At 41.3% G+C, this 130308-nt stretch overlaps 2 protein-coding genes across 7 annotated transcripts; one reads left to right on the top strand and one right to left on the bottom strand.

Annotated features, from left to right (window-relative positions):
- The first annotated feature begins 40285 nt into the window (after positions 1 to 40285).
- On the top strand, positions 40286 to 53421 carry LOC125455648 (transmembrane protein 179-like). The gene is made up of 4 exons (XM_048537919.1): positions 40286 to 40952; positions 44477 to 44614; positions 44868 to 44946; positions 52345 to 53421. The coding sequence occupies exons 1-4, from the start codon at positions 40651 to 40653 to the stop codon at positions 52522 to 52524; spliced, it is 699 nt and encodes a 232-aa protein (XP_048393876.1). The 5' UTR covers positions 40286 to 40650; the 3' UTR covers positions 52525 to 53421.
- A 19932-nt stretch (positions 53422 to 73353) lies between these two features.
- Positions 73354 to 128880, bottom strand: LOC125455788 (uncharacterized). Of its 6 annotated transcripts, none has more exons than XM_048538243.2 (7): positions 128773 to 128880; positions 122388 to 122498; positions 94123 to 94153; positions 92852 to 92932; positions 90249 to 90409; positions 89642 to 89780; positions 73354 to 76211 (listed from the first exon to the last, which is right to left on the bottom strand). In XM_048538243.2, exons 3-7 carry the CDS (start codon positions 94133 to 94135, stop codon positions 76012 to 76014), a joined length of 594 nt encoding a protein of 197 aa, XP_048394200.1. In that variant the 5' UTR covers positions 94136 to 94153; positions 122388 to 122498; positions 128773 to 128880; the 3' UTR covers positions 73354 to 76011. The 6 variants fall into 6 exon arrangements, with proteins under 6 accessions (XP_048394200.1, XP_048394197.1, XP_048394202.1 ...); XM_048538240.2 differs by lacking the exons at positions 122388 to 122498; positions 128773 to 128880 and adding exons at positions 114275 to 114413; positions 117312 to 117406; XM_048538245.2 differs by lacking the exons at positions 122388 to 122498; positions 128773 to 128880 and adding an exon at positions 117312 to 117361.
- Positions 128881 to 130308: the final 1428 nt, after the last annotated feature.

The following is a 130308-nucleotide window of genomic DNA, read 5'->3' as shown; positions in this document are numbered from 1 at the left end:
ATTCAGACACTTACCACGCTCTGCTTAAAAATCTTGCCTCTCACATTTCCTTTCAATTTACCCCCTTTTATATTAAAGCTTTGTCCCCTAGTAAATGACACTTCTTTCCAAGGGAAAAGATTCCACCTATCCATTCTATCTATGCCTGTTGTAATTTTGTAAACTTCTTTCAGGAGCACCCACTGATCCTTCAATGTTCCAGTGAACCTAGTTTGTACAATCTTTCCTCACAGCTAATAGTCTCCAAGCGAGGCAACATCCTGGTAAACTATTTCTGTACCCTCTCCAAAATCTCCACATCCTTCTGGTAGTGTGGTGACCAGAACTGCATAGTGTTCCAAATGTGACTTAAATAAGTCCTATACAGCAAACATATCATATGTTAGCATAAGTGCAGACATTTCTCAATGTATTTACCATTGTTTCTATATGGTCTGAGGCAATATTTCAGTAAGGGTGAATGCAATGAAGATCAATGACTAGAAGAACACGTGGACATACGAATTAGGAACAGGAGGAGGCTATTTGGCTCCTCAGCCCTGCTAACCATTCAGTAAGGTCATCTCTATCAAGATAACAAAATGTGAAGCTGGATGAACACAGTGGGCCAAGCAGCATCTTAGGAACACAAAAGCTGAAGTTTCGGGCCTTGACCCTTCATCTTGGATTCTCTAGCATCTGCAGTTCCCATTATCTTTGATCATCTTTATCAAGAATCTATTCACTTCTGCCTTAAGGATTTCAAAAACTCCGCTTGCACTCTGCTTTGAAGAGAGCTTCAAATATGCACGATCCTCTGTGAGAAAAAGTTTCTCCTCATTTTTTCTTAAATGGGGGCCACATCATTTTTAAACAATGACTTAGTTCCAGATTCCTTCAGAAAAGGAAACATATTCTCCACATCTACCCGACCAAGACTATGTGTCTTCTTAAATGTTTTAATCAACTTGCATGCTAAATGTCTAAGCTCCAGCAGTCACAGGCCTAGCCTGTGTAACCCTCCCTTATAAGGCAATCCACTCATTCAAGGTATAAGTCTGGTAACCTTTCTCTGAACTGCTTCCAATTCGTTTACTTCCTTCCTTAGACAGGGAGGTTAACACTGTGTACATTACGACAGATGTGATCTCACCAGTGCCCTATACAATTCAAGTAAAACCACCCTTCTGTTGTATTCTGTTCCCATCACTGTTAGCTTTATTTATTTCTTTCAGTGCCAGCATACTTACATTTTGTGATACTTACACTAGGTCTTACACATTGTTTTACACATCAGAGCCTTACAATCTCTCACCATTTAGATAATAAGATTCTTTTCTACTTAAATAGAGTATTTCACATTTTCCCACATTATTGAGTTCTGAAGAAAGGTCACTGGACTCAAAACATTAACTCTGCTTTCTTGCCACAGATGCTGCCTGACTTGCTGAGTTTCTCCAGCAATTCCTCTATTACTTTTAAGATTCTAGAATGAAATTCATCAGGACCCAGGAACTTGTCAACATGCAGCTTCAACAATTTGCCCAACATCACATCCCTGGCGACTCAAATTTTCCAAAGACCCTCTGTTCCACTGCCTGATTTAAAACAATTTCTAGCATGCTACTTGTATCCTCAAAAATGAAGAGCAATGCAAGATAATAAGTTGTAGAGCTGGATGAACTCAGCAGGCTAAGCAGCATCAGAGGAGCAGGAAAACTGACATTTTGGGCCTAACCACTTCTTCTAGGCCCGAAACGTCAGCTTTCCTGCTCCTCTGATGCTGCTTGGCCTGCTGTGTTCATCCAGCTCTACACCTTGTTATCTCAGATTCACCAGCATCTGCAGTTCTTACTATCATTGAAGCAATGCAAGGTAATTGTTTAATTCATCCACCATCTCCTTATCTTCCATTGTAATTTCCTCAGACTCATTTTTTAAATGATAAATTCTCATCTTTTCTGAAAAAATACGAAAGCACTGTGAATGCTGGAAATGGAAAGTAAAAACAAAATGTTATGGAGAAACTCATCAGGTGTGGCAGTATTTATAGAGAGAGAGAATAGGGTGAACATTACACTTTAGGTTCAATATGGCTCTTCTTGCAAACTGATTTCATTACAAAGACAAAGAAACAAATAAATCTACAGCACAGGGACAGGCCCTTCGGCCCTCCAAGCCTGCGCCGATCAAGATCCTCTGTCTAACCTGTCATCTATTTTCTAACGGTCTATGTCCATTTGCTCCCTGCCCATCCATGTACCTGTCCAAATATATCTTAAAAGACGCTAACGTGTTGTGTCTACCACCTCCGCTGGCAACGTGTTCCAGGCGCCACCCTCTGTGAAGAACTTTCCACGCGTATCTCCCTTAAACTTTCATCCTCTCACCTTGAACTCATGACCCGTAGTAATTGAGTCCCCCACTCTGGGAAAAAGCTTTTTGCTATCCACCCTGTCTATACCCCTCATGATTTTGTAGACCTCAATCAGGTCCCCCCTCAATCTCCGTCTTTCTAATGAAAATAATCCTAATCTATTCAACCTCTCTTCATAGCTAGCACCCTCCATACCAGACAACATCCTGGTGAACCTCCTCTGCGCCCTCTCCAAAGCATCCACATCCTTTTGGTAATGTGGCGACCAGAACTGTACACAGTACTCCAAATGTGGCCAAACCAAAGTCCTATACAACTGCAACATGACCTGCCAACTCTTGTACTCAATACCCCGCCCAATGAAGGAAAGCATGCCATGTGCCATTTTGACCACCCTATTGACCTGCGTTGTCACCTTCAGGGAACAATGGACCTGAACACCCAGATCTCTCTGTTCATCAATTTTCCCTCGGAATTTTCCATTTACTGTATAGTTTGCCCTTGAATTTGATCTTCCAAAATGCATCACCTTGCATTTGCCCAGATTGAACTCCATCTGCTATTTATCTGCCCAGCTCTCCAGTCTATCTAAATTCTGCTGTAATTTCTGACAGTCGCCTTCACTATCAGCTACTCCACCAATCTTAGTGTCATCAGCAAACTTGCTGATCAGACCACCTACACCTTCCTCCAGATCATTTACATATATCACAAACAACAGTGGTCCCAGCACAGATCCCTGTGGAACACCACTGGTCACAGGTCTCCAATTTGAGAAACTCCCTTCTCCTACTACCCTCTGTCTTCTGTTGCCCAGCCAGTTTTTTATCCATCTAGGTAGCACACCCTGGACCCCATGTGACTTCACTTTCTCCGTCAGCCTGCCATGGGGAACCTTATCAAACGCCTTACTGAAGTCCATGTATATGACATCTGCAGCCTTTCCCTCAACAATCAACTTTGTCATGTCCTCAAAGAATTCTATTAAGTTGGTAAGACATGACCTTCCCTGTACAAAACGATGTTGCCTATCACTGATAAGCCCATTTTCTTCCAAATGGGAATAGATCCTATCCCTCAGCATCTTCTCCAGTAGCTTCCCTACCACTGACGTCAGGCTCACTGGTCGATAATTACCTGGATTATCCTTGCTGCCCTTCTTAAACAAGGGGACAACATTAGCAAGTCTCCAGTCCTCCGGGACCTCACCGTGTCTAAGGATGCTGCAAAGATATCTGTTAGGGCCCCGGCTATTTCCTCTCTCGCTTCCCTCACAACCTGGGATAGATCCCATCCGGACCTGGGGACTTGTCCACCTTAATGTCTTTTAGGACACCTAACACTTCCTCCTTCCTTATGTCAACTTGACCTAGACTAAGCAAACATCTATCCCTAACCTCAACATCCGTCATGTCCCTCTGCTTGGTGAATACCGATGCAAAGTACTCGTTAAGAATGTCACCCATTTTCCCTGAATCAGCACATAACTTTCCTTCTTTGTCCTTAAGTGGGCCAATCCTTTCTCTAGTTACTCTCTTGCTCTTTATATATGAATAAAAGGCTTTGGGATTTTCCTTAACCATGTTTGCCAGCAATATCTCTTGTCCTCTCTTAGCCCTCTTAATCCCTTTTTTCAGATTCGCTCTACATTCCCGATATTCTTGCAAGGCTTCGTCTGTCTTCACTCACCTAGACCTCATGTATGCTTCCTTTTTTCTCTTGGCTAGTCTCACAATTTCACCTGACATCCATGGCTCCCTAATCTTGCCTTTTCTATTCCTCATTTTCATAGGAACATGTCTCTCCTGCACGCTAATCAACCTCTCCTTAAAAGCTTCCCACATATCAAATGTGGATTTACCTTCAAACAGTTTCTCCCAGTCTACATTCCTCAGATCCTTCCGAATCTTAGTATAGTCGGACTTCCCCCAGTTTAGTACTCTTCCTTTAGGACCACTCCTATCCTTGTCCATGAGTATTGTAAAACTTACGGAATTGTGGTCGCTATTTCCAAAGTAGTCCCCTACTGTAATATCAACCACCTGGTCGGGTTCATTCCCCAGCACCAGGTCCAGTATGGCCCCTGCCCGAGTTGGACTACATACACACTGCTCTAGAAAACCCTCCTGGACACACCTTACAAATTCTGCTCCGTCTTGACCCCTAACACTGAGTGAATCCCAGTCAATGTTGGGAACATTAAAATCTCCCATCACCACCACCCTGTTTCTCCTACACCTTTCCATTATCTGTTTACATATTTGTACCTCTATCTCACGCTCGCTGTTGGGAGGCCTGTAGTACAGCCCCAGCATTGTTACTGCATCCTTCCTATTTCTGAGTTATTAACTCTTTTCTTTTTAAACTATATATATATATACACAGAAATTCTTATTATCTGTTCCTATACTTTAACTAGCTTTCTATTATGGTCCAGTTATTCCCTCCTTATAAATTCAGTCATTCTTCACTGTTTTTATATTCTTTATAATCTGAGCTGCCAACAATCTTGGTATAACTATACATGATTTCTTTAAGTTTGACACTGTCTTTAATTTTTATCAGTTGACTATGAATGATGGGTTCTCTGCTTTGAATCTTACTTTATCTTTGGAATGTATCTAGAATAAAAAACAAAGAAATTTATAGCACAGGAACAGGCCCTTCGGCCTTCCAAGCCTGCGCCGATCCAGATCCTCTATCTAAACCTGTCACCTATTTTCCAAGGATCTGTATCCCTCTGCTCCCTGCCCATTCATGTACCTGTCTAGATACATCTTAAATAATGCTATCATGCCCGCCTCTACCACCTCCGCTGGCAATGTGTTCCAGGCACCCACCACACTCAGTGTAAAGAACTTTCCATGCATATCTTCCTTAAACTTTTACCCTCTCACCTTGAAATCGTGACCCCTAGTAATTGAGAACCCCTCTCTGGGAAAAATCTTCTTGGTATCCACACTGTCTATACCTCTTATGATTTTGTAGACCTCAATCAGGTCCCCCCTCAACCTCTGTCTTTCTAATGTAAATAATCCTAATCTACTCAACCTCTCTTCATAGCTAGTGCCCTCCATACCAGACAACATGCTAGTGAACCTCCTGTGTACTGTCGCCAAAGCATCCACATCCTTTTGGTAATGTGACGACCAGAATTGCACACAGTACTCCAAATGTGGTCGAACCAATGTCCTATACAACTGTAACATGACCTGCCAACTCTTGTACTCAATACCCTGTCTAATGAATGAAAGCCTGCCGTATGCCTTCTTGGCCACTCAATCGACCTGCATTGGTACCTTCAGGGTACAATTGACCTGAACACCCAGGTCTCTCTGTGCATCAATTTTCCCCAGGGTTTTTCCATTTACCGTGTTGCCAAAACCATGTTGCCTATCATTAAAAAGCCCATTTTCTTCTAAATGTAAATAGATCCTATCCCTCAGTATCTTCTCCAGCAGCTTCCCCACCACTGATGTCAGGCTCACCGGTCTATAATTTCCTGGATTATCCTTGCTATCCTTCTTAAACAAGGGGACAACATTAGCAATTCTTCAGTCCTCCGGGACCTTACCCATGCTCAAGGATGCTGCAAAGATATCTGTTAAGGCCCCACCTATTTCCTGTCTCACTTCCCTCAGTAACCTGGGATAGATCCCATATGGACCTGGGGATATGTCCACCCTAATGCCCTTTAGAATACGCAACACTTCCCCCCCTCCTTATGCTGACCTGACGTAGAGTAATCCAACATCTATGCCTAACCTCAACATCCGTCATGTCCCTCTCCTCAATGAATACCGACACAAAGTATTCATTAAGAATCTCGCTCATTTTCTCTGACTCCTCACATAACTTCCCTCCTTTGTCCTTGAGTGGGCCAACCCTTTCTCTAGTCACCCACTTGCTCCTTATGTACGAATAAAAGACTTTGGGATTTTCCTTAACCCTGTTTGCTAGAGATATTTCATGACCCCTTTTAGCCCTCTTAATTCCTCATTTCAGATTGGTTCTACTTTCCTGATATTCTTCCAAAGCTTCATCTGTTTTCAGTTGCCTAGGCCTTAATTATGCTTCCTTTTTCCTCTTTGCTAGTCTCACAATTTCACCTGTCATCCACGGTTCCCTAATCTTGCCCTTTCTATCCCTCATTTTCATAGGGACTCTAATCAACCTGCACTCTAATCAACCTCTCCTTAAAAGCCTCCCATATATCAAATGTGGATTTACCTTCAAACAGCTGCTCCCAATCCACGTTCCCCAGATTCTGCCAAATTTTGCTACAGTTGGCCTTCCCTCAATTTAGTTCTCTTCCTTTAAGACCACTCTCGTCTTTGTCCATGAGTATTCTAAAACTTACAGAATTATGATCACTATTCCCAAAGTAATCCCCTACTGAAACTTCAACCACCTGGCCGTGCTTATTCCCCAACACCAGGTCCAGTATGGTCCCTTCCCGAGTTGGACTATTTACATACTGCCCTAGAAAACTGTCCTGGATGCTTCTTACATATTCTGCTCCTATCCTGTGTATTCTAAAATATCCCCATAAATCCTACCTTTGCATCCTTATTGACCTATCCCTTGACCTTATTTGCTGGTTCACTTTAGCTAGCTCTGCTTTCATGTTTTCATAATGTCTATTTTTTAGATTGTAAACACTAGCCTTGGAGCCACTCTTCCACTCTCAAACTGAATGTAAAATTCAATCATATTATGTTGGCATAACCTGGGCACCCCTCACTATTAGGTCATCAATCCTATTTCATTACATAACACTATGTAGTCTCCTCTCTCGTAGACACCAGATTGAGCTGTTCTAAGAAACTATCCTATTAACATTCTATGAACGTTATTATAAATTCCTCTTAAGCTCTCAGAAAATGTCACAAACCAAAGCATGAAGCAGGCAACACAGCCTTCTGGACTCTTGTACTTTGCTGAATAGAACATGTAGGAAAATTAGAAAACAACTAGAATGACTAATTCCAAACATACTTTGCAAAGCTACTACTAATATTAATAATAATAGAAGCTCCTCATTAAATAGAATTAGAATAAATAAACAAAGATGTGAATATTGGTTTTGTTTATTCTGAAGACTTTAGTGTAGGTAATTAGAAAGGAAATCTCAATAGTTGATTTTTCAACAGTTTGGTTGCAATTTACCATTTTAAAGCATTTATTAAATACCTGCCAGTACACGTATTTTGTATTGCTCTATTTGATTTTATATGATTTGATTGGATTGATTGCTGTACTCTGATTTTTTTGCATTATCTCATTGCAGTCTCCCCGAAACATGGATAATTTTTTTGCTGGCAGTTTTGGCCACTACAAACTGGACTTTAATTTTTCAAATTCATCTACCTTACAACTGCAAAGGAAGTTTAACCAGCTTAAAATAGATGTCCAAATTAAATGATCTTTGATTGACATTGCATTCTGCATTGCTTGCCCATAGTATGTTTCAGTTATGGTGATCCCAAATAAAGAAGGTTGTTATTTAATATCGGTAAACCTGTTGTAAGCCTTTCATTTATTCATAATAAATTTGTTAAACTCATGAACCTATATTTATATTGAGTTAAATGTCTGCGGGAATATAATCTACCTCCTACTGTGTGCCACTTTCCACACAAGAATAAATGGAATTAGAAGAACACCACTGTGAAAAATATAAAAAAATGACTTTGTTGTGAATTTCCTTTTGCATGGTGGATATGGAAGGAGGATTTTTAAATTTGTTTTAAATATTAACAGGTCATACTTATTCACAATACTAATCTGATTGAAGTTGACAAGCAGGAAATATGTAAGAAAAATGCTTCAACCTATGCAGTATGACCTTACACGCTCAGGATTTACCCAGATATGTAAAATACAAAGAACAATGTCAGGCAATGTCAGTATGAAATAGTTGTTCTGTGTAAGCCAATTATTTTGTGAATATATAATTTACCCCTAAGCCAACTAACCTGTGACTGGTTTTGAATTCTCAACGAAACATGGCATTTGAGGATTATAAAGGACAAAGGAAGGAGATGTTTCCACTTAAAAAGGCTAAACACAGCAAAAGCTAGGCATCATTGTTATAATTAAAATATTGGAAGAAATGCACAAGGTACAAAAGAAACATATTATGAAGGTGACTTGAGAAAGTATTAAACAGAGATTCAACTCATGGAAGACAGCATGAGGCACATGAGATTGGGTGGGACTGTTACAGATGATCAGAATATAGCAGATTACAGCATGGATTCATCAGATCAATTTTCACAGAGTTACAGACAAATACATTTGTAATAATAAATTACATTTTTAGAGCATAATTAACATACTTAGATGCCCCAAGTTGCTTCTCAGTAACATGTTAAAATAAACTTGATTTTGAGCCAACAAAACAGACATTAAAATAATTGACTAACAGTTTAGAATAGAAGAGGTTGAAGGAGCAGTTTCAAGAGAAGAGAGAGTGGTGGAGAAGAGCACTCATTGAGACAGGGAATTTTAGACCTTAGACCAGGCTGGCTGCTGAATGTACTATCCCCAAAAATATGCCAAAGGAAATTAGAGAATCCAGAAGAGGCCAGAGTGAGAGGAAACCAGGATTCTAAATTAGTGCTGTAGGAGATTACAGATATGGGCAAAGGTGGTTCATAGGAGGAATTATGGCATAAGAATGAAAGCTTTAGATAAACCTAAATGTTCTATAATATATGTAAAGAAACATATTATTGCAGAAACTGGAAGGATTAAATGCCATATTACCTGCATTGCAGAATTCTCAGTGAGTTAAAGAAGGATATTATTTTCACTTTGATTTTGTTTTAACGACCTAGATGTAGAGGAAAGTAATATTCAGAATTGAAGTAAGACTAATTAAAGCTGGTTTACATAATATCCACAGTGTGTGGTGGATTTTAAGTATCTAGTATGTACCGCAGAAAATCTTCAGATTTTTGAGCACTTGTAACATAACTGTGGAACTTAAATCACTTTTCTTTCAAACTGGTTGTAATTTTGTTCTCAATGCTCTCTCGGGATGCAGACATTGGTGACTGAGTCAGCATTTATGGCCTGTATTAATTGCCCTTGAGAAGGTGGTAGTGAACTCTCTTCTTGAACTGCAGGTAAACTGACAGCAACATTAGGGAAAGAATTCCAGGATTTTGACCGAACTATAGTGAAGGACCAGCAGTGTATTTCTAAGTCAGGATGGTGACTGGCTTGGATGGGGAACTTGCAGATGGTGGTGTTCCCATATATCTGCTGCACTTGTCCTTCTAGATGAAAGTGTTCATGGAATAGGAAGGTGCTAAATAAGGATCTTAGGCTAATTCCTGCAGTGCATCTTGCAGATTGTACACAATGCTGCGACTAGGCATCAATGGTAGAGGGGGACAATGCTTGTGGAAGCAGTGTCTGCTTTGTCTTGGATGGTGTCAAGCTTCTTGAGTGTTATTGGAGCCAAGTGGAGAGTACTCTATCACATTCCTGGCTTGTGCTTTACAGATGGTGAACAGGCTCTGGGCAGTCAAGGGTTGAGTTACTCATTGCAGTATTCCCAGCCTCTGACCTGCTCTTGTAGCCATTGTTTTTGTGTGGTGAATCCAGTTGAGTTTCTGTTCAATGGTAACTTGCCACAATGTAGATAGTATCAGAGATAATGGGAACTGCAGATGCTGGAGATCGCTCTCTGATGAAGGGTCTAGGCCCGAAACGTCAGCTTTTGTGCTCCTGAGTTGCTGCTTGGCCTGCTGTGCTCATCCAGCCTCACATTTTATTATCTTACAATGTAGATAGTGGGGGTTTCAATGTCAAGGGACAGTGTCTTATTAGAAATAGTCATTATCTGGCACTTGTTTAGTGTGAATGTCGTCTGCCACTTGTCAGTACAAGCCTGGATATTATCCAGATCTTGTTGCATTTGAACATGGACTGCTTCAGTATCTGATGAGTTCCAATTGATCCTGAACATTGTGCAATCATCGGCCAACATCCCTGCCTCTGGTTTTAAATTGGAGGGAATGTTTCAAGATGGCCGCAGAGCAAGTCACTCCATTCGGAGCTCTACTCTGTCGCCAGTTCCCTTTCCTTTTCCTTTCTTTTTCTCTTCTTCTTCTCTCTCCTCTCTGCAGTAATTCTATCCCCCCAAATCCCTGCCCTTTTAACCTAAGGAGTTGGGAAGGAATCGGGTTACAACTGGGAACCGAATGGCGGGAGCTCAATGTGTGGGCTGTGTCTGGCAGAGACAGCAGATTGAGTGCAGGCGACAGATCAAGAGTGGAGCGGTTCGGTGCCAAGAGCAGGCCAAAGAGGCAGCTGCAGTTGATGGCAAGAGTTGGCCGGTAATGTGGTGACAGCAATGAGAATGGGGTCAGTGAGGGGTCAGCAGGTGGCGGTGAGGGCGGGGCTGGTGAGGGGACAGCAGACGGCAGTGAGAGCAGGGTCGGTGAGAGGGCAGCAGATGGCGGTGAGAGCTGGCTGGTAACAAGGCCACGGTGAGAGCAGTCCTTTCTCATGACGGTGACAGCGTCCTGGGTGTCCTAGTAATCGGGGCGGCGCCTGCACCATTGTGCAGATGGGACTTGGGATTCTGAGATCTGGACTTTTTATTTTTGCTTACCTTTTGTCTCTGCTAAATCCTTTAATTCTGTTTTTTGTAACCAAGTGGGCACCAGTGAATGGTGATAATGGGAACTGCAGATGCTGGAGAATCCAAGATAATAAAATGTGAGGCTGGATGAACACAGCAGGCTCAGCAGCATCTCAGGAGCACAAAAGCTGACGTTTCGGGCCTAGACCCTTCATCAGAGAGGGGGATGGGGTGTGGGTTCTGGAATAAATAGGGAGAGAGGGGGAGGCGGACCGAAGATGGAGAGAAAAGAAGATAGGTGGAGAGGAGAGTATAGGTGGGGAAGTAGGGAGGGGATAGGTCAGTCCAGGGAAGACGGACAGGTCAAGGAGGTGGGATGAGGTTAGTAGGTAGGAGATGGAGGTGTGGCTTGGGGTGGGAGGAAGGGATGGGTGAGAGGAAGAACAGGTTAGGGAGGCAGAGACAGGTTGGACTGGTTTTGGGATGCAGTGGGTGAAGGGGAAGAGCTGGGTTGGTTGTGTGGTGCAGTGGGGGGAGGGGAAGAACTGGGCTGGTTTTGGGATGCGGTGGGGGAAGGGGAGATTTTGAAGCTGGTGAAGTCCACATTGATGCCATTGGGCTGCAGGGTTCCCAAGCGGAACATGAGTTGCTGTTCCTGCAACCTTTGGGTGGCATCATTGTGGCAGTGCAGGAGGCCCATGATGGACATGTCGTCTAAAGAATGGGAGGGGGAATGGAAATGGTTTGCGACTGGGAGGTGCAGTTGTTTATTGCGAACCGAGCGGAGGTGTTCTGCAAAGCGGTCCCCAAGCCTCCGCTTGGTTTCCCCAATGTAGAGAAAGCCGCACCGGGTACAATAGATGCAGTATACCACATTGGCAGATGTGCAGGTGAACGTCTGCTAAATATGGAAAGTCATCTTGGGGCCTGGGATAGGGGTGAGGGAGGAGGTGTGGGGGCAAGTGTAGCATTTCCTGCGGTTGCAGGGGAAGGTGCCGGGTGTGGTGGGGTTGGAGGGCAGTGTGGAGCGAACAAGGGAGTCATGGAGAGTGTGGTCTCTCCGGAAAGCAGACAAGGGTGGGGATGGTAAAATGTCTTGGGTGGTGGGGTCGGATTGTAGCTGGTGGAAGTGTCGGAGGATGATGCGTTGTATCTGGAGGTTGGTGGGGTGGTGTGTGAGAACAAGGGGGATCCTCTTTGGGCGGTTGTGGCGGGGGCGGGGTGTGAGAGATGTGTTGCTTGAAATGCGGGAGACGAGGTCAAGGGCGTTCTCGACCACTGTGGGGGGAAAGTTGTGGTCCATGAAGAACTTGGACATCAGGGATGTGTGGGAGTGGAATGCCTCATCCTGGGAGCAGATGCAGCGGAGGTGGAGGAATTGGGAATAGGGGATGGAATTTTTGCAGGAGGGTGGGTGGGATGAGGTGTATTCTAGGTAGCTGTTGGAGTCGGTGGGCTTGAAATGGACATCTGTTACAAGCTGGTTGCCTGAGATGGAGACTGAGAGGTCCAGGAAGGTGAGGGATGTGTTGGAGATGGCCCAGGTGAACTGAAGGTTGGTTTGGAACGTGTTGGTGAAGTGGATGAACTGTTCGAGGTCCTCTGGGGAGCAAGAGGTGGCGCCGATGCAGTCATCAATGTAACGGAGGAAGAGGTGGGGTTTGGGGCCTGTGTAGGTGCGGAAGAGGGACTGTTCCACGTAACCGACAAAGAGGCAGGCATAGCTGCGTCCCATGCGGGTCCTCATGGCCACCCCCTTAGTCTGTAGGAAGTGGGAGGAATCGAAAGAGAAGTTGTTGAGGGTGAGGACGAGTTTGGCTAGGCGGATGAGGGTGTCGGTGGAAGAGGACTGTTCGGGCCTGCGGGACAGGAAGAAGCAGAGGGCCTTGAGGCCATCTGCATGCGGAATACAGGTGTATAGGGACTGGACGTCCATGGTGAAAATGAGGTGTTGGGGCCCAGGGAATTGGAAGTCCTGGATTAGGTGAAGAGCGTAGGTGGTGTCACGGACGTAGGTAGGGAGTTCCTGGACCAAAGGGGAGAAAATGGAGTCCAGATAGGTGGAGGTGAGTTCGGTGGGGCAGGAACAGGCTGCAATGGGTCGACCAGGGCAGGCAGGTTTGTGGATTTTGGGAAGGAGATAGAAACAGGCCATGCGGGGTTGGGGAACAATGAGGTTGGAGGCTGTGGGTGGGAGGTCCCCTGAGGTGATGAGGTCATGAATGGTGACTTTGTGCACTGTTCATTGTGCTTACATATTTCTATACTTTGTACTTGTGAAATATTAATAAATCTAAATCTAAATCTAAGCAGCTAAAGATGGTCTGGCTTAGGGCATTACCCGTAGGCACTCCTGCAGAGGTGTCCTGGAGCTGAGATGACTGACTTCCAACAATCACAACCATCTTACTGTATGCCAGGCATGACTCCAACCAGTAGAAAGTTTGCCCTCGATACTTATTGATTCCTCTTTTGCTATGGCTTCCTGACGCCACACTCAGCTGAGTGCAGTCATAATATTAGGGGCTGTCACTCTCACCTCACCCCTGGACTTCAGCTCTTTTGTCCATGTTTGAACCAAGGCTGTAATGATGTCAGGAGGAACCCAAACTGGGCATCATTCAGCAGGTTATTTCTGAGCAGGTGCTGCTTGATAATATAGCTGACGACACTTTCCATTACTTTACTGATGATTGACAGTAGACTGATGGACAGTAACTAGCAGGTTGCATTAGTCTTTCTTCTTATGTACAGGACATAGCCTGGCAATTTTTCACGTTTTTGGGTAAATACCAATGTTGTAGCTGCACTGGAATAGCTCGACTAGGAGTGTGACATTTTCTGGAGAGCAAGTATTACTATACTATTGTTGGAATGTAGTCAGTGCCCATAGCCTTTGCAGTATGCTTTGCCTCCAACTTTTTCTTGATATCAAGTGGAATGAATCAAATTGGCTGCAGATTGACTTCTGTGATGCTGAAGCCCACTGGACGAGGCTTTTAAAGACTTCTGTCTTTAAAATTTACAAGAATCACAGAATTATATAGTACAAATAAAGGCCTTTAGCCCATAAAGCCTATGCTAACTCAATTAAAGACCTTCCAATTTGACCCTGTCAATATTCCCTCCTTGTTGCCTTGCAGTTATTTTCCTTTAAGTCAGAAGAAAGCCAATTTCATTAAAAGCCATGATTGAATCTGCTTTCAGTACTTGTTTTCAAGCAATTCATTGCAGACCATAAAATTCAGTGAGTGAAAATGAGTCTTCCTAATTTCTTCTCTGACATTTATACTGTAATTACTGACTATCTTGCAGTGGCAACAATTTATTGCTACATATTCTTTCAAAATCATGATAATTTTGTGTATTTATCTTAAATGTCCCTTACTCTTATCTGCTCTGAAAAACACACAGCCTCAGAGGGTGGAAACTCCAGAACTATTGAATGAGGTGAGCAATAACGAGTCAACTGATAAAACAGTGAGATGAGAAAAATATGATTCTCAATATAGAAAAGTACAAGTATGATTTTCCACTCAAGGTTTTAACAGCAAGGCAGAAGTCTTGCTAATGAACAGTGAGAAGCCCATTTGCATATATTAATATCTCATTTTTAAATAATATTGCCTCATTTATATGCTAGTTGATGTTACCCCACACACTGAAAAGATACCTGACAACAACAATTCCCAACATCAAAGGCAGAGTAGGTACCTGCTGGTTTCAGCTCATTGTTCGCTCCTCCAGGGCACCACTCCCCAAAACCTCAGAGCACACAGCATGACAGCATCCACCTACACCCTCCACCCACAGTCATTGGCATAAGCAAAGCATAAACATCAACACATCATCAGGGCAAAGTCGGGAGTTACTTTTAGTATGGTTCAAAAACATAAATACTGCACTTTGGAGCTGATTAACACCCTGCCCTCCAATGCTGCTGCCAGGCTGCTTTGTGAACAGGGATTGGCACCCATTTCACGCATCAGAACATGGTGAACCACCCTCACATGCTATGTTACACCAAATCACAGCAGAAGTTCTCATTACTCCCATGGCCTTCTGGGTATACTGCCATTGGCATCATATTTAAAGCCAAGTTGTGCACCAGGTGAAATGCTGCCAGACAGGAATATACCTTTACAGTAGACATGGTGGATGGGAAATTATAAAAGAAAAGCTTCTGAAGTACAGGTACATTGGTGGCATGTTGGTATTTATTGTAAATAGAACATCACATTTGTAGATGTACCAGCAATATAAATCAACTTGGGTGGAATTTTCCAGCCACTGATATCAGTTGGGTAAACATTGCAGTAATGTACAAATGAAATTCCTAATGCAAAAGAAAGAAGTCTGATTTTGCACTTAATGTTTTAACAGCGAGATGAGAAACTCATAAGTGAGTAATGAGGTGCTGATTTGCATCTGTTAAAATCTAATTATTGCCTAACCTCACCTTATTTGCATGCAGTTTGCAACTTTACCAGGCAATGGAGAGGAGTAGACAGTGCCAATTCTTAATACAAAAGTTTGTGCAGATACCTGGCAGTTACAGCTCAACAGTATCCTCTCTGACTATCCACTTTGGCCAGCATTCCTCAATGTCCCAGGGCATGTTCCATGGGCAGTGCTAGCCTGTACCCTTTGGCCATGAGATCTGCATCAGACACACACCCATCACATCATCAGGGCACATTTCTGAGTCACCTATAATGCAGTTCACCAGTTTGGCGTTCTGTGTAGGAGGGAGGACTTTAAGATGTTTAAATAACTGGGACCATTTCTAGGGAAGTAGGGACCTGTCCAAGAGAGACAATCTTCACGCAAACAGTGACCCAACCTATTTTCTTGCGAGGTAACAAAGTGTGGAGCTGGATGAACATGGCCAGCCAAGCAGCATCTTAGGAGCACAAAAGCTGACGTTTCGGGCCTAGACCCTTCGTCAGAAAAGGGGGATGGGGAGAGGATTCTGAAATAAATAGGGAAAGAATGGGAGGTGGTCCGAAGATGGATAAAGGAGAAGATAGATGGAGAGGAGAGTATAGGTGGGGAGGCAGGAAGGGGATAGGTCAGTCCGGGTGGATGGACAGGTCAAGGGGGCGGGATAAGGTTAGCAGTTGGGAAATGGAGGTGCGGCTTGAGGTGGGAGGACAGGATAGGTGAGAGGAAGAACAGGTCAGGGAGGCGGGGACGAGCTGGGCTGGTTTTGGGATGCAGTGGGGGGAGGTGAGAATTTGAAGCTTGTGAAATCCACATTGATACCATTGGGCTGCAGGGTTCCCAAGCGGAATATGAGTTGCTCTTCCTGCAACCTATGCTGTATCCATTGTGGCTTCCTCTACATTGTGGAAACCAAGCGGAGGCTTGGGGACCGCTTTGCAGAACACCTACGCTCGGTTCGCAGTAAATAACTGCAACACCCAGTCGCGAGCCATTTCAACTCCCGCTCCCATTCCTTAGACAACATGTCCATCATGCGTCTCCTGCAGTGCCACATTGATGCCACCCGAAGGTTGCAGGAACAGCAACTCATATTCCACTTGGGAACCCTGCAGCCCAATGGTATCAATGTGGATTTCACCAGCTTCAAAATCTCCCCTCCCCCCACCCACTGCATCCCAAAACCAGCCCAGCTCATCTCCGCCTGCCTAATCTGTTCTTTCTCTCACCTATCCCCGCCTTCCATGTCAAGCCGTACCTCCATTTCCTACCCACTAACCTCATCCTGCCCCCTTGACCTATCCGTCCTCACTGGACTGACCTATCCCCTCCCTACCTCCCCACCTATACTCTCCTCTCCACCTATCTTCTCGTCTATCCATCTTCACTCCGCCTCCCCCCCCTCCCTATTTATTTCAGAATCCTCTCCTCCTCCTCCTTTTCTGATGAAGGGTCTAGGCCCGAAACATCAGCTTTTGTGCTCCTGAGATGCTGCTTGGCCTGCTATGTTTATCCAGCCCCACTCTTTGTTGTCTTAAAAACTAGGCCATTTGCTTTTACTAGTATCAGAGATAATGGGAACTGCAGATGCTGGAGAATTCCAAGATAATAAAATGTGAGGCTGGATGAACACAGCAGGCCAAGCAGCATCTCAGGAGCACAAAAGCTGACATTTCGGGCCTAGACCCTTCATCAGAGAGGGGGATGGGGAGAGGGAGCTGGAATAAATAGGGAGAGAGGGGGAGGCGGACCGAAGATGGAGAGTAAAGAAGATAGGTGGAGAGAGTATAGATGGGGAGGTAGGGAGGGGATAGGTCAGTCCAGGGAAGACGGACAGGTCAAGGAGGTGGGATGAGGTTAGTAGGTAGATGGGGGCGCGGCTTGGGGTGGGAGGAAGGGATGGGTGAGAGGAAGAACCGGTTAGGGAGGCAGAGACAGGTTGGACTGGTTTTGGGATGCAGTGGGTGGGGGGGAAGAGCTGGGCTGGTTGTGTGGTGCGGTGGGGGGAGGGGACGAACTGGGCTGGTTTAGGGATGCAGTTGGGGAAGGGGAAATTTTGAAACTGGTGAAGTCCACATTGATACCATTAGGAGACCCCACCGATGACGTCACATCCGCCTCCGCCGGCCACAGAACTTCCGGAACCGCTGCTGCAGTCACCATCTCCACTTCCAGGTACAACACCTCACACACCACCCTCACCGCAGCTGCTGCCGCCCACCCCAATACTCCATCCGCCGACGGAACCCCGCCCACGGCCGACGCCGACGGAACCCCGCCCATGGCCGACGGAACCCCACCCACAGCCGATGCTGACGGATCCCCGCCCACGGCCGACGACCTCATCGCTCCGCCTACAACCTCCACAGCCAGCAACCCCAGAGAAGACAGCCACACTGAACCCTGACGCGTCTTCACCATCCCCCCAGACCTTCCACTGACTGAGGACGAATGGTCAGTCCTTAGCAAGGGGCTCACCTTTGCTCCTCTACAACCACACATCAACGAATACCAGTCACGATTGGACATAGAGCAGTTTTTCCGCCGTCTTCGCCTCCACGCCTACTTCTTCAACCGGGAGCCTAACCCTCCCTCCACTGACCCCTTCACCCGCTTCCAACACCAGTCCTCCTCCTGGACACCACCCCCAGGCCTCCTACCCTCCCTCGACCTCTTCATCTCCAACTGCCGTCGAGACATTAACCGTCTCAACCTCTCCACCCCTCTCACCCACTCCAACCTCTCCTCTGCAGAATGGGCAGCCCTCCGCTCCCTCCGCTCCAACCCCAACCTCACCATCAAACCCGCAGACAAGGGTGGAGCAGTGGTAGTATGGCGCACTGACCTCTACATCGCCGAGGCCAGACGCCAACTCTCCGACACCACCTCCTACCGCCTCCTCGATCATGACCCCACACCCGAGCACCAAACCATCATCTCCAACACCATTCATGACCTCATCACCTCAGGGGACCTCCCACCCACAGCCTCCAACCTCATTGTTCCCCAACCCCGCATGGCCCGTTTCTATCTCCTTCCCAAAATCCACAAACCTACCTGCCCTGGTCGACCCATCGTCTCAGCCTGCTCCTGCCCCACCGAACTCATCTCCACCTATCTGGACTCCATTTTCTCCCCTTTGGTCCAGGAACTCCCCACCTACGTCCGTGACACCACCCATGCCCTCCACCTCCTCCAGAACTTCCAATTCCCTGGCCTCCAACACCTCATCTTCACTATGGACGTCCAGTCCCTATACACCTGCATTCCGCATGCAGATGGCCTCAAGGCCCTCCGCTTCTTCCTGTCCCGCAGGCCTGACCAGTCCCCCTCCACCGACAGCCTCATCCGCCTAGCTGAACTCGTCCCCACCCTCAATAATTTCTCTTTTGACTCCTCCCACTTCCTACAGACTAACGGGGTGGCCATGGGCACCCTCATGGGCCCCAGCTATGCCTGCCTCATTGTAGGTTACATGGAACAGTCGCTCTTCTGCACCTACACAGGCCCCAAACCCCACCTCTTCCTCCGGTACATTGATGATTGTATCGGCGCCGCCTCTTGCTCCCCAGAGGAGCTCGAACAGTTCATCCACTTCACCAACACCTTTCACCCCAACCTTCAGTTCACCTGGGCCATCTCCAGCACATCCCTCACCTTCCTGGACCTCTCAGTCTCCATCTCAGGCAACCAGCTTGTAACAGATGTCCATTTCAAGCCCACCGACTCCCACAGCTACCTAGAATACACCTCTTCCCACCCACCCTCCTGCAAAAATTCCATCCCCTATTCCCAATTCCTCCGCCTCCGCTGCATCTGCTCCCAGGATGAGGCATTCCACTCCCGCACATCCCAGATGTCCACGTTCTTCAAGGACCGCAACTTTCCCCCCACAGTAATCGGGAACGCCCTTGACCGCGTCTCCCGTATTTCCTGCAACACATCCCTCACACCCCGCCCCCGCCACAACCGCCCAAAGAGGATCCCCCTCGTTCTCACACACCACCCTACCAACCTCCGGATACAACGCATCATCCTCCGACACTTCCGCCATTTCCAATCCGACCCCACCACCCAAGACATTTTTCCATCCCCACCCCTGTCTGCTTTCCGGAGAGACCACTCTCTCCGTGACTCCCTTGTTCGCTCCACACTGCCCTCCAACCCCACCATACCCGGCACCTTCCCCTGCAACCGCAGGAAATGCTACACTTGCCCCCACACCTCCTCCCTCACCCCTATCCCAGGCCCCAAGATGACATTCCACATTAAGCAGAGGTTCACCTGCACATCTGCCAATGTGGTATACTGCATCCACTGTACCCGGTGTGGCTTCCTCTACATTGGGGAAACCAAGCGGAGGCTTGGAGACCGCTTTGCAGAACACCTCCACTCAGTTCGCAACAAACAACTGCACCTCCCAGTCGCAAACCATTTCCACTCCCCCTCCCATTCTCTAGATGACATGCCCATCATGGGCCTCCTGCACTGCCACAATGATGCCACCCGAAGGTTGCAGGAACAGCAACTCATATTCCGCCTGGGAACCCTGCAGCCTAATGGTATCAATGTGGACTTCACCAGTTTCAAAATCTCCCCTTCCCCAACTGCATCCCTAAACCAGCCCAGTTCGTCCCCTCCCCCCACCGCACCACACAACCAGCCCAGCTCTTCCCCCCCACCCACTGCATCCCAAAACCAGTCCAACCTGTCTCTGCCTCCCTAACCGGTTCTTCCTCTCACCCATCCCTTCCTCCCACCCCAAGCCGCACCCCCATCTACCTACTAACCTCATCCCACCTCCTTGACCTGCCCGTCTTCCCTGGACTGACCTATCCCCTCCCTACCTCCCCACCTATACTCTCTCCACCTGTCTTCTTTTCTCTCCATCTTCGGTCCGCTTCCCCCTCTCTCCCTATTTATTCCAGAACCCTCTCCCCATCCCCCTCTCTGATGAAGGGTCTATGCCCGAAACGTCAGCTTTTGTGCTCCTGAGATGCTGCTTGGCCTGCTGTGTTCATCCAGCCTCACATTTTATTATCATTTGCTTTTACTGCTGTGAATGTTATGCTAGTTTGTTATTTGGGATTGCTAGACAATTGGTTTTTGGTGAAGGTTTTTTTTTAAGTAATTTACATCCCAATGTCTTAGCAAGGCCGACATTGTCCTAATTTCTCTAGAGAAAGTAATGGACAGTGGTCTTTGCAAATTGCTGTAGTCCATCTGGTGTTGGTGTCCTGTTGGGTACAGTTTTGGGAAGGTAGGAACTGCAGATGCTGGAGAATCTGAGATAACAATGTAGAGCTGGATGAACACAATTTCTGAAGAAGGGTCTCAGCCCAAAACATCAGTCTTCCTGCTCCTCTGATGCTGCTTGTCCTGCTGTGTTCACCCAGCTCTACACCTTGTTATCTACGGTGGATATGGTCTATCTGGATTTCTATAAGACATTCAACAAGGTACCACATAAAAGGTGCCTGCATAAGGGAAAGATGCACAGCATTACAGGTAATGTACTAACATGGATAGAAGATTGCATAACTACAGAAAACAAAGAGTGGGGATAAATGGGTGTTTTGTGGTTCGCAATCAGTGGTAAACCTCAGGGATTAGTGTTGGGTCTGCAATTGTTAACAATTTATGTAGATGATTTAGAGTTGGCAACTAAGTGTAGTGTGTCAAAGTTGAGTGGATGACCCTAAGATGAGTGGTAGACCAAAGTGTGCAGTGGACACTGAAAGTCTGCAGAGGGATATAAATAGGTTAAGTGAGTGCACAAAGGCCTGGCAGATGGCATATAATATTGGTAAATGCGATGTCATCCATTTTGGTAGGAATAACAGCAAAATGTACTGTTGTTTAAATGCTGAAAGATTGCAGCACACTGCTGTGCAGAGGGACCTGGGTGTCCTTGTGCATGAAGGACAACAGGTTGGTTTGCAGGTGCAGATAATTAGGAAGACAAATGGAATATGGGGATGGAGGGGTGGTGTTTAAAAATAGAGAGGTTATGCTGCAGCTGTATAGGGTGCTAGTGAGGCCACACAAGGAGTGCTGTGTACAACTTTGGTCTCCTTACTTGAGAAAGGATGCACTGACCCTGGAGAGGGTGCAAAGGAGGTTCATTGAGTTGGTCTGGAGTTGACAGGATCATCTTATGAGGAGAGATTGAGTAGACTGGGACTCTACTCACTGGAATTTAAAAGAATAAGTGGTATCTTACAGAAACAGATAAAATTATGAAGAGAATAGGTAAGATAGAAAGACTAGCAGGTAAAACTAGAACCAGGAGGCATAGCTTCAAAATAAGGGGGAGCAGATTTAGGATTTAGTTGAGGAGGAACTTCTTCACCAAAAGAGTGGTGAATCTGTAATTCCATGCTCTGTGAAGCAGTTGAGGTAAACTTGTTGAATGTTTTAAGGCAAAGATAGACTTTTGAACACTAAAGGAATTAAGATTTATGTTAAGTGGGCGGGTGCGTGTCCTGTGTACAAAGTGGTTTAGCAACAGCATTATAATGAAAGGTGCAAGTGGAGCTGAGTCCGTGAAAAGATCAGCCATGATCTCATTGAATGACAGAACAGGTTTAATGGGCCAGATGGCCTACTCCTGCTCCTATTTCTTACGTTCCTATGTTCTTAAGGAGTACACTGACGCCTTTCATTACAATACTGTTGCTCACCCACTTTGCACACAGGGCATACACCCATCTCATGTGTTGGAACATAGTGTATCTTGGCCTCAAACATTGCTTTCTGAGCACCCACTCATTTTGTGCCTACTTGAATTTTTGCAACATTTTTGATTTGCTTTATATTGATGACTTGTACACTCAACATCAAGAATCTAATTTTGCTGTTATTGTGATATTTTTCCAATTGATTCACTGTTGCTAATTATTCAGCGGCTAATAAAGCTTAGTCCGTGTGCTGAGGTATAACAAGCAATAAAAGTTTAACATATCTTACTAACTTGTTTATATCCTTCTGCAGTTTCTAGGCAGCCAAGGATCCATATGTTTTTAATTATCAACTTTTCTGGCACCTTTAAAGATTTATGTCTGTGAATCATGAGCTGCTTCTGTAATCCCTTTGAAATTTTGTCATTTAGATCATATTGCCTCATCATTTTTCCTTCCAAAATATATCAATTCACACTCCTATGCATTAAATGTCACCTGCCTGCCTATGTCACTAGTCTGTCTAAGGCCATCTGAAGGCAGTTACTATTTTCTTCACTGCATGCTACCTTTCCCATCATTCTGTCATTTAAAAAAAATGAGCAGATATATAAGCAGAAAATGTAATGGAAATCTGAAAGAATTTATTGCACTCAAGTGAAAGATTTTGAAAGCACCATTGTAGGTTCATCATGCATGAGGTATTAGAGCTGTCTCATGATAGGAATTAATTTGGCCTTCCACATATTCTTTTATATCAAATCTGGGATGTGAAATCAGCTGGCAATCAATTTTTGAACTATTTCTTGTTAAATCTGCAGTAGGTATAGCATAGTCATTAATCTTTTACATGAATATTCAAATTCAAAGAATGTGAAGCATTCTTAGTGTCTTCACTGCCCGCCCAAAAAAGCTGATGCACAATAGAGAACATATGAACCAGAATATCCATGTGACAGATACTGCAGAATAGTTTAGGCAATACTTAATCTTCAGATGTATATTCTGATATGACCTTGCCCATAATCCCTTGTAATCACTTCCTTTTTTTCATTGTTTTAAATTTTGTTCAGCCCAAGAGAGTAGATGCTTGGTTTTATTCTTTGGCTGATCCCTCAGAAATCCAGGGGTTCATCAATCGTACACATGTGGAAATTGAGGCCTGTACACACATACAGTCAATTTCATATAAAAGTTGACTCCCAACTTTTGGCCAAAGAATTCTTAGGTTTCTATATATCTCATGCTCATTGATAGCAACATTCCATGAATTCGATTTCATTTATAATTGCTCTTTTTCTCATTTAAGCCATCCAAAATAGACAGCCTGTTGAATTCTGCAATCAGAACCACTGAGATGGTGGGATGAACCTTACTTTTTCTTGACAAAATGCCAGTGGGATCTAGTTTTTAAGGAGAGTTTTTCGCTGCCAGGTGAGATTTCTTGCTGTGTTTACCAAACTTATCCTATTCACTACTTTCTCTTTCCTTATCGCATCCCTTTCATTCTAACGAAATCTTACCACGCCCTTTTCCCAGAACTACTAGCCACTGAGCAGATATTTGGAAAAAGACCAGCATCTTTAAACGGCTGCTGTGCTGATGTTGTGGTTACTACCAAGAATCGTCTGCAGGAGACTTTAAGTGAAGGTCAACAATCACGTACATAAGCAAATTTAAGGAGAGTCAGTCATAGATTAACTAGGGCAAGCTCTACTGAATACAAAAGAACCATTTTTAAAATATTCCTTACTGCCTTTATAACTCAAATTTTAATCTTGTTTGTGTAAATTCATATGAAAAACTGATTCTCCAGTTCCAGGTATAATCTTTACCTTTTTATCCTGTCCTAACCTGGCTGCATCACTGTACCTGTTTGCTTCACCCTTATCTGTTTATCACAAATCCCAACTTAAGCCTCTAAACCAGTTCATCTTTTGTCATTCCCAATGTCCTTTTGGACAATTATACTGATCTTGTTCCTTATGGTATACAATGTTTGTCTGGTGAATTCTGCTTGTTTGGTTTTATTGTGAGCGTAGAAATCCCAATGTATCTCTTACAACTGTCAACTCAAGTATTGTCCCTCACCAGCAGTGTAGCGTTACAGAAACAAAGCCTTGCTGTTCATGGAACATAGCTGGCCTGACTGCCACTCACTCACACATGCAATCCTATTCTCTCAGCCAAGTCAGTGTTTAACACTAGGCCACACAGTTCACCTGTCCTTAGCTATATCCCTGCCCAGACACCCCTCCTCTATCTCAAAGGTCCACTGAAGGTCCACAGCTTGTCATTATCCAGTAGAAGAGCAGGCAAACAATTGGACAAATCCTAAAGTGGCCTTTTATTTATAGCCAGCAAAATTGAACACAAACAAAATGAAGAGAGACATAATGGACCAGACTCCTGTCCATTGTATTTCGAGCTCCTTGATTATTCTAGCAGACCTGACAGGATTGTTTGTTACCCACTTCCTGGACTGTAGTCAGACATATCTCCGGTCTATGACTGGCCTGAATGAATAATTGACAGTGACCAAACCTCTGGACTGTGTGGGAATGAGGCTTGAAGCTACCAATACTCCTTGGCTAAGTCTGGAACCCCACCATCCCTCCCGCTCTTCACTTGAGTGCGGACTGGACACCAACTATTTTCTGACATTGCCATTTAGCTGAATAAATATGCAGCGTGTTTGCCATGCAGGCAGCTGGCACATGTCTGGGTATGCTCTATGCCAAGATGTCCACTCCAGAGGGATCTCTACTGATGAGCAACCTGTCTATGTGTCTGCACAAGAGACCGGATGATATGGCTGTACCATTTTGCTGATAGTCCTTATGTTCTGGCTGGAGCACCAACACACCAGCAGTAACAGTAAGGCAAGGTGTACATAGGTGAACATGTGCAGTTGTAAGTGACCATGCATTAAGAAAGCAAGCAAGCAGCTCAGAAATACAGTCCCATTGTCCATCCCTGACTCTGTAACCGTCTAAGTTCATCACTTTCAAATATAATCCAGCTCTCTTTGGAACTACATAGAACATAGAACATTACAGCACAGTACAGGCCCTTCGGCCCTCGATGTTGTGCCGACCTGTCATACCGATCTCAGGCCCATCGAACCTACACGATTCCATGTACGTCCATATGCTTGTCCAATGACGACTTAAATGTACCTAAAGTTGACGAATCTACTACCGTTGCAGGCAAAGCGTTCCATTCCCTTACTACCCTCTGAGTAAAGAAACTACCTCTGACATCTGTCCTATATCTTTCACCCCTCAATTTAAAGCTATGCCCCCTCGTGCTCGCCGTCACCATCCTAGGAAAAAGGCTCTCCCTATCCACCCTATCTAACCCTCTGATTATTTTATATGTTTCAATTAAGTAACCTCTCAACCTTCTTCTCTCTCATGAAAACAGCCTCAAGTCCCTCAGCCTTTCCTCGTAAGACCTTCCCTCCATACGAGGCAACATCCTAGTAAATCTCCTCTGCACCCTTTCCAAAACTTCCACATCCTTCTTATAATACGGCGACCAGAACTGTACACAATACTCCAAGTGCGGCCGCACCAGAGTTTTGTACAGCTGCAGCATAACCTCTTGGTTCCGGAACTCAATCCCTCTATTAAGAAAAGCTAAAACACTGTATGCCTTCTTAACAGCCCTGTCAACCTGGGTGGCAACTTTCAAGGATCTGTGTACATAGACACCGAGATCTCTCTGCTCATCTACACTACTAAGAATCTTACCATTCACCCTGTACTTTGCCTTCTGGTTACTCCTACCAAAGTGCATCACCTCACGCTTGTCTGCATTAAACTCCATTTGCCACCTCTCAGCCCAGCTCTGCAGCTTATCTATGTCTCTCTGCAACCTACAACATCCTTCGTCATTATCCACAACTCCACTGACCTTGGTGTCGTCTGCAAATTTACTAACCCATCCTTCTACGCCCTCATCCAGGTCATTTATAAAAGTGACAAACAGCAGTGGACCCAACACCGACCCTTGTGGTACACCACTAGTAACTGGTCTCCAGAATGAACATTTCCCATCAACTACCACCCTCTGTCTTCTTTCAGCAAGCCAATTTCCAATCCAAACTGCTATATCTCCCACAATTCCATTCCTCCGCATTTTGTACAATAGCCTATTGTGGGGAACCTTATCGAACACCTTGCTGAAATCCATATACACCACATCAATCGGTTTACTCTCATCTACCTGTTTGGTCACCTTCTCAAAGAACTCAATAAAGTTTGTGAGGCACGACCTTCCCTTCACAAAACCGTGCTGACTATCCCTAATCAATTTATTCTTTTCTAGATGATTATAAATCCTATCTCTTATCACCTTTTCCAACACTTTACCAATCACTGAGGTAAGGCTCACTGGTCTATAATTACCAGGGTTGTCTCTACTCCCTTTCTTGAACAGGGGAACCACATTTGCTATCCTCCAGTCATCTGGCACTATTCCTGTAGACAATGACGAGTTAAAGATCAATGCTAAAGGCTTGGCAATCTCCTCCCTGGCTTCCCAGAGGATCCGAGGATAAATCCCATCCAGCCCAGGGAATTTATCTATCTTCACCCTCTGAAGGATTTCTAATACCTCTTCCTTGTGAACCTCAATCCCACCTAGTCTAGTAGCCTGTATCTCAGTATTCTCCTCGACAACATTGTCAGTTTCTAGAGTGAATACTGTTGAAAAATATTCATTTAGCACTTTCCCTATCTCATCTGACTCCACTCACAACTTACCACTGCTATCCTCGATTGGGCCTAATCTTACTTGCGTCATTCTTTTATTCCTTAAATAACTATAGAAAGCCTTAGGGTTTACCTATCCACCAACAACTCCTCATGAAGGAACAGTGATATATTTCCAAGTCAGGAAGTAGGTAGCTTGGAAGGGAACCTGCGAGCAATGGTGTTCCCATGGATCTGCTGCACCTGTCCTTCTAATTGGAAGTGGTCGTGGGTTTGGAAGGTGCTGCCTCAGGAGCCTTGATGAATTTCTGCAGTTCTTCTTGTAGATAGTACACACTGCTGACACTGAGCATCGGTGGTGAAGGGATGGAATGTTTCTGAATGTGGTGCCAATCAATTGGGCTGCTTTGTCCTGAATGGTGTCAAGCTTCTTCACTTTTATTAGAGTTGCACTAATCCAAGAAATTGTGGAATATTTATTCCATCACACTCGTGACTTGTTCCTTCTCTGTATTACACAGGTTTTGGGGAGTCAGGAGGTGAGTTTGTCACTAAGAGATTCCTAATGTCTGAACTGCTCTCGTAACCACACTACTTTTGTGACGAGCCCAGTTCAGTTTTGGATCAATGGTAACCCCCATGATGTTGATGGTGGGGGATTCATTGATTGTCATGTCATCGAATGTTAAGGGAAGACGATTAGATTCTCTATTGGATTCCTTCTTAGATTTCTGTAGATCTTTATTTATTTTATGTTAGATCTTCTTTCGTTGAACATCATTATTGCCTGCCACTTGTTAGTTTAAGCCTGGATATTGTCCAGATTTTGGTGCATTTGAGCACGGACTGCTTCAATATGTGAGGACTCATGAATGGTGCTGAACATTGTGCATCATCAACGAGGATCCCTGTGCCTACCCTTCCATTTGTGAAATCTTACAGGCTGTTTCTGAAATTAAAAACAGGAAATGTTGGATATACTCAGCTGGCCTGGCAGCATCTGTGGAGCGAGCTAATATGTGCAAAAATGAAAAGAAAACAAATTAGAAGCAGTAGACCATTCAGTACCACAAGTCTGCTCTCCCATTCCATAACATTATTGTTGATGTGATAGTTGCCTTGCTAGGCTACTCTCTTTATTGCTTTTAATCCTTGGTCTAAACCCTGCCGGGTACTTCTGACCAGAACTAGTGAAAGAACAATAAGGTCAGTGACCTGTAGCTTCAACTCACTGGTTTTCTCTCTCTCTGCAGATGCTGACAGGCTTGTTGAGTATTTCGAGAATTTGCTGTTATTAATTAGGGTGAACAGGGACCCAAGATGACAGCTCCAGGTCTCAGAGAAAATTGTTTTTTTGGCCATTATGTAAGATTCAGTGAGTAGCTGATTGGCCACTACCTTAAACAGCACAGGATCTGTGTGCAAGCTGTCTCTTGCACTGTTACGTCAAATAGTAACCTTCAGAACATTTTAGCTGCATGCGTGGACCCACTCATTATGAAATGTTCTAACCATTACAGATGGTCTAGTCACAGACAAGAACGTGTGGAGCAGGTTTTAACAAGCCTCTTGAAGGTAGAGACATGAGGGGGAAGTTTAGGGAAGAACCTCCAGAGTGTAGGAGTAAGATGATGAAAGGAATACTTAACAATTTATTTCAAACCAGTAAGTAATTTATTATTAAACAGTACAGGATTCAACAGGAATGAAGAATTATAAAATAATAACTAAAAGATATTCTTGGACAGGGTAAAATCTCAAGAGAAAACTCTCACTGGCTTACCATTGATTTTAAGGAGTATTGTTTAATTGATTTACTCACCTAACCAGAAGTCATTCACCTTTTGATTCCTTCTTGTTGAATGTTGTAGCCCTCTGTTGTTTTGCTCCACAAACATCAACAACCCAAGATAGTAAGCTATTTCCCTGCAGAGGAGAGCTCATCACAATCAGGGTGGCACAGTGGCTCAGTGGTTAGCACAGCTGCCTCACAGCAGTAGGGACCCAGGTTCGATTCCAGCCTTGGGCAACTGTCTGTGTGGAGTTTGCACATTCACCCTGTGTCAGTGTGGGCTTCCTCTGAGTGCTCTGGCTTCCTCCCACAGTACAAAGATGCGCAGGCCAGGTGAACTGACTATGCCAAATTGCCCTATAGTGTTCAGGGATGTGTAGGTTAGGTGGAATATAAGGGGATGGGGCTGGGTTGGATGCTCTGAGAGTCAGTGCAGACTTGGGCTGAAGAGCCTGTTTCCACACTGTAGGGATTCTATGATTCTACAAGTTGGACCAAATGGACCTCGAGCACCGTCCTTGATATTTTGTTCAGGATTGGTGGCATGGTATAAGATTCCTTATCCCTTTCTCAGGATTGTCAAGATCGATTGCAGCACACTTCTATGTTTGGCTAATGGGCAACATCTTGGCAGAAAACAATGAAATTACTCTTTAAATAGCAAACAGAAGTCAAGGCCAAATTTAATCTTACGGTGAAGCAGGGTTAAGAGGGCATGTAAGATTTGGACCAACGTTGCAGACATAATTCAATCCTCATTATAAAGTCAGACATTTGGTTCTGCAGATAGAGAGAGAGATAATGGGAACTGCAGATGCTGGAGAATTCCAAGATAATAAAATGTGAGGCTGGATGAACACAGCAGGCCAAGCAGCATCTCAGGAGCACAAAAGCTGACGTTTCGGGCCTGGACCCTTCATCAGAGAGCTTTCCATATTTATACTCTTGTGGAGCCTGGCTCTACCATCCTCCCAGGCAGCACATTTCATAACCTGAGTAAAGAAGTTTTTCTTCATTTCAATCCGAGCTGTCTTTGCTGAATATCTTGAAATTGTGACCCCTAGTTACTGTCATAGTAACAAGAAAAAACAGAATATCCATCTTTACCCTTTCAAAATTGTTCATAATTTCAAGCACCACATTAAGATCACCTCTTAATCTTCTCTGCTCCAAGGAGAATAAGCCCAATTTCTCTAATCTTTCCTTGTATCTAAAATCTTTCATTCCTTGTATCATTCTCATGAATCTCCTCTGCACTCTCTCTAGTGCTTTAACATCCTTCCTTCAATAAGGTGCCCAGAACGGAACACTTTATGTCAAGTTGACAATACATCCTACAATCCAAGGCTATGCTTCTTTAACACCCTGCAAATGGATCAGAGAGGTGCCATGAGGATCATGAAGGGTTGGAAAATGTGGATGCCAATATCTATGGCTGAGAATTGTGTGTGGCTGGTGCCCATGGATCATGATTAATGCTGGGTAACATGAAGGCTATTCACACCCAATGGTGAGCTGGGTTTGTCTGGTATCCATTATGTCTTCCATGTCAAGAATTCTCAATATCTCGCTTGGTAAAATAAGAAGTTGTGCAGTTCAAAGGTATTTAACAAGCAATAATCCCCCTTAATCAGCAACTTGTTCCTACCTAGTGAGAATCTCACCTCTATTACTGGCAAGTGCATTGAAGATATATCTAGTTACTTCAAATGTCAAGATAAGCCTCGCTAGATTTATCACGCAATTCTGCTACAAGCTTCAGCATTACCTATGTTATTCCAACTTCTATAAGATTCTGCAGTGTAGTTCCCAAGAACTGCAATGTAATTCACCACCTCAATAATATTACTCAACTGCTTACTTTTTGTCTAAAGATTTGGTCGCACAAACTAGAATTTCCCGTAAGTACATATGATATTCAGTTTGCCTGCAATGAACAAAAAAAAATCATCATGACTTTTACGCAAGATTCGCAGAGGGCTGTCATGCTCCCACTCCTGTGTTTTCAAACCTTTCTGAGAAATTCACAATTTAATGCAGAGTTGGTAAATTGTGCCTCGAAGCTGAGGTTTCCTTCTCATAACATAATTGAGGATATTGGTGAGGAACTCAGACAATGATGTTCTAGTAAACAAGCAACGAAAGCTTATGAGGTCTTAAGAGCTGTAATAGAGGAAGTGATTTTTATTCATTCTTTCCTGGAATTTTGGGATCAATGGCAGAGCCAGCAGTTGCTACCCATCCCTAATTCGCAGAATGAAGATGCACTACATGGATAAATCTGGGCACTTCCTTCAATCAGGGTATCCAGAACGGCAGTGGTCATTGCATCATAAACAATACTACGCAACAGTGAAGATGCAAATCTGTGCTGTGGAAAACTGGACATTTTGCCTCTTCAGGCCAGGAAGTGGACAAGGATAAGAGACAGACTGATGTGATAAAGTAACTGTGTAGTGAAGGAAACTGAGGCAACTACCAGTACCTGAGCACATGGTTGCCTGAGATGGCCTGATTAAGACATGTGTTGTATATGAGCCTGAAAGATTATGAAACGGTTGAAATAGTGAGGAGTGCCTAAAGCACCATTATTACGTTTTATATGTTTCTGGGCAGATCAGCTTCAGATTTGAAAGTAGTGAGATTTAACATCTGATTGTCCTCAATGTTTCTGTCACAAAGTGTGTCATATCAATGTAATAAGCAACTAGTTGTTACAGGCAATAAAATATATCTTGTTAACTATAAAAGACCCTCCTAGTTAGACCAGGAAGTTTTTTGCCTCTACCATACTGGATGACACAAGCCCTATGTTTTCTACACTTAAAGCTGCAACCTTTACCATGAGCAGAGGTCAAAACAACATGGTGTGTTGCGTGTTCATACAACATGATAGGTAGCAGTGTGAATATAATCTGATTGCTTGTTTAAGATGTGTGCAACAGTGTGAATTTCATTTGCCTGCTCATACCACATGGTGAGTGATGATGTGAGACCTTCACACTCAGCTTTAAGTCACCTGCTTATACAGAACAGCTAAGAGCAGGGGACTGCAGAAGGTATTGAAGGCCTTCAAGCCGTTATGGTCTTGTGAAGAATATTCCAATGAATGGTAAAAGCATTTTAGACCGAGCAGGAGACATGAACGTGAGCAACCTTTGGAGAATGAGTATCAGTAATACCAAAACAGATACATTCTAGAAGTCTAGAAGCAGCATAGATCAATCCTAAGGGGAAAATCAACCTTGGCACTGGAGATTATCAGAATCACTTTAATTGCTAAGGTACAAAACCATAAACAACAGACATGATAAACCAGTCCGATAGGTAGGATAATTACCAGGCATCAAAACCTCTCATCAGTGTTGAGAAATAATGAAACCTCACAAGCACAGGCTATGCCCAGTTATTAAAAGTAAATAGTTATTGGTCATGTAATAGGTCACCTTCAGAAAATGTGCAAATCTGGGGTACAATTTTGGAAAATCAAGAAATTACACAACTACCCATACAAAGAAATTAATGCAGGAGAACAACAGAAGAAAAAGCTGAAGTTTTCCTTGTGCAGTCATATTTTACATTGCTGCAAGGTTGATTTTTATGTCAGTGATCATATCATGTATTGCAAGTTCGACATCAAAGATGAAAGTCATGAATTAGAAGTGACAAGTTAATTGCGTACTCAGCCATCATAATGCACATCAGATTTAGTGTCTGACATCAAATCTACATAAGTAAGTGTTATAAGCCATGTGATACAGTATACTACCAGGTGGCTGTGAGGTTTTCCCGTTTCTTACTCCCATAGCCAGGCATAATGAGATTGGCCATCTCCTGCACATTCTTTTCTGTGGTTATCAAAGTGGTGGTGGCTGGAGGCTTACCTCTGGTTTTCTGTCCCTTCTGGTGGTCTCTGGGCTTGTCATCCGTAAAGAGAGAAGGAAGAGATGTATGAGTGTGAGAAATTGATTATTTGGATGGATAGAAGGGCATCACTTGTGGAGGATCTTTGTGAGGAATGGATGTGACATTGTATTGAAATGAGGCTGAGTGTCAGTGAGAGCCTGTCAAAGGGGATGTAAGGAAGTATCTGTACGTAGAAAGAGTGGTTACTCCTGCAAAGTCTGTTAGTGTTAGGAGTAATGTGCAGCTGATGATTTAGGAAGACAGAGTGAAAGGTGAGAGTGGATAATTGGGCTAAGACAAACATTAGGATTGTTGAATATATTATGCTACTTTTTTTTCTGCCTTAAGCCTCTTCTGGCACGATCTGCCAAAGCATAGAACTTCAGTCTTTCTGCCAACCCTTTCTGCCACTTTCAGCTAAACATGCTTATTTTTGGAAACAGGCTTTTTCTTTTTGTTTGTGCAGAACCTAATCTCCTTATTAGGCCTGACAACCATGGATAGTTGTCCAGAGATATATTGGAGAAGAATGGCATTGACAAATCTGTTTCTGTCTTCATTTATGTAGCTTCTGGCTCTATCTCCTGTCCTTCAATCCTGCTTCTCACATGTTCCCTGTCTGGCTGAAATATATTGCCGTGGGTTCAGTTAACTAAAATTAATTTGAGATATGTGCCTCTGTAATAGTTATGGACCTGTATTTGTCTTGATATTGTCCAGTATTCCAGACATGTGAGAAGCGAGATAACATTTCTAAAGTTTGCTACCTACTATAAGAATACTTAGGTCAATTTATAAAAGATTTTGATGTTTGTGTAGGTTTCGCTTTCCATATTTAGTTTTTGAAATATAAATATTGGTGCACCTAACATGAGTAAATGCAGCATGTGTTACGGCATAGAGCCATTCAGATCAGGACATTTTTCTATGTTGTGGTCTTCCTGACCTCAGCTTTGGCAGTACTCAAGATGCTAACAAATATGGTCCTTAGGCTTGTAACAGCACAAAAAGAAAGACTTTAATTTGCTTTGCGGCTTATTCCTTGTAGAATCCAGAATTATTTGATGTTTGCCAAACTAACCAGACCACCTTGTGCACCTCTGAAAAATCTCTCAAAATGATTCAAAATAATTCATTACTGTTATCTAAGTTCAGTTACTGTTGGTATACTGTCAAATGCAGTACCAGTTTTGTGCACAGCAAGGTCACACAAATAGTATAGGGTTTCTATTCTTCATTGTCAGAAATTAGTACATAATAATAATCAGGCAACATAATGGTTCAACATTTTAGAAGGATGTTATTTAATGCCCTAGAGGAAAGACAGATCCTTATTCAACTCATTTTGCTGCCAATCTCAGCTACGATGAGCACAGGGGCGCTGCACAGAAACTTTAATTTCTACAATGTAAATTGAAGGAATCAGTCACACTCATTGAGCCGTTTATGCCTCCTGGCAGCATGGCACATTACTGACACTCTGGGAGTAAATGCTGCGATTATCACCCCTAGAATAAAGTTAGGCAGACTGGTGATGGGAGATATTTCATTAATAAAATTGTAAAAACCTTGAAACAATCAACTAAGAGATTTTTTAAAATTGCAACTTTTTGATTAAAAGTTGGTATTTCTCTGCTGAGTATTATTCTGCATGTATATTCAATTTATAACAAGAAATACTACTGTAAGACTGCAATAGCTCATTTAGGAATCTGCCATTTTTTCATGGTATCCAGTTGCAAAAACACCTATTAATTTCTTCCCACAATTTAGCAGTTACTTGGACTGCATGGTCATTTGAATAATACTATTTGTATACCGTTTTATTTTTTGGTCAGGAACTTTTCATGGTGTCTCCTAATTAATGTCCTTCGTGCAATGCATTTTAGGATGACAAACGTATTCTTTGCCTAAGGTATTTTGCAAATGAAAGGAATCAACTGATCAAAGAGCTGGGAGAGGAATTGGAAAGTTGTGTGGGAAAACTGAAGAGCAACGTTGCAAAAATTATCAGAAGAAAGAAAGAACTTCAGATTCATACAGCGTCATCATCTTAAAAGAAAATCTTCAAATGGAAGTTGTACTCGTGGTGTTCAGATAGTGTTAACTGTTACATAATTAAAATGAAGCTGAAAGTTTTTTTCTTATTTTTTGCTAGGTTTTGTTAATGATTCTGGTTTTATGTTATGACTTCTTTGGATATTAATGACATTGCCATGATAGCAATTATTGCACTAAGACAGTAGGAGTGAATCTTTGCATTTGTAGGTTGCATGTTGCAGCAATTTGAACAAGACAATGAAAAAGAATGTTCACATTGGGATGATTTATGGCTTACCATTGATGATATTCTTGCTTTCCTGTTTGTGTCTTTTTGATGGTCTCATGAGGTTAGGTATTGCCATACAAGTAATTTTGGTGATTCACTACAATGCAATCTGTTGGTGGTGCATTTGTAACCATGGTGCCCCAGTGGTGGGGGCTGGGACAGAATCCAGTGTTAGGGCTGCCAAAAAAGTAGTGCATTCTATCATTTACTAGGTTAGTCATGTTGTTGCACTTGCCATCGATTAGGCTTTGAATATTCCATCATGTTCCGAAATTTAATATTTTACACAGAGGAGAGGCTTTGAGGAGTCGGTGGATTGGCCAAATATCACAATTCTCTGTCTTCCTTTATAACCATGGTGTTGATATGCTCGACCCAATTAAATACCTGACAAATTATGTTATGGATTATGGCCCATCAATGGTGATGCTATTTAGTGGGGTCTGAGTATGGGGAGGGTGAGAAAAGACTAGCTGTTGGTAGAGTTTTGGCTCTGTATGTGTGAGGTAGCAGGGAGACAACAGTGCCATTTATCCTTGCAGAGTGCATCGCCCTTACTGATCTATACTGCTATTTCTGTTCAGGTGACCTGACTGGTGTGATGCCCACTTTTTGTGGCAAGCCAGAAAGAGGACTGACCTTCTTCCTGTCACCCAATCCACCAGATCTTCCATGGTGAAGTAGGGAGCGAGCTTGGTTTTCTTCCAGTCATTGTGTTTGGACTTAAAGGCACTTTGAATGGTAATTCTGGCTTGCAGCATCTGAACTGGTGTCCAGCTAAAGTTTAAATATGGTACTAGAGGTCTCACTGAGTATTGCTCCAGCTTCCTGCTTCTGTAAATAAAGAGCTGAGAAACACATGGTTACATGAAATACACAAATGCTTGCGGCTTGCAGTCAGAAACAGTAGAAGTTATATTGGGCAATAAGTTAAATACACACTTTGGTTCAGTCTTCACAAAGGACGACATTAATAACGTTCCAAAAAATTGGGGAACACAAGGCGTAGTGAGAGGAAGGAACTGAAGGAAATCAATGTTAGTAGGGAAATGGTGTTCGGGAAATTATGGAACATAGAACATAGAACATTACAGCACAGTACAGGCCCTTCGGCCCTCGATGTTGTGCCAACCTGTCATACTAATCTGAAACCCATCTAACCTACACTATTCCATGTACTTGTCCAATGATGACTTAAATGTACTTAAAGTTGGTGAATCTACTACCATTGCAGACAAAGCATTCCATTCCCTTACTACCCTCTGAGTAAAGAAACTACCTCTGACGTTAAAGGCCAACAATTCCCTAGGGCCAATAATCTGCATCCCACAGTACTGAAGGAAGTGATCCTAGCAATATTAGGTGCATTAGTGGTCATCTGTCAAGATTCTATCAACTTTGAAACATTTCTCTTGGATTGGAGGATTGCTAATGTAACCCTAGTATTCAAAAATGTAAATAGAGAGAAAACAGGGAATTACATACTGGCTGGCCTGTCCTTTATAGTGAGGAAAGTGGTAGTGTTGATTATAAAAAATTTAATAGCAAAGCACTTGGAAAACAAACTCAAACAAAGTCAGTTGGGATTTATGAAAGAGGAATTGTGCAACAAATCTACTGGAATTTTTTGAGTTTATAACAAGTAGAATCAATAAGATGGAGCCATGGGATTTGGTTTACTTGGATTTTCAAGAGGCTTTTGAAAAGGCCCCATTTAAGAGATTAGCATGTACAATTAAAGTGCATGGGACTAGGAGCAGCGTTTGTTCTCTTTTCCATTCTGGCTACGTAGGCCACTGAGGTCCGTGCACAGTAGCAACTTCCAAAAGTCAATGGCATAATTAGTGTGCTGATGCGATCCCCGTGTGCAGAACCTTTGGAACAACTGCATGCCTAGCTGCGCAGTTTCAAGAGAACGTTGATTCGAGATAGCATATTGACATGGATAAAGACAGGAAACAAAGGGCAAGAATAAGCTGTCCTTTTCTAAGTGGGACAATGAATAGTGGGACAAGTTGAGTGAGTAGACAAATGCATGGTGGATTAAGTACAGATTAAGTAGTGAATAAATGTGAGGTTATTCACTTTGGTGGATTTTTATCTGAATGGTGATATATTCAGAAAGGGGGTCGTGCAATGAGACCCGGGTGTGCTTGTATATCAGACTGAACAAGTAAGCATACAGGCACTGTGTTCAGTGCAGAATGCAAATGTTACTTGCCTTCTTTACTGGTGGCCAGTGGTTAGCACAGCTGCCTCACAGCACTAGGGACCTGTGGCCGGTTCCAAACTTGGGTGACTGTGTGGAGTTTTGCAGATTCTCCCTGTGCCTACATGAATTTCCACCAGGTTCTTCAGTTTCCTCCCAAAGTCCCAAGATGTGCAGGTTAGGTAGACTGGTCTTGCTAACTTGCTTAGTAGTGTTGAGAGGTGTGCAGGTTCGGTGGATTAGGCATGGGAAATGTAGGTCTATAAGTCAGGGTCCGGGGGGAATGCTCTTCAGAGTGACAGTGCAGTTGCAATGAGCCAAATAGCTTCTTTCCACACTATAGGGATTCTATAATTCACAGTGAGAGGATTTGAATACAGGAGCATGGCTCTTTTGCTGAAATTGTACAGGGCCTTGGTGAAACCACAGCTAGAGTATTGTGTGCAGTTTTGGTCTTCTCATCTAGGAAGAATGTTCTGGCTATGGAGAGAGTGCAGCAATGGTTAACCTGACTGATTCCTGGGATGACAGGACTGATATTTAAAGAGAGGCTGGATTGGTTAGGACAATATTCACTGGAGTTTAGAATAGTGAGGGGGATCTCATACAAACCTGTAAAATTCTAACAGGACTAGACAGGGTAAACAGAGGAAGATTGCTCCTGATGACCTGGGAGTCTAGAACCAAGAGTCACAATTTAAGGATATGGAGTGAGGACTGACTTAGGGCTGAGATGATGACAAGTTTCTTCACCCAGAGTGTGGTGAGTCTGTGGAATTCCCAGCTAAAGAAAGTGTTTTAGTGCAGAAGAATGGAATTTTTCAGGATGAGGTTAGATATAGTTCTTAGTTGCAATGGGATCAAAGATTATGGAGAAAAAGCAGAAACAAGGTACTGAGTTAGATGATCAGTCATGATCATGTGGAAAGATGGAGTAGGGTTGAAGAGTCAGTAGGCTTCCTCAGTCTTGGAGTAGTGGTGTAGCCATTTACCTAGAACATAATGTGCATTTGGGCACTTTTTTGCTTTGGCATTTTTATCACTAGGAAAGGCATTGTATTTCCAAGTCCTCTATGAAGGGAATTGCAAGCAGTCGAAAAGCAGCATTGTATTGCCATTAAACTCTGTAATTTCATTTTTCTCTCTCTCTTGCTCTTCCCTTTAATAAATAACCTCTTTTAATTAATAACCTCTTCTAATTAATTATTTCCCTTGTAAGGTGCAGTTCAAAAATGAATGATAAGCCTGAGAACAAAGTTATAAGGCTTTCTAAAGTGTCTATTTTTCAAATGGCAGCTAGAATTTAAAGTTGTAACATGTCATATCTCACAAATTCTTAATGTGATGATTTGGTTGTGGAAAATAGAGTGCAGCACAATCTTGATAGTAAGTCACACTAATTTTCTTTTTTGTGCCCCATAGTTGCCCAATGGTGAAATGTATGATTCACAGAAACATAGAAAAGAGGAGCAGGTGTTGGCCATTTGGCCCTTCTAGCCTGTTCGGCCATTCACTATGATCATGGCTGAACATCCATCTCATTAGCCTATTCCTGCTTTTTCCTCTTTATCCTTTGATCATTTTAGCCCCAATTCAACTCCTTCTTGAAATCAAATAAGATTTTGGCCTCAACTTCTTTCTTCTGCTTTTCACAAGCTTCCCAAACTCTGAGTGAAGAAATTTCTCCTCATCTGAGTCCTAAATGTTTTACCCTGTATCTTTGGACTGTGAGCCCTGTTTCTGGACTCCTGCACCATCGGGAATATCCCTGCATCTACCCTGTAATTCTGTCAGTCCAGTGAGCATTCTATATTTGCAAGCGAGATGGTATGATTTCACACTAACCCACATTAGAGGATGTTTGAGTACATAGCCTACAGCATAGTCAAAGAGAGAAGTTTCAGGGAGTGTTTCACAGGAGGACAGAGAGGTGGAGAGTCAGGTACTTTTAAGATGCAGCCTCAAGTACTTAGAGTCTTGACTTCTGAAGGTATGGACACCCATGATTGAATGATTAACATCAGGGATGTTCAAGAAGACAGAATTAGAGGAACACAGGCATCTTGGAGGCTTTTTTGGCAAGAAGAGATTACAAATATAGATTGGGGCAAGGCTATGTGGAGATTTGAAAGCAAGGAAGATAATTTTAAAACAGAGGCATTGCTTAACTGGAGTCAATGTAGGTCAGCAAGCACAGAAGTGACATATGAATAGGATTTGCTGCGCAGTATGGACTGTAGATATTCATCCAAAATTTGTTGGGTTTGTGGAAATAAACAAAATTGAATGAAATGAAGAGAAATTAGATGAAGCCCGGTGGTGTCCTAATGATTAGAAACATCACTGATTTTGAAATGCTTGTATATTTTCTGAAAGAATATGCATGTTTGTTTGCATTAAGCATAGTAATTCAATAGTCATGGGCTGTCACAGCAAGTCTGGAAAAGCTGAAGTTATTTAAAACATACATGATGAATCAGACGCAATAATGTTGATAGTGTATCAGCGGAATTTTTGATGGTCATAGAATTGTGCCAGGTAAATATTATATAGCTAACTGGTGTTGAGTCTGTGGAACTCATTGCCCGAGTATGCTATGGCTGTGGAGGCCATTTCACAGACTGTCTTTAAGACAGAGAAACCGAGGTTATTGATTGATAAAGGTATCAAGGATTATAGGGAGAAGGCAGTAGAATAGAGTTGAGAAATATATCAGTCATGATTGAATGCTGGAGCAGACCGGCTGGATGAAATGGCCCAATTCTGTTCCTGTATCATATGGTGGAGATGGCATAGAAGTGTTAAACACAAACTAAGTTGAGCAGAAAGTTCATTAAGCGTAAGATATAAGCCTTTTTTCCCCCAAGGAGACACAAGCAAGTCTTAATGTGTTAATTGAACAAACCATTATGGAATACATGACATACTTGTGATGTTTGCCAGTTGTCGTTTGCTGGAGACTGGATAGCGTCAAGATTATATATGCATAGCTTATTTGTGAGAAAAGAGAATAGGACAAAAAAAATCTCTTGCTTCATAGCAAAATTAGCTTGCTCAGAGAATCAGAGGTCATCTGATCAGCCACTAGAAGTTGAGGTGGACCAGGCTGATAACTATTCTGTTCTGATCTTCGGACAGCTCCAAGTAAAAGGGTGCATTTGTGAGTAAGATTTTTTGCAGTATTTTTTGTACTTTAGTGTATTTTGCATTTGTAACAATTTTGGGTATGTTCTGCAAGCTAGTGGATAACAACAAAAAAATGCATCCACCTGCGTCAATCTATTTACAAACTGACAAGATTAAAACAATCGAGTAAGCAAACCGTTCTAATCCAAGAATGGAGATTTGGGACTGAAGTACCAATAAATGCAAAGGTGATTAAAGCAATAATATTGTTCACATTGAAGGAAATCTCTAATTACAAGTTAATATTGGAGGAAATGAGAGTAGAGTGAGGAGAGGGTGAAGTCTGGACCTTTCAGGGTAGAGGTTGATGTCTCCAGGATCACATCCCCAAACCGCTCCCTCCCATCTTCCTGAGCTTTAACGACTGGACGTCAGTGGATCGATCGGCGCAGGCGTGCACTAGGAGGTCTGGCTGCTGCTTCAATGTAAGAAATGGGGATGAATAATTTTTTATTCGCTCAGTGCATCCTGTATTTTCTCGCTTTTCTGTTTGGCTTCATCGCCGTGGTGCCGCTGTCGGAGAACGGCAGTGATTTCCAGGGGAAATGCCTGCTCTTCACCAGCGGGATGTGGCAGAATGAGAACATCACGGTGGAGAAACAGCGCTTCATGGTCGAGGAATGGGGCCCGGAATCCGCCTGTCAGTTCACCACCTTCATCGGACTCTTCAGCCTCCTCCTGTCGGCAGTCCAGGCCTGGAGGCTCCTTTTCTACCTTTGCAAAGGACATGATGAGTAAGTCGCTTTACTTGTGGGCAGTTCCCACGGAATACCATAGTCATTGAAACCCAAATCTTCTGTACCCCAATTCCACCCTCTTCCCATGGAAACCCAAATCCTCTGTACCCCAATTCCACCCTCTTCCCATCGGAACCCAAATCCTCTGTTCCCCAATTCCACCCTCTTCCCGTCGAAACTCAAATCCTTGCTGCCCCAATTCCCCCCTCTTCCCAGCAAAACCCATCTTCTTTATACCCCAGTTCCACCCTATTTCCAATGAAACCCATATCCTTTGTATCCAAATTCCATTCTATTCCCATTGAAATCCATATCTTCTGTACCTCACTCCTACCATATTCCCAATTCCAACCGGTTTCCATTGTACCCCAATTCTACCCTATTCCTATTGAACCTCATACCCACTAAAACCCAAACCCACTGAACTCGATACCCACTGAACCTCAAACTTATTGTATACCCCACATATCCTTTTGGGCCCCAATTCCATTGTGTGCAAGACCTACCTTCTTCCAACTAAACCACAGATCCACTGAATATGATAGCCACTGCACTCCAAACCCATTGACCCATTTACCTATTAAACCTGGTACCCACTCCACCAGTTGCTGACTGTATTCTAAACCCTCACAAAGTAGAATTTAGGATTATGAGGTCAGCTGTGATCTCAATTAATGGTAGAGTAGGCTGAACGGGCAGAATGGCATACTTCTGCTCCTTCTTTTTCTGGTGTGAGCCAGTAAATTACTCACTGTATCCCATGTCCAGTCTACCTTTAACAACTCATCCCTTTTACCAAAGAACTAGATGGCCACAGCACCCCTTACCCACTCTACCCTTTACCAATCAAGCCTGTTCCCTGTTTCACCCCTAATGTAATTAATTTCTTCCAGATGAACCACGTTTCCTTTGAATCTCATAGCCACTCATACCCTTGCCCATTGAATCCCTTAATGTACTGAACCTCCATTCCCTAAAAGCTCTAATGGACTCAGCTCCATATGCACTAAATTCCATAGCTGCTAGATTCTAAAATCCCTGAACACACTACTCACTGTAATCTTTTTACATGTTTACCACAATATGCTTTACCAAATGTATTCCTTACCTACTGTAAACATTACACAAAGAACCTTATCCACTGATCCCCTTGCCACTGTACCTGACTCATTGAGTCCTTACCCAAACAGCTTACCCACTGAAATCTTTCTCACTGTATTGCATTCCCTGTGAATCCGTTATCCACTGAAACCTTTCCCGCTGTATTCCATTTCCACAGACTCCCAGTCCCACAATACTCTTTACCCACAGGACCTTTATCCATAGCCTCTTAATCACTAAACCCTTTGCACTGCACTCCTTATCCACTGAACCTTTTAGCCACAGAACCCCAAAGCCACCTTTATTCAATATCTCAGGTATCCTCTGCTGTGTAAAAATGTTCAAGAAACCATAAGACCATGCGATATAAGAACAGAATTAAGCCATTTAGCCCATTGAGTCTGCTCCACCTTTCAATCATGGCTGATAATGTTTCTCAACCCCTGCTTCTGCCTTTTCTCTGTAACTTTTGATCTTTTTACTAATTGAGAACCTATCTATCTTAACCTGTCTTAAATACACTCAATGACTTGGCCTGAACAGCTTTCTGCAGCAATGAGTTCCACAGATTAATCACCCTCAGGCTAAAGAAATTCCTCCTTAACTCAGTTCTAAAAAAAATTCTTTCACTCTGAGTTGTGCCCTTGGGCCTTAGTTTGTTATACAAGTGGAAACATCTTCTCTTTGTCCACTCTGTCCGGACTTCTCCATATTCTGTGAGTTTCAATCAGATTCCCCCTGCTTTTAACTTTATTGAGAACAGACTTGGAGTCCTCAACCACTCCTCCTATGACCCAAGTCCTTCATGCCCTCGATCATTTTTGTAAATCTCGTCTGGATCTCCTCCAACACCAGCACATCCTTCTTTAGATATGAGGCCCAAAACATTCACAATATTCCAAATGTAGTCCAACCAGAGCCTTAAGTGGTCTCAGCAGTGCATCTCTGTTCTTGTGTTTTGGCCCTCTTGAAATCAATTCTAACATTGTATTTGCTTTCCTAACTGCCAGTTGAACCTGCATGTTTAATCTGAAGAGAATCCTGAACTAGGATTCCTAATTCACTTTATGCATCAGATTTCCGAAGCCTTTCTCCATTTAGAAAATTTTCTGTACGTCTGTTCTTTTCACTAAAGTGCATAACCTCACACTTTGCCACATTGTATGCCATCTGCTCTTCTTTCCCCTCTCTCCAGGCCTGTCTCGTTTTGCAGCCTCCTCACTTCCTCCACAATATCTGTCTCATCACCATCACAGAATATACTTGTGTCATCTACAAACTTAGCAACAATACCCTTAGTTTTATTTTATTCCTTCATGAGATGTGGTTGTCACTGCCATTTACTGCCCATCCTGAATTGCCCAGAGGGCAGTTAAGAGTCTACCACATTGCTGTGGCACTGAAGTTACATGTAGGTCAGACAAGCTAAGGTCAGACAAAGTAAGGATAGCAGTTTCCTTTCCCAAAGGATATTAGTGAACTAGATAGGTTTTTCCTGACAATCGACAATGGTTTCATAGTCATCATTAGACTCTTAATTCCAGATATTTATTGATTTCACATTTCACCATCTACCATGGCATGGACCTCAGAACATTCCCTGGGTTTCTGGATTAATAGTCTAGTGATAATGTCACTGGGCCATCGCCTCCCTAAGTTCCTTTGGCCAAATTGTTCATATATAGCCTGAATAATTGTGGCCCCAGCACTAACCCCTTCTAGAACTCCTCTGGCTGCTATCCTGTAAAAAGACACCTTTATCCTACTCTCTGCCTTCTGCCAATCCTTTATCCATGCCAATACCTTGCCCCTAACACCATGAGGGTCTTAGCTTATGTAGCAGCCTCTTGAGCAGCACCTTTTCAAAGGCCTTCTAAAAATAGTGGCACTTGGATATTTTACATCCATCAAAGAGGACATTCATCCCCACATCCCAGCATCTGCATCCCTGATAGGGCAGCACTCATTCAGTCCTACATGAGTAGTGCCAGTCTTGACGTTTGTGATGTACCACAGTCAAGATTGGAATCCCCAATGTTCTGATTCGGAGGCCAGTGTGCTACTACTAGCCTTGGTCCTTGGACTTTCCTTCATTTATGGGTTAAAGCTATTCCTCATACTGGACAACAACATATTTGTAATCTGTGGTGCAATGTCTGCTAAACATCACAGCGAATTGAAACATGATCTAACTTCCAGTGCAACTTTACTTAAAAATCATGAACTAGCTGAGTAAATGTTTGTGATTTATTTTAGAGTGAAGCTAATCAACGTGAGTTGTCTTACTGTCCTTGTAAATAGAGCTATCATCAGTGCAGAATCCTTAGGATCCATCCTGACAGAATGTTGATCAGCCTTTGCTGTCTTCCTGATGTGCTTTCTTCTCACTCCCTGCTGTCCACCCCACATGTTGGTTGCAGCACTTTCTTTGCAACGTTCCTGAATCTGCTGGTCAGCACTTTCGTGGTCTTCCTTATCTTCGTGGCAAGTACTCTGGTGACTGTTGGCTTCAATATGTGGTGTGATGCGATCACTGAGAACGGAAGAATGCCTAACAGGTATGTGATTTTAGGAAATCCTCTTGTTCTACACTCTGTACTTTCTGGATTCAACCAACAAGGAAAAGTAAGCATAAAAAATAGAGGAGTTCAATATAAAATTTGTTATCACTATTTAACATTAACAATAAATTTATTAATGTTCTTGCCTGCAGAAAATTTAATAAAAGGTATTTCCAGAACAGACTTTATAACATGTAACTGTTGCGTGACCTTGGTTGAACTTCCTAAAATTTTTTTTTCATTTTAACAGTTGTGAAGAATTGCAGGATATAGATCTGGAACTCCATTTGGATAATTCTTCTTTCTACGACCAGTTTGTGATTATCCAGGTAAGCCTTTAGAAATTTAATTTGTAGACTGCAGCATCAAGAGAAAATAGTACTAATGGATAAATTGCAAAATTTGAACCATTATCTTAAACTTTAAACTAAGTAAATATATCAAACAGAATTAAGTTGTAGGATTTGGTATTATTCCATGATACAGTAATGTTACATTCTCAAATTAGTATCCCTGGAATCACCACCCTGAAAGCCAGTGCGAGAATTCATTCACTTGTATCTACCTTAGTCCAGTTTATAAGAAGCTTGGAATATTGACAACTTGCTCTGTGGACAAATGATGCCTTTCACTTCTAGGATAATATGGAAATAGTAGAACATATATCATTAAGGCTACTTTCTTTGTGCATCTGTCATTAACTGAGAGCTAACAGACAGATCCTGGTACATATGGGCCAAGGACCAGATATAATGTTCTGGTCAGCACCAGGTTTTTTATTTAACTTCATATATGGGATGTGGGAATTGGTCAGCATTTATTGGTCAGCAGCTGCCTTCAAGAAGGCGATGGTGCCCTGCGTTCTTGAACCACCTCAGCCCTCTTGGTGAAGGTACGCTGTTGTTGGAGAGGTAGTTTCAGAGTTTTGACTTGGAGTGTCAATCAGCAATCTGAGGATAAAACCAAATTATACTAGCAGCACAAAATGGGCTCCAAGTAAAATAGCAGCCAAGTTGTAACTGTACCAAATTTTGTTTTCGATTGACTTGGAAAAAGTCAACAAGATTTTTAATTTACCACCGAGTAAAATCATAGTGAGACTAGGAAACAAATTTGCAGACAAAATTTTAACAATGTTCTGTGCAGGATGACCAGTTAGCCTTTGATTCATAATAAAATGGCTTGATGGGGTCTACACCAGTCAGTGTTCCATCTGCCATATGTTGAAGCCTTGCATTTAAAATCCTATGACAAAATCAGCAATTGCTAGATACAGTTCAGCAGGCCTGACGTCACTTGTGGAAACAAAGCAGAGTTAATATTTTGAGTAGGTGACCCTTCTTCTGAAATTATAATTTTATATCTGTTTCTGTGAAAGACAACTCATAACTAATTCAGGTGATAGTCAGCTTTAATGGAAGAGGAGGCTCAATATGCCTACTCCTGCTTCTGTCTAGTATGTTTTCTGCTTTACTGAATTGTATTCAAGTTAGTAATGAATCCAGTACCTAATCAACATTTTTAGTTGGAAAGTAAACCTGTTGCATAAAGTTTTTTGAACTTGCAATGGAGATGACAGCTTTCCAGTCTCAGTGTGATTCACATTGTCAATCAGGGGAACAGAGGAGTTCAGGATTGACAGTCAAATTATATGGATAGTATATGACAAATATACAAAAACAGATTTATCAGCAGATGGCAGGTAGTAACTGGCAAAAGCAGCATTTTCCTTGAGGGATAGTTCAGCTTGATTCTGTGGTTTAACTGAGGAAAGTTGCGAATTTGTGATTCGATATTAAGACAATCTGCCTTGACTGCCTTGTCATTTCTTACAAAGGGCTTACAGATATTTACCCATGGCTTATTACCCACGTACATCCTGGTTTTCAGATGCTATCCCTGCACATAGCACTTCCTATTTTCCCATTTGAATGACCAGCTGACTCCAGTCCTGTGCGGCTTTGGTGAGATAGGTGTTTGAATCCTGAAGACTGTAGATTAGACCAAGTAAAAGACGATCTGAACCTGTGGGCCTGTTTGGAAAGCCAGGAGGTGTATGGTATCCGTTTGTCTCCGATCTCAGGATGTTTTTGGGAAAAGTAAGAGGTAAAAGTGAGGTAATGCACTCATCCAGAGAGGTAGAGCAGCTCTGTAGCTGAGATAAGGTGCCGTTTCGCTCTGGACTGTACCCTGAGACCAAACGTAGTAACTTTGTGCAGCCATTTTTAAAGGATGCGATTTGTGGAGCTGAGAATGGCCCCATCTCTGTTCACCAGACGCAAGAATTAAAATCAGAACTGCCAAGGCTAGTTACAACCTTTTTGATTATTTGATCTATTAACATTAACCTGTGGATTGTAAAGACAGGTGAAGAGTTGACCTGAAGGTCACTTCATGCTGGTATCATGTTAAATTTTGAGATGCCTTCAGCATATGATTTATAAACTCATGCACAAGAAGACCAACAAGTGGCCATGACAGTACTTTGCCTGTAGAATATAAGTCGAATACATTTGCACCCAGTAAATTCTACCTCATGTTTTGAGAAATGGTGATTACAGTTAGTGAGGGGCAGTCCTGAGAATAAATTGTGCTTTCTTTGGTGACTGCCTGTGGTATATTGTCAGCCCCTGTCTTTCGCAACCTTACTGCAGTCAACCACATCATCCATCTCCCAATTTCTCTTCTTTTGCTCTAACCAATCCTCACTGAAGTATTTCAAGCAATCTCATTTTTTGTGACCTCTGCTCTTTTTACGTATGGATTTTTCCCGAGGATCTATCCTGAACTCCTGCCTGTTATGTTCTACATTCTGCTTTTTGGCAACATTATCTGTAAGCATAAGATCAGGTTCCATGTGTATGTTTTCTCTACTTCTCATCCTTTACCACTTCTGTATTGCCACACTGCAATTTGTTACTTAGTCCAACTAAATATTTAGTTCACGAAAACAGTTGGCTCGAGTGCCTGCATATAATATGCACTTATGCCATAAATTCATGTTAATACTTGTTCTAAAGATGTGGGTGCCATTGGCCATGTTAATATTTTTCATCTATCCCACTTTGCCATTGAGTAGATGTTGGTGAGCCTCCTTCTTGAACTATGACAGGTTATGGAATCTGGGTACAGCCGCAGTCATATTAGGGAGAGCATTCCAGGGTTTTGGTCTGATGATAATAAATGAATTGAGTTATATTTCCAACTTAGAACGGTGTGTAACCTGGAAGAGAAGCTATAGCTGATGGTGTTCCAGTGCTCCTACTATCATTGTTTTTTCTGAGTGGTAGAAGCTGAGAGCTTAGAAGATGTTGTCAGATCAGCATTAGTGAGTTGTTGCAGTCTATCTTGAATACAGTAGACCCTGAGCCATGTTGGAGGAAGTTTATGTCTGCCATGCAGGATGGTATGCTAGCCAAGTGAACTGTTTTGTCCCGGATGCTGCCAAGCTTCTTGAGAACTGTTAGAGGCATTCTAATCCAGGCAATGGAAAGTATCCCATTGCACTCCTGATTTATACTTTGTAGATGTTGGACGAGTGCTGGAAGTCAGTTATTCACTGCAGAATTTCTTTGCTTTGAAATTACTTATAGTCATGATCAGCTGACTCCCATGATTTTCTGGCTGAGTCCAAGTAGCATAGAGTATTTTGGAAATTTTTTGCCGCCACTCCTGGTGAACTTTCTCTTTGCATCTTACGCAACTCGATGTATTCACTACCTCCCCCATCTCTACAAGTCCCCACCAGTCTGATGCCACCCCACTTCACCACATATTATTCCCGCAAGAGCTCACCATTCAGCAGATATCTACCAAAAGGTAGGTATCGCTTGTATCCGTGTGGCTTTTTAAAGGCTGCTGTGTCAATCTACTTTTATCCCTCACAGGCAGTGCCATGGCACTACAGCCACAAGCCAAGTTGTACTTGGCACATAACTGGCAAAGCTGACACACCCTCGCACATACAACCTCATTCTCACATTCTAGTCACTACTTAATCACCTGGCCACGCTTTACCTGTCCATAGTTACATCCCATCCTAAAACCCTCCAAAGGTCAGTGCCAATCTGCATGCATTGCCCACCATAGCCCCATAGCTCATCATTGTCCAGTTGGAGAGCATCACATGGATGGAAACAATTGGACAAAATGAAACAAGTCTATATTTGCAGAAAACAGAAGCAAACACAGACAAAACCAGTAGACACTGTAGTTTGCCACCAGAATGCAAGCCAGATTTCAGCATCATGGCCAGTGACTATTTTACAGTCCACAATGGTTTGCTACATCCCAGTTATGAGAAGTGAGGATCTATCGGGGCTGGTAGTGTCTGATGCAGCTGAACTGTCATGAGCAATGGCAATCTTTGCCCCACCCTATAATCCTTCTCCTTGAAAGACTGCTCTCATTCTGTCAACTTCTCAGCATCTAACACATTGCCTCATTTCCTGCTCCAGTAGTTCACTGGGATAATGTGGCATACTGTCATGGGACTATACTGGAAGGAGCCCTTCTAGATAGGTCTGAACACCAGATCCATATCTTCAGTGACCAACATGCTACCAGTGGCAGGGCCCAGGACACTCAATGGGAATGACTTAATGGGTTGAGAAAGAGTTTCAGTCTTTCAGATCTCACACCAGTCATCGGTGGCATACCTTGTAGATGAGGACTGAGCGCACTGCATCGTATAGTGAGACATGCTGCACCCCCATAATGTGGGACATGTCTCCATCGTGCATCCACAATCAGGCAGCCTCAGGTGACTATCTGTGTGGAGCTTGCACATTCTCCCTGTGTTTGCATGGTTTTCCTCTGGGTTCACAGGTTTCCTGCCACAGTCTAGAGATCAGGTGGATTGGCTATGCAAAATTGCACATAGGGATATGCAGGCTAGTTGGATTAGCCTTGGGAAATAGAGGGATAGGGTAGGGAGGTGGGATGCTCTTCAGACGGTTGGTGTGGGCTTGATTGGCCAAATGGCTTGCTTCCACACTGTAGGGATTCTAGCACTTTTTAAAAAAAAAATGGGAATTGCTGGCTAATTCAGCATTTAATACCCATTCCTAATTGTGCAGAGGGCATAGAACATAGAACATTACACCACAGTACAGGCCTTTCAGCCCTCGATGTTGTGCCAACCTGTCATACCGATCTGAAGCCCATTACCGATCTGAAGCCCATCAAGCAGTTAAGTGTTAACCACATTTCAGTGGGTCTAGAGTCAAATGTAGGTCAGACTGGGTAAGGATGATTTTCCTTCCCTAAACCACATTAGTGAACCAGGTGGGTTTTTACAACAATTGACAGTATTTACATGGTTGCTGTTAAGCCAGACTTTTATTGATTTCAAACCATTGCCACAGTGGGGTTCTTTATCAAAAGTATTAAATGAACCCATACTGTGTGACTGCTTAATCCTCAATGTGATCCATAATACATTATTTGCAGAGAAGGCCATCTGAAAAATAGGATGGCAGCTGACGGTAAAGTCATTAGTTGGCTTGCTTTTCCATGGAAGAATTCATGACAATGACAACCATTGCATAGTCAAAAGTAATAAATTCCTGCTTATAGTAATTTATACAGATGGTCAGTCACTTTTTAATTAAGGCAAAAACTGTACATTTTAAAGTCACTTTTCTAAACTGTTATGAATATTAAGTTGATTTAGAATGTAAAAACAGACTATAAATTATAAAATCACTGACATATTAGACAGCTGGATGGACAGAAGGACTTGGGCTGGAAAACAGTGTACCAGCCACTGCATGTTTCTTAACTAATGGCTAATTCATAGTGAGCAACTATTTAACTGAATAGCCAGGTGGCTGATAATAATATGAGCTATTGCCACTAAACTACCATCATTTAGATTTTATGTTCAAAGTGGGTAATGCAGTAAAATCAGACAGATGCTTAGGTTCAACTTTCCTTTTACAAGGAAAGGCATTACAGATGATCTGAGTCAAGGTCATACGTTGCTTATTTCTTCACAAACCTCAAATGCTTACAATAAGTTTAAGCATTGCTTTATATACATTCTTCCATATTTACCAGTGAGGGGAAATAAATAATGAAGGAAGGCGATTAAAAATATGTCAGTAGCAAACTGTCCTGCCAATTTCTTTATAAAAATCCTAATATCAGAGGTTGAAATTTACTTTGGAATCTCAACCAAATCTGCAGGCAGGTCCCAAGCCCACACTAGCAAACAGTGGAACCTGCTCAGAGATTTTAATGTAGGAACCTTACATTTGGCTGCCTGCATGCTCGCTGCAGAAGACAGTAGCATCGTGGAATCCCTACAGGGCTCATTGAGTTTGCACCGACTGTATGAAGAGCATTCTAGAACTCCATCCTTTCCCTGTAACCCTGCATTTACCATGGTCAATCCACCTAACCTGCACATCTTTAGACTGAATAGGTGAGCTTCTGATGTTGCTGGCCCAATTGAAATGGAAGCCCCTCAGATTGGTATGTAACATTGAAAAGGTTAAGGGACTAGGGCAGAAGGCTATATGGACAGAGGAAAACTCTCTCTGGAGATTATTGGGACTGGGAGTTTTCCATTTACAGCCATGACAGAAATGTATGTCTTATGTATGTTTATAAAAAAAAAGCAATGTGATTATATTTGAATAAAAAGCTTTTGATAATCTGCATAAACCTTTCTGTTGTGTGAATACAATCAATCAATATGGATAAGTACCAGAATAGGATTGGTTTGAAGGGCCAGGAGCAGGCAGGCGGGACTAGTTTAGTTTGGGATTATGTTTGGCGTGGACTGGTTCGTATGAAGAGTCTGTTTCTGTGCTGTATGACTGCATGATTCTATAACTCTACCAGGGCTTTTCCCTCAAAAAGTGCAGCAAAAACCCTGTTTACGCACAGAAACTGTGCTGCTCCTGAGGTGAAGTAACACTGCAGGAATAGCTTCAAAGGATTTCTTATCAGACTAAGTTATTAAATTTTGCCTGGGTTTAATTTTGACTTTGTGATTGTGTCAAGTCGGTCAGATCAGAACACCTAATGTAAACTGAACCCAATTTTCAGCTGTTGCCGCGTTTTATGCTACCACGCAGAATCAGAATTAAGACATTTCTGAACAAATTTTCTCTGTAAAAATGACAACTGGAGCATGTAGTCAGACATCTCTGATATACAAATCAAATATTGAGACATTATCCATCGAATTCTCAGCCAGATTATTTATATAATGACAGAAATGTATGTCTTTAGCATGTATGTTTATAAAAAGCAATGTGATTATATATGAATAAAAAGCTTTTGATAATCTGCAGAAATTTTTCTGTTGTACGAATACAATCAATTTGCTCAAAAATTATGCAGAAACAGAAATTGTTGGAGGATCTCAACAAATCTGGGGCATCTGTGGAGAGTAAATGGAGCTAACGTTTCGAGTTCTGCTTTCTCTTCACCGATGTTGCCAGACCTGCTGAAGTCCTCCAGCACTTTCTGTTTTTGTTCCAGATTTCCAGCATCCATAAAACTGCATTTTATTCAAAATGACTTTTTGGATTAAGTTAGGATAATATCGATCAAATTCTCCCCTGCTATAACATTAACCACATCCTTTCTGAATTGTAGAGCTTAAGTTATGATGAAATAAACATTTTGTAGATTATATTCAAAAGTGAAAAGAATGACATGTGTAAGTTAATAATTATAAAACTTTGTCTAATATCTGGGAATTTCACCTGCAGTTTGGCCTATGGGCCGGATGGGTTGCTTGGATGGCAATTACCATTCTGGCGTTTCTGAAGGTGTATGACAACTATAGGCAGAAGGAGCTCCTCGATAGCCTGGTCCACGAGAAGGAGTTGCTTCTAGCAAGATCATCCAAGAGAATATTAGATCAAGTTGAGAAAAATGCATTGATTTAAATCCAATTTCATTGCATCTTGTAGAAGGATGACTCTGCCTGAGATAAATCAATGCTGCATGTTCTTGTCAAGAAGAAAAAAAACTGTAAAACAGGATAGTCTTCATCGTAATGATAACGTCTATAAATAATAACTATGTCTTACTATAGATACTGTTGTTCTTTCAGTGCCTACTAAACATTAGTCTTTAAAATGTAGTAATTTTGTAAGATGTTACTGCGCAAAAGGTAATGACTGCCGTAGTGCTAAGTTAAAATTGAAACTTCTGCTCATACATCAAAACCTTAAACTTATTGATAAGAACAAAACTATCCTGTTTTGCAGTAGCAATCTAAACATCATATAAGAAATTTCATGTGCTAAAGATAAACATGGTAATATATTAAAATAATGAAGGAACAAAAAAATTACAGCCAGTTGTATTCCACATGGTTCAGCATACTCCCACTGCTACAAAATATTGTACTGTAAGCATATGAACGAGTTGATAACTGATGCCCGCTTTCATAGCAGGTGGTAATGAATTTCATGTTCACCATGTCAATATTGTTTGGAGCCAAACTCTGTGAAACCTGAATATTCTTTCTATTGACAATGCATTGCTTTCATACTTGAAAATCTCATCCGCAATGTTTAGAAAATGATAATGATGGTTCCTTAGGAGCAGCTGCTATCTTACACCTCTGAATGTTCTACCTTAAATCAGTTGCTTCTCTTCAGCTAATAAAATGAACAACAGCAATTGGAAGCTTAGTGGTATAAAGTGACAGACTTTATTGTGCCATATGTTGCTCGTAAAAAGAAAGATCCTTGTCACTAATGTCAATTCTTTAACCTTGATTACAGTGTCCTTTGCTGAAAACTGTGTAAAATTAAATTCATTCATATGCTTGTTTACATCTGTGCTGTTTCTTCCCCTTGTGGGAACAAATGCGCACTTTGATTTCTGCTGCTATTTAATAACTGTTTTTAACTGTCAGTCAGGATATAGTAGGCCACAGTGCCTTTATGCTTCCCCTGTGCCTACAAAGCTTGGGAAAAATGACACATCTGCCAAATGGGAACCACAAGGGTAAACATGCGAACTGTGACACGATTGCTTGGCAAATTGATGAGCTGTACCACCATACAATTTTATTAGAACTTTATGTTTGTTATCAGCTCATCCTAAAAACAAACTCTGAAAATCCTGGGTTGTACTTTTCATGACCAAAATGTAAATTCCAGCAACACCTTTCATTTATGTAGTGCCTTTAATATAATAAAATGACCCATGGTAGTTTACAAAATTTGATACTGAGGAACTGAATGTGACGTTCAGGCAATTAGTCAAAGGTGGATTTTAAGGAGTATCTTAAAGATGAAAAGGAAGATTATGGAATGCAGTACCACAATTAAGATCAAAACAGAGGTGAAGGGGTTAAAATGTTGTGATCGTTCTTTGAATCATACATGGTAGTTACTGTTGTCTGTGTTTCCTGGTTACCTGACTTTGTTTATCCTGTTTCTGCAATGGAGGTCTGAATACATGGAAATTATCCTACTGCCATTCGTACAGATGTAGACATACCCATGTTTATTACTTTGCTTCTGCTTCTTTGCCTGAAAAGTCCTTTGTGCTCAAAAATCACACACTGCAGCAAACTCTACATTTTTCTAACTCCACTTGCCTCCTGTAAATAAATGCCTGAAAGTTGTTCATCAGTATCTTGACAGTTGCACTTACTGATCAGTGCACTATCTGTCATTGCTATTCCAGTATGTTCCCAAGTGAATTAGAAACACCACCCACCCCCCCCCAATCCATGCTGTCCCTTATGCTGTGGAGTTTCCTTTCTCAAGTTCTACACTCTTCACTTCCCCACCTATCTCTTAAAGTGGTGAGTTGAAGGATTTAACTAAATTGTCAGTCACCGTTTCTGAGTGATGATGTTTGATTACAATTGTGTAAAGTGTTTTGGGGAATTTTTTAAAATTAAAGGTGCTATATGACTGCAATAACTTTTTCTCAAATGCAAATTTCACTACCTTGCACTTACATTGTGCATTTAACATAGTTCTAATGCATTGCAAAATCTAATGCAAACAAAATTAGACTTCTATCCAGCAAGCCAAGTGGCATCAGAGGACCAAGAAGCCTGACCTTTCAGACCTAGACCCTTCAGTTTCGGCCCAAAACGTCAGCCTTCCTGCTCCTCTGATGCTGCTTGGCCTGCTGTGTTCATCCAGCTCTACACCTTGTTATCTCAAATTCTCCAGCATCTGCAGTTCCTGCTACCTCTTAGACAACTATCCACATTTGTTATATAATTGCACAGATCTCAGAAAGGCATATATCTTCAAGGACAGCTAGATTATATCACTATGTGTAATGCTGAGTATGAGGTCTGTGTACGGTACTGTCAGCCAGTCTGTTAGTAATCAGCAGACATCCAGCCAGCTCATCAGCTATGTGAGCAATATGGAACAGGACCAGATAAGGATCTGAGCAATGTGCCCTTTCGCACAATGCGTGGCAGAATATGACAGGCCCATCTTGACATGGAGAGCAACTCATGCCTTTTCTTTAGCTCTGTTCAAGTGGCATGACAAGATTCTTGAGGCGACACAGCAGTGGGGTGCCAATTGACAGTGATTATTGCTTGTTAGGTAACTTGTTAACAGCCCAACTTACCTTATTAACATTCAGTCTCCCATCTCACCAAACACAACTCACGTAACAATGTCAGGAAAACCTGGCAAGAAAACCACAGTGTGTACCTGGGAATTTCAGTTTGCCGTTGTTCAAAGTAACATCTATATTACCTACGATCAGCTCAGGGCATGACCAACAGCATCAACCTCCGTGGACAATGGCATTTGATATCTGCCAGTCTCTCAAGACCATTGAAACTCCTCTTGATGTACCGTTAGTGTGCTATGGAAAGGCAGGACACAACAGCAACTAACATTGAAAGGCTGCAGCAGGGACACTTTGCATTCAGGCAACCCAGCTCGCGGACTGCATCGAGCAGAATTTTACAGCAGCTTGCTTGCACCTTTCAAACTGTACACTTCGCACCGACCAACTTACTCACAGCATTCCTGTCTTACCTTGCCATATCAATTAGTACAGTCACAAAATCACACAGCTTGCCTTGCTGCTAAGGAGTCCTCAGTCTACAATGTGTAAATTACGTGGAGTAGCACCGTGCTACATCAATCTCACACTTGCGACAGTGCCACTAGCTAATGTGGCAAGCACATTGCGTTTGCAGAGAGTAAGCAGCCAGGTATCCAACTCTCAAGTAGAAGTCATTAATGAAGCCTATGATGATACCTGTCAGTCAGGGGGTCCTGGCACAGAAAGTGCCAGCATTTGCCATGGTCAGGCATCCAGTCAGGTTCATGCCTATTCAATCCCGGGAGCAGCGAATGATCAGCTCTTTAGATCCAAGCGACTAGTCTGGTATGGAGGGCTAATGCAATGGAGGAGATGTACAGGCAACAGTCAGAGATTTGTGCATATTTTGCACAGGGCTATCCAAATCATGTTGGTCAAAAGTATGGACCATGGTCAGTCTGTTGTGTTCATCCACAGAAACGAAGGCAGGGAGGGACACAAGTGCAGCCATTGTCATGGGACTGAGTTTCAGGAGGATCCTCTCCAACCACTGGGATATTCAGGTATTGGGGAATGTGTTGTACATTTTTAAGGTCTCAGCGAAAATTTGTAGTTCTGTTTGTGGCTGCACTTGTTTGTTGGCTCCCTGATCTTGACACTTGCATTATATTGTAGATACTGTGTGGTGTACAGACATTTCATTACCGTTCTAGGCAACATCATCAATGTGACCTCTAAGCGAGGCATTGGTGTTCTATTTCCTTCTGGATTTATATGATCCTGTGGTGTGATGGTCTTGTCGCTTCCACTTCTGTTGTTTTAACAGTGGTCTCCATAGGGGGTCTATATCTATGTGTTTGTTAATGGAGTCCCGTGTTGACATCCAGGCTTCCAGAAATTCCCTTGCATGTCTGGTGTTTGCTTGTCTTAGTATGGTTATTTTGGGCCAGTCAAACTGATGGCCCTCATTGTCTGTGTGTATTGAGACAAGTGAATATTTGTGCTCCTGAGATGCTGCTGGGTCTGCTGTGTTCATCCAGCCTCACATTTTATTATCTTGGAATCTCCAGCATCTGCAGTTCCCATTATCTCTGAATATTGGTCATGTCTCTTTACTGCCCGCTGGTGTTTGTGTATCCTGGTCATCAGTTTCCTCCCTGTTTGCCCAATGCACTTGCCTTGCACTCGCTGTTTATTGCACTCGCTTTGGCTTTGTTTACTGGCTGTATAGGGTCTATACTCTTTGATGACATTGGGCGCAGTGTTGCAATCACGATCTTATGCGATATTAGGAGTATGGTAGTCATTTTTGATGTGGGGTAGCGTTGCTAGTGTCTTCTGTTGTACTGTGTCCTCTGACTTGTCTGTTTTGTAGGCATCTGCGGAGGAAACTTCTTGGGTGTCCATTTTCAGTGAAAGCAATGTGTAGCAGTTTCTCTTCTATTCTCCAGAGTTCTGGGGTGTTGCAGTTTGATGTGGCTCATTGAGATAGTGTCTTAATGAAGCTCTGTTTGTGCATGGTGGGATGGTTGCTATTGAAGTTAAGGATTTGGTTCATGTGTGTGGCCTTCCTGTATACTGGGGTCCGGAATTCACCGTTAGGCGGTCTCTCGACCGTTATGTCTAAGAACGGCAGCTGTTTGTTATTTTCTTCCTCACCAGTGAAATTTATGTTATAGTTGTATTAATCTGGAAGGAAGCAGAACACCAATGCTTCGATTAGAGGTTGCACTGTTGAAGTTGCCTTGAAGGGTAACCACAGTACAACTGGCTCGGTGAGCTAACAAACAACTGAATGTGTAGTACAACTGTGAGTGGTAGAGCGGAGCAGTAGGATTTTGCAAGAAGTATTCCCTGGTGATCTAGTGTTTAGGATTTGGCGCTTTTGTGTCCACGGTCCAGATTCTATCCGCAGTCAAGGAATAGAAGTTCTGTTGTATTAATTTAGGTGGTAGTGGAGTTAGATACATTAGGGACATTCAAGCAACTCTTGGATAGGCACATGGTTGACAGTAAAATGTAGGGTATGCAGGGTAGTTTGATCTGAGAGTAGGATAATAGGTTGGCACAACATCATGGGCTGAATGGCCTGTACTGTGCTGTACTATTCTATAAATGGGTATATGGTAAAACGTGGCTGGGAAGGCCATAATGACAGGGGGTGGGGGAGTCCACGGCAGGAGGAACCTGGCAGGAGGAGCAGGGCACCGAATGACCAGACCAGGTATGGTCACCTCATGTGCCAGGGTCTGGATGGGAAATATAGGCTGGTGTAGGCTTGTATGTAGATAGGTTGACTGGGGACTTGGTGAGCTGTAGGGCCAATGGAATGGGCTACTAGGAAACAGTGGTGGTTATCTGGGGGGGTCACTGACATGTTCAGGTTAAGGCAGAACCCTGTGGAAGGCAAGGACTCACTGCCACCTTTCATCATGCTGGAAAAATGCAGTCTGGGGAGGAAAATGGCTGTGAGCGTACTCTGAGTAGGTGGGGTAAGTGGTTCAACCTGTGAGGGAGCGTGCTGCAGCAAACAATGACCATTGAATTTTTAATAGAGTAAAACATTGTTCACAAGCCCAGGCAATGTACTGCATGCATGCATAGGAGATAGGTGCAGTGGCAGAAACTGACTGTAAGGTGGCAGAGAGAAACGTATGATACTAACTCTAGCAGATCAGAGAAAATCATTAATCTTCCTGTGGTACGCCTGGTCATTCCTCTGCTAGAGCCTGGTTCTGTGGCCTCCTGTGAGATAAAGACACTTTTCTTTGGGATTATTTCATCCAGGGATGGCACAGTGGTGTAGTGCTTAGCACTGCTGCCTCAGCGCCTGGGACCCATGTTCAATCCCAACCTCAGCTGATTGTCTTGTGTGGAGTTTGCACATTCTCCCTGTGTCTGCGTGCGTTTCCTCCAGGTGCTCTGATTTCCTCTCATAGTCCAAAGATGTGCAGGTTGGGCGGATTGGCCATATTAAACAAAAATTGCCCTGCAGTTTCTAGGGGTGTGCAGGTTAGCTGGGCTATCCATGGCTTATAAACCCTATGCAGGGTAATGGGAATGGGGTGGGTCTGTGTGAGATTGTCTTCAGAGGTCAGTGCAGGCTTAATGGGCTAAATGGCCTCTTTCTGCACTGTAGGGATTCTATGAATCCACCAAAACCTCGGTAGAGGGCTGCTGCCCGAGAATTGCGGTGCTACCTTCCTCTTCTCTGCCATGTTCTGACTCTGCCTGTAGCTTTGGAACGGTGGTGCTTGTCCAGGAACAAAGCAACCTTTTAAAGATGGTGTGGAAACAAGGAATACTGATCTCCCACTGGTTATCTGGTAAGTGGTGAGTTGTTGTGCGAAAGACACATGGTAATATGGGGCTGGAATCAAATGTGACAGAGGCCATGTGCATGGTAGGTAATAAATGAGGTGAATTTAGTGAGATTCAGTGAGAAATCTTGCAGTGAGAGGCCTCAGGATGAGTAACTACCCAAAAAACAGCTCAGATTTAGCCAAAAAAAGCCATAAGATTCAGCCCATCGTAGTAATAGAAGTAATCATCACACCCAGAGTGCACATGTAAATCTTATATGTTATATTAGTGTATATAGTTAGTTGTTTACAATAAACTTTCAGATATCTGGCTGAATATAAACCTGACTCTCTGTGATATACATTACACAGGTTAACAAATAGAAAACCGTAATCATATAAACAGTCAACAGACATTGAGAGCAAACAGGCATTAAAAGCTAGTTGCTGCAAATTGGTACTGAAGGCTCAAAGGAGATAACAGAAGACAATAGACAATAGAAGAGGCAGTTATGAGAAGTTCTTTTCCCAACAACTCATCATAGTCTGAGTTCAGGCTAAAGTTCATATTTAGCAGCCAAGACTGAATGCTACAAGTATAGTGAAGCTACAAATATTTGTGCGTATTCTTTCTGAAAAAGAGGTCACAGCTGATCTGGTTTAGAAAACAGCAGTTTTAAAGATGCTGATGGAAAACTCCAATATACAAACATATTCCTAAAGCAAAATACAGATATGATCACAGAGAAATCATTTTTCTATATCAAAAAGGCCTTACCTGTGTTTAGGCATTAGTCAAATTCACCCACTTGCTTGTCATAAACAGCATTAAAATAAGAAAAGCACATGATGTCTCTACTCTTTTTTTGGCATCAAGATTATTTACAGACACAAGCCTACTAATTTTCAAGCAACAAGAAATCTGAAGCAGGAAAACAGAAGTAAAAGTCCACCTCATTGCAAACTAGATTTTTACTTAGATATTTTTCAAAGCAAAAAGCAACACATTAAGGATGGAATGCAATAACCTGATCATGGACTGGCACTCCAATGACTCAAATAATTGTCTATAGATCTCTGCCTAAAAAATTCTTTAATGATCACATCTTCACTGCCTTCTGAGGTGGGAGTTCCAAATATACACAACTTTCAGAGAAAATATTTAGTCCACATTAATTAAACTAGAATTTTTGAGTATATTAGATTTTTTTAGATGAAAGAAAATATATGGAGTGATCTTTACTCAGACCATATGCATCAACGTCTCATAATTAATATTTTCAGTGGGAAAATGCTAATTAAACTACAGACCGTCAATTGCTACTTTGTAATATTGAATTGCAATTTTAGGACGACATGCATATTGTATGCATTAACCTGATATTAATAAGGAGCTATGCCTATGTTCAAACATTCACAACTACAGCTGAAGGTACACAGGGCAAATTCATCTGTCATGACCTAGTTTGCAGTTATGTAGTTATGAACAGACAAATTGGTGTCCTACCATCATTTTCAATGGATCAGTCATGTACTCAAGTCATAATAGAAACCATATAACTTCTTGTGAATATCGCAGCACAGAATATGAAGGATATGAAACTAGAATCAGTGGCTGGCTAAAATATTCAACCAGAACGGAGTCCGGGCAAATATTAGCATATCACATGGATTAGGAAATTCCATTCGCTAACAATTTATTTCCTGTTAGACCTAGGTCCATCTTTCATTGCATATGAGTATCATTTTGCTTTATAGTTCATTTTAAAGACGAGTTTCAATTGTTGGGTAGTTTGTGATTACAGAGAATTTTCTTTTTCAAGAACAAGTGTGGAAGCAGGCCAGGAGTGGGAAGGCTCCAGCTCAGTGGATGGCAGGGTTTTCCAATGGGATTAACTCCCTTCTCAGCCCCCGTGACATATGCGTATGCGATAAAAGGCCAAATTTTATTGGCAGCAAGTTCTGAAGACATTCAGAACTTTCTGGGCTCCAGTACCAGGTGCAATATTTAAAAGGCAGCTTGAAAATTATTTTTTCTTTGCGACCTAGGAGTATTAATCATCCTCTGCTCATTACCCCCTCACCCTGGGACATACCAGAGGCAAAAACCAACTTCCTGGTTTTGCAATGTCTCCCCAAAGGTTTTCCTGAAAGTTGCCCAAAAGAGATTATTTTCTGTATGCACAGCAACAAGGGACCATCCAGACTGATGAAGGCCTCCTGGACAGAAGGATATGCAGGTTTCCTCGTACCTCAAGGGAAGCTGACTCCAATGCTGTGTGTGGATGAATGATCAGTTTTACTTTGTCAAGATATGTGCTACTGCCTCCCTCTGTGCTTCATGCTTCTATAAGTTAGCATTCTCATGTTGCACTCTGGAGGATATTCCCTCAGAACGGTAAGTGCCAAGCATCTTCATTAGATCCTTCTTATGCAATCAATGTCTGTCACTTCGTTACAAATTTGCATTACTGACACCACAGTGATACTGTCTTTCACATATTTACCAGTTTTCACCCTTACAACATAAACAACAATACTTAGCAGCTCACACACGACTAAGAAAATGTACATATCTGATTGCTTTTCACCAAAGGCAAATAATGGCAAAAGAGAAGCCCCTTTTAAATTTCATTCCATCCACCTTGCCCTGTTAGGTATGCTGGAGTGAGCCACTGTGACTGCTTCCCTGAGACAGGATGATTGACTCATTAATGCCTTAATCCCAAAATTGTAAGGATTATACAATAACAAACTAGGCTGCATGTGATTGAGCTTCTCACAGTCTGATTGACATAGATGAGCATTACCCCTAATGTTGTAAGCATATTGACAAAGAGAAAGTTTGGTTGCAAAGGAGTTAAGTAGCAGAAGAAGCTTGTACCCATCAGAACTTGGGGGAAGAAATCTGTGCAGCCAGGTATACCTCATGTATATAGTCGGGTTTACAAACATGTTTTCCATTTTTGCCAGAGAGGATTGTGTCCATGCGCACAATTCCAGCAGGTTGGGTGGGATGTTAATGAGCATACCTGACAGATGCTGCTTGGCCTGCTGAGTTCATCCAGCTTCACAGTTTGTTATCAGCATGAATGCAAACCAGGTTCACAGAAAGATGACCCACCCAAACTGTTGTCAGAATTTACAGTAATGGCAAACCTTCAGCCTTCATAGGGAAATGAACATTAGCCACCAGCCCACTTGAAGAATCTTGACTACGATTCAAAATCCTGCCTAGAAGAGCATCAAACTAATTTTATCTGCTATCTGCTAAGGTCCTAAGTAACATAGAGAAAGGGAAATACAACACAAGATTCCCGAGTTTATTGTTGAAAATAATTACACAGAAGCTGACTGACAGGCACTTTACATATTGTAAGGATAAGTCAGTTCAACTGATTTATTGTGAGGCCTTGTAAAGTAATCAGCAAAACTCGGCAGTTATGTTTCTTTAAAATGTTTTGTGATTTGCAAGTGGCCAGATTGAAAGCATATGTTTCTGGGTTTCTAAACAGTGTTTGGATTTTACAGTTATATTAATAATTTCCCATATTGATTCTTACAATTAACTTTGGCATATATATATGTATATTAGAAAATAATTTTTGATTTCTAAAATTGTTTGATTAGAGATAGATTACTGTCTATTGGAAATGAGCACTGTTAGATTGCCTAAAGCTCCATACAATGGACTAGTCAGACAATATTTTGCTATGGTAGCAGCACAGGGAAAAATGGGAAATCTGCGTGCAACCAGTCAGTGTACCTCTGGGTAGAAGAGATGTTCCTACAGGAAACTACAAATCAAGAAAAATTCTACATTTGACTTCCAAAAGTGTAGTGAGCAATAATACATAGGTTCATACCTGAGTAAGTCTGGTCTCATCTTTATCATTCAAGTCTGCACATGGGCTTTGTGATAAAGAAACAAGTCTTTGAAGAACATTGAAAACCTGAATATAGATTTCTGAAGGAGTTCATTTCAGCAATATATGTTTCTGTAAGGCTATATTATCTTTTTAACTCATCGAAAGTTTCAAATCATTGCCTTGGCACTAATATAATTTCCCTTCTCAGGAAATTTTCATGTTTATTGTTATTCTATCATTTTATTCATGGACTACCAGCAAATGAACATTTTGTGTTGCGCATATTATAATTACCAACTGAGCACCACCAAGGCGGAGATATTGATTCATGACAATCAAACAAATCAATATTTTCCTTCCATTAACAAGATTTCAGAATCCACCCTGATCGCAATTGATGCATCAGGGACACCAATTCTGACCTTCAACCATAAAAAAACTGCAAATGTGAAGTTGGATATCAACGAGCCAGAGTAGAAACTAGCTCCATGTGAATAGTTCTTCACAATCAAAATAAAAGCTGGACCCTATAATTTAAATCTTAATGTTGTAATAATTTAAGGTAAATACTCTTTGGGTGTTATAAGACAGAACTTTAAATGAGAAACTATTGGATATGACAGATTTAACAAGGAATTAAATACTGTCTCAAGTGAAAAGCACAGAGGCACTTGTTTCCACATGGAGCAATTTCAGTTTGCAATCAGTGACCATGAATTACTTTATTATTTACTCATAGGACATTGATGTTGCTTGCTGGACAGCATTTGTTACCTGTACCAAGCAGCCTTTAAGAGGATGATGGTGAGCTGCGTTCTTGAATCACTGCAGTCCATGCATGGCTCTTTAAGGAGGGAATTCCAAGATGATGAATCTGTGACACTGAAGGAATAGTGAGATAATTCCAAACTAGGATGGTGAATGATTTGGAGTGGTAAATATGGGTGGTGGACATCCCATCAATGAATTAGCATTGATGAATACTGAAGGAGTTGCAGCTGTACATTGAGGGTATGAGAATGTGGATTGTAGGAGACATAACTGGCTCCACATTTTGCCAGGAGTATGCTGCCATATTCCACTGTCCACATGAGCATTTTAAAGTTGAGTGAGGCTAGATCACAGACCAAATGCAAACACCCTAGTGAACCAGTACTTCCTCGAACTATATTTTTCTATTACACAGGCGTCCAACATTTGTGTATGGCAATGGTTTTAGGAGCAGAAGTCAATTTGTCAGCAACTTGGATTGACATGTGCGAACCTACCAGTGGCTGCACTGTGTAACAGGATGTGCCAAACAGCAACAGCAGTGTGCAATAGACAGAGCTAAGCACAGACAGTGGATCAGATCCAAGCTCAGCAGTCCTGTCATGTCCAGTTGCAGAATAGTCCACAAATAAGCATCTCACTGGAGGAGGACACTCTGCAAATGTTTTCATGGATGTGGACTTCCACTGCTGTGGGTCTGTGGTCAAATGTATGTTAGTCTAGGGTAACACTGGCAGTTTTTTTTTCATCTAATGAACCAATTGGGTTTAATAATAATCACCTTTGCTAACTTTTAATTCCATGGTTGCTAACTAAATTTAACTTCCAGCAATTGCCATAGTTGGATTTGATCCCATGTTTCCCATGCATGAGTTTGGGCCTCTACATGCCACTATTTCACTATTGGGATGATAAGTGGCAGGCAATTTTGTGCCACGCAACTGCCAGCAATGGCTACGCCCGACAAGAGAGAACCTAACCATTGCCCCTTGTCAGTTAATAGCAGTACTATTACTGAATCCCCTACGATCAATATCTGGAGGCTTGACTAGAAACCAACCTTGACCATGCATACAAGTACTGGGGCTACTGAAGCAAGTCAGAGGCCAGTAACTTGTGCTGTACATAACTCACCTCCTCTCTTTCCAATCTTCACTCACCATATAAAAAACATAAATCTAGAATCTGTGGGAAAATGCTCCACTTGTTTTGACTATTGCAGCTCTTAAAAATATCTTGACACCACCTGAGCCAAAAGATTCCATTTGATACACACCTTATCCTCTACGTTCAAAAGTCATGCCCTCACCATTGACACACAATGGCAGCAATGTGTACCAGCTATAAGATGCACTCAGTAACCCACCAAGTCTACTGTAACAACCTCTACTACTTAGGAGGACAAGAGCAACAGTTAGGCATTTAAATGGTTATTGGATAAAAATATGGATGATAACGGAATAGTGTAGGTTAGATGGGCTTCAGGTTGGTTCACAGGTCAGTGCAACATCGAGGGCCGAAGGGCCTGTACTACACTGTAATGTTCCATGTTCTATGTTACATTGAAATGCTCCCAACTAAAAGTTTCCCTCCAAGCCACTCATCATTCTGACTTGGATCTATATCACCATTCCTACACTGTCGTAGCGTCAAGTTCCTAGAATCTCTTTTCTAACAGCACTGTGGGTGTATTTGCATCCCAAGGTGTGCAGCATTTCAATAAGATAGCTCACTATTATCTTCTCATGGTCTATTACTGAAATAATTCCACAGAGGCTGGTATTCCATCACCAAGTCATCCTTTATTTACATATGGAAAGTCCTTGACACTGATCCAGCTTCCTCAGAGTAAACTCCCAAAATGCCAGGATGTCTGACACTCCTGTTAATGTCTCTAACCTGGGCTCCCAGACTGACCAGATCAACAGCCCCAATCAGGGAACTCATAGTCTATGAGGTCCATCTAGCTGACCTCATTACAATCATTGCAATTAGGGTTGGATTATAACTTCTGATCTAGCCATCAATCATGGTAACCATAATCTCATGAATGAATGATAAAATAAATAAGTTTTCAAGATGGCATCTGTTTATAATGGGCACAAAAGTAGGTTTAATTGTAATAACTTACATTCAGACAACAAAGCCCAGTCTGGTTATTAATCCTCTTGGCCTTGTTATGACTGAGATACAAGGAGTGTACTGAGTCTTTCTCTTTTCTCATTCCTTCATGGGTCTCAAAATAGTTTTTTTTAATTCACCCAGTTTCCACTTGAACGATAACATGTTTTCTCTATATTAGATTTAGAGCAAAAGGTTCCATCAACCAAGTTTCTTACTGAACACAAAGTTATTGATATTAATAAAACAAAACATATTTTTCAAAGCTGCAATTAGTTAACATTTTGTAATATGAAAAAATAAGTGTTTACCTCTTTAAATAATCCCAAACACACCCATTCCCATTCACATTTGGGAGAGAAGAAAAATAGATTTCTGTCAACAGAGATTCTGTTTGAGAAAATTCACTTTTAGCCAATAAAATCTTAGCTCTTGAAGGCAATGAAAGGAGAAGGTGTGAAATGTTCAGACAGCTATTGGTCCAGTATTCTGGTAGGTGTTGACTGATTATCAACACAGTTAGATGCTTTGTTGATGCACTTGCAAACACAGCATAGCAAAGTCTTCCAGTTCAAGAGGACAATCAGGCCTCACAATGGATTTCCCACAAAGATACTTGAGAATTAGGAGATGTGCTGAACACTTTCTTTCAGCAATCTTCCCAAACTGAAAATGTTAAACCATCTGCAAAATACTGTTTAAACAGACAGCATAAAAATGCAGTCATCAAAACAGTCAGGTGTTTTCAGTGAAGGGAGTTCATTCAACCAAGATCAACAATTTCTCGAATTACGTAGTTTCCAAGAAATGCCTTGTTAAAAAAAGCTCTAATGTCTTTTTATTAATCCTTTAAAAACAATTTTGATCCACAGGATTTAAAATAAATTTGTTTTCCCACAATCTTACATAAATCAAGTCCATAAATTGTTATTAAATATGTAATCATAGCAGCATGAATGATTTAGCAACTGACTGCTTTAGCCTGCTGCACTATTAAGCATAACCTGGAAACTGTTAAACTGGAATCAAAATTTATCATTGGTGCTAAGGCACCAAAGATCAACTTAAAGTGAAAGGCATGCAGCTAATGTTAAACATGACAGAGCCTGATGTGAAAAGATAAAATATGAAACTGCCTTTAGCAAGCTAAATGAACAGAAGTAAGTGTTTTCTGACATTTCATTCATATCAGAACTGCCCCGCACTTCTCCACACTTGTACGTATACTATTATTACAGAATCTTTTCACATTACTTAATGCTTTCTATGTACCTTTCTGGGTGAGCATTAACAAACTTAGATCCTTCAGAGATAGTAAGAACTGCCAATGCTGGAGTCAGAGATAACACAGTGTGGAGTTGGAGGAACACAGCAAGCCAGGCAGCATCAGGGGAGCAGGAAAGTTGACATTTCAGGTTGGGACCCTTCTTCAGAAATGGGGGAGGGGGAAGGGAGCTCAGAAATAAATAGAAAGAGGAGGCGTGGAGCTGGAAAATGTCGATGGGATGGTGATTGGTGAGTACAGGTAGGCAGTGGTGGGGATTGGCCAATGAGGTAGGTGGGACTGATAGTTGGGAGAGAAAATGGACAGGTTGTGTTAGGTCAAGGAGGCGGGGATGAAAGGGAGCGTTGGTCATGGGATGAGGCTGGGGTTTGGGGAAGGTTTGAAACTGGTAAAATCCACTTTTAGGGCATTGGGTTGTCAGCTCCCAAGGCAGAATATGAGGTGCTGCTCCTCCAGTTTGTGGATGATGTCATTGTGACACTGGAAGAGGTCAGATTGGACATGTTACCCGGCGAGTGGAAAGGGGAGTTAAAATGGTTTGCCGCCAGAACGTCTTGTCATTTGTCGTGAACAAAGTCCAGGTGCTCTACAAACAGTCTCTGAGCCTCCGCTTGGTTTCACCAATGTAGAGGAGGCCACATCAGGAGCAGTGGATGCTGTAGACATTGGCGAATGTGCAGGTGAACCTCTGTCTGATGTGAGAGGATTTTTGGTTCCTTGGATGGAGGTGAAGTGGGAGGTGTAGGGGCAGGTGCAGCACTTCCTGTAGTTGCAGAGAAATGTGCGGGGGATGGTGGGGTAAGTGGGGAGTGTGGAGCAGATGAGGAAGTCATGAAGAGAGCGATCCCTACGAAAGGCAGATAGGGGTGGGGAGGGATTTGAATGGTGGGTTTGAATTGTAACTTAGATCCTTTCCCTCAACATCAAGTCTGTGGTTCTGTTAATTTTCCATACAACAGTGGTACCACTACAAAAATATTTCATTGGCTATAAAAAGGCTTTCACTACTGTGAAAGGCACTATATAAATGGAAACTCATTGATTTTTTCTATCTTCAGGAAAATAGCTGAATATAGTCTTCACTGCAGAGTCTTATCATTCTGATGTGCTGAGAGTGATTGTAGTTTTGGAGGGAAATGCCAGGAAAGAATTAGAGAATTTCAGAGACCAGTGAGGAAAGGAGGCCACAAATGAGATGGTGAACTTTAAAATACATGAAGACAACAGGAAGTTCAAAGGTGAAAGTTGGAAGAGGAATAATATATTGTCATTCACTCTTTTAATTAAGCAAACAGGTAATATACCATAATAGAGATTACTTGTTGGTGTAATCATCTAATGGACAAAATGTGAGAGACAATGGTGTTGGAAATTACTTGGAGTGAAACTGGAGGACAGAACACAGATACAGAGGAAGTAGCAATTTGGGCATATTAAGGGCATCTCTTTCTTTGCGTTTGGACAGGCTATCAACACACAACATAAAATCCTAATGAGTTAATTGAAAACTAACCTGCTTCAAAGTGCCTACTTAGAATATCACTTTACATGCGCATGAGAAAATATCTTTAAAAATCAATCAAAAATGCAATTCAAAATAAATAATTATGAATTGATTAATTTATTCTAGTCACTGGATAACAGTTCAATTGGATGTGGTACAAAATTTGAGATCCTAAAACTAACGAATAATGTGAGATCTTCAGAAGCACAATCTCTCACACAGTCCAAACTAACTTTCATTTATCAGTGCTATGTGTTTTGAACATGTTTTTACTTTGTTTAACATCATTCTCATTTAGACCAGGGTCTGAGAAAGTTCATTAATTTGATCAATGTTCTAGTTATCTGCATGTTTTTATGGACAAGATGATGTGAACACCCTCTCTACCTTCCTAAAGCACACATTATTTAAATTCAACTGTCATAGAATAGATTTTCCTTAATACGATTTTGCACATGCTTTGGTAAAAACCCAATAGCAGAATCATCAATTAGCACTACTGGTCTGTCCTATTCTTCCTCAGAACCAGGAGGGTTAGTGTGTAGTTGTGACACATTATTTTGCCGAGGGATTTGCATTTTAAGTGTACATTTACTGTACATCATGAAACAAATCAGATTGGCATATTCTATTTAGGTGCATACATAAATAAATATGTGAATTTGGACAACATGTAAAAGTCCATCCACCCTATAAATGAGCCAAGCACCTTTTTCTTCTTTAATGTAGCTATGATCTCCAAGCAAGAATTTGAAACTGAAACTTTATGATGCATTGCGGCAGTTTCACCAATACAAAAGCAGAAGAAAAAGCATGGTGAGAAAGTTTAAATATATTTATGACAGATATTTATGCTAGTCCACATGCTTCTGGGTCTGAGTGTTAAACTTATCAGGATTTTTATTTTAATTTATAAAAATTGTCTCAACATTGTGCGTGTATGTGTGCTTTCGGAAATAATTGGTGGTGAGCATGGGCTGCTATTGTGTAATTTAGATCGTTGGTGCCAGCAAACATGGCCATATTCCATTAACCTGATCCTTTTTCTCTTTTATTTTTGCATCAAACATTATAAAAGGATTTGCATTAATAAATAGGATTCTACTCAGTGGTTGAATGGAGTTAAAATCTGCATTTGAAGTTTTTCAAAAAAAACTTAATCCATTTAACCTTCATTTCATAATGATTTGGAAAGTAATCCAATGCAAATGTTACTTAAACTATATTTATTGAACTTCTGATATTTGCAAGAAGGCCCAGAAAGTATTTGTCAGTAGCTGTTCATTCAGATTCTTCTGCTTTTGTGGGTGGTGAGCTCTGAGTGGGGAGGGACGTGTAATTAGGCTGGGTGGGGGCAGAGCTGAACCCTGCTGCCACAACCAGAATCACATTCTCGGGAGTTGCGGGGGGGGGGGGGGGGAGGTGCGGGGGGGGAGGGGGGGAGGGGGGGGGTGGGGGGGTGCGGTTGGCGGTGGTAATGATCATGGTTGAAGGTTTTGCCATTGTACACAACCACCATCTTTGGAAGGATAACCATATCCTAAGGTTGAGTCTTGACAACCTGTAGGTTGCTCCATTGGTGGAGCTTCATTTTTGGCTTTGTGCAGACTTTTTAGAAGGGACTGTTGCTTACACCGCAGGCCTGTGTTTACAAACTTCCACTGACAGGCACAATGCAACTGCATCAGCAGCACATGGGACAAAGCAAGGAACTGATCCAAGTCAACACCTCTGTAGGTACATTTCCTTAAAATCATTTTCTTCTTCTATTCTACCCGGCTAGCCATTATCACCTGCTCTCTCTGGAAAGGGCTGTTGAGATTAGCCCAGCTCTGGTTGTATTGTCCCCATCTCTGAGTCAGGAGGCCTGGGATCATGCTCCACCTGCTCCAGAGGGATTCTGTAACATATCTGAACAGGTTCATTAGAAAATATCTGACATTGCGACAGGCTATTGTCAGATGAAGTGCACAGGAGGGGAAACTGTGCAGGTCAATTGTTAATACTAGAGGAAGGGTGGGTGATATCCTTGACAAAGACAAGTAATGTCTGATTTAGGAACTGGACATCAGGAAGGATGGTCTCTGTGGAGAGCTACGGCTGCCCCTCTCCCTATGCCCTCCAACTCCTTGCCTTGCTTACCTGTGCCATTAGTACCCGTTAATACTGGAACTCTGGTGGCTGTCCTTATCACAGAGCCTCCTTAGTGGTGTTGCTGAGCATAAGAGCTTCCAGCCTCTAGCTGGTCTGCAGCAGTCACCATTTGGGATTACTCTCCCTCAGGTCTTGATTTCAGGAAAGATCTGTGAGCCAGTAACCTTATGATTGGCGTGTGATTTGGTGGGTCTTTCGAAAAAGAAAACGCAGGACAGGTTTCTTGCCATTTTGCTAACAGGCAAGGACTCCAACACCACTACAATCTTAATAATTCAACTGCGGGACATAATGTTTATAATACTGGGAGGTCCTCACTAACATAAATAAATTAAATGATGGCTCCTGAGATAGCAGCTTTATTTCGCTTTAGCAGCATGGATTAAACTGGCAATGCTTGTAGTTGAAAATGGAGATATTTGTTTTGTTTTTGTGATTTAATGCATGTTGTACCTTTCTGTAACACCTATTTATGAAGAGAAGCCATTGGCATTACTCATATTTCAGGTTCTAAGTACTCCTTTTATGGACTTACTGAAAGCAAACAAGAAATCTTACACTTCTGTTAAAACCCATCAGATTGCAAATTGATTTTTCGACAAAGTCTAGCACTATTCACATTTATGAAACCATATCTTCACAACCTTATTTCCTCTGAGCTTGCTTCGCTTGTAAAGAGATTTTCTGTTATAAAAGCCATGAAGTGATTTGAGTATTGCTACCTGATCTTCATTGGCTGTGCACATCTCTTAACTCATTTTACACCTGTGGACTGTCAAGCTTTCATTTATCAGCAGCCCTTAAGTTTAAAACAAAGTTAACCTGGCACACTAACATACAACCTGGAGAATTTTGGGCATTTGACAATGTAACTACTTTTAGGCAACTAATCCTAGTTTTTCATAAGTTGCCACCATTTCTAAAGTAGAAAGTGTGAGCCAGGACTAAAAAATATTGTATTATTGGACTAATATTTCTTTCAGCAAAATCTGCAAGGTAAAATTTGACCAGAAATACCTTTGATATTTTCCAAAAATCTAATATATCTTTACAGAATGGCCAACTATAAATAATACAAACTTGATTAATACAAGGGATTACAAAAATACAACACTGAGTCCAACTTAACTGGTCAAAGTAACAAAAACCAAAAGAACTGTAGATGCTGTAAATCAGGAGCAAAAACAGAAGTTGCTGAAAAAGCTCAGCAGGTCTGACAGCATCTGTGAATAAAAAAACAGAGTTAACTTTTCGGGTCCAGTGACCCTTTCTCAGTTCTGATTTTATGGATGTCCAAGATAAAATCAAGTCTTTCTCACTATGGTCATTATAATCAATGCACACATAATCAAAGATACAGAAAAATGTTATGTTTATATTTTGTAGGTGATAAGCTTGTTTTTAGTAACATTTTAAAGCTGTCACAACTTTTTTTCACTTGAGATGGACACATTGGTTTAAAATTAATACCAGAAACTATGGCCATAAAATTCAAGGTGAAGTATGTAATAATTATGCCTAACAAACCAGATCAAATCTATTCCTTTCTCCTTATTTCAAATGTATACATTTAGTTCAACTGCCAGCCTTCCAAGCAAAGTAGGAGAAATTGGCTTTCATTGATGCTTTTCAATTAATTATCTAACAGTTTCCCTTCTCGAAATTAAAAGAATGCTAATGCGACTTCAATTTCACTGAGTGAAATTAAATATTGTGACATGGGTCAGCGCCCACGATTCACCATTTGATGAGTTTTCTTTTCTCTAGACAGTGCTGACTGGGAGAGATACTGAGTGAGAAGCAGCTGCTGCCCCTTAAAAGGACAGTCACTACATGTTCCTTTACTTTGATACAGACTGAAGAATTACTTCACCAGAAACATGGGACGTTATTTATTTTCACCCACAGTCCGGGAGTAGTGCCAAACTCAAAAGAAGGAAAGATGAACAGAAAAAAAAACCTTTAAAGATAGAATTAAATTAAAATAGGAAGCAAAGTAACTAATAACGAGGAATCTTTCTTATAGTCAGTTGATGATTTTTAAGAGCAATTATAAAAAAAAGACGTAAAAGCTCTTGTCAGTGCCAGTCAAACTGCTTTATGTCTGATGCCATTCTTTTCCTGAACCGCCCTGTGTTAACCAACCTTTGTCTGTCCCATTCTCCTCTTCTCCACAATGATTTGCAGCCCTGGTTCTGGCCAATTTCACCGCAACTTCACTAGAACATACAAAAATGAATATATTCTAACTTAAAATTTGCATGTAAGCTCCATCAAATTAAATGGTTGTTTCCAAATAGTGAAGTTAAAGGTAGCTGAAATTATGTTATGAGTTTCAAATTCTCACCTTTAACTCGAACGACATGTATCTAGGCAACTGGAAATAAAAGTTGTCACAGTTGGACAGCTTCGCAACTTTATTAATATTGGTTCTAAAATGAACCACAGACACAATTTGTAGAAGACTTCCCTTTAGAGACTGTGAACAACCAGAAACCAGTGATAACTATAATATATGATAACTTTTAAATGAAAAATGGTTAGGATAAAATCATAAAATCCAATGGAGGCAATTAAATGCTTTTGCAGTTTCAAATGGAGCCAAGTTAAAGGAAGTAGAATTTAAAAATGCAAATTTTTGAAAACTTTATGCTCTAAATTCAACATTATATCTCTATTTTGATAAATTGACTAAATTATTATGAATTTTAAACCACAGTTTCCTCTTTTATTTATATTACATTCAAAATGTTATGCATTTTTAAAGGGCCTAATGCTTACTGAAAAGCAATTTACAATGAGTTCTGCATGATAAAATAAAGTTATTTCTAAGCTCTTAGTTTTATGGAATGGGGATCATACGCGTACTGCCTTTTAATAGGTAGATGTAGCTTTGAAAAAGGCTAGAAGATGCTTAAAATGTACAACACAGTACACTTTCCACCAAATATGTGAATACATAATTGAGGCAATAACTTAAAATTCAGAGAATTTATCTGGTTTCAACTGCAGAACATTGCAATTCATTTCTTAAGGGTCCAGTAGAAATTTGTAAATTTCCCATTTACTATTATAATTAATGCTTTTTAAAGCTCAATTATAACAGCAAACTGTAGTTTTCTCGAATTAATAATGATTTTGGTCCTTTTTCCATTCAATCTGTTATCTGATAATTAGCTATTCCAGTAAATGTTTTATCCCAAAGCCATGGCTCTCAGCATGACAAATCTTATTTCAGTAGTCACCCATTAAAAAAGGATTCCTGGAAGAAACCAAGGCAAAAGCTCGAAGTCTCAGTCTCAGTCTCTTGTGGTTCATATTACATTTCTGCCCAAATACAGGCACATGCTAAAACAGCACTGAAGACAGATTTGCTTTTCTTATGTACACATTGCAGAGAAATGTTGCAATTCCTGTCAATCTGAGAAAAATAGCTTGAGATGCTGTATCAAACAAATATCAGTATTTACATTGACAATTACTGTTCCCAGATTTTATTTTGGGAAGTTGGAGAAGTAATAGATTTGTTTCTGTCATTTACAACTCCTTGATCTAGTTTGTTCATAGAATCTCTACAGTGTGGAAACAGGCTGTTTGGCTCAACAAGTCCACTCTGACTCTGAACAGCATTCCAAAAAGACTCACCCTCCTATCCTATCCGTGTAACCCTGCATTTTCCATGGCTAACCCACCTAACTTACACATCCCTTGACACTATGGGTAATTTAGCATGGCCAATCCACATAACTTGCACTTCTTTGGACTGTGGGAGAAACCAGAGCACCTGGTGCAAATGCTACACAGACAGCCACCCAAGGCAGGAATTGAACCTGCGTCCTCGTCGCTGTGAGGCAGTAGTGCTAACCACTGAGCCATTATGCTGCCCTAATGAAACAAGCGTGGATGCTGTAAATCTGAAACAAAAATAGGAACTGCTGGAGAAATTCAGTAGAGCTGGCAACATCTGCGAAGATAAAACCGTGTTGATGTTTTGGGTTCAGAACCTGAACAAGGATCACTGGACCTGAAATGTTAACTCTGCTTTCTCTCCACAGATGCTGCCACAGCTAATGAGTTTTTCCATCAATTTCTGTACTAATTTCTTTAATTGTCTCATTTTCCACCACTACATACCCTCCAACTTTTAACTTGCACAATTACTGTGTTGTCAATTAATTATTAATAAAAATGGAAAACGTTGGAAATCTGACAAAGGTTGATCTAAAACATTTACTCTGTTTGTAGGTACTGCCAACCCTGTTGGGTTTTCAAGCATTTTCTGCGAGACTTTCAACCATATTTTGCTCTAGTATTAATCTCTCAAAAACTTCTACCTTCTTTTTTGTTTCCTTCCCCTCCACAACACCCCCTCTCCCGACCCTTACACACACCCCAAATTTCCATCACCACTTCCCTTAGCTTTGTACTAACTGAAAAAAAAACATTAAACTTTCTAGTCTTGACCAAAGATCATTGACCTGAAGCTTTGGGCAACATTTGAACTGTGGAAGTAGGTCAGTTTGAACAATTAAAGATCTCATCTATTTTCTCTCCACGGAAACTGCCCAACCCACAAAACATTTCCAGCATTTTATGTTTCAGTTTCTGATTTTCAGCTCCTGCATTATTTATTTGTTGTTTATATTGTGCCCTGTGTTGTTTTCAGTAATTCCCTCCATTGAAGTTCCTCTACATTCAAGAGTAATCTACATTTTGAATGTTAAGAAAATCAGTGAATCTGGTTACTTAGGGCACAAAGCTGGAACGGGTGGTCAATGCAAGTTAGAACATTTCATAAAGAACAAAATGAATAATCTTTGGATTTGCAGAAGTAGTACAAATTGGTAGGAGTGGGAGGAATAACTTTGATTTTTTGATAGATATTTGAAACTAACATTGAAAAGAACCGATTACAAATAAACGTTTTTTGCCAACCCAAGTTAAATGGTTGAAATAAAGTGATTGAGGCAATAACTTGCTGCTGGCTATTTGGTAAGCAGGCAGGTAGGAACCTTCCATCTCTCCATATATTGTAATGAAAGGTTTTTACTTCAAGTCACTGTTTTCACTGAAGCTATTGCTTACCAGTGCAGTCAACTCAATTTGTAATGCTGAACATAGCTAATGGATTGATATTCAAGCAAATCACAAAATTTTGATAACGACAGCAATTTAAAGCAGCGCTTTCGAAGCTCATTATTTTTGCTTGAAGGTGGTATTTTGCTCTGATTACTTTCTCCTGTGGTTGAATCTTTCAAGCCACTGCCAATTGTTGTTCAATGGTTGCTTGCAGTAGACATCTTTGTATTTGTACTCGAAGATCATTAAGAATCCTTTCAAACAAAGTTTCTCTGATGCCAATGTCATTCATGAATATCTTAATTTTTCCTACTCTGAGTCAACCAGCTGAACGTCAGATTCTTCATTTCCATGAAAACATTGTTGAGTGTTGACTGAAGCTGATCAGCGATAACTGTTGCTGACTTGCTATGATAGAGCAATGCGATCACCAGACTCAGCAAAACGATGATCGATAATTTAAGAAGCATTGCCGGCAAATGGGGATTATTGCTGTTAGCTGATAAAAATACAAATAGAACACAAAAATTCAACATTATATCCTTTTATATCATTACAACAGTCTTCAAATTTCAAAAAATAATGCATCTTAGCAAAAGAAGTCATGATCAGAATATGTATTATTGCGTCAGTTTACATGTCTCTAAGCTAACACTTTGATAGCAGGCAATGAGGAACTGGAGACTAACTGAATTCAATGATTGATTTGAACCAGGCTTATGAGCTCAGAATAGTCAGTTTAATAATATTAATTCTAATTTTCTCTTTTGGTTTTAAAGTTAACTGGAAACCTAACAGGCAGTCTGACTTCACCTCCCGTGTCTTCTTCTCTCTCCCATAACTGTGTCGTGGCAAATATTATTGCACTGTAGCTACTTTGATAACATTGATCAATTGCACACAATTTCAACATGATTATTAAATATGCTTCATCAATTCCCATTAAACATCACAGTAATGCTGAGCCATGGAACGTAGTACAGCAATACAATGAATTGTGCCACTTTTTGTGCATACTCGTGGAATTAAAAGTCTGCTCTCAGGGATGGAATTCCTTCATAACACCTCTGCAATACATCAATATGCTAAATAATTAACGCATATCTCCTTTCCTGTATATTCCAATCTCTTTACTTAAACAGTTTGTTCGGTGTCAGTGTCAGGCATCTCCCACTTATTTACTCAAAGTCTGTCATTAGCTAGTCCTACAATTTTGAAGTGTTCTTTTGATGACACTGTCTACGAGATTGAGAATTCCCTTTTCTTTGCAGATAATAGAAGTGACTTTTCTTTATATAACACCTTGCATTATCTCAGCCAATGAACTACTTTAAAATTGTACCCACTATTGTAATTTAATAAAAGCAATGGTTGACACATGAATGCAGAACAGGACTGGGTCTCTTGGGCCTTTGAGCCTAGTCAGCCATTCGATAAGATCCTGGCTGATCTGTTTTTAATCTCAAGTCAACATTCCTGCATATCCCAGATAATGTTTCAACCCATTGGTAATGAAAAATCTATCTATCAGTGCTGTAAAAATATTTAAAGATTTTTCATCCATTGCATCTTGAGGAAGGGAGTTCCAAAAACTCATAACTGACAGAAAAAAATGTTACTTCATCTTAGTTTTAAATGGGTGACTCTTTATTACTAAAATGAGACCCCCTGGTTCCAGATTCTCCGACAAGAGGAAATATGCTTTCAACATCCACCCAATCAATTCCCCATAGGATCCAATACGTTACAGTTTAAATCACCTCTGACTCTTTTAAACTCCAGCGGATACAGATTTAGCCTCTCTAGCCTTTCCTCAAAAAGCAATCCACTCCTCTCATTCCAGATATTAGTCTAATAAACTTACAGTAAACTGCTTCAAAAGCATTAAGATCCTTCCGTGAATACTGTGACCAGTACTACACACAATATTCCAGATGTAATCTCACAAATTCCCTGTATAACTGAAGTATAACTTCCATACTCTTACATTCAATTCCCCTCACAATAAAATTTACTTCCCTGATTTCTTGTTTAACCTGCATACTAACCTTCTGTGATTCATTCACTACAATAACCAGATCTCTCTGCACCTTCTCACCATTTAGATCATATGCTTCTTTTTCACTCCTTCTGACAAAATGGTCAATTCACATTTTTCCACATTGTACTCCATTTGACACTTCTTTGCCCACTCACTTCACCGATCTATATCTCTTTCTAGGCTCCTCGTGTCCTCTTCACAACTCACATTTCAACTTATCTTTGTGTCATTAGCATATTTAGCTACAATCCTTCAATTTCTTCATAAAAATCATTTATATAAATTATAGTTGAGGTCCTAGCACTAACTCCTGTGGGGTTGACATTCATGACATCCTGCCAAACTGAAAAAGACCCTTTCTTCCTACTCTCTGCTTCCTGTTAGCTAGCCAACATTCTGTGCATGCCAATTTGTTACTCTCCAGACTATGAGCTTTTATTTTCTGCAATAACCTTTGACATTGCATCTTAGCAAATACGTTATGGGAATCAATATGTGATACATTCCCTGGTTCCCTTTTATCTACAGCACGAGTTACTTCTTCAAAGTATACTAATAAATTAGTTAAATATGATTGAGCTTGGATAAACAATGTTGGCTCTGCCTGATTACTTTTAGCTTATCCAGGGGCCCTCTTATACCATCCTTAATAATAGCTTCGAACATTCTCCCTGTGACCAAATGTTAAGCTAATAGGCTGATAATTTCCTGCTTTCTGCCTTCCTCCTTGTTGAATAGAGGAATTACATTAGTAATTTTCCAATCCAAAGGAGACTTCCACAAATCTAACGAGTTTTAGAAGTTTAGAACCAACGCATCAACTGTTTCATTATTACATTTAAGATCCTAGGACGAAATCCAACAGGACCTGAGGACTGTTCATTTTGCAGTTCCAACAATTTACTCAGTACTACTTTCCTAGTAATTGTAATTATCTTCAGTTCCTCCCTCCATTTAAATTCCTAATTCACAGCTATTTTCAGGTGTGACTTGTTTAGTCTCTAGTGAAAACTGATGCAAAATATGTGTGCAATTCCTCTGCCAACACTTTATCCTCCATTATTAATTCCCCAGACTCATTTTTTTACAAGATAACAAAGTGTGAAGCTGGATGAACACAGCAGGCCAAGCAGCATCTCAGGAGCACAAAAGCTGACGTTTCGGGCCTAGATCCTTCATCAGAGAGGGGCTGGGGAGAGGGTTCTGGAATAAATACAGATAGAGGTGGAGGCAGACCGAAGATGGAGAGAAAAGAAGATAGGTGGAGAGGAGAGTATAGGTGGGGAGGTAGGGAGGGGATAGGTCAGTCCAGGGAGGACAGACAGGTCAAGGAGCTGGGATGAGGTTAATGCGTAGGAAATGGAGATGCAGCTTGAGGTGGGAGGACGGGATAGTTGACAGGAAGAACAGGTCAGGGAGGCAGGGACAAGCTGGGCTGGTTTTGGGATGCAGTGGGGGAAGGAGAGATTTTGAAGCTTGTGAAGTCCACATTGATACCATTGGGCTGCAGGGGTCCCAAGTGGAATATGAGTTGCTGTTCCTGCAACCTTTGGGTGGCATCATTGTGGCACTGCAGGAGGCCCATGATGGACATGTCGTCTAAGGAATGGGAGGGGGAGTTAAAATGGTTTGTGACTGGGAGGTGCAGTTTTTTATTGCGAACTGAGAGGATGTCTTCTGCAAAGCGGTCCCCAAGCTTCCACTTGGTTTCCCCAGTGTAGAGGAAGCCGCAATGGGACAGTGGATACAGTATACCACATTGGCAGATGTGCAGGTGAATATCTGCTTAATGTGGAAAGTCATCTTGGGGCCTGGGATGGGGGTGAGGGAGGAGGTGTGGGGGCAAGTGTAGCATTTCCTGCAGTTGCAGGGGAAGGTGCCGGGTGTGGTGGGGTCAGAGGGGAGTGTGGAGCGGACAAGGGAGTCACGGAGAGAGTGGGCTCTCCAGAAAGCAGACAAGGGTGGGGATGGAAAAATGTCTTGGGTGGTGGGGTCGGATTGTAGATGGCGGAAGTGTTGGACGATGATGCGTTGTATCCGGAGGTTGGTGGGGTGGTGTGTGAGAACGAGGGGGATGCTTGCTGGGCGGTTGTGGCGGGGGCAGGGTGTGAGGGATGTGTTGCAGGAAATGCGGGCGACGCGGTCAAGGGCGTTCTCGACCACTGTGGGGGTAAAGTTGCGGTCCTTGAAGAATGTGGACATCTGGGATGTGCGCGAGTAGAATGCAAGTAGCTTTTAGTACTGCCAACATAATGTTGTTGGTGGTCTGCTATTCATGTTAATCTATGTAACATATTTCACTTGCAGTCATGAGAAGTTGTTGGCGGATACGATCAGGGTAAACCCTAAGGCTTTCTATAGGTATTTAAGGAATAAAAGAATGAAGAAAGTAAGATTAGGCCCAATCAAGGATACTAGTGGTAAGTTGTGGTGGAGTCAGGTGAGATAGGGGAAGCGCTAAATGAATATTTTTCAACAGTATTCACTCTAGAAAATGACAATGTTGTCGAGGAGAATACTGAGATACAGGCTACTAGACTAGGTGGGATTGAGGTTCAGAAGGAAGAGGTATTAGAAATCCTTCAGAAAGTGAAGATAGATAAGTCCCCTGGGCCGGATGGGATTTAACCTTGGATCCTCTAGGAAGCCAGGGAGGAGATTGCCGAGCCTTTGGCATTGATCTTTAACTCGTCATTGTCTACAGGAATAGCGCCAGATGACTGGAGGATAGCAAATGTGGTTCCCCTGTTCAAGAAGGGGAGTAGAGACAACCCTGGTAATTATAGACCAGTGAGCCTTACCTCAGTTGTTGGCAAAGTGTTGGAAAATGTTATAAGGGATAGGATTTATAATCATCTAGAAAAGAATAAATTGATTAGGGATAGTCAGCATGGTTTTGTGAAGGGAAGGTCGTGCCTCACAAACCTTATTGAGTTCTTTGAGAAGGTGACCAAACAGGTAGATGAGAGTAAACCGGTTGATGTGGTGTATATGGATTTCAGCAAGGCGTTTGATAAGGTTCCCCACAATAGGCTATTGTACAAAATGTGGAGGAATGGAATTGTGGGAGATAATAACAGTTTGGATTGGAAATTGGCTTGCTGAAAGAAGACAGGGGGTGGTAGTTGATGGGAAATGTTCATCCTGGAGACCAGTTACTTGTGGTGTACTGCAAGGGTCGGTGTTGGGTCCACTGCTGATTGTCATTTTTATAAATGACCTGAATGAGAGCGTAGAAGGATGGGTTAGTAAATTTGCAGACGACACTAAGGTCGGTGGAGTTGTGGATAGTGACGAAGGATGCTGTAGGTTGCAGAGAGACATAGATAAGCTGCAGAGCCGGGCTGAGAGGTGGCAAATGGAGTTTAATGCAGACAAGTGTGAGTTGATGCACTTTGGTAGGAGTAACCGGAAGGCAAAGTATAGGGCTAATGGTAAGATTCTTAGCAGTGTAGATGAGCAGAGAGATCTCAGTGTCCATGTACACAGATCCTTGAAAGTTGCCACCCAGGTTGACAGGGCTGTTAAGAAGGCATACAGTGTTTTAGCTTTTCTTAATAGAGGGATCGGGTTCCGGAACCAAGAGGTTATGGTGAAGCTGTACAAAACTCTGGTGCGGCCGCACTTGGAGTATTGTGTACAGTTCTGGTCACCGCATTATAAGAAGGATGTGGAAGTTTTGGAAAGGGTGCAGAGGAGATTTACTAGGATGTTGCCTGGTATGGAGGGAAGGTCTTACGAGGAAAGGCTGAGGGACTTGAGGCTGTTTTCATTAGAGAGAAGAAGGTTGAGAGGTGACTTAATTGAAACATATAAACTAATCAGAGGGTTAGATAGGGTGGATAGGGAGAGTCTTTTTCCTAGGATGGTGACGGCGAGCACGAGGGGGCATAGCTTTAAATTGAGGGGTGAAAGATATAGGACAGATGTCAGAGGTAGTTTCTTTACTCAGAGAGTAGTAAGGGAATGGAATGCTTTGCCTGGAACGGTAGTAGATTCACCAACTTTAGGTACATTTAAGTCGTCATTGGACAAGCATATGGACGTACATGGAATAGTGTAGGTTAGATGGGCTTGAGATCGGTATGACAGGTCGGCACTACATCGAGGGCTGAAGGGGCTGTACTGTGCTGTAATGTTCTATGTTCTATGTTCTGTTGAGTTGGATATCTTGGAATTTTTTTATAATATCAACTACTTACAAAATTATAATATCATAGACCTAAACATCTACTCTGGTTCTATGCTTTCTGATGTTACTGTACATTGATTCCATACAGACTGCATTAGACAGATAGGATGATTAAAATTGAGGTGGGTACCTTTAATTCCAAATGTCATATCTTGTGATATCAGGTAACTGTCTTAAAGGCACAGCCCTGTCTGTTCTGGAATATATGCCATTATACAACGTCTATTTCATATGTTCTTAAAACTTATCTTTGGCGCTACACTATTTGACTTTATTTGCATATTCATGGCAACGTCCTGTAAATGACAATGTAGTTAAAAATTTCACTCCACGCCTCATTGAGTAGAGTATGTTTAAGGGAGTCAACTGGTTACCTCAAACATTCCATCCATTAACTCCTTGATAAGCTTCAGAAGAACTCTCATCAGGTTATAGCCAGCAAGAGACCCTAAGAGGCCCAAAATGCATCCTACAAATAACTAATGACAGTAACTTAGTTCTTTCGAAGCCAATCTTGCACTCTGACAATATTGTTTAACCACAGCATTTAAAACATTGAGAAGGAAAATAAAATACTTCATAAAAAGCTTCTGTGCTTAAAATGTATGATTACACACATGTAAACCAACAAGAACAATGGAAGAAATTACTTCGCAATGAAAATTCAGACTCTGGAAATTATAGCAGTTAGCACAACTTGTGGGAGAAGTATGGAGCTTTCACATAGCAAGATAAAATAAATTTAATGCTCAGCAGTTTATTTTGCATGAATAATGATATTGAATTTAGTGCAGGCATTGTGAGATTATGGCTGGGATATTAGCTCAAGGCCATCTGGACTGGCTTCCATTATAAAAACAACTTGCTTTTTAAAATGACATGCTGAGCCATGAGCACAGTTACAGACAAAAATTAATTGCAGAAAGGTGTTGTGTTGACCAGGCGCTAGAAAGAAAGATGCACACATCTGGACGGTTAGCACCAGAGGCCCTTTCAAACAGAAAGAAAGCAAAAGGCAGAACGAGGAAATAAAATGACAAACAAAGAGTAATGTTACCCCTGAGAGAGCAAAATAGATTAGTTTGGAGCAAAGTACCCCTGTGGAGTAGTGAATACCAAATGAAAATCAATTGTCAGCATAATATTATTTCTTTTTAAAAGTTATTCAAATTGCATGCTGTAAGCTTACCTCATATTTAAATATAATTCTAACGAGCTTCCTTTCAAGCCACTCCTTTCACAAAATGGTTTTATTACATGTTATGCACTATTAGCATTTTAGTTTGTTTTCAGAAAAAAATTTCATCCTCACAATTCCCTGTCATGTTGCTAACAAGAGGTTAGAATTCCATCATCTCAATAGCACAGAAGTGATTTAACAAGGAGGGATGAAGACAGTTGAGATCTATTTTCACACACAACAGGTTCACACTCAGTGTAGGCAACATTTGAAATATTAGATCCAGAAAGGAACTGTGATCAGTAACAAACAGCTTGTGTATGAAACTTTACAAGGTAACTTTGAAAAGAAGATGCTTTGAAAAGGCATGTGTAATATACATCCCTACAACTAGGATACCCAACGTAAGTAATGACATTACAGAACCACAAACAAACACGGTGGCTCAGTGATTAGCACTGCAGCCTCACAGCACCACGGACCTGTGTTCAATTCCCGCTTCGGGCGACTGTCTGTGTGGAGTTTGCAAATTCTCCCCGTGTCTGCGTGGGTTTCCTCCGGGTGCTCCGGTTTCCTCCCACAGTCCAAAGATGTGCAGGTTGGGTGGATTGGCCATGCTAAATTGCCCATAGTGTTCAGGGGTGTGGAGGTTATAGGGGGATGCTTCGAGGGGCGGTGTGGACTTGTTGGGCTGAAGGGCCTGTTTCCACGCTGTAGGGAATCTAATCTAATCAAACCAGTGTCTTAAGTGATTAACTAAAACATCAAAATTTAATCTTTATTGTGAATTTGATTAGAGTTCCACGAATGGTTACAATGAAGTATTTTTGTTTCTAGTGAGAATTTACTGAACACTTTAACCTTTTTCTAATATCAGATGGTAACAAAAATATCCAATCTTGATTGAGATCTTGTTTCATATTTGTATTTGTACTTTGTATTTAATTTGTTTTTTTTAAGCTGACTGACTTGGAAGCATCATTGCTAAAATTTTGTTATTAATTGAAAGTGAAATTCTGACTAAGCATCCAGATTAGAAAATATCGAGGCTAATTATTTTGGAATTTCTTCTTGGTAGAATTATATTTATTGAAAGGATTCAATGGTTTAGCTCAGAATTGATAAGTTGAGGCATTGTTGATTACTGATGGATGATACTATGCTAGCAAGAAAGAAGAGTTGGTAATAGTGACCATTAGTACGTGAAAATAAGTTAGCTGTGTTGAAGCTAGGTCATTGTCATGACAGGATTTTGGGTGTGGAAATGTGTAAAGGATGTAGAAGAAAGTATTAAAGTTCTAAAATTATTGAATCCAATAAATCCTGAAAGATACAGAAACCGCAAAGCAGAAAATAAGACACTGTTCTTCCAGCTTGCACTGTGCCTTGCTGGCCTTGCTGGAGCAGTGCAGCAGGCCTGAGGTAGAAATGTTGACCAGAGACCACAGTGGTGTGTTAAAGTGGCAGGCAACTGGAAAATCAGGGTTATTTTTGTGGACAGAACATAGATTTTCCTCAAAGGGGATACCTAGCCAGCAATCTCTCTACTTCCCAGCCTCTGTCTATTGTGCTTACACAACCTTTTCCAGCTGTTATCAGTTCTAAGAAAGGGTCTGTAGACTGCTTTTTCTCCACGGATGCCACTGGAACTGTTGAGTTTCTCCAGAAATTTGCAGTCTTTTTCACATTTCCAGAATACACAGTTCATTGATTTGTATTATCACATTGTAGTCAAGCCTACTGAAACAAGGACAAGGATGAAGCTGATGAGCTGAGGAAAGGGCAGTAGGCTGATGGTTTTAAGGAGGTAGAAGTATGTAGTCTTGGTGTTTAAGAGTATAAGAGTTTGAAAATGAATTTCAGTGTCAAATAGGAAACAAAAATTATGAATGATCTAATTCAGCCACAGATTTACCAGGGAAAGGGGTGAAAACTGTGGCTAGGATAAATTGGTTTGATTTCTCCAACGTCCTTGTGAATTTCACCTTCACATTTACTTAAGTTTTACATTATTCAGTTTAATCTCAAGTTAGAAAAATCTTCTCACTTACAAAGGTCAAAGCACTAGAACAAACAATTTGTGATGTAGTTGAGCTCAACACATGACAGCAAGTGCTGCTCCCTTGTAAATCCATCCATTGTTTGTGGAAGTTTAGACTGTAGCAAGATTGTTGAACTATGCCCAGAGATAGCAGGAACAACAGATGCTGGAGCCAGAGATAACTCATCTTGGAGCTGGAGGAACACAGCAGGCCAGGGAGCATCAGAGGAGCAGAAAATTTTGGGTCTGGACTCTTCTTCAGAAAAATCTGATTGTTCCCAATTATAGAACCCTTCTGGATTTGATGTTTTGGATGCTGCCTGATAGGTGTTTGAAGTTGGGTAAGCGAAAATAGATCTGAACTGTCTTTGACCATCCTCTTTAATTTACTATTGCTTTTGAGATAATAGAATTCAAACAACTTGTTAGTAAGGGTGGCACTGGTCAGCACTGCTGCCTCACAGCACCTGAGACCTTTCTTTTATTCCAGCCTCTGGTGACTGTCTGCGAGGAGCTTGCTCATTCTCCCCATGTCGTGTGAGTTTCCTCTGGGTGCTTCAGTTTCCTCCCACAGTCCAAAGATGTGCAAGTTAGGTGGATTGGCCATGGGAAAAGCAGAGTTACAAGGATAGGGTAGGGGTCTGGCTGGGTTGCTGTTCAGAGGGGTGATGTGGACTTGATGGGTCAAATGGCTTGCATCCACACTGTAGGGATTCTTTGAATATGTGAGGAGGATGAAATACTGATTTACTTTAAATCAGAATTAAATTGTAATTGTGCATTAAGGCTTTAGACTATAGCCTTGGCTTTCATAGGAAAATAGGAACAGGAGCAGGCCAAGTAGCCCATTAAGTCTGAAAAATGACTTAATACTATCATGGCTAATCAAACACTTCAATACCTTTTGCATAACTCTTTATTTGTATAACTCTTTATGTCACTGTAAACAGAAATCAATCAATCTGTGCTTTAAACATTCTCAAAGGTTCAGCTTGTTTAGCCCCTTGGAGTAGAGAATTCCAAAACTTGACAAGCCTCTGAGTAAAGAAATTTCTCTTTGTGTTATCCTAAGTGCTATTGTCTTTGTTTTTATGTTGTACCCATGGTTGTAGACTCCTCATCAAGGGCAATCATCTTATTAGCAACTACCCATTCTGTCCTTTTAAGTATTTTGCAGCTTTCAATGAAATCTCCTATCATTTTTTCAAAATTCTTAAGCATACAAGCCCACCCTGGTGAAACTTTGCTGCACTCCCTTTCAGCAATTATACCATTTCCGAGTTAAGGAGACCAAAACTGCACATACTATTCCAGATTCTAACATTTAGTTGAAGGAATATTTTATCATCCATTTTGGATATCAAACAAATCTGATTCAATTGATAGATGGAAAGAGATGGCGGTGAGATGGACCTGGCTTTCATCATGTGTACATGTGGAACCTGACCTTGTGTTTCTGGATGATGTTGCCAAGGGGCAGGATCTAAGTGATAAACAGGACGGCTCCAAGGATAGATCTTTGTGGAACTCAAGAGGCAATGGTGTGGGAGCTGGAAGGAAAGATGATTCATTGATAAGAATGCAACCAGACAGGGATAGTGCCATTCAAGAAGATAGTAAAGTAGAACCATGAGAGGAGAATGGTGTGGTTATCGATTTCAAAGGCTGCTGTTCATTGAGAAGGATGAAAAGGAATAGTTTATCAATGTGACAATTATGAATGATTTCACCAATGAGTGACTGGCCACTTTTAGAAAAAGCTCAAAGATAGTTCATGTCCTCACAATAGCATTAATTCACCTATTTCAGTTGCAGAGAACTTCAATTTCCTCTCATCTACTCTTTAGTTACATTTTAACTTACCTTATATCTAAATGGTGAAGCTAAAAAAACCTTCTATATAACAAAAGTCAAAACATTAGAAGGAGCAATTCATGTGCAGTCAAACCTCACAAACTGCATCGAGTAATGTTTTCCTTGTCGCTTCATCTATTTGAATATGACTACAAAAATGAAAGAAGAGAGAAAGGCCCGCAAAGTGGTCATCCAACATTGTCCAGGTGGAAAAAGTAAACCTGTAACATGAGATCAGGTTTGCTGAAAATTTTGCAAGACATTTGAAAAGAATATAAGGATTCTGCTGGCAGAATTTTATGTAGTACTAAAGACAGCTGGGAAATCCCAATCAGAATCACATTCGAATGACACAGAAAGATAATGAGAGATTCAGGTAGCATGCCTCACATGTTGATTCCTGACTCGTGTGAGTCTCGGGTTTTTTAGGTCAGGCACTTAATAAATTCACTCTCTATCTCACATCAGTGAGATGTTTTCAAAATGTAAGTTCTTCCAGTGCAAATTAACCCTTTAATCACATTGTAAGTTGGATATAAACAATTTGATATGAATCGTGGTGACAAAATAACAAAACAGAAATTGCTGGACATTTCAAACAAGAATAAGAGATCTAGAAGTGAACACATTGACTAGCATTTAATAAAGAAAGATGTTTTGGATGTGACACATTGCCAGACTGCTACAAATATTCTCAGCATTCTGCTCTCATTGTAGTAGGTAGAATTTGCTATGCATACAGATGTGTATGGCTAGAAGATAGAAAAGGAACATATTTTAGTCATGAAACATAGAATAGCAGCAATAGAGCTGGTCAAATAAACGTCTTAACTGAAAATTTAATGTTTAGGAAATGTTCAGAATATAATTTGAATTGAGTGCACTATTCTAAATGAATAGCCCTTTTTCTGATAATAAAGTTAACTTAATGAAATTTTGAATTACTAAGCCTGAAATAGTATTATACAAGACAAATTGGAGCTGAAAATAATTGTTCAGCTCATTGAGTCTTGTCCTTTGTTCCATAGGAATGTAGAAACAGAGGGATAGACCACTGAGGCCATTGAACCTGCCTCTCTATTTAATGTGACAATGGCTGATCAAACTCTTCAATGCCTTTATCCACACCATCTGCATAACCTGAGATACCAGTGGCAATGAGAAATTTATCGACCTCTAAATTAAGTATACTCAAAGACTAAGTTTCCATAGCCCTCTGCAGTACAGAATTCCAAAGGTTCACAATAGTCCTTTTTTAAAGACTGCACACTGCCAATGTACAGTCATGTCTTTTAACGTATTTTCCCAATTCAGCTGACCCAGTTGCTAAGTGCCTCTTAATGTCCCTTATTCAAATTTAACTCCCTCACATTCAAAGGCAATATAATGTTCTATCATGTTGTGGTTGCTCACCCCGAGAGGTTCTTTTATAACAATTAATCATTAATTAGTCCCTTTTTATTACATAATACTAGATCTAAAGTAGACGGGTCTGCAACATGCTGCTTTAGAAAACCATAATTGAGACACTTCAAAAACTTGTCCTGTCCAGTTTTAGTGTGTAATTGGGGGATAGGTTAGCTCAGTTGGTTGGACAGTTGCTTTGTGATGCAGAGTGGTGCCAACAGTATGGGTTCAATTCCCACACCAGGTGAGGTTATTATGAAGGCTCCACCTTCTCAACCTCACCTCCTGTGGAGACATGGTTATAACCATCACCAGTTATCTCTCTCTCCCTCTGTCTATTGAAAGAGTGGGACTGTGGTGACTTTCCCTTTCCTTTTAGTGCTCAGTTGGCTTATGTGATCCAAATCCCGACTGAGGTCACCCATTTGGCACTGTTTTTGTGGTGCATTATATTTGTGAAAGTACAGTAAAATGTGTCTCAGTAACAATAAATTTCCATTCATCCATCCATCTATCTATCTATCAAGCTTCCTACGCTATAAGCTTCTCTCATTTCCTGATTAATGCACCGCAACCCACTATCATGACTATTTGGTGCTCTATAAATAACTCCAAGCAATGTTTGCTGCACCTTGCCTCTTGAGCTCCACACAAACAGATTTCATGCATTGTTCTGAGGTTCTCCCTTGCTATTGTACTGGTCCTATATTGTATTATTAAGGCAATTCCATCTCTTTTCTCTTCTTGCCTGTCATTCCTAAACATCAATATCCTTAAATATTCAGTAGCCAGTCATGATCATGATGTAGCCAAGTTTCTGAAATGGCAATTAGATCAGAACACTTGACTTCTTTCTGGGTCTTTAGATCATCTATCTTGTTGCTAATGTTGTTGCCTTTAGGTAGAGTGCCCCTTTGCCCAATTGACATCATTCTGCCTTTGAAGCATAATGCTTGTCTTTGTTTCTCCTGTTCTGTAGACCATGTAATACCTTTTCCACTTCCTGTTATTAACTTTACTTCCCTCCAATTTGGGACACTCCTCAGGTTCCTAAGCCACTGACAAGGTAGTTTAAACTCACCCCAAAGGCAATATTAAATCTCCCAGTGCAAATATTAGTCCCAGTCCTGTATAGTTCTCTATGAACCAAGCTTAATTTTGCTATCCATTTGCTTTATATAACATTAGATGGTTACAATGTAGATAAAACATACTGTCAAAAATTATCTCATCCAATTCTCGAAATCGAACTCTTCTTTCAGTTCTTGTTCTGTGAGAAATGCAACCATCTGCATTTTGTGTCATTTTGGATTTCCTCCTCAGTATAGATGTCGGGCATTTAAGTGCAATCACCTGGCGGTTTAAAAATATTATTAATTAATCTCTGTATTCACCAGCGTGCTTCCAATCTATAATCCTCTATTGTGGTTGATACAATTTAATTTAAAAAATATGAAGTTTTTAAGCAAATGGCTGTAGACAATTAACTCCACTTCAAACATTCTTTCACTGGATTCCTAGATGTTTTTTCCCTCTCAGACACCATGTAGTCTGTCTCAGATTGTTAAATTCTCATCAAAAAGGTAATTTTCCAGGAAATAAAGGTCAATATTGACCTTTAGCTGAACTCTTGACTAGCAGAAAGTATCTGATCAAGAAGATAAGCACTATTAGGTCTTCTCTGATTTTTGTTTAAAGATAGGTATAAATATAAATGACAGCTAACCTAATTTATAAGACAAGTTCACTTTGCTTCAGAATAAGTTCAGGAAGACACAAATGTCCTGCAGAAGCACACATTGACATGCTAAAATATCATACCTCCTGTGCATGACACAGTTTTGAAGATAATGTATTTATTTTAAGTCTTCTTGCATCTGGACAATTTTCAAATGTTTGTGGCAAAACCTTATTTGAAAGATCAAGCAGTCGATCAGTAGTAGAATCCTGGGAGATGGCTGAGTTATCTGTTTGTTTAGAATCTAGAAAAAGTTTGCAGATATTATGTCACATTTGTACAAATTTCACTTTAATAAACTTACATTTGCATATTTAATGTAACTCCATGTGCAAATGTGCCAGTATGATGCCTAACTGATGCCATCACACAGGATGTACCATGGAATAGTCTGTATATTGATAACCTGCTACAGCAGGGAAGAGGAATAAGGTGTATACAGGGCAATCGATCCCCCAAACAATACTGGAATTTGCCTTGCAACATTCCTATTCCATCCCTGGTCTCTAGTTAGAAAAAAACCTGTGTGAATGAGGAGGTCAGTGATTTAGGGCAAGGAGGTTTACAGTAAATTGGGAGGCAATGCATTAGGATGGCCAGGAATAAGAGACACACCAGCTCCATGGCTTGTACAGTGCATGAGCCTGTGTGTATTGTTTCCCTTTATTAGATCCTCCCATTTGTGGGTCCTGCAGTCCCCTGTCTCACAGACCGAGTCACCAACACTATCCGTTATGAGTATGGTCGCTACCATTTTGTTTCCCATTGTACCCTATTAATTTACAGCATAATGGAAGGCGACAGTAATCATCCCTTGGCCAGTGTCTTGCAGCGTCCACCACTGCATGTTAATGAAGCCCCAAACATCCAGTTGCCTTCCCCAGTATTCAGGCTCCCTTGTCCACTACCAACATCCCCCTTTCTCCTTAGTCACTGAGGATGGACCTGACAGACTTGAGCAACATAACCTGACTGTCCCAGATGTGAAGTAGCCAAACCCCTGACTATTGGCTGTACATCTCCCTGACCAGGTTAGCTCCCTGCTGGATCGGCCACACAGGCCAGATTATGACCAACTACCTGGAACATAGAGGCATGGTTCCTCTCACTGAGAAGACGCCGTCTGTAATGTGGACAATCCCCCGGACTGGTGTAGGAGACTGCCCTTAACTTATCCTGCTGCGACCACTGACTGAAGGATGACTCCACAGATTTGGTGAAGACTAATGAGACATGGCAGCCTCCTTGTGACACATGCAGTGTGTTTGCTGTATAAGGTGCTAGTACAGCGTGCAGGTGGTAAGATTAACATAGCTGTGATCCAGCAAAACGTCTGCCGTCTTCACTGAGGGCTGCCTGATTGTGTGGTTTAACTAATTATCACTGCAAAGCAAGGTGAGGCAAGGCAAGGCAGGGGAAGGCAGGGATGCTATGAGCAGGCAAGTGGTAAGTGAGCAAGTGCCGAGCTGCTTTGAGATGCAGCCTGGTTCAATCCATGAGTTTGGAGCCTGTGCCTGTACCTATGCCTCCATCTAAAGCATCTTTGCAACTGCCTTTCAGTGCTAGTTACAGGTCCACTCTGCAATGCAGGCCTGTGCTTTCAGAGTGTCCTTCAAGCCTAGCAGAGAGGTGTCGTGATGGCCGTAGAGGTGCCATGATAGTCATGAAAGATTGACAAATTCAGATGCCAATGTCTGTGGATGAGGTATGCCTGCAAATGGTGCCCGCAAATCATACCTTGAGGTGGTGTTTCACACTGAGCAACATGGAGGCTCCCCACAGCCAACGGTGAGCCGAAATCGTCAGGTACCTACTCTGACATCCACGTCCGTATCTAACTTGTTTGATGTACTTGGTAAAATAGGAAGCTGAATATTATTGAGGTGTCTAGCAAACTATAATCCCCCCTATTTGGCAACTCACTGCAGCCGAGTGAGATGCCACGCCACTGGACAAAGCCGCAGAAAATGCAGCAAGATGTTCCCGATATGAGAAAGGTTTTGTCAGATTTCTCATTCAATTCTGCCAAAAATCTCGCCATAGCCCAAGTTGCTCAGATACCAATAATATTCCACCCCGTGCTTTTAATTAGGTTGGAGCCCAGGACAAAGAAAGTTCTGCAGTCATGAGGTGATATACATTTACATATCAATGAGAGTGAGATAGAAATATAGTCAGGCAACCCTGCAAATATGAAAATAACTGGCAGACACCAGATGTAAGTTTGAGAATCAGTTTGGAGTTAAAAAAATCAAGGTGAGGGTGTATATTACAGCATTTATGAAGAATATGCAGTGTAGATGTACTTGATGCCGAGCAGACAGTCAGATTAAGTATTAGCAGCCAAGGGTAGTGTCAAAGTGATAAACATAGATGCTGTTGGCTGGCTCATTCTCATGGATGCTGCCACTGAAGCATAACATGCAGATCAGATAGGAATGAATACAAATTATTGCACTGTTATCACAGCAATAAAATGAAAGACGTATTTCACTTTACTGATTACAAATTCAATTAAAATAATGTAATAGAGCGCAAAAATGTTATCTTTATTTGGCTTATCAGTTAGAATTAAGTAAAGTGCCTTTCATTAAAGTCCAAAGACACACTAAAAGGGAATAGCTTCCTCTTCAGGCACACTGTTAGTGGCATTGCTCAGCTGCAGCAGTAAAGATAGCCCAGTTACCTGTTTTGTCAAACATTTTCCATTCGGAAGTCAAGAATTCAAAGCTTCTGGTAATAACTGGATTTTTAATACAAATATTTCCTAATGTAGAGAAGAAAACACAAGAATTGAGAATTAACCCAGATCACTCCTTCCACAAATCATCTAAGATGCAATTACTGGATTCTGCCCAATCCACTGAATTTCCTGAAGATTGTTTCTGAAGAGTTTCTCCTTGCTCTTTTTTCTTACTTAATTCTTTCAAGGATTTGAATATCACTGGCAAGATTAGTGTTCGTTACATTTTGATTCCTCTTGAACTGAGTGGCTCATTAGGCCATTTTCAAGGGCAGTGAACCGTCAAACACATTGCTGTCTATCTGGGGACTCATATAGTCCAGATGTTACAAGGACGACAGAATTCCTTCCCCAAAAAAAATTCATAAATCAGATAAGTTTTCTTTATAGCAACAAATGACAATAGTTTCATTTTAACCAATATTAAGACAAGATTTCAATTTCAGATGTGTGTCCTCTCCACCTATCCTCTCTTCTATCCATCTTCTATCCGCCTCCCCCTCTCTTCCTTTTATTTCAGAAGCCCACCCCTCCCCCATTTCTGGAGAAGGGTCCAGATCCGAAACCTCAGCTTTCCTGCTCCTCTGATGCTGTTTGGCCTGCTGTGTTCATCCAGCTCTACACCTTGTTATTTCAGATGTGTTATTGAATTTAACTTCCACTGATTAGTGTGGTGGGATTTGAACCCACATTTCCTGTGCATTGGCACACTATTAGTCCAATAACATTCAAACAACACAATCATCTTCACCACAGTACCTGAGTTAATTATTTTTAAAGCTTCTCCCCGACAAAACAAGCTCATCTCAGAAGTTTTCATTGCAGCTTAGAATCAAAATCAAGTTAAGAGACTTGTTATCCTCAGCCGAACATGTTCTTTAGAAGGTAGGATGCCCAAAAATACACACAAATTCCAAACGAAGTACCACTAACAATCTTTGTAAAGCTAGAATAACTTGCTTTGAGTTGTAAGGTAAATATTGTGAAGCTACACTTTAAAATTTATCCTGCAGTCAAATAGCTTTGGGTTGAATCCCAGTGCTTCATTATTTTGGTTGGTACAGCTGAAATTAACTTGCTGCTCTCAGTGAACAACTACAAACAATTCCCAAATCTAAATTAACTGCTTTTGCTGGATGCAGAACATAAATAATTCTTTTGTTTAGCTTTCTTCGCAGATGCTGTCAGATGTTTTAAAATGGAGAAACACATACCACTACATTGCATTCCAAAGCAGGTTGTGACCTAGAAAACACACAGAATTTAAGAAGGAAATAAGACATTGGCTCAATTGTATGTTGTACAGAATTACTCTCAGAGAACCACAAGAACAACAATAATGATAAACCTGAGTGATAACGTGAATGTTATTAAAAATAGGTTCACCAGAATGTGCATTTGTCCAAGCCTATGCACGATTTATAAGTTTCCTTACCTATTACCTATTATTTAGTACTCACAATATCAAGCACCACAGAAAATTAACATCTCAGTATGTTATGACCATTGCATTCCTCATAATATTTCAGCTCACTGAGATGCTGAAAACCTGTCTTTTTAGGATCATTATAATGATGGTGAGATGCCAAAGTTGCTTAATTACCATTACCATATATTATTGTGTATATATCCACACATACACTGGTGCGTACTTACACATTGAAAGCATTTTAAATTAAAATTTAGGAAATTTTTAGACATTTATCACAAAATAAAACAGTATGATAAGCAATTTTTCCATAAATTGAGAACTCACCCACTCCCCACCATTTTCCCCAGGCTGAGTTTCTGTAGCTTTGTTTCCCTTTTGCATCTAATGCGCACCCTGTATGCTTCTCTTCACACTGGCTTAGAAAGCTACACATGAGCATTTGGGAGAGAGAGCACATGCTGAGTGCAACATTGTGTGTGTGTGTGTGTGTGTGTGTGTGTGTGTGTGTGTGTGTGTGTGTGTGTGTGTGTGTGTGTGTGTGTGTGTGTGTGTTTGAAGCACCGGGAATTCGGTACAGAGAAGAAGAGGTGATTTTTGCTTTTTTTTGGCTCATAGTTTGTAAAATCTTTTTAACAGAATAAATTGAAGCCCAAATTTGGATGCCCAGTACAAGAAAAAAGTGACATTGCAGGAAATTAAGTTCATTGACAGCCATAACCAATCAATCAACTGAAAATTGCTTCAGATTAAAGATAAATAGAATCATTTTACATATTAAAGAAACTAAGAACAGGTCAGAAATTTTAAAGAAAACAAATTAGGCAGTAAGCTGATTGGATGCCAATGATCTATCTTTAAACACTAACCCCAAGTAGCACTTATGTAAAGAAAAGTGTAAAATTACTAAGAGATTAACTGAAAATTAACTGAAACACAGCAAGGATAAGCAACAGTTAGAGATTAAGAAAAGGAAAGTTAACATAACAAATATTTTGCTTTCTCATAAAGCATTTAGAAAATTTAGCTAGAATAAGCAAGTTTAATTATCATTCATGGCAGACGAGGCAATTGAGTGGAATGCAGGATCAGTCACATTTGTGAAGCCATGGATCTAAGGTGTGCAGGGGGAGCTCTCAATTGCAGAACCCTAAACTCAATGCTTCAGCTGGAGATGCTGGGTGTCACATCCATGAGGCTGAGAGTTATGGGGATAACAAGGAGCCTGGTTATACTGCAGCTTGAAGGACTCACGGAAAGAAGGGAATGGGTAGCCACCAGGCAGTGAAAAAGAATCAGGCAGGTAGTGCAGGAGTTCCCCGGATTCCTGCTTACAAATTGGCTTTCCTTTTGGATATTGATGAGGGTGTCAATTCCTCAAGGTAATGCATACGGAGCCAAGCTTCTGGTACTGCAAGAGGCCTGACTGTACAGAGGGAGGAGGAGGAAGAAAGCAGGAGCGATTGTAATAAGGGATTCATCTGTTAGGGAACAGACAGACATTTTTGCAATCACTGATGTGACTCCAGAATGGTGTGTTGCTGCACTGGTGCCAGGGTCAAGGATGTCACTGAGCAGCTGTATGCCATCATGAAGGGGAAGTTGATAAGACAGAGATTGTGGTATACTTTTGTCCTTTAGGAGTTGACCAGCTTGGTCAGTAGTGAAGCTGTTGAGCCACTCTTGGAGGTAGAAATTGAAGTCACCCCCGGAATATGACTGGGCCCTTCACATTCTAGGAATGATGGACATTGGAACAAAATCAGAATGACCCAGAGAAACTCAACAGGTTTGGCAGCATCTGTGAAGGGAAGACAGAGTTCACATTTCAAGTCCAGTGACCTTTTTTAGATTCAAAATGAGTACAGAGATGGGAATATGTTATTGGACTCCCCTATCAAATACATCCTGACAATGTCTTACCCCAAGATCTGGGGATAATTTCCTTTGCAGCCCAGTCATTGCATGGCTTAAACCAACTTTGAGTTGATGATCTGACTTGGCCAGTTTCTGAGATTTCTACCATCACAGAAGACATTCTTCAGCTAATCACATTCATTCCATGTGATATCTGAAAGCAACTGGGTGCACGAAGAACAAAGGCAATCGATTTAACATTTATCTGAAGAATCTGAGCTAGCCATGCCTCTATTTAAGATGTTAGTGCAACTACAACATTCTGACAATGTAGCAAACTCACCAGATGTGTCCAGCCCAAAACAGCCAATTGCTGTTCCTTCAACCTACTTTCAGTCATCAGTGGAGTGACAGAGGGGATCCTTGACATTACTTACACAGCACTATTTACTCATGATCTGTTTGTGTTCCATTGGGACCACCCAGCTCCAGGATTCATTCATATTCCAAAGATGGATAAAAGAGGTAAATTCCTGAGGTAATATGTAAAAGGCTACCCTTGACTTCAAAGCATTGTTTCATTGACCATTGCATCAAGAAGCCCCTGTAAAATTGAAGTCGTTGGAAATCAGAGGAAATCTCTCTGCTGCCTGGAGTCATACTTAGCACAAAGTTTTTGTTGCTGGAGGAAAATTAACCTTGTCTCAGGACATGACTGCAGAACATCCATGGGCAAGTGTTCTATATCTAACCATTTTCAACTACTCCATCAATGACTTTCTCTGATGATAAAGTCAGATTCAGGGAAGTTCACTGATAATTGCAACTGTTCAGATAATGAAACATTGAGTGCACAAATACAGCTAGATCAGGATATTAATCAGGCATGGGCTGATAAATAGCAGTGAGCATTTGTGAAATACAAGTGTCAATCAATTATTATCATCAACACAGCAAAATCTAATCATCTTCTATGACATACAACATTACAATTGCTGGAGAAATGCATTGAAGAGAAGATGGTGTTGTAGCTGTAATGGCACTGATCAGTAATCTGGGGCTATGGGTCCAAACCCAACCTCTTCTGTCAGCTCATACTGAGGCTCCCTTGATCTCTGTTGGTTAAATACACATTAAGTTATTTATAAAATAATAGAATTGAAAACTCATCTCAGACATGGTGACCACACAATTGCCATTCATTATTATAAACAACCATCTAGTTTACTGATGTCCTTTAGGGAAGGGAATTTAATATCCTTACTTGGTCTGAGCTAGATGTGATTCCAAAGACATGGCAAGATTTGCTCTTAACTGTTCTCATAGAGTAATCAGGGATGGACAGCAAGTACTGACTTTATCTCTGACACCCACATCCTACAAAAGAACAAAAAGAAAGACTCTCACCCCAGCATTCTGAAGGCGACTACTGACCAGTAAATTGATTAGACTAGACATATAAATGTCCTGGCTACAAAAGCGGGTCAGAGGCTGTGAACCTGTTGTTAATTGAATTGCTTACTGACTTCCAAGAACTGTCCACCATCAACAAGAACAGGTCAGGAGTGTGATAAAACATTTTTGCATTAGTCAGGTGATGTGTACAGCTCCAACAACATTCAAGAAATTCAACACGATTCATACAGCAGCATGCTTGATTAGCACCAGTCCACCATCTTAAACATTTAGTCTCTCCAGCAGCCCCAGTATATGCTATCCACAAGGCACGCTACAACAATTTGCCAAGAACTTTCTGAAAGCACTTCACAAACCTTCAACTCTGTCATCTATAAGGACAAGGGGCAGTCTTGGCAAGAGAAAAAAATATCCACTTGCAAATTTCCCATCCTGGTTTGGGAATATATTACCATCATCACTGTTGTGTAAGAAAATTGAAACTCCCTAAAATTACAGTGTCTACCCACATCACATAGACTTCAGTGGTTCAGCTAAGGCCCTGAACAGTGATGTGGAACAGAGGGGCCTGGGTGTACAAGTTGACAGGGTGGTGAAGAAGGCATTTATCAAACTGGCCTTCATCAGTCAAGGCATTGGGTACAGGAGTTGGAATGTTATGTTACAGATATATAAGTCATTGGTGAGGCCACACTTAGAGAATTGTGTACAGTTTTGGTCGGTCTGTTATAAGAAAGACATAGTTACACTGGAAAGCGCCCAAAGAAGACTTATGAGGATGTTACCAGGATTAGTAGGCCTGAATTATAAGGAGACATTGGCCAGGGTAGGATGTTATTCCTAGGAATGTAGGAGAATGAAGGATGACCTTATTGAGGTATATAAGATCTTGAGGGGCATTGACAGGATGAATGCATATAGACTTTTTCCCAGAGATGGGGAATTGAAAACTAGAGGGCATAGGTATAAGTTGAGAAGAGATAGATTTAAGAAGGACCTGAGGGGGCAACTTCTTCATACAGAGAGTGGTGTTTATATGGAATGAGCTGCTGGAGAACGTGGTTGAAGCAGGTACAACAGCAGCATTTAAAAAACATTTAGGTAGGTGCATGAATGAGAAACGTTTCGAGGGATAGGGACCAAATGTGGGCAGTTCGAACTAGCTGAGAGGTCACCATGGTCAGCATGGACCAGTTAGGGCCGAATGGCCTGTTTCCATGCTGCATTACTTTGTGACTCTAAGAAGGCAGCTCACCACAAACATTTCAATAGTAATTAGGGATAAATGATAAATACTGATCTTGCCAGCAAACCCTACATCCAATGACCGAACCAAAAGAAAAGTCGATGTATATTGTAAAGCTATTGTGCAATTTTGTCAGGATATATGTAAGAGAGAGTACAAAACAATTGCATCCCTACAGGCTACAGAATGCCAATGGTGATAGAAAGGGCAGGCAGAGAATTGTAGCTACATTGTTGTTCCCAATTTCGAATCCAGGCTTACTTCTTTGCTGGGAGTGCGGTTACCCTTTACACTGGGATTTATAGGAACTTCAGTAATGGTTTTACACATGCTGGCAATTGCTACTGTTTGTAGTCAATAATTTGATGACAGTATGTACCAGTGGCACAGAGGGCTTACAGCTGAACCTTGCAAATTGCATGCTGGCTACAATAAACTGCTAAAACTATTCAACACATTTTAAATAAACAAGGCAATTTTCTTCAAACCTTAATGAGAAGCTACAGACATTCCTATCACTGAAAGATGGGCTATAATTCATTTGAAAAAAAACATACCAAATTAGTACAGGCCAGCCAATAGAAAACATTACGAATAAATAAACACCCAGCCTAATGTTTCCTGTTATGACGAAGAATGTCAAATCTCTTTATGAGAGCAATTGATTTATATTTACGGCACTAGATGAATTATTTAGACTGGCAGCATATTCAACATGACTATTGATGATTATTGAAAAGCAATCTGAAAAATCATTTTGCATCTGAAAGCAAACTGTTAGCAACTGTGTAAATAATTCTCATTCGTGAAGCCATTTCACTAAATTTAAAGAGCTAGCTTGGTACTCCTTGTCTTTAGAGTCAATTAAGTTTAAAGATGTATAACTACTTCGGAGGCTGCCATTTCACATTATATGTGAAACTAACCGTTGTTCCCATAGAAGAGTTTAACATTCCTTCACTGAGTTTCTTAGTGTAAATATTTAAAATAAAGAAGTTTAGGGTGGCACTGGACATTATAGACAGATAAGCACATTAAATACCTACATGGGAATTGCAGCAGGCAGAAATTACTCAGCAAGCAGAAAACAAACATGTTTAATGATGTAAGATACCATTATAAGACCTGGTTCTGAAGGCATTAATGTTTATGTTACATTAGTTCCACCCATTCTAGTGATGGCACACACAGTTTGCGGGTGAAGGTGTTGAGCTCTACTCTAGCTTTCAGATGTAGCAGATGGACCTGTACCTGCTCTGTAAGGTCGTAGTAGTTATGCCTGACCAAATGTAGAAGTATAAATTTCTGTAATGCAATAAACCTTTCAGTTATTTTAGATCAGTGGTTCTTCTATAGACACTCTATAGTAACATTTACCATTATTCATTAGCAGGCTCAGACAAAGCAAAGACAAAGGGTGATTGGTGAAAGTGGCCAGAATTGGTGACAATGCTTCCCCTGCATCACATACTGGTAAATGTGGCAAATACCATATGTTGCCAGAAGTGATCATCCAGTAAAGTACCACATGAAGTTAGTTCCCGATACAATTCTGATTAGGATCAAGGCCCACAATGATTGCATAAAGCAATTTCAAAAGCTTTAGTAGTTGAAATCAAGTAAATTGGTTTACAGATACACAGCAATGCTCCTTCTATAAACCTAAAATTGACTTTCATTGCCAATTATTTAGGTGTAAGTTTATCTTTGTCACTATAATTCATAAAGATTCCAAAAAACTATATCCTATAGTTATTTAATATAACTTGGTAAAGTACTAGATAGCAAGATTTGATTATCATGATGCAAGCAGAAATGTGAAAGATGAAGTTCAATGCTGGGAGATTTGAAGTAATGCATTTTGAGAGGTCTCGCTTATGGGCAGCACGGTGGCTCAGCGGTTAGTACTGCAGCCTCACAGCGCCAGGGACCTGGGTTCGATTCCAGCCTCGGGTAACTGTCTGTGTGGAGTTTGCACATTCTCCTCATGTCTGCATGGGTTTCCTCCGGGTGCTCTGGTTTCCTCCCGCAGTCCAAAGACATGCAGTCTAGGTGGATTGGCCGTGCTAAATTACCCGTAGTGTTCAGGAGTGTGTGTGGGTTATAGGGGGATGGATCTGGGTGGGATGCTGCAAGGGGCGGTGTGGACTTGTTAGGCCGAAGGGCCTGTTTCCAAACTGTAGGGAATCTAATCTAATCTAAATTGGTTTACAGATACACAGCAATGCTCCTTCTATAAAGCTAAAATTGAATTTTATTGCCAATTATTTAGGTGTAAGTTTATCTTCCTCACCATAATTTATACATTTTCCAAAAAACTATATCCTAATGTCATTAAGTATAACTTGGTAAAGTACTAGACAGCAAGATTTGATTATCATGATGCAAGCAGAAATGTGAAAGATGAAGTTCAATGCTGGGAGATTTGAAGTAATGCATTTTGAGAGGTCTAGCATAAAATAACAGTGTATCATAAATGTCATGATTTGGAACATTGAACATGAGCAGAGATCTAAACGTCATCTACAAACTTTTTAAATAAGACAGGTTGAGTTAATGAGATGGTTTAAAAAAAAGCAAAACCTGCAAATGTTGGCAATCTGAATAAACTTGGAAAATGCTGTAAATACACAGTTGGTCAGGCAGTATCTGTGTACAGAGTAGCAGAGTTAACCTTTCATTGATAACACTTATATCAGAACTGATTAAAGGTAAAAAAAATAGAAAATAAAGAGGCCAGGCTATAATTGTTATAAATCACTCACTATACACTAGATGGAACAGCTCTGGAAATCATCCTTCAGGAAATATGTGAAGGCCTTGGTCTTGGTATAGAGAAGGTCAATTAGGAAGCTACCCTGTAGTGAGGGACTTCAATTTTGATGAGAAGCTAGACAAGGTATGTAAAGAGAAACTCAATACAAGTTCTAATAAAGACTTTCAAACAAGATGCGAGGTTTGGATAGAGTTGATATTCCCTTTGGTTAGTATGTCAATTACAAGGGGTCATAAATTGAAAATCATTGACAAAGGATCTTGTGGGGAAAAGAAGAGCCACTTTCTCACTCAGTGGCTGTTTGGAAGTAGAAGCATGGTATCGAGTGTCACATCTGCTAACGTCCAGGGCAAGTTACCTCACATGATCACTTGTACTCAGTTCACTATCTACGCAAGTGAGATGTTGTCTAAGTTAGTCAGCAAATCCCACGCTGGGTGTGAGTCGGTGGTTCTTGCCACTGGTTGGACTTTTCAGAGTCAAAAGTCTGGCACCATATTTAAATTCCAGCTGGACACTACTTCAGATGTTGCAGGCCTAGAACTTACCATCAGCCTGTGGTGTCTGCCCCTAGAAGCTCAGAGATGTCTCTAGAAGTCCAACCTGGCTCCTAGCTTCACTAAAGCTGCCCTCCGAAAGTTGCCATACGGAACCACCCGCCCGTGGGAGGTAATGGCCGAGTGATATTGTTGCTGGCCTAATAATCCAGGTACCTGGAGAATGCTCCAGAGTCATATGGTCATATGAACAAGAAACAAGAACAAGCCCTTCAGTGCTTAGAGCCTGCTCTGCTATTCAATAGCTGACTCATGGCTGATCTGATTTTAACCTCAACTTTACATTCCTATACATCCCTGATAATCTTTCATTCCCTTAGTGCAAAAACCTCTCTACTTCTGTGTTAAAAATATCCAAAGATTCTGAAATCACTGCCTTTCAAGGAATGGAATTCCAAAGACTCAAAATCTTCTGAGGGAAAACATTGTTTCCTCATCTCTTTCATAAATGAGTGACCGTTTATTGTTAAGTTGTTAACCCTAATTCTAAGCAAGCCACAAGTGGAAACTTGCTTCCCACATCTATCCAGTCAAGTCCCCTCGGGATTTTATATGTTTTAATTAAGTCACCTCTGACTCCTCCAAACTCCAGAGGATTCAGGTCCAGCCTGTCTAGCCTGTCCTCACAATGCAATCTGCTCATTCCAGCTATTAGTCTAATAAACCTTCTCTGCACTGCTTCCAACACACTAAAACCCTTCTGTAAGTGTGGTGACCAGTACTACCAAAAGTGCACCAAATACGGTCTCACATTGCTCTGTGAAACTGAAGCATAACCTCACTACTTTTACATTCAATTTCCCTCATAATAAAACAACACATTTTATTAGCTTTCCCGATTACCTGTTCTATCTGCTAACTAACCTTCTGTAATTGGCACACTTGGACTCCAAGATATCTTTGTATCTCAGACCATTGCGATGTCTCACCATTTAGATATGTTTCTTTTCATTCTTTCTGCCAGAGTGAAAAATTCACACTTTTCCACAATATACTCCATTTGCCACAACATTGCCCACTCACTTAATCTATCTTTCTATCATAAAATTTAGTTACCATACTTTAGTCCCTTCGTCCAAATCATATATATAACTTATAAAGAGTTGAGGCTCCAGTATGGGTCCCTGTGACACATTGCTCATGACATCCTGCCAAGTTGATAAAGACCCATTTATACCTATTCTCTGCATCCTGTTAGCTAGTCAAACTGCTACCCATGACAACATCATGAGCATTTATTTTCCATAATGATCTTTGATATGCAGCTTATCGAATGCCTTCTGAGAATCTAAATTCTATATATCCACCAGTTCCCTTTTAGCTATGAGTTACTTATTTGAAGAAGACCAATAAATTAATTAAACATGATTTTCCTTTGTTAAAACCATGTTGGCTCTGCATGATTACTTTGAACTTATCCTAGTACCCTGCTATAACTTTTTTAATAATAGCTGCTGATGATTTTTCTTCGACAGATGTTGAGTTAACTAGCCTGTTTTCCACCTCCCTTCCTTTTGAATAAAATAGTTGCATTGACTGTTTTCTAATCCAAAAGAACCTTCCATAAATCTAATGAGTTTTGGAAAATTTAAACCAACACACCAAACATGTCACTTGTTATTTCTTTTACGACTATAGGATGAAATGCATCCAGGCCTTTGGACTTGTTAGCTCACAATTCTAACATTGCACAATTCCACTTCTTTGTTAATTGCAAATTTATTCAATTCAATTTCAATTCCTAATGAACTGCTATTTCTGGGACATTATTTGTATCATTGTTGGTGAAGGCCAATGCAATATATATGTTCAATTTATCTGCCATCTCTTTATTGTCCATTTCTAATTCCCCAGATTCATTTTGTTTACAATCAACACTTACTTTGTGAACTCTTCTCTTTCTTTTAAGTATTTAAGAAACTTTTCCTATCTGTGTTTAAGTTGTTGGCTAATTTTCTCTTGTAGTTAGCTAACTTTCACATCCTGTTAGTTTTTTGCTACTTCTTTGTTGTATTTATTATGTTCTGTCCAATCTTCTGATTAGCCACCAATCCTTGCACAATAACGTCTTTTCTTCATTGTTAATACTATCCTTTAGTTAACCATAGACGGCAGGTCTGTCCTTTTTTTTAAAGTATCTATTCTGCACTTTCTGGAATATCCCCTTAAATATCTGCCATTGCTTCTATATTGATCTATCCCTAAATCTAAATTGTCAGTTCACTTTCTCTAGGGTTCAACTCCCACCAGGGCAGACAATGGAACTCGAATTCAATGAAAATCTGGATTTTGTCACTGGAAATCACTCACTAATGAATATGATTGTCCACCCAGGAAATTCTGTATCATTGGTCATTGGTTCTATAGGTCCTTTTGTGGCTGATGCACCTGATCCTAGAGCTGCATTTCTAAACACACATTTGACAGGTGTTTCCAGAATGTGGATATAATCCCTGGCATTGAGTTAGCATTCCTTTCTCCAGTCCCTTTTATCCATTTCCTCTTGCCAGCTGATAGTCTTGAGAAATAGCTTCCCTTCAACAGGAGATCCATCTAAGTCACTTGCTTCAGAATGATGGCCTTCCATGTATTGACATCTATGTTACATTTCTTGAGGGAAGGCTTCGGGTAACCTTTGAAGCACTTCCTTTGTCCTTCTCTCATTCAAGTGCCATCATTGATCTGAGCAAAGAATGTTTGCTTTTAGTCAAGGGTCTTGAACGTTGCTGGAGCAGCACCCATCCAGACAAATGGAGAGTATTCCATCACATTCCTGACTTGAGCCTTGGGGTGTCAGGAGGTGATTTACATATTGCAGTACTCCTAGCCTCTGGCCTGTTCTTGTAGCAACTGTGGCTATGTTGAGTTTCTGGTTAATCGTAACTCTCCTCCCCCAGGATGTTGACAGTGAGATATTTGGTGATGGTAACACCATTAAATTTCAAGAGGTACTGGTTAGATTGTTTCTATAGGAGAGTGTCCTGCCTGGCATTTATGTAGCATAAATGTTGCTTTACATTTCTCGGCCCAAACCTAGATATTGTCCAGATCTTGATGCATTTGAAAATGGACTGCTTCAGTATCTAAGGGCTGTGATTATGAGGCAGGGAAGGTCATTGATGAAGTAGCTGAAGATGGTTGGCGTAGGACACTATTCTGAGGAACTCCTGCAGAGGAGCTGAGATAACTGATCTGCAACAACCCCAACCATCTTCCTATGTGCCAAGTATGACTCTTAAACAGTGTAGAGTGACCCCTGGTACTCAGTGATTATAGTTTTGTTAGGGCTCCTTGATGCTGCACTCAGTTGAATGTGGCGTTGAAATCAAGGGATGTCACTCTTAGCTCACCTCTGGAAGTCAGCTCTTTTGACCATGTCTGAACCTTGGCTAAATGAGTAAAGAAGCTGAGGAACCCTCGCGGGACCCAAACTAGGCATCACTGAGCAGGTTATTGTTGAGCATGTGCTGCTTGATAGCACTATTGATGACACCTTCCATCAATTTACTGACAATCTGGAATGGACTGATTGCGTGGTAATTAACTAGTTTGCATTTCTCCTGCTTTGTGTGTACAGGACATACCTCGACAATTTGCCACATTGTTGGGCAGAAGCCAGTGTTGTTACTCTACTAGAAGAGCTTGGCTAGGGCAGTGGCAAGTTTCGGAGCACAATTACTTTGTAAGAAATTTGTAGGGTCCATGGCCTTTGCAGTACCCAATGCTTCCAAGCATTAGTGGAGGAGGCTGAGACGGATTACCCATTAGGCATTTCTCGCTGAAGATTGTTGCGAATGCTTCAGCCTTATCTTTTGCACTGATGTGTTGGGCTTTTCCATTGACGATGGGGATATTTGTGGAGTCGCCTCCTCCAATGAATGGCTTAACTGTTCACCACCATTCCTGACTGGATATGGCAGGGCTGCAGGGCTTAGATCTGACCTGTTGATTGTGCGATAGCATTTTTTATTCCCTTGTAGGATGTGGGCTTTTCTGACTGGCCTGCATTTATTACCCCTCCCTAGCTGCCCTTATTTTGAGTGGCTTGCAAAGACATTTCTGAAGGCAGTTGAGAGTCAACTACATTGCTGTTAGTCTGGAGACCAGGTGAAGGTGGAAGATTTCCTACACTTTAGGGTTTTAGTGAGTCAGATGGACTTTTCTGACAGTTGTAATAGTTTCACGGTCATCAGTAAATTCTTAATTTGGATTTTTATTTTTAATTGAATTCAAATTCCACCTTCTGTCATGGCAAGATTTGAACCTGGATCACCAGAACACTGGCTGAGTTCCTGGATTAATAATCTGGTGACAATATCACTAAACTGTCGCTTCTCTACTGATTTGGAGAATCCATCTCAAACAGCGTTGATAGAACATCACAAAGGTAACATTCAAGTTTCAGAGGCTTACAGAAGAGTCAGAAGAATAATTACCTCATAAAGAAAGGTACTTGGTATTGCCAGAAATGCCACTGCCATTGAATATTCTCATCCTTAAGTGTCTAAAGGTGACGCTTGTAAATAGGATTTGGTTTCGAATCTCTGCATCAATGTTATCCTTAGATGAGAGATAGCTTCCCAGGTCAGGGAAATGCTCCACTTTTGGGAGAATTTCTCCATTGTTTTTAATGGAAGAATCATCTGGGACTTGACTTGGGTGAAGGATTTGAGCCTTCTTGAGGTTGAGGCGGAGTCCAATTCTTCTGTACGCTTCAGCAAAGACATTACTCAAGACATGAAACTTTCCTACTGAGAGAGCAGAGGTTACATTGTCATCTCCATCCTGAAGTGCCTCTAAAGAGGTTCCTGTTGTTTTTTATTTGGATTTCTCCCAGTTGAAGTCGAACAGTTTTCCCTCATTGATAACTGTATCATGATTCAGGAGTTCTTTGAAGCATTCTCTCCTTCAGAGGCTGAGAGTTTCTCTTCACTTTTCTAAAGTGTTCTATCCTTATGCCTTACTGGTTTGAGACCTAGGGTGTTGGGTCTGTATATTGCTTTGGTGACACTGAATAGAACCCAGTTGTCATTCTTTGAACCATAGCATATCTTTGGATAACAAGGTTTAGAGCTAGATGAACACAGCAGGTCAAGCAGCATCAGAGGAGCAGGAAAGCTGACGTTTCAGGTCTGGACCTGATGCTGCTTGGCTTGCTGTGTTCATCCAGCTCTACACCTTGTTATCTCAGATTCTCCAGCATCGGCAGTTCCTACCATCTCAGCATATCTATGGATATGTTTCTTAATTTAAATTGCTAGTTCACTTTCCCTAGCACCCCAGGTTCAAATCCTAACATGACAGATGGTGGAATTTTAATTCAGCAAACATTTGGAATTAAAAGCTCAATGATGACCATGAAACTATTGTCACTTGTCCGGAAAATCCATCTGGTTCACTAATGTCCTTGAAGGAATGAAACTTGTATCCATACCTGATTTGGCTTACATGTGACTGAAGACTCATTGCAATATGGTTGGCTCTTAACTCCCCTCTGAAATAGCTTAGGAAGCCATTCTGTTGTTTCATGACATCAGGACACATATGGATAAGAAAACCTCCGGCTGATTACCATGTACTGTCCTCCCTCAGCTGATGAATCAAATTATCTCTGTGTTGAAAAGTGCTTAAAGGAAAAACAGAGGATGGCAAGGGCACAGAATGTATTCATGGTGTGGTACTTCAATGTCTATCATCAAGAGAGCTCAGAGCAAATTCTGACTGACAATTGCCCAGGTATGTCCCCTCCACAAGGGGGCAGCATGGTGGCTCAGTGGTTAGCGCTGCTGCCTCACAGCGCCAAGGACTCGGGCTCAATTCTGCCTTCAAGTGACTGTCTGTGTGGAGTTTGCACATTCTACCTATGTCTGCATGGGTTTCCTCTGCATGCTCCGGTTTCCTCCCACAGTCCAAAGATGTGCAGGTTGGATGGATTGGCTGCGCTAAATTGCCCATAGTGTTCAGGAATGTGTAGATTAGGTGGGTTATAGGGGCATGGGTCTGGGTGGGATGCTCTGAGGGTTGGTGTGGACTTGTTGGGCGAAAGGCCCTATTTCCACACTGTAGGGATTCTATGAGGAAAAAGCAGGACAATCCAACATGATCAGATGCTGCCCCATCAATCTACCCTTAGTCATCATTATCAAACAACACGTACTTAGCAATAAACTGCTTCAAATTCCAACATGGCCATTTATTTCCTGACAGCCTTGTTGCTAATATGGATAAAAGGACTGAAATCCAGAGTTGAGGTGAGAGGGACTCACCTTGAAATCAAAGTTGTAGTCGACCAAATGTGCCATCAAAGAGTTCTGGCAAAACTGAAGTCAGTGGGAAGTAAGAGAGAAACTCTGTTGTTCAGAGTCATACCTGGCACAAAGAAAGAAGGCTGTGGTATTTGGAGGTCAGTCATTTCAACTCCAAACATTTCTGTAGGAGTTTCTCGGGGTACTATCCCGACCCAACCACCTTCAACTGGTTCATCAATGACCTTACCTCCATTGTAAGGTTAGAAGTGCAGATGTTCATGATGACTGCATAATCTTTCTATCATTCAAGATTCCTCAGATACTGAAGCAGATATCAAATTCAACAAGACCTAAACAATGTCCAGGATTGTGCTGACACATGGCAACTAACATTCATGCAATACATGTAACAGTCAATGACCATTTCCAAGGAGAGAGAGTCTAACGATTACACCTTGACATGCAATAGTATCAAAATCACTGAATACCTCAGTATCAACATCCTGGAGGGGGTTACCCTAGACTAGCCATACAAACGCCATGCCTATATGAGCAGGTTGGAGGCTAGGAATCATGCAGTGAGTAATTCACTTTCTGATTTCCTCAGAACCTGTTCATCTACAAAGTGATCGAATACTCCCCACTTGCTAGGGTGAATGCAGCCCCGACAACACTCAAGAAGCTTGCCAACATCCAGAACAAAGCAGCCACTTGATTGGCACTATATCCATGAACATTCACTCTCTCCATCACCAATACTCCGTAGCAGCAGTGTCCACAGCCTAGAGCCTTGAAGCTATGGCCAAACTTTAAAGCCATCTTCTCTCCTTCCGCAGAATATGTAGGGCCCAATGCACTGACTCAGTGTGGCCCATTCCCTGATGGATTATCCAAGCAGACCCAACTGACTGTAGCCCATCTTCTGGACAGAATTTTTCACCCAGACTGATAGACCAACTAAGAGCTTGACTCATTTTGCTTGACTGCCAGGACTGAACATGGCCAAAATCCCAGGCCATAATCACAAGGATCCTTAGAAAAACTCCTTGATCAACCATCTTCAATCCCCAGGCAAAAAATAGCCCAGCACTGCCTTCTGCATTAAAAGTTTTATCTCGGCCACAAGCCACTTGCCTTGCCATTGAAACTGAGGTACCATTGTGAGACAATTTCTTCTGTCTGAGTATACCCACGAAGTTGCCATCTGAGAGGGAAAAGCTGCTAGTTGACTCTCTGCACTAAAGTGCCACCTGAAAAAGCTGATGCTAGTGCATTGTCATTGCCCATCTGGGTGAAGTAATGGACAAGGGATACATTGTGCCTTTGTGAACATTGAGGCATCTACTGCAGTTGTGGTTGTTCCAGCAAAGTGTGAAGGAATGGAGAACTGCCAGGTTTCAACTGAGGCAGTGAAAACTGTGTACTCTCCTGGGCTAGAGGCACATGAACAAATCTACCAGTTATGCATAGTTTATGCAGTCAGCTTCTGAAACATTGAGTATCTAGATTAGGCAGCAGTTAGTGAAAGCTGAAAGATAAATAAATGAGTCGGTAATTGTTGAGATCAAAATAGATATATATAATCTTTTGCCACTGAATGGTATAAACTGATTCACCTAAGGAAAGAGAAATGAATTGCAAAAGTTTAAATCAACGGCACGGTGGCTCAGTGGTTAGCTCTGCAGCCTCACAGCGCCAGGGACCCGGGTTCGATTCCAGCCTCGGGCAACTGTCTGTGTGGAGTTTGCACATTCTCCCTGTGTCTGCGTGGGTTTCCTCTGGGTGCTCTGGTTTCCTCCCACAGTCCAAAGATGTGCAGGCTAGGTGGATTGGCCATGCTAAATTGCCCCTAGTGTTCAAGGGTGTGTGGATTATAGGGGGATGGGTCTGGGTGGGATGCTTCAAGGGGCGGTGTGGACTTGTTGGGCCGAAGGGCCTGTTTCCACACTGTAGGGAATCTAATCTAAATGATGTCAAGAATTTGATTGTTTGGACTCTTGCCCACTTCAGTTGTCGTAATGGTTTTTCCTTTCCCCAGTAACGGGAACACTACACACAATTGTCAGGATCTGGAATGCCTGAAAGATGTCTCAAATCAATTCCATACATTATTTTGAAAAGGAGTTGAAAAGTTCCTTGAGGATAAGAATTTTACAAGTGTTATGGTCAAAAAGAAGGGTCAAGCTTCAAGTAGCACTTCTTTTTCAAACAGTTAGCATGTATGCACAGGCCAAAAGACCACATTATATGCCACTTTTGCTTTTAATCCGACGCTTTCCTTGTCAGGGCAGTGTGATCTTTCATGTCAGTGCAATGTATTCATTAGTGTAACAAAGCTGAATGTGCAGCATAGAGGGCTGATTTAACAGAACCTGACTGTTAGTATTGACAGCAAGACACATTTGACAGAATGACTTTCAACACAATGCTATGCAACATTCAGATTAAAGTTCTCTTGAAAACGATTGTGGTTTGTTGCAATGTTTTTATTTAAATGGATAATCATTAAACAGCTGCTTATTTCATGTTACATAATTGTATAAGGGGGATTATTTCTACTGGATGCAAGAAAGATGGGATTTATTGCAGTTTCTATTAATTATAAAAGAGAAATAATTTGGTAATTTAGTTGAGACTTTTTGATTAACAAAAAACAAATTCTTAACTTTTAAGAGATAGTAGGAACTGCAGATGCTGGAGAATCTGAAATCACAAGATGTAGAGCTGGATGAACACAGCAGGCCAAGCAGCATCAGAGGAGCAGGGAAGCTGACATTTCAGGCCTAGTTCCTTCTTCAGAAATGGTTTCTGAATGTAGACATTATCACGGTTGGGGTCAAATTGGGAAGGCCTGAATGTGGACTGTAGTCCATTGGGGGTTTTCTGAATGTAGAAATTGTCACAGTTGGGGTTTTCTGAATGTAGGGTCTAAGCCCAAAATGTCAGCCTTCCTGCTTCTCTGATGCTGCTTGGCCTATTGTGTTAATCCGACTACGTCTTCTTAACTTTTAATATTTCTGAAATCTTACAAGGGGACAGTGGTGTTATTAGATTAGAAATTCAGAATTTTGAATGAATGCTCCAAAGATATAAATACAAATGTACCTGGAGGACTTTAAAGTCAATTAATTTATCTGGAATAAAACAGCATTCTAATTGTTCACCCGTGCCTTTCAGGGAAATCTTCCTTCCTGAGCCAATTTTGCCTGTATCTGACTGTTGACCTACATCAGTATGGTTGGCTCTGAACAATATTTTAAAATGGCCTAGCAAGCCATAACCACCTGCTCACAGGCAATGAGGAATAACATTACTGATAATACTGACATCCTAAGACCAAATCAAAAGTAAGCAGTAAAAAGGATAAGAGCAAACAGCTCGATCAGTTTTTTTCCTTTTTTTTATCTAGTCATGGGATGGGAGTGTCACTAGCTAGGCCAATATTTATTGCCCATCACTAATTACTGAAAAGCATTTAAGAGTCAACCACACTGCTGAGTCTGGAGTCACATGTAGGCCAGACCAGGTGTGCCTGGCAGTTATCTTTGCAAAAGGACCTGAGTGAATCAGATCGGTTTTTCCAACAATCAACAATGGTTTCATGGTCATCACTGGACTCTTAAATACTGATTTTTATTAAATTTAAATTCCACCATCTGCAGGATTCAAACCTGTGTCCCCAGAACATTACCTGGGTCTCTGGATTAACAGTACAGCAATAATTCCAGAGATTGACAAATTCTTGATCTCACAAGGAATCAAGGGCTATGGGGAGAGTGCAGGGAAGTGGAGTTGAAATGCCCATCAGCCATGATTTAAATGGCGGAGTGGACTTGATGGGCCGAATGGCCTTACTTCCACCCCTACGTCTTATGGTCTTATGCCACGGAGTGCAGTGGAGGCCGGGGCGTTAGATGCCTTCAAGGCAGAGATCGACAAATTCCACTGGGCCATTACCTCCCCTGTTGCAACCTATGGGCAGTACTTAATGAGCCGTGAGACTTCTTAGCCCTGCACCCTCACTAATGCCATTTGATCCTCAACCAACTAACATTTGAAGGACTGTTAATTGGCAGGAGATGAGATTTTCATCCTTTACTTGGATGGAAGTCCAGCCTCATAGAATCGCTATAGTGTAGAAACAGGCCCTTTGGCCCAACAAGTCAACACTGACACACCCCCCATCATCCACCTAATCTACACATTCCTGAACACAATGGGGCAATTTAGCATGGCCAATCTGCAAAGCCTCAATAAATCTAAGAGCCTATCTGACTAACCAGCTACTCTCTGGTGCCAGCTGTGCAAATCGGAGCTGTAACAACCGCTGGGGCAGTCTATGAATCAAAGCCCTGGATTGAGCTGGAATGGAATTAAGCAGCAGTGATGCATGGAGAGGCCCATGATCAGGATAGCAGGTCAATGATGGAGGTATGCACTCAATTCCTGCCCAAGGCCTGCGCAGGTTAATATCCATCCTTGAACTCTGCAAATTTAATTAATTGGCTCTTAAAGGCCTCGGCTATGGCAAGAGCTGGAGGCCAACCTTATTGTGCTACTTGATCACTGTACAGTTCTGGCCACAGTTGGGGTGGACAGGGTTGGGGGGGTGCGGTGTTGGGGCAGTAGAAAGGCAGCAGGAAGATGCATGCACACCCACACCCCCATCTCCACAACACTACTCTAAACATAGAGTAATACAACATGGAATCAGACCCTTCGGTCCAACCACTGCGTCTCTTGGAAGTTGTGTTTGGGGCCTTGAATAATGAGGAGTGAGACAGCTCTTTACTGACTGCAGTGGTGTCCCCTGGCTGACAACTGTTCATCTTTGACTATCCCAAAGGAACATTCCCTGTAGACTTGGCAACAGGGCTGTTTGGCTGAAGTGCATGCAGTGTGTTTGCCACATAAACTGCTGACATACATTGTAGGTGTGAGATTGACATAGCATGCTACTGTACTGCAACATGTCCACCTCCATGACTGATCACTGCTAATCACCAATGATAATCTGCCTGGTTTTGATTCTGCGCCAAACAGCGAGGGAAAAACAAAATACTGTGAACCTGTACACTCTGCAAGAGGCTGCAAAAATGCAGGCATAGGAAGGCAAGGCTGAGAGGCTATGACCATCCAAGTAAGAGTGAAATGAATACGTGCTATTAAAACAAACCAAATGTCCAAGGTGCGCTCTGCTCCAATCCATTAGATGGGTTCTTGTACACAAATGGCTTGGCAGCAGCATTCCAATGAATGCTGTTAGTTCATTCCAAAAACTGCATTCTAAATGAGTCAGAGATGTGCCTGAAATAATTCTACTGAGGCTGGTATCTCATCATCAAGTCTCCTTTTATTTACACATGGACAGTCCTTGACTTTAGTACTGCCGCATTCGGAGTCAGGTGCCAGAATATCTGTATTTCTGACACTCAACTTTTCTGTATATCAGTCAGCCAGGGCTCCTTGATTGGACGAGATTAATGGCCCCAATCATGGAACTTGTTTTCTATGATGTCCAGCTAGTTGACCTCATTATAATCATTACAGTGCCATGCTGATGTGGTAAGGTCGGTTCATGCCTGATGCCAAATCGATGGATGGGGAGGTGCAGACAGTCTCTGGTCATGGACTACAGCCTGAGGTTTCTGACAGTCCAATATGCTGCCTGGAGGAACAAGTGGTGAGTGGAGCTGCCAGGCACCCACTCAAACTTTCATGTCAGTTACTGTTACTGGCTAATTTCTATCCAGTGCACAGGAGAGTAGCAAACTGCTTATAACTGGTTTAGGAATAATGAAATGTAAAAGCATGCAAATAGGCTTCTCTTTACTCACTGGTGAGTTGGATGGAAAAACGCATCTTTCACTTCTTGATGTTGAGAATCTCATTTTTCCAACCTTGACGTGGTTTGCCAACTGATCTGCCACCGTCCCTGTTGTTCAGGAACTGGGAAATAACAATTTCACATCTCATCTAGAAAACAACATCCCTGACAGCTTAGCCCTTCCTAGTTCAGATAAGTTATTAACTTAAAATTATGTGATCTAATCATGGAGGGAAGTTTCTGACAACAAAATATTTTTACAGAAATTCATCAACTAATGTAAAATCTTGCATTTTAACCATTTTAATTAAAAGATGTATTATACACATTGCATAAGAATACTACATTCCCATTTGCTTGTAAATATTTTTGCACAAATCCCTTTAATTTCCATGATTATTCTTTTTCCACTGAATCACATAGCATCCCGATTTTCTCCAACATTTCCACACTTCAATGCCAGAAGGATTGAATGTGATACTGCTGTATAAATTATTTAGAAACTGAGCACATTCTTTCCTACACTTGTCATTTGTTAGCTTTATCTAGCCAACAGTGACTGCACTCTATAAAATACAGCATGCTACTGTACAATGTGAAAACATCATTGTTGTTTTTAATTTCAAAAATATACTTTATTCCTAAAAATATCTTTATATATACAGTCACTAGAGGAGTTTGGCTCCGCACAGTAGTGTATGAAGAAATGCACAAACATTGGAGTTTGACTCTATCCAGCAAACAATGCAAAGGTGTTTCTTACTTGTGCAAGATTATATTTACATATATTTGAGGCATCAGGATGGTCCAATAACTGAATGGAAGCCCATTTAACTTTAGCAGAAAGATGTTGTTGTGGTATAGCAGCTGCATATTGAGTGCATTCAATTCAGCAGCTATAAAATAAATAAGCTTAGCCTGAGTTAATCACAACCCATTTTTCACCTTTCCTTCAGTACCTTTTATCTTTGACTTTATCCCTTCCAACTTTTCCTCCTTATTTCACATACCTTAAAGTTGTCAATCCATCATACATTTCCACATATAGCAATAGCTTTGATTCTGCCCATATGTGGATTTCGGGTGGATACTGAGTATTATTATTAGTCAACATCACAACCAATCCATAGCTATTTAAACCACAAAACACAAGCGCATTTCCAACACAGCTGGGCGGAGGGTGGTCAGGGAGGAGAACCATCGTCAGTTTCCCAGCTCCCCTAAGCTTGTACTCAAGGGAGGTGTACCACACTCTGAATACCTGACTGACTGAAACCATCTAATTCAGAAAAGGCCAGAAATTAAACTCAGAGGCATTCTACTCCCTTGCTCATTACCATTTTATACATGCAATTCAACTATCTTCTAATTTTATAAAACTCACGCTCTAGGATTTTTACCTTGGCAGTACAGCTTTCCTGATCACTCTGTTTGGTATTTATGCTCATGATCAATGCTCAAAGACCAACAATCCAACAGTAATGTTTTTTAGATCAGTGGTGTGGAGCGAAAAGATCAAAAATGGAGCATGATGAAAGCAACAACCTCTTTCATTTGAGAACTGTATAGGTGAATCTCAATCCAAAACACAAAAACAGTTTAGATATGAAGTATTTGAGTGTTTATTGATTTATTATAGTTGTGTCAAAGGTATTTAGTAAGTTGAGGTCAATTCTAATTTCCAGCCAGACTGCATCACATGCCAAAGAAAATCAAGTAATTACAATGATGCTACTCATTCTTAAAGTTGACCAACTTCAGTCAGCCTTTACAACTTAAGTATTTAAATAAACCCAAAAAAAAGTGACATCAGCTGACTTACCGCTGAAACTATCACCACAACGATTGCAAAACTTCAATAATTTATATTTGGATAGCAGCGCTCAATGACTTCCAAAAACATAGAAGCTTTTGAAGCAGCTGTCTGTAGTGCTATTTAGATAATAAGTACTCTTGTATCAAAACAGGAACCGGGAGATGCCCAGCAAGTCAAGCAGCATCTGTGGCGAGACAAACAGAGTTAATGTTTCAGGTCTGACAAATTCAGACAAAAGATCTTCAGTATAAAAAGTTAGCTTGTTTCTCTGTCTACAGATGTTACCTGACTTGCTGACAATTACCAGTCTTTTCTGTTTTTATTTCAGATATCCAGCATTTCTGCATTATTTTACTTATAGTCTTATAATTTGGTATCAATGGAGTGGGTGATATTCATAGGCACATGTGACTGGATAAGCTGATAGCTGTGTCAAATGAGGAAGTTAAACTGAAAATATTAAAGCGAATTCTTAGACACAGGAAACCAATGGAGGTTAATAACAATCAGGGCATTGTGTGAGGGAGGACACAAGTTTAAATGTTTTAGATGAATTAGTATTTGTGGGAAACAGTGGATTGGCCAAGAAAGTGATCATAGGAAAAATAACATACTTATAATAAATAATGGTATCATTGTATTGTAGCTAGCAGTATGATGCTAGTGCTATCTAGCAACTACACTTCTGGCTGTACAGTGATCTTTATGAAAAAAAGCAGAACTGTGAGCATATACATAAAAGCTCTTATATAAAGTTTTGCTCATTGCCGCCAAGGTTCCAGTAGAATTTTAAAGCACTTTTTGCAGTAAAAAGTGTAGCCATTACTAAGATAAAACTGGGATTTTTATATAATTGCTAACAAACTTTAAAACAGTGATGTTGCACTGCAACTTGTAAGAATCTCAAACAAATTGAGACTTTGCTGAGGCACTCTCAAATGCTGGTTACAAAAATAGTTAATGCACAACCACAAAATAGAGTTAAAGTGTGTTTTATACATCATTTTAAACACTGTCACATCAATGCAGAAAAAAAATACTTTAACCAAACTGCGAAAAGCCTCTCAATTGTTACTTGTACTTGTAATGCTAGCAATATAACAACTGAATCAGAATAATGGATACCGGCCTGTCGAAATCGTAACAAAAGATGTTTCCACCGTGTCAGTAACAATTTTTAAAAAAGCTCCAAAATCTTAAAACAGTAAGGCACACTGTTTTTAAGCCTTACCTTTCGCAAATGAAGCAAAGTTTTCTCAGTTTCTTATAATCTCCGGCAAGTTGGGCATTTGCTGAAGACTGAGCACAAGAGGTCGAACTTTCTCCTTCATCCGAGGCTATTACAAAAGACTATCAAACCACGTCATTAAATCCTGTTCTCAGCTGGTAGGAAAAAGAGATGCCAAAAACTGGCATATTGCTACTTTAGATAAACAGCAAGGGTTGAACTGAAAATGCCTGTAATGGGTTCTATGTTTAATAAGTAACGTTGTAATCTTTGCTGGTCAGAGTTTAATGATTATCCAATATTTGAAACATCTGGAAGAAAACAATGAAGAGGTATTCTATAACTTAAATGGCACAAAAGAACGGTTCATATTCATGAGCATGAAACAAGTGCTTAACTTAATGATTGAATAGTGTAAGTGCAGTTGAGTGTAGCATAATGGTCAAGCCCCATTTTGGTAATTTGTTCCCATTACGCTATTGAATAGTATATATCATCAATGATAGCTGTTGATATTCTCACACATTTAGACCTAAGCGGCAAGATTCCAGGAATGCTCCCTATTACCTTGCTTTGTATGTAGTGTATGTAGTTGACAAAGGGTTCCCATTCACTGGTATGCAGATGACACACCTCTCCCTGTCCTATTTTAACAGGACTTCACAATGAGGTGGCAGTAGTAACAGTTGAAGAAGTCTTCCTTCAGAGCAATGGAAGCGAAGCCCACCACTGGCACAAACATTGAAAACAAAGGTGATGGGCAGCTGCTAGGTTCCTACATTGAAGCGTTAAATTAGATCAGCACCCTTCAACATATCAGACACCAACAGCAGGAAAATCAGGCAGTGCTCCAAGATGTTACAATTATGAAAAGTGAGACCTTGCTGTGTCTCCATTACAAGTGCTGGCAAATAACCTGATCACAGGGTCAAGTTTGATCGGAGACAGACTGCAGCTGAAATGAGCTATCCATTTTGTTTTAATCCACCCATGTCAGGGGGCTAGAAGAGCCAAGCAGAGGCAGTGCTGCCTGGGAGAGTACAAGGCTGAAAGAACACCATAGCAAAAACAGGGGACTGCACTAAAAAATCACCAATTGCTGTTTTACAGTTTCTCAAAGCAGCATGAAGACGACAGTTGGAAAGACCGTTCTGCCACAAGCTACGGTTACAGTCATGATACGCCTCGTCTATCACAGAAGTTTGTGTTTGGAATAAACATGACATAGTTTTGGAAAGAGATACCTTCAATGCAATACCTGGGTCTTGGAGAAATTATTGACCAGAATGATAACACTGGACTGCAGAAACTGTCATCAATGTCATCTACATGCTATTTGGACACAGATGGAGCAATTATCTGTTTATCTGTTGATAAGCAACCTTACATATCTGAGAGAGGTTACCTTCCACTCCCGCACATCCCAGATGTCCAAGTTCTTTAAGGACCGCAACTTTCCCCCCACAGTGATCGAGAACGCCCTTGACCGCGTCTCCCGTATTTCCCGCAACACATCCCTCACACCCTGCCCCCGCCACAACCGCCCTAAGAGGATCCCCCTCGTTCTCACACACCACTCTACCAACCTCTGGATACAACGCATCATCCTCCGACACTTCCGCCATTTACAATCCGACCCCACCACCCAAGACATTTTTCCATCCCCTCCCCTGTCTGCTTTCCGGAGAGACCACTCTCTCCGTGACTCCATTGTTCGCTCCACACTGCCCTCCAACCCCACCACACCCGGCACCTTCCCCTGCAACCGCAGGAAATGCTACACTTGTCCCCACACCTCCTCCCTCACCCCTATCGCAGGCCCCAAGATGACATTCCACATTAAGCAGAGGTTCACCTGCACATCTGCCAATGTGGTATACTGCATCCATTGTACCCGGTGCGGCTTCCTCTACATTGGGGAAACCAAGCGGAGGCTTGGGGACCGCTTTGCAGAACACCTCCGCTCAGTTCGCAACAAACAACTGCACCTCCCAGTCGCAAACCATTTCCACTCCCCCTCCCATTCTCTAGATGACATGTCCATCATGGGCCTCCTGCAGTGCCACAATGATGCCACCCGAAGGTTGCAGGAACAGCAACTCATATTCCGCCTGGGAACCCTGCAGCCATATGGTATCAATGTGGACTTCACCAGTTTCAAAATCTCCCCTTCCCCTACTACATCCCTAAACCAGCCTAGTTCGTCCCCTCCCCCCACTGCACCACACAACCAGCCCAGCTCTTCCCCCCCACCCACTGCATCCCAAAACCAGTCCAACCTGTCTCTGCCTCCCTAACCGGTTCTTCCTCTCACCCATCCCTTCCTCCCACACCAAGCCGCACCCCCAGCTACCTACTAACCTCATCCCACCTCCTTGACCTGTCCGTCTTCCCTGGACTGACCTATCCCCTCCCTACCTCCCCACCTATACTCTCTCCACCTATCTTCTTTACTCTCCATCTTCGGTCCGCCTCCCCCTCTCTCCCTATTTATTCCAGCTCCCTCTCCCCATCCCCCTCTCTGATGAAGGGTCTAGGCCCGAAACGTCAGCTTTTGTGCTCCTGAGATGCTGCTTGGCCTGCTGTGTTCATCCAGCCTCACATTTTATTATCTTGGAATTCTCCAGCATCTGCAGTTCCCATTATCTCCTCTCTTCCATCTTCATCTGCCCAGTTATTTGCCCTGGATGATGGAACCTTGTGACGAAAGGCCAACTTCTGGAAATGCTATGATGCAAAGGCAGACAAATTGTGAAATACTAAACATTCTCTATAATCACCTATTTCAGTTAAGAGCAAAGTCGCCATAATTCCAGAGGGCTGCTCATGCATTAGGGGGATGGTTGGTGGTGAATTTAATCTGAGGGACCCATGCCTGGTGTAGGGGTCACATTAAGAAGGCAGGACCTACATGGTAACCTCAGCTAGTGCAGGAATTGAACTTACGTTGTTGGCATCACTCTGTATTGGTAACCAGACATCCAAGTGACTGAGCTAACCAACCAAGCTTGCTAGTCAACAGGAAAACTTGTATACCTCTCATCCTTCAGGTAAACACAGTTGTCAGCCAGAGTTTGGGTAGAAGTTCCTGAACATCTTGTCAGGACTCAGAAAGCTCAGTACTGTGTAGCATGTCACACCTAAAGCAGATGCCAAACGCCTCTTGTTTGTCCACACCCAGGAAAGATTCCATTTCCCACTTTGAATCAAGGCAAAGAGGAGATTGAGACAATATTCAGGAAGATTGAGACAATGCTCAGTTCATTCAGCTCGATACACTGTACTCAGTTATGTTGTCATTTCACAGATCGCAGAGGTTCATTCAAATATGTGTCTTCTACATCTGAACATTGCAGTAAAATGTGAATTAATTCTAATGGAAGCTGTGGATGAGACCCTGGCTAAACTTGCAAACAGTACACTCCTCACCAGGTTAGATACCAACAGTAGGTTCTGGAAACCTCTATTAAGTGAGAAACTGTTCACCACATTCATTGCGCGTTGCAGATATTATTACTTTAACCATCTGCAAAATTGCCGTCATATCCTTAGCCTGAGAGTTTTCAGTGGGCAATGTCCAATATATAAGAAGGCATAGACATGTCCCATGGACAACATTTTTGACCATGGATCCACAAAAGGTCAACCCAACCAGAGAGTATGGAGAATAAAAATCGAAAAACCAGTTCTGAGGAACGGGCACCGGACCTGAAACATTAACTCTGATTTTTTCTTCACAGATGCTGCCAGACCTGCTGAGCTTTTCCAACAGCTTCCATTTTTGTTCCTGAAGACAGTGTGGCGAGTCTTGTTGCATAAGTTATAGATGCTATGATGACAGTTAATGACAAGTATGAGCTCTCCTAGATAGCAATCAAACTGTTGAGCCATGTGGCTTAGGCAGTAGAGAAAATGGCAGTTCCAAAGAAGACAGAAGCCATCATCTTTCCACCACCCAAGAATATTCCAATATTCCAACAGTTCACAGGAATTGTGAACCAGAAAGGGAAATTTTTACCTCATGTAGCCCAATGAACCCCTCAGATAACTTTTGAAACAAGATCAGATCAAGGGATGATGTGAATATCAGCAAAGCTCATTTGATTATTTGAAAAAAAAGCTCATTTTATCTGAGGCACTTGCAAATCATAACCCAGTTCTTCCAGCTGTAATAGTGGCAGATGCGACATCCGCAGGTCTAGGAGCAGTCTTATTTCTGATCGAACATGATGGAATCAGACAAGCAGCTTACTATGCTTTCAGCACTCTCACAGACACAGAACAAATACATGCCTTTATTGAGAAGGAACCACTTGCAGTGAAAAAGTCACGTAAGAAAGTCTTTTATTAACCTATAGGTTTGCCGATCAGGATTGAAACTGACCGAAAGCCAGTGATGACTTTGTTAACCATAAAAGAACTGGCAAAGAATCCAAGGATTCAATTTGCAATATGATACAATATGACACAGTCAAGAGCATGTAGAAGGAAAACAACAAAGTAACAGTGATACTTTTTCAACACTCCAGATGAGGAGGAGAACAAAAAAACTTCTTTAATGCAGTTGAGAACTTCACAGCCTTAAACATTCACTACTTGTCAGACACTACAGGGAAGATGCAGGAAGTTTGGGAAGCTCAGTTATGTGATGAACAATTTACAAAGATCTGTGTAATCTACTTGGAGGTTTGACCAGAGTATGTTCCCAATAATCTAATCCTGTGGCAGTATTTGGAATAATGTAGTTAAATCTGAGTTGTCATGATTTCTTGCTGCATAATGGTGTACAATGTTGGTAGCCCACTCTTCCAGCTGTCACAGACCTCCAAGATCTATGTAAGTTCCTCCAAATCTGGATTTTCCTGCCTAAATCTTTCTCTTCTTTACAATATTCATAAGGAAACAATCTTGACCAAGATTTTGGCCACTGAATTTGAATTTTGTCACCACTTGCTATTGCATAGGTTTTTTCTACCATCATTGTATGGAATGATTTCGGGCAAGTAAAGCTGGATGAGAATAGTAATTTTCTAACTACATTCTGGATTCCATTCATGAGACCCACATGGTTGTGCTTACCTTTTAGCATTTCCAGTGTTCCAGAAGTGTATCAACACAGACAGCCCAAGTTAGTCAATGATCTTCTCAGAGTGGGAGCTTTTTTTTTGGATAATCTGCTGGTCTATGTTTCTGAAAAAAAAAGAAACAAGCAAATCAAAATCAGGATCTCGTGTAAATGCTGGACAGAGCTTACTAGTTGAATTGGAAGCTAAACACGAAAAAGTTTCAATTGAAGATGCCTGAAATCAAGCATGTCGTTTGTGTACTGGCTATAAAAGGACTTGATGTGGATACTGACAAGGTAAGAGCTACTGCAGTGAGGCAGCAAACAACAGATGTGACATATAGGCCACTTCAATGCAACATCCTCAAACTGGTCCAATCTGTGTGTTGTAATGATCGTAACAAAATCAGCCAGGTGGGCCTCATTGAATATGACTTTCCTGATTGGGGAAAACCCTGGCTGACAGATAGAAGCAGGAGTATCAGAAGTTCTGCTCACTTTGAGACCTGGCTCTGAGCGAGCTGGATCTGTGTCAAGGACTGTCCATGTATCAATAAAGAATGACTTGGTGACAGGATACTGGCTTCTGGAGCTAGTTCATGTCTATTACTTTATTTGCAGAGATATCAACCATACGTGACAGATAAGGAAAACAGATATGCATTGCCTATAAAGAAAGTTAAGATGCTAAAACAGTGTGTGAACATTTCCAGAATCACTAAGAAGCAACAACTTGCCACTTTATGGAAATCATCAATCTAGCAGGGGCATTGATTCTGAAAGCCAATTGTCTTCCTCAAAGAAAGCAAATTCCCAAGAAGTTGCATTCTTGCAGGAAGTAGTGATGGGAGGATATCTGATAGCATTGAGACACACCTGTTGCTATGTGAAACTATTGGACATATAAAGATGAAGTTAGAGCTTAAGATGTCACCTTGTATGAAGGAAGTTGAGTTACAATCCTTAAGAAGTTGTGAAAAGAGATGCTGAAGCATGTCCATAAAAGTCATCAAGGAAGTCAGTCAAGCCTGAGGAAGCTGAGAGGGTGCTCTATAGGCTAAACATGAGCAAAGACACTAAGGAGTACATAACAGTACTAAGGAGTGGTTTAATGAGTTCCAAGGTAAGCTATAAAAAGCCACTTTTGACATGCAACATCCCAGACCATGGAACAAGTTTGGAGTAGATCGCTTCACTCTCACATGAACCGATTAACTTGTCACCATCAAGTATTGTATTTTTTTAAAGTTACCTGTTAAGAGGTGTTATCACACAAATGAGAGTCCAGAGACAGTATATACCTATTAGGGCGAAGGACTTAGAGATGTTGGGGTTTTGGTTGAGAAAAAGAAGGAAGTATATGTCAAGTATAGACAGCAGGGATCAAGTGAATTCCTACAAGAGTATAAAGGCAGTAGGAGAATACTTAAGAGGGAAATCAGGAGGGCCAAAAGGAGACATATAATAGCTTTAACAAATAGGGTTAAAGAAAATCCAAAGAAATTCTACAAATACATTAAGGGCAAGAGAATAACTAGGGAGAGAACACGACGCCTTAATGATCAGCATGGCTGCCTATATGTGGAACTGCAGGAGATAGGAGAGATGCTAAATGAATATTTTGCATCAGTGTTTACTATGGAGAAGGATATAGAAGTTAGAGAACTTGGGGAAATAAGTGGTGACATTTGAAAAATGTCTATATTACAGAGGAGGAGGTGCTGGACATATGAAAATGCATAAAGGAATATCTCGAACTTTGTCGAAACTAGGGAAGTGATTGGTGGGCACCCTTGTTGAGGTATTCATCTCATATAGCCACAGATGAGTTGCCGGAAGACTGGAGGTTGGCTAATATTGTGCCACTATTTAAGAAAGGTGGTAACGAAAAGCCAGAGAACTATAGACCGCTGAGTCTGACATTAGACAACAGGTGTGTCTCAATGCTATCAGATATCCTCCCATCACTACTTCCTGCAAGAATGCAACTTCTTGGGAATTTGCTTTCTTTGAGGAAGACAATTGGCTTTCAGAATCAATGGTGGATAAGTTGTTGGAGGGGACAGGATTTACTTGCGTTTGGAAAGGCAAGGACTGATTAGAGATAGTGACCATGGTTTTGTGCGTGGGAAATCATGTCTCACTAACTTGATTAATATTTTTTGAAGAAGGTTCAAAGAAGATTGATGAGGGCAGAGCAATGGACATGATCCACATGGACTTAAGTAAGGTGTTCAACAAAGTTCAGCAAGGCAGACTGATTAGCAAGGCTGGATCACATGGAATGCAAGGAGAACCGGCCATTGAATACGGAACTGACTTGAAGGTAGGAGGCAGAGGATGATGGTGGGAGGTTGCTTTTTAGACTGGAGGCCTGTGGCCAGTGGTGTGCCACAAGGATCGATGCTGGGTCCACTGCTTTTCATCATTTATAAAAATGATTTGGATGTGAACCTAGGAGGTATGGTTCATAAGTGTGCCAGTGACACTAAAATTGGAGGTGCAGTGAACAGCGAAGTAGGTTACTTCAGAGCACAATGGGACATTGATCAGATGGGCTGATGGGCCAAAGATTGACAGATGGAATTTCATTTAGATAAAAGTTGGGTGCTGCATTTTGAAAAGTCAAATCAGGCAGGGCTTATACAATTAATGGTAAGGTCCTGGGAGTGTTCCTGAACAAAGAGACTTTGTAGGGTCATAGTTCCTTGAAAGTGGAGTTGCAGGTACATTGGATAGTGAAGAAGGCATTTGGTGTGCTTGCCTTCATTGTTCAGTGCATTGAGTATAGGAGTCGGGAGGTCATGCTGTGGCCGTACAGGACATTGGTTTGGCCACTTTTGGACTATTATGTGCAATTCTGGTCTCCCTGCTATAGGAAGGATTTTGTGAAACTTGAAAGGGTTCAAAAAAGATTTACAAGGATGTTCCCGGGGATGGAGGGTATGAGCTATAAGGAGAGCCTGAATAGGCTGGGGCTATTCTCCCTGGAGAGTTGCAGGCTAAGGGGGGCCCTTATAGAGGTTTGTAAAATTATGAGGGTGTGAAAAGGATGAATAGAACAAGGCCTTTTCCCCAGGTAGGGGGAGCCAAAACTACAGGGCATAGGTTTAAGATGAGAGGGGAAAGATTTAAAAGGGACATAAGGAGCAACTTTTTCAGGCAGAGGATGATATGTTTATGGAATAAGTTGCCAGAGGAAGTGGTGGAAACTGGTACAATTATAATATTTAAAAGGTATCTGGATGGGTATATGAATAGGAATGGGATACGTGCCAAATGTTGGCAAACGGGGCTACATTAATCTGCATATCTGGTCGGCATGGACAAGCTCAACCAAAGGGTTCGTTTCCATGCTGAATAGCTCTATGAGTGTGTAGCTGTATGACTTCTGGAGCAGGTGCAGCTTGAATGAGGGTCTCCTGATCTTGAAGTAGGGATAGTACCAGTGCAGTATAAAACGGTCCCCCAACCATCAACTATTATTCTGACTACAAGCAGTGAGACCAACTGACTTCAGTGACCAGCAGTGAGATTGTAGAATCCTGTACACGCGCAGACAGAAATGAAAGTGGGACTGATAAGAATCAACATACAGCTTTCTTAAAGAATATTAGCTTTCTGTGACCGTGTCTGTTGGCGAATTGTATAACCTATAACTGCAAATTATATTAAATGCAATTTTATTTAATGAAACGAGTAATATTTGGAGAAGAACAATTGCACTTAGTGCACTGGCCAACTTGTTGTAATGATGTGACCTTTCCCTCTTCTGTAAGGGTATTTATTTGCAGTCTGCGGCAGTTAGTTAAATGCATATCACTTGAAACCGCCCAGCAGATTTTTGGTGTGAAATAATTCTTGACATACTAACCTGCTTACCAAAATCAGAGTCAAAAAGAGATTTAAGGAGAGAGAGATGGGGCTGGGTAAATGTAAACAGAAATACCAGTGGTAAAATATTAACAGGAAATAATAGTGCTTAAAAGGTCAAAAGGAAAGACTTGGGAGAAGGTGTAGGATAATGGTTAAGCTAATAAGTAGTGTACAGCATCAATTATGCCTGCTGATGTGCTGATGCATTTAGAATTAGGACTGAGCCAGCAAGGTTCTAGGAATGCTCTCTTATACCTAACTCTATGTTGTGCATATAGTTAATAAAAGATTCCTGTTTACAGTTATGAAACTCGACTCCTTTCTCTCTGTGCAACCTCTGCATGACCTCACAGTATCAAGGAAATGCTGTCTTGTTGATTCTTTATCCAGTGGGAACAGTGAGCTGCCAAGTAAGCAGAGAAATTTTTGGGATCCCAAAAATAACTCAAGTTATCACTGAGTTCATACAACTGTCTCTAGTAGTTAAAAAGTTCATAGGAAAGGACTTAAGAATGTATCTCAATGAGGAGATGGGAAAGGGGATCTCAAGTTAGGAAAAGCTCACATTTTCTTTTTGAGCTCCAGAGGATCTTTCCTGCTCGACATGGAAAGAGAAAATCATTTTAAATAGCCTATGACTCTCAGACTCTTCTGGCCCAGAGTCAGTTTTGTTTTGCCTGTTGGGCTGAGCTAGTTTATTAACACAGGCCTCAGACTAAAATGTCACTCAGGTTCAATGTTCAAGATGGAGGCAAACCGTCATCATTAAAGGAAGGCTGTCCTATGCCTGTTGCTTGGTGTTCTGCTCATGTGTTCAGAAACAGACGAGCATAACAACCCACAGGTAAACGTTAAAAACACAGGAGATAAATTGCTGCAGCTATTTTAACTAAGAGGTTTTGAGGGTTAAAATTGGACTTCACATTTCAGCAAAGGCTGACCAAAGAAATTAATTTTCCTTGATAGAGCATGCAGAAAGTGGGATGTAGGGTCATTCTTGACGTTATGCAATTAGTGAAAAGGATTCTATTATGAATATAAACTATCTTTCTTTAATAGGACTTCCTTACTTATATTAATGAGTGCAGAAAGCAGTTTCCTCCATATCATTCTCTTGTCGACAATGAACAAAGCAGAGGAAATCTGCTGATTAGACTTTTAATGCTCACAGGATTTTCCAGCCACTAACATTCCTGTGTATGTCTGTGTGAGTGAGACAAAAATAACATCAATTCTCATGATACACTTTGGTGGAGACAGCCACAAGTAGGAATATATAAGAGAAAGAGATGGAGACAGAGGCAAGAGAAAGACTTTACCTCTCTGTTACCTCTGTCCAAGTTGAGAACCAATCATTCCTAAACGCCCCTGCCCCCTCAAGTGCATGACAATCTTCCTGCACCCACTGGCTCCATTTTGTTAGACCTTTTATTGCTTGATCTAAATCATTTTTAAAAAAGCCTAATTCTTGTATTTGGTTTAAGATTTTACCAGCTGTGATTTAAAAAAAATATTTGCTGCACATATACTTTGTTAGTTTCCTGCGCATGTTTCTACACTTCATTCCCTGTTTCAGTCATTTACCTCCCTTTCAGTTATGAAGCATCACCCATTCCCTATTCCTCACTCACAGTCCAACTCTTACCATGCTACTGGGCAGTAGAATCACTTCAATCAAACTTCAACATCATACCAATACATGGGCAGTCTTCAGGCCTTTCCCACTCTTCCTCTTTCCCCCACTTCAAATTTCCTTCAAATCGCTGCTCTACTTTCCTCTTCAGCTCCATGCAACAGTTAATTCCATTTTATCATCTTTTTCTCACCACTAGCTTGTCCTACATTTTACTTAGGTATCTATTCTGACTCTACTGACCCTCTCCATCTGTTCGACCTGGTCATCAACCAACTTTTGATCTCCTTATCCTTTCAGCTGCACCCTAATGCTTCTTTAACCTGCCACCACAACAGTCCTTCCTCAACTTTGGTCCAATGAACCCTGCTTGGCTTGTGGAGTTCAATGCCTTGATTCCTTTGTGCAGTGTCAAGAAAGATGAAATAATGAATTCAAAGTTTGTTTACAATACTCTACAGGCAAGCACTCATTTCATATCAATAAGAATAGAAAATCTATAGATCAAGATTTCACAACTCTTAAAGCAGCTAAAGTATGCAAAATTTCTGAGGCCACCAGGAGTGAATTGGATCCAGGAAAACTAACAAAAGCATTTAATACATTTTATATTAAACACAAATAATGTTAGTTTCCAAATTATTAATGTTCACTTCAAGCCATTATTCAAAATATATTGAACAATCATAAGGATGATAAAATATAAAGTTACACCTGTGACCAATTATGAGATAATCAACTCAAATTTTAATTGATAAAACTCTGTATCGTTAGAATGTTTCAAAACTAAAGTTTCAACACAGCTATGAAATTAAAATGTTTTTTTTTCAGAAAACAAATTATAAATTCAGCATGTCCTGTACAAGATGAAGGTAACATAAGAAACTTACCTAATTCTTCCGTCATTACAGAGAGATTGATCAAAGTTGCTTCGTAGTACTTTCTTCAGCTGAACTAACTTCAGAGCTCAGTTATCTGCTTATGTAAGGATGGAGTTCTTTAACCCTGGTGTTACTCGTCATAAATTTATACAGAAATAAATCCAAACCCTCAAATCTCCTTAATAACTGATAGATTAATTATACTTTTCTATATACACAGACATCTGTATTTTTCGTAGTTTACACACATGTAGAATTTTGAACTCACAAATTGATTAACTTTGTATATGCATTTCCAAAAAAACACTTTCTTCTGGGTTACAGTTTGGCAGGGTATGACAATTCAATTCCTACAATGATCTTTAGCTTCATAAAGAGTACAGGAGGCAGTGTAAGGGGAAAAGTGAGAGCAAACAAGATAAATTGAGAGAGTGAAGATGTGCTTTCAAGGGTGTTAAAATGCAAATATAAATAAAAGGGAGAGAAATATAATCTTATATAGTAACAAACATCAACCCAGAAGCGGTGCAGTTAGGAAAAGCTCTAATTTTTTTAAAGGTCTGTAGAATTTGCTGCGTGTTTTAGAAGCTAAATCTTGACATTAGTTTTGAATTGTGTTGAGCTTTTTTTGGAGGAATATTCCCTGCAAGGCTTAGCAAGTTCTCTAGCTGTACATGACCAATATTACTACATTCCTTATCTGCCCCAATGTCTTTCACACCCAATTCTGGCCCCTAGTACAATTTACCACTCAGCAGCAACACTTAGTCTAAGCTATGTGGCTATGTGCAGCCACTACAATGTTTCATAGAATTCCTACAGTGTGGAAGCAGACCATCCTGCCGAGAATCCTGTATTCCTCACAGCCAGTCCATCTAACCTGCACATCTTTGGACTGCAAATTACACAGACACACACACACACACACACACACACACACACACACACACACACACACACACACACACACACACACACACGTAGGCTGGAATCGAACCTGGGTCTGTGGTGCGGTGAGGCAGATGTGCTAATCCTATTTTCAGCAGTAATGGTCTCCCACTTCTGAATGCAGTCACAACTGTGAACCTTCACAGCCCTGCTGGTTTATCTGCAAATCTGGACTATGATTCCGCATTTCCTGTTCATATCTACTCAAGGCACATAATAATTCCATACATTTCCTTGTTAAGACCATAATGTTATCCCATGAAGTAAAAGCAAGTAGTCCCTAAAATCAGTTATGTGCAGGTTCTGCACACTGCAGTTGGCATTGGTGCCCGGGTCTGGAATTCGCTTGCATATGCGTAGACCTCAGAGGCCTGTACAGACAGAAGGAAATCAGAGGAAATGCTCTCAGCAGAAAGCAGCATGCCATGCACCCACGATAATAAAATGTGAGGCTGGATGAACACAGCAGGCCAAGCAGCATCTCAGGAGCACAAAAGCTGACGTTTCGGGCCTAGACTCTTCATCAGAGCTCGGGTCTAGGCCCGAAACATCAGCTTTTGTGCTCCTGAGATGCTGCTTGGCCTGCTGTGTTCATCC

Source organism: Stegostoma tigrinum, chromosome 10, assembly GCF_030684315.1.
Source record: "Stegostoma tigrinum isolate sSteTig4 chromosome 10, sSteTig4.hap1, whole genome shotgun sequence".
Taxonomy (NCBI): domain Eukaryota; kingdom Metazoa; phylum Chordata; class Chondrichthyes; order Orectolobiformes; family Stegostomatidae; genus Stegostoma; species Stegostoma tigrinum.
This window is presented reverse-complemented; position numbering and strand designations above follow the sequence as displayed.

Bases quoted from the DNA above. Each gene is read 5' to 3' on its own strand.
- LOC125455648 (XM_048537919.1), top strand. From the start codon at position 40,651: ATGGGGATGAATAATTTTTTATTCGCTCAGTGCATCCTGTATTTTCTC. The intron at 40,953-44,476 runs GTAAGTCGCTTT...TGTTGGTTGCAG, and splicing joins CTTTGCAAAGGACATGATGA to CACTTTCTTTGCAACGTTCC. The intron at 44,615-44,867 runs GTATGTGATTTT...TCATTTTAACAG, and splicing joins AACGGAAGAATGCCTAACAG to TTGTGAAGAATTGCAGGATA.
- LOC125455788 (XM_048538244.2), bottom strand. From the start codon at position 94,721: ATGCAAAAGGGAAACAAAGCTACAGAAACTCAGCCTGGGGAAAATGGT. The intron at 89,781-90,248 runs GTATGATATTTT...TTAAACCGCCAG, and splicing joins AACTGTGTCATGCACAGGAG to GTGATTGCACTTAAATGCCC. The intron at 76,212-89,641 runs GTATGTTTTATC...TATTTTTATCAG, and splicing joins GGATGAGATAATTTTTGACA to CTAACAGCAATAATCCCCAT.